This window comes from Salvelinus alpinus, chromosome 6 (genome assembly GCF_045679555.1).
Source record: "Salvelinus alpinus chromosome 6, SLU_Salpinus.1, whole genome shotgun sequence".
Taxonomy (NCBI): domain Eukaryota; kingdom Metazoa; phylum Chordata; class Actinopteri; order Salmoniformes; family Salmonidae; genus Salvelinus; species Salvelinus alpinus.
Window position 1 is genome coordinate 39,027,701 of NC_092091.1, and position 129,371 is coordinate 39,157,071.

Consider the following 129,371-nt stretch of genomic DNA (forward strand, 5'->3'; position numbering starts at 1 on the left):
GGTCGTTTCACTAGCACGTGCCATTTCATAAGTGTAACTTGGTAAAACATTTGATTTCACCTCATTTTAACATTCTATCATCAAGAGCATACCCTGAAGCCCAAGGCAAATACTTGGTATTTTGTTTGAACGACTTAGTATCTCATTTGAACTACTAAGTCATTCAAAAGAGATAAATCATTCGAACGAGATACTAAGTCGTTTGAACAACTTACTTGTTATTTTGTCTAATTAGGCCTCATTTGTTATGCAGTTATGCTTCTCAGACCGTTGCTGGAGCCATAGCCACTGACTCCATCCATTGATATGATTATTCATTGATCGTTTTTTGATAGGGCTGCTATTGAATGCCACAGCATGTAAGTGGACCATGGTTATCTCACGGTTTTACCAATTTGACTTCAGATTCTGACGTTTATCCACATTTCTCCAAACGTCAAATTCCAAAGTGTTTTTGAATCTTTATTTGTTTACTAAGTCGTTTAAATGAGATACTAAGTCATTCAAACTTGATACTGTTGTTCAAAGGGCACCTGTAAAAGCACATGTTCAACTTCATAAAAATCATGTTTTCCCATCTCAAGAGGTTAAATTAAAAAAAGACTATAGTAAGTGCCTATTATATAAAATATATAAATAAAGTAACAGGGTTGACCATAATAGGGTCGACGATTTAAATCCCCTTGTGACAGGAGGAATGGATGCTTGTTGTGTGCAACAGGGAGTGGCAATTGAATTTAATCTTCACAAAACATTTTTTTAACGTTGTTACAACATTTCTAGCCTGTCTATCTATGGGTAACACGGTTGACGTGTTATCCTCGACTGGCTCAGTTTTCTACCACAAAACACCAGAACATTTCCTAAAATAGTAGAACCAGCTCACCTGCTTTTACGCTATGATTTGACTATTAGATGTTCAAAGTTTCTTCTGAAAGAATATTTGAAAAGGAATACTTTTTCCATATGAAAAAGAGTTCAGCTCACGTTAAAAGGTTAACCTTAAAATGAGGGACAGACGTAAATGAATCACTAATCACATTAAATAAATAATCATCTTCAGAAATGACTTTGTCAAAGAAACCAAATAACCATGGCTTTACAATGATTGTGAAAACTTGGAGAAATGTTGGGGTTAAGTGAGTTCAAATATTCAAAGAAGTGACACAGGGTTGATGGAGGGACAGGGCACTTTAGCAATCCAGCTAGTACAAAATGTTCCAAGAACTATATGTTTTTTAGATCTTGGTATTTCTTGGAATTTCATTACTTTAACAAAACGTTTCCTAAAAGTTGAAACATGGTTCAATGTAATAAATGTTTTGGTAATGCTCTAGCATCGTACTCCAACTGATTTGACATTGGGAGGGTTCTCAAATAGTTCAGAGAACGTTAAGAAACAACGTTCTTATGTGGGTACTTCAGCATAATGTTTCCTACAGGTTTTCTCATGGTTCTATTTCAAGTCATGTTCTCAAATTGTTCAGAGAACCTTAAGAAACAATAGTCTTCTGTGGGAATTTCAATACTTCCACAGAACATTCCACACAAGATCCCATGTGGTTCTATTTAATGTCCTATTTTACATATTTTTATTCTGGGAACGTAAAAAAAAAAGGAAAAATGTGTGACTTAAGCAATGTTCTCAGAACGTTTAGAGACTATACAGTTCTCCTTTATGTAATGTATTGGCAATATTCTGGGAATGTAAAAAAAACAAGAATTCTACACATTAACATCAATTAGTTCTCAATTCCGTTCTCAGAACATGGAGAAAAAGTTCCATAAAAACCACAAGAACTTTAGTAACGTTCAGGAAACGTTCTAAGAATGTTATTTAAAAACATATTCATTCCATTCTCAGCGTCAACAGGGGTGTATTCATTATGTTTTGCAACGGAAACCATTTACCGTTTTAAGAACCGAACGGTATCAATTAGAGCAAACAGAACAAAACAGGTAAGAACCTACCTGCATGTATCCAATAGAATCTCTTGTAGAAACTGTTTTTGTGGAACAACCCATAAAGAAGAACAGACTTGGGGGATTAGAGCAGTGAGTGCCAGTGACCCTTGTGGGTTACGAGTTGTTCAGCTGGACCATAAAAGTCCTAAATATACTGAGTCCAGGTGGAGAGGGCCTTCCCACTCATAGCCTTATGGTTAACCGACTGTTAAACCTTATGGGTCTTTATGGCCAGCCATCCTGCACCCATAAACAATGACCTACAGTATATTCTTCTATTCTATTTTGAACACCTTTCTGTTGTTCCTCCCTTTAACCCTGTGTTCATGCCTTTAAACCCCCATCCTCTGTCCCTTCTTTAAACCACCCAAAGTCCCAGTTGTCAGCCCTTTCTTACCCTTATTTCCCTTACACCTGTCTCCGCTCTTCTCTCCTCATTCTCCCGTACACCTCTGTCCCTGTCTCCCCCCCTCTCTCCCTGTCCCTCTCTCCCTCTCCCCTGTCCCTCTCTCCCTCTTTCTCCCTCCCCCGCCTTGTCCCCCTCTCCCCCATTGGGAGACACATGGCGCTACAGCATTCCAGGCGTTCCATTATAACAAGCCACATTCCCTGGAACACTTCCTCACTCCCATCTGTTCTTGTGGTCCTGGAGGGGTGCAGATATATAGACCCTCCTCTAGTTTGTATGCCTTCTGCCCCCCCACTCCTACTATACCACTCCTTCTCCACCTCCTGCTTCTGTACCCCTCCTCCCCCTCTTAACCCCTATTCTCTCTATATACCTCTCCTGCCCCTCCTCTCCTCTGTACCCCTCCTACTCACCCCCCAACCCCATCATCCCTCTATATTCCTCCTCACCCCCTCCATAGTATTGATTCTTATCCCTTCAGGGCCACTACAGATCACACTAACTCCAGCCCTGTACACTGAGTTGTCTTACTAAACACACACACAGGACAGAACAGACTCTTCTATTACCAGACCCGTCACTCCAGTGCTCAACTGAGCTGGGAAGTTTATCTTACTGTGCCCGCTGCTCATCACAGGAGAGAGGGACAGAAACAGTGGACAGAAGAGAAAGAGGAACTGCATCGATGAGAGATATGGGAGGGAAGGAGAAGAAAATTTTGGGCATTACTGATGTTCCGAAATACCAGGGGTGAGTGTCACTCAATCCAGTTTGCTTTTACAAATGAGCTGTGATAAATGGAAAGATAAGACTTTGATAATGCAAAACAATAATTCAATAATTTTTATACATTTGCATTCTGGTATGAAAATAGATTAGAGCCCTTTAGGTTTAACCTCTTGTTAGCGTTTGTTGTATCTGTGTTGGTCTCTGTTATTCTACAGAGGTTCTGTGCAATCCCATGCATGCACAATAACAATGCAATGAACGTTAACACCCCAGCTAGCAAATAACGTTCTGAAATCCGTGTTTCTTAGAGCTTGGTAAGAGCATGGTTGTCCTATGGTTATTTTGCATACAACCTTCCCACAACTTTCTGGGAATGGTGCAGGATAGTTGCTTGTCTTCGGAACATTCTCAACACATTTAACGTTAACAGAATGTTTCTTAAAAGTTGAAACATGGATACATTTAATTTAAATTGGTTTGACATTGGGAAGTTTCTAAAATAGTTAAGAAAAGTATTGTGGGATTTCCAGTACTTAAGGATAACATTTCATACAGGTTTCCTCATGGTTCTACTGCATAACGTTTCCTACATGTTTCCTCATGGTTCTATTTTAAGTAATGTTCTCAAATTATTCCGTGAATGTTAAGAAACAACGTTCTTCTGTGGGAGTTTCAGTACTTCCACAGAACATTCCACAAGTTCCGATGTAGTTCTATTTATGGTAATATTTTTACTACATTCTGGAAATGTGCTCAAAAATTGTGTAACTTAAGCGATGTTCTCAAAACGTCCAGAGAATATACGGTTGTCTATTATGGCAATTCTTGGCAATATTTTGGAAATGTAAAAAAAAAATGGAATTCTACATATTAACATCAAATAGCTTTCAATTCCGTTCTTGAATTTTCCATAAAAATCACAAGAAAACGCTCAGAAAACGTTCCGAGAATGTTATTTAAAAACATATACATTCCGTTCTAAGAAAATGAAGAACATTTACCATAAAAAATACAAGAAAACTTTAGTAACGTTCATGAAACGTTTCTTAGAATGTTATTTAAAAACATATATATTCCGTTCTCAGTATCAACAAAACTATCCCTAGCCTCTATCTTGTTAAGTATGTTCAGGTGTGCTAAAATGAACAGCTTTGTATGCATAAAAAAACATGCATGCTAGTCTCCATCCTGGCGGTGCAGTGGACTAATTCCTGGGCTAGAGAACAGAAGAGCATAGGTTCAAATCTCACTGTGTCAAAATAAGTGGTGTCCATGATTAATGCCTAAATGAATGTCCATGTGTCCTACTGTGCTTAGAGTTCAAAGAAGTTTACCCCAAATAAGATATCAGTGTAATTCTAAATAAACACATTTTGAGTGTGAAGAAAAGCTTCAATAATAACCATAGGAAATTTTTCACAACATTTAGAGAATGTTCTCAGAATGCTATTTAATTACCTTCAAATAGCCTGTCTGACAGATACTTTTCCAACCACTTAGAAGAAGCCTGATGCAGGCCTATATCAGTCAACCTCTGGATAAGAATGTGATGGTCAATGGTATCGAAGGCCTTGGAAAGGTCTATAAATAAGGCAGCACAATGATTGTTATGATCCAAGCAATGTAATACATAATCTAAAACAAGCGTAGCAGCTGAAACTGTACTACGTCCTGGTCTAAAACCGGATTGGTGCACATTCTTAACTGAGAGTTAGTCTGAGATTCTAAAACTTTGGAAAGACAAGATCATTTGGAAATTGGACAGTAGCTATCTATGTCAGAAGGATTTCCTCCTTTATGTAGGGGGAAGGCATGTGCTGCTTTCCAGATCTTAGGGATAACACCAGAAACAATTGTCAAGTTAAAAATATAGGTCAGTGGTTCTGTACTAAGTGGGGAAGAGAGCTGCAGTAAGAAGGGATCATGTGTATCAGCCCCTATGCTTTTTATTTTACATCAATCTTTAACAAAGCTCTTCATAATCATAGACATCAAAGGGTTGAAATGAAAATACATAGGTGGCCAGCCGAAGCAAAATGGCTATTAAAAGCATTACAAATGTCCCATTTTGTCTAGAATGGGACCACAGGCTGTCAAAACCTGCTGGGGCAATGAGGGGTTGGAGTTTTGATTCAAATATTTGACCACTTTCCAGACGTTGGCTGGATTACCACCACTCTCTGATACACAACTCAAGAAATTTGTTGATTTACTTTTTAACCAGGGATAGACATCTATTTCTAAAATGTCTGAAGGACTGCCATTCAGACATAGAATCAGTCCATCTAGCCTTAGCCAAAGCTACATTTCTTTGCTGTACTTTCTCAGACAATTCATGGATTACATCAGTCTTTTACCCTTCATTTTTTGTACGGCACATGTTTATCTGCAAAAGTGTTAAACAGGGAAATAAAACAATTAAGAGCCTGATCCAAGGTCAGTGATAGTTGACACAAACCCCCAGTCACTCAACCTCAGCTCAGACAAAAAAAAAAGCTAATTAAAATTACCAAAATGTATCTTTGTAATAATGCGTGAGCAAAATGTTGGTAGTTTAACATCTCTTACACAGGCAACGGAACAATGGTCTCTAAAGTCATTGGCAAATATCCCATTGGCTGTACATTTATGAGGGGCATTAATTAGGATAATATCTAACAGAGTAGATTTCCAGGGAGTTTAAAGTTGGGCTGAGTTAGTTTAGTTATCAGCTGAGTTAGATTTAGCTAGGTACAAATATCTTTCAGCCCATCAAATGCTGGCATCAACCAATCTAGATTAAGATCACCTACTATCAGTAAATCAGATTGAGCATAGTTAGACAGCAGGTCACACAATTTTATTTTCTAAGAACTCATACAGTATGGAGGCAGAGGGAGGGCGATAAATTCCCACTAGCTTCAGATTGCCATTTTTACCAAGTCCCACATTTAGGACTAGACATTCAAATTGCTTAGGGACAGAGTTTGTGATGGATACCAACACATTTAAATAGCTCTTTATGTATATGGCGACACCCCCTCCTCTGTCAACTCTATCATCTAAAAACATTATAACCAATCAGATACACATCAGAGTCCTTAATAGACTTCTTTAGCCAAGATTCCGTTTAACCAGAATGTCCATGTTGGTTTGAAAGGCCGGAGTTACAATAAAATCCATTATCGAAAAATAACTTCTGGCATTTACATGAATCAGTCCAAGGGTGCATCTGCGGGATTTCAGATCAGCCTGAGTTATAATACACACATGCCATGTTCAACAGGTAACCCCCTACTTTGAAAAATGCCAAATCCTCCAACTTCCAGTAGGGGGCCTAGTCCCCTTCCGGACCACCCCCCAGCCATCCTCACATACTTTGTACTCCCTCATATTTTGGGGGTGCATGTCACCCCTGCTGCCTAGTGTGAGAGGCCTGATAAGGAGGAGGCCATAGTTGGATTTGTCTCCCACTTCAATCTTGGGGGTGACTGAAGCCAAGTGGGTGACTGAAGCCAAGTGGGTGACTGAAGCCTGCTTGATTGAAGCAGGGTACATGGGTCCCCCTCCTTTCCCTCTCCTCTCCCCATCAATCTCTGTAGTTGGTTGCATCTCATAAAACCTAAGCAATTCACTTTTACGTGATATGATACTTGATGTCACATTTTGTTACTTTGTATAGTTATTTCCCCCCAAGCATTCGGATGGGAGATGAGTGTTACAAATTATACAAATCAATGGGTCCTGCATACTGTAGGGCGGCCGGGTACCTATATTAGGCTTAATGCCTCTATTAATATTTTTATGTCAAATTATGTCTCACCATTATTTCTCAACTTTATTTATCATTAGTGTTAAGGTTGATCAATATTTCAGCTATGCTGGCCAATTGTAAATGATCAAATACATATCTGATCAATGGATACAATTCTGAACAAATTGTCATTTATAATGTTAATGAAGGCAGAGGCACCAATATATTGTTCAGTACACTAATTGTATACTGTTTTCATGTACATTCCCTTATGTCTAAGTTTAAGGTGACTCAGGCGTTACTAATTCTTATGAAGCAAGGTATCACTGAACTGTATTCTGTAATGAGTTACAAAACAATAGATACGCAGTTGTGTATTGCTACTTTTTGCCTGATATCCAACAGTCCATGATCAGTTCTGTCGACCATGAGATTATTTTGAGGAGAAAATGTGTTGAGGCATACTATTTAGGCTCGGAGTGACATGCCACCCATTGTTTGCCTTGTCTTCAATTACATGTGGCCATTGTTTACCTTGTTACCTGGCAACGACCACAAGGGCATTTCAAAGAGCTATCAGTCAAGGTGAGCTCACGAATTTAAGCTCCCCCGTCCACTCGGGCTTCCTGATAGTTAGAGATGAGAGAAAAGGTACAATTTCTTAATTTCTGAACATTTTAATAGCATAAAAATATTATAACGTTTTGGTCATTCAAAAGCTATTTTTACTTGGGAAATAGGATGAATGTGCGGGATATTTTCTTTCAGTTTTACCAGTCAGCAAATGCATGGCTTCGTCCCTACAACCAAAGTGAAACCAAAAACATGCATTCCCACAACTTCAAAGGAACCAAATGTGCTAGCTGGGACCTCTTTCCCTACGGTGTTGGTTTCATCCCCTGCAAGGTGATAGCTAACAATAAACCCTGCACAGGAACATTCACAGTTTAGCTATTGTAGATTTAATGGTGCCCCATGGAACATGTAATAGATTTTTAAAACTATTGGCATACAGTATAGCCCTTAGTGAGGAATATTAACCTTGTTATGAACCCAAAAACATGATTTGCATGCATGTGAAGTCTTGTTATATCATTTACATTTACAACTCATAAAGAAAAACCAATCAGGAAGGCTCTGCTGTTTGTAACACTGTCCTCTGAAGGTAGTCAGCAGGCCACGCTGACAGGAAAGACACTTCATAACTTCGTATCTTTTTAAAGGATGGTTATTTTTTCGCTCTCACGACATATTTATTAATTTACTACAACCCCTTGTTGTCCATATCAAAGAGAATATGGGTTATTAGCATATATACATTTTAGGGAATTCCCCTTTAAGATTACATGACAACACAAATCATTGAATATTTGAAGCAAATAATTATTGAACTGCCAGTACTGAACCCATACTGAATTGAACCTTTGAAATGCAATGATAGCAGATGCTATATTGTCTACTTCTCCACTTCTTATAGTTCAATATACCTCACTTTTTTACTTTATCAATATAATTACTTGTACTGCAAATAATAATGGAGCAAATGAGTGCTATAACACTTACAGTATAATCCAGACTGCAACATCAACACCTACAACTGCTACAGTTTCACATGGCTGCACAGAGAGATGAGGTACACATGCAGAAATTCACAGCAGGGAGATCTGAATGTGAGATTCCATCATGATTATTTTTGGTAATGCCGAATGTGAGTCCATCTGCTGCATACTAAAATAAGGACACTCTCTGCTTTGTTCTCTGCTGTGGAATGGAAAAGTACATTGGTTGGGAGGAGAAGGGTACAGTTACACTTTTCTGCAAGGTTGCTTGGCTGTCGCCGGTGTGAAGGCTGAGGAACGAGTGTGTTTGTGTGTGTTTTTGTGTTTGTGTGTGTGTGTGTGTGTGTGTGTGAGCGAGATAGAAGAGATAGATAGAAAGAGAAGAAAGAGACTTAGCTATCAGCAAGGTAAGAAAGAGTCAAGTGCAAGTGTTAGTTCACAAAATGGGGGGGGGGGGGGGGCTTGCTGTGGTATTATTTATGATACTCTTTGAAGATGGTTTCAGATGGTTTCATGTGCCTTCATGTTTGTTTGCCGCATACATGCAGGCCTATAGACGTGGGGTTAGGTTATGGAGCATTTAGGTGTTGTAATCGTATACACCTCCAGTCCAGCCTTTCAGTAAAAGTAATGGTGATGATACTGTGATACTCTGATCTCTGTGTGTGTGTGTGTGTGTGTGTGTGTGTGTGTGTGTGTGTGTGTGTGTGTGTGTGTGTGTGTGTGTGTGTGTGTGTGTGTGTGTGTGTGTGTGTGTGTGCGTGTGTGTGTGTGCGTGTGTGTGTGGAGGAATGTTGTTGGCTTGAATTGAGAAAATAAACTTGCTGATGGCTCACATATTATATTAAATTTATTTGGCATTAACCTACTATTAATTAGTGAAGTGGACTCTGTCACAGTGTCAGTTAGAGAGATAACGTCACGCAATCACACATCCTCTCTTTGAGGGCCTCTACAGAGAGGGGACAAGGGACAAACACAATCTACTTGGCCTCCTTTGGGATCTTTCTGGTAAACTGTGTTCATGTTTGGATAGTGTCGTCAATTAGTCCGGGGGTATTTGGAGATCTACACGTTAGTCTTTGGGCTAAAAGCCTGGGAGCTGCTAATCAGATCTACACGTTAGTCTCTGGGCTAAAAGCCTGGGAGCTGCTAATCAGATCTACACGTTAGTCTCTGGGCTAAAAGCCTGGGAGTTGCCAGTCAGATCTACACGTTAGTCTCTGGGCTAAAAGCCTGGGAGTTGCCAGTCAGATCTACAAATTCGTCTCTGGGCTAAAAGCCTGGGAGCTGGGGGGGGTCAAAATCAAAAGTGTGGCCACCAGCTGCATTAAGTACTGCAGTGCATCTCCTCCTCATGGACTGCACCATATTTGCCAGTTCTTGCTGTGAGATGTTACCCCACTCTTCCACCAAGGCACCTGCAAGTTCCCGGACATTAATGGGGGGAATGGCCCTAGCCCTCACCCTCCGATCCAACAGGTCCCAGACGTGCTCAATGGGATTGAGGTCCGGGCTCTTCACTGGCAATGGCAGAACACTGACATTCCTGTCTTGCAGGAAATCACACACAGAACGAGCAGTATGGCTGGTGGCATTGTCATGCTGGAGGGTCATGTCAGGATGAGTCTGCAGGAAGGGTACCACATGAGGGAGGAGGATGTCTTCCCTGTAACGCACAGCATTGAGATTGCCTGCAATGACAACACGCTCAGTCCGATGATGCTGTGACACACCACTCCAGACCATGACTGACCCTCCACCTCCAAATCGATCCCGCTCCAGAGTATAGGCCTTGGTGTAACGCTCATTCCTTCGACGATAAACACAAATCCGACCATCACCCCTGTTGAGACAAAACCGTGACTCGTCAGTGAAGAGCACTTTTTGCCAGTCCTGTCTGGTCCAGCGACGGTGGGTTTGTGCCCATAGCCCGTTGTTGCCAGTAATGTCTGGTGAGGACCAGGCCTACAGGCCCTCAGTCCAGCCTCTCTCAGCCTATTGCGGACAGTCTGAGCACTGATGGAGGGATTGTGCATTCCTGGTGTAACTCGGGCAGTTGTTGTTACCTTCCTGTACCTGTGTGATGGTGTGATGTTCGGATGTCCTGATCCTGTGCAGGTGTTGTTACAGGTGGTCTGCCACTGCGAGGACGATCAGCTGTCTGTCCTGTCTCCCTGTAGCGCTGTCTTAGGCGTCTCACAGTGCGGACATTGCAATTTATTACCATGGCCACATCTGCAGTCCTCATGCCTTCTTGCAGCATGCCTAAGGTATGTTCACACAGATGAGCAGGGAACCTGGGCATCTTTCCTTTGGTGTTTTTCAGAGTCAGTAGAAAGGCCTCTTTAGTGTCCTAAGTTTTCATAACTGTGACCTTAATTGCCTACCGTCTGTAAGCTCCGTTCCACAGGTGCATGTTCATTAATTGTTTAAGGTTAATTGAGCAAGCATGGGAAACAATTTTTACGAATTGTCTTTGAAAGACAGGGCCCTGAAAAAGGGATGTTTCTTTTTTTGCTGAGTTTACAAATACAGATACCTATTTCTTGTGCTTAAGATCCCGAAGTGCATCGTTAAGCTATGCACAGAGCTTCATATACCCCTTCAAAGTCTTTAGACTCTTTCTCTTGTTCTCTGTCTAGCGCGCTCTCTTTCTCGCTCACACACACACAAACATTTACCACGCATACACACATTATGAAACGCATACAGCATTGTCTCACATTTTTCTTCTCTGTATGTCAATCCTATATTTAGCACTTTGTTGCTATCCCACATTCTCCCAGACTACTTTATAACAAACTGTCTTTTACCAATGGAGTTTTCCATTTCTGGTGATAGCATGCCTTCCTTTAACCCCTTTAACCTCTGTCGACAACCTTTGACCTGCCGCCACTTTGCCCCTCTGATGCCCCAAAATAACCCTCTTTAAAGCAGGTGACCCCCAGTCACCTCCCCCCTGGGGTGACCCAAAGCCCCCTTGAGAAACACTAAGGTCCCTGAGGTTCTCTGCGGTCTGTTCTGGTCTGCGTCCTAAGTGGCTCCCTATCCATAGGCCTCACAAGACTTGTCTGAAGTTCCCCTGGTACTAGTTGAAAGAAATGAATGGAAGTACATTATATGGACACTGTTTAGAGCCAAAAATAAGGGTGTGAAATAAATGTAAAAAAAGATATCAAATGCTTCCTAATCTTTCTTGTATCTCTCAGATATAGGAAATACACTTCAGAACAAACTTCCTTTAGATTTTTTGGGGGGAGCTATCTGTTGTTCCAAGTATTGAATCTGTTATTCAATGCGTTTGTATGGGTTAATAGCACTAAGGTTTCATCAAATATTTTTTTAAATATTATTTTTAGTTATACTTCAAGGGATCTTAAAATTATTGGCTGGAGTGGTATAAAGCTCGCCACGATTTGACTGTGGAGCAGGGGAACCACGTTCTCTGGAGTGATGAATCACGCTTCACCATCTGGCAGTCCGACGGACGAATCTGGATTTGGCAGAAGCTGGGAGATCGCTACCTAAACAAATCTACCCTGATGAAGACAGCTTGTCTGTCGAAACGTTGTACATAAATATTTTTGCATCTGAGCTCCTAGAGTGTGTGGCTCTCCTTTATTTTTTAAGTGTTCTACTCCGCTAGCCAGCACCTCGCCTAAATAGGTGTGCATTTATTTTGCCTCCGGAGAACGCTACCTGCCTCAATGCATAGTGCCAACTGTAAAGTTTAGTGGAGGAGGAAAAATAGTATGGGTATGTTTTTCATGGCTCTGGCTAGGCCCCTTAGTTCCAGTGAAGGGAAATCTTAACGGTACATCATACAATACATACATTCTAGACGATGCTGTGCTTCCAACTCTGTAGCAACAGTTTGGGGAAGGCCCTTTCCTGTTTCAGCATGACAATGCCCCCTTGCACAAAGCAAGATCGGTGTGGAAGAACTTTACTGGCCTGCACAGAGCCCTGACCTCAACCTAATTCACTTTTTGGATGAATTGGAACATTGACTGCAAGCCAAGCCTAATCGCCTAACATTAGTGCCCAACCTCACTAATGCTCTTGTGGCTGAATGGAAGAAAGTCCCTGCAGCAATGTTCCAACTTCTAGTGGAAAAACCTTCCCAGAAGAGTGGAGGCTGTTATAGCAGCAAAAGGGAGACCAACTCCATATTAATGCCCATGATTGTGGAATGAGATGTTCAACGAGCAGGTGTCCACATACTTTTGGTCTTGTAGTATATGTGGCCACATTATTATAGGACCACTTGGAAGAATGATGATGTGCAGCAGACAGCACATCTCAGTATCTTCTGTGCCTTTCTTGACTTTATAAACTGTTGAGAATAAAATTAGCACAACTAATGCAAATGGTTGAAACATTCAAATCACAGGGCTTTTGCACCGTTATTCAAATGACATTTTCACTGAAGCCTAGAGTAGAATTTTATACTCACTTGAAACAATAATGCAATTATTCATTACATTGTGGTGTTATAGGCTAGTCTAAGTAGGATAATTTGAAAATTATATTGTCCGTAAGCAAGATCATTAGGGGAGCTTTTTGAGCTGCGTGTCTCATGTCTTCACTGTTCTTTCATGAGATGCACCCGCACTCTCCGCTCTCTCAGCTTGTCCCAATCTTGTGGATTCATGTTGAAAATTGTAGCATTGAATGCTTTTTTTATGTGTGGTATGATTGCTAGTTAGCCTATTGCTGATCTGGACAAACGATCCACCTACCACTATTTTCACTATGAATGGTAGATGGAGGGCAGGATAGACAGTTAGACTGGTAAACTATATTGACCTGTGGTATAGTAAAAGTGACAGAGCGAAAAAGCGTAGTACATAAGGGACGTACCAAAACACCTTGATATAGGGGAGGCGCATGCAAGCAGATGAGGAAATTTGGCTAGGATGGAAGAAATGATCTAGTAAAACTTGCAAAAGAGCGAATGTAAACTAGTGAAAAAACGTACAACCCTTTCCCGTGCCCAATAACAAACAACACAACCCTCCCCAAAGCAAAAATAAAAGAAGTTTGACAACCCTCCCCTATTTTGGAAAACCCCCCTGTCTCTTACTTTTTTGGTTTAGTTCACTAATTCGACCATTTAAAAAAAATAAACAAGCACACATAAAACTTAAGAAAGCCATACATGACTTTTTATTTTATTTTATTTAACTAGGCAAGTCAGTTAAAAACAAATTCTTACTTACAATGACGGCCTACCAAAAGGCAAAAGGCCTCCTGCGGGGACGGGGGCTGGGATTAAAAATAAAATATAGGACAAAACACACCACGACAAGAGAGACAACACAACACTACATAAAGAAAACAACATAGCATGGCAGCAGCACATGACAACACAGCATGGTAGCAACACAACATGACAGCAACATGGTAGCAACACAAAACAGGACACAAACATTGTTGGGCACAGACCACAGCACAAAGGGCAAGAAGGTAGAGACAACAATACATCAAGCAAAGCAGCCACAACTGTTAGTAAGAGTGTCCATGATTGAGTCTGAATGAAGAGATTGTGATAAAACTGTCCAGTTTGAGTGTTTGTTGCAGCTCGTTCCAGTCGCTAGCTGCAGCGAACTGAAAAGACGAGCGACCCAGGAACACATGAGTAAAATCATTGAGGATAACACACAATAAAGTCTGGGACTTATTTCCATTGTGGTCCTCTTGAAGCAAGATGGCTAGGTAAGATCGAACACGGTTGAACACAGTATGACAGCGAGATAATAAAACAAAAAACAAAGAAGAACATCTATCTCATCATTGCAGTTACATCATAGGGGTCATTCATATGGGCACAGAAGACAGTTTTTTACTTAATTTTTTAAAGCTGCCCAGAGAGGACGTCATTTTTATGGGAAGAGGCAACTCATTCCACTCTGAGGCTCCAGTATCCAATAAATTACCTTTCCCAGCGTTATACCTGAACCTGTATAAGCACACATTAGCAACACCTGATCTGGTGCTGTGAATGTGTGCATTCCTAACACAGGGAAAGTAATCACTTAGATATCTGGGCGCAGAACCATAAATACTCCTGTAAACCAAACCCAGTCTAATCTGGGACACCCTAGCCTCAACAGGCAGCCAGTTGAGTTCCTGAAAGCTGCTCCTGCCTATGTAGGTATGTGAACTCACCTTTAATACTACCCTGGTCAGCTTATTCTGGGCGATCTGGAGCTTCCCTTTCATAAGCTTAGATAGAAGTACTAGCGTAGTCAAAATGTCATTGAATGGGGTCAGTGGCTAGCACGTTCATGGAGTACTTATCAAGCAGCTTGGACTTTCTAGACCAACATTTTGTCCTGGCATTAACCTTCCCTAGCACTTTAGTGGCCATGCTCACACCTCCCAAGTTTCCATCAAGGATGCATGCCAGGTAACTATCAGAGGTTTTAGTAGTCAGCACCTCAACCCTAACTCTACTCTGATTTCAGAGGACCTATTCAATTTAGGTCTGGATGCAAAAACAATTCCCTCAGATTTACCTAAGTGTAGAGATAGCTTATTATCTCCAATCCATTTGCTAATGTTAGTAAGCTCTTTGCTAAGTATTCTCTCCAACATAGTTTTACTTTTGTGAGACACCAGAAGTGTAAGGTCATCCGCATAAAGGAAAAGACGGCAAGAACAACCATCTTTCATATTGTTAATCTACAGTAAAAACAGTAGAGGCCCAAGGTCCCTCCGCAGCGGAATGTCACAACTCATTGGTTTTGCCTGACACAGTGAACCATTAACCTCTACTACTTGCTCCCTACTTTATAAATAGGACTACAGTGGTTAACTGTATCAAAGGCCTTTTGTAGGTCAAGCAGTACCATTCCACAGAGATGAATCTCATCAATCTCTTTCCAGATGAATCAAATCAAATCAAATCAAATGTTATTTGTCATATTCGCCCGAAATGCTTACTTACAAGCCCATAATCAGCAATGCTGTTTTAAGAAAAATAAGTGTTAAGAGAGTATTTACTAAAATAAACTGAAGTAAAAAATAAATAAATAACAAATAACAAATAATTAAAGAGCAACAATAAAATAACATAAGTGTAGGCTATATACAGGGGGTACCGGTAGAGAGTCAATGTGGGGGGGCACAGGTTAGTCGAGGTAATTGAGGTAACATGTACATGTAGGTAGAGGTAAAGTGACTATGCATAGATAATAAACAGAGAGTAGCAGCAGTGTAAAATGGGGGTGGGGGGGTAATGCAAATAGTCTGGGTAGCCATTTGATTAGCTGTTCAGAAGTGTTATGTCTTGGGGATAAAACCTAAACTTGGTGTTCCGTTACCGCTTGTCATGCGGAAGCAGAGAGAACAGTCTATGGCTAGGGTGGCTGGAGTCGTTGGCAATTTTTAAGGCCTTCCCATGACACCGCTTGGTATAGAGGTCCTGGATGGCAGGAAGCTTGGCCCTAGTGATGTACTGGGCCATACGCACTACCCTCTGTCGTGCCTGCAGTCGGAGGTCGAGTAGTTGCCATACCAGGTCGGCGATGCAACCAGTCAGGATGCTCTCGATGGTGCAGCTGTATAACTTTTTGATGATCTGAGGTCCCATGCCAAATCTTTTCAGTCTCCTGAGGGGGAATAGGTGTTGTTGTGCCCTCTTCTTGGTGTGTTTGGACCATGATATTTTGTTGGTGACATGGACACCAAGGATCTTGTAGTCAGTCAAGTAAAGTAGACATGAATCAGTGGAGTATGTTTTACTAAAACCTGACTGAAAATCATACGTTAGACTTTGTTTGTTGACATACAGTAATTCATACATTTTCTAATGTACAAATCTCTCCAGGATCTTTGATGTTATACTGAGGATAGATAGAGGCCTATAATTCCCAGGGTCAGACTCTATCCCCTTCTAATACAGAGGCATAACTTCTGTGTGTTTCAAGTCCCTGGGAAAGAAGCCTTGTTCAAGAGAGAGATTAACGATATGCATAATACAAGAGGCAATTTGCTCAGCAGAATCTATAAGAAACCTTGCAGGAATAGTATCCAGGCCTCTGGCTTCTTATATAATGTAGAAGTTGCTTTTAAATGTTGAAGAATAAACCGTGTGTGGAACAGGACAGAAATAGGCAGGAAGAACAGGTGTGCTCCTGACAGGCTGTGTGGTTTCAACACTGCTGACTGAGATTGTCTTGAAATCCAACACTGAGAAATAGTCCCTTGATTCTGAGGAAGAAGAAATAGGACCTTGAGGGGGAGGTTTGGGATGGGACGGAGGCAGCAGGACTTGTGCTAACCTGAACCCGCAGACCACTGGCCCTCGATGACGTCTGTAAAATCCTTTATGAACACTAATGAGCCGAGTCAAGCTGCACTGTTCTGACTTGGTCACGAATCCCTGTAGTTGCTGGAGCCCCGCTGGAAAGGACAGTGTAATAAGATAACATCCACACCAGTGCAGTATGATTAGGGTCAGCACAATACTAACCTGAGCCTGCTGACCACTTGCTGATCTGGTGATATAAGTGTCTCACAGACTCATACAGTTCAGGAACTATTAAGAATAATTTGAAGTAGTTGTTTGGAACAGTCAAGTTCCCAAATCATCAAAACCAGACAAAATTGGGTTTCCTGAAAGCACTAAGATCATCTTACATCTATTATAGGCAGCGGACAAAAATGATGTTACTTAGTGTTTCGAAGCTTTTTAGAAACTCACCCCAAAGGACTTGTCATGCTATATACACTTGTTGAGATGACCTTTGTAATGGTAAAGCCTGGGAACACCATTGCCGCTACGCAGTTACGTACAACGAGTGTACAAAACATTAGCAACACCTGACTATGATCATAGACTGACCAGGTGATTCCAGCTGAAAGCTATGATCCCTTGTTGATGTAACTTGTTAAATCCATAATTGAGACATGAATTGTATGTGTGCCATTCAGAGGGTGTATCAGTATAGATGCCTCCTCCGTATCATCACTCAACAGAGTTAGATTGTAAAACTGTCCCACTGGCATGGAGGATTAGCAAGATTAGTGAGGGAGAGCTTTACAGCTACCGGTATTTCAAAGCACTGCCATCATCTCCAGATATAGACTGCTTCAACAGAGCTGGAAACTGATGGATGATTGAATGATACTGTATTAGGACCTGTAAATGTGCAATTCAGTATCAGATGAGACAAACGAATTCCCTCTCGGGAGCAATAAAATAGTACAATATTTGATTCTATTTCAAACTGATCTCATTTTGTTTGTTTGTTTGACGTTGCTGTTGTAGGTCAGATAAGAAGCCTTATCCATGCTCTGAGGGTTGTAGTAGTGAGTCGACCTCAGGAAGCAGGAAGCAATATGGAAGAGTCCATCAGACCCAGACGTCGGGGGTGCCATGGTCCCAGCCCTGCTCCAACTCCTCCCCTGCTGGGGACAAGATGGAGCGGCTAAAGGTGATCCGTAACCATAGCAACAGCCTTCGTCTGGGCCGTCTGGCGTTCTTCAGACACCTGGAGAAGGTGGAGACCATGAGGAGCTTCTGGGAGCTGAAGCATGTGGAGCTGGAGGGAGACCCACAACAGGTAGGCCTTACGCCCGACCACTCATTACCTGTACTCCTCATCTTCTGCTCTGTACCCCCAAACCTCATTCATATCCTAACCCTCTTATATACTCATCCTCTAACCTATACCTATCCATCCTTTACTCTCGACAGGTAGGGTCTTCACGCCATTCCTCACCTGTATCAAATCAAAGTTTACTGGTTGCCTACACAGATTTGCAGATGTTATTGCAGGTGCAGCGAAATGCTTGTGTTTCTAGCTCCAACAGTCCTGTAAAAAGTAAGGCTATCACCCACGATCCTCACCTATATCCCTCTCCAACAGGTAAGTCTTGCAACCAAATCCTCACCTGCACCTGTACCCCTCATCTCCTCACCTGTACCCCCTCATCCTCTCATCTCTACCCCAAACCCTGATTCATACCCAGCAGCATACCACACTGCATCCCACTGCTGGCTTGCCTCTGAAGCTAAGCAGCTTTGGTCCTGGTCAGTCCCTGGATGGAAGACCAGCTGCTGCTGGAAGTGGTGTTGGAGGGCCAGTATGAGCAATGGTGGGAAAAGTACAAAATTGTAATACTTGAGTAAAAGTAAAGTTACGTTAATAGAAAATGACTGAAGTGAAAGTCACCCATTAAAAGCCTACTTGAGTAAAAGTCAAAAAGTATTTGGTTAAAAATATACTTTAGTATCAAAAGTACATGTAATTTATAAAATATACTTAAGTATCAAAAGTAAAAGTATATTTTACAGATAGCCAGTGGCACACTCCAACACTCAGACCTAATTGACATAATTGAATGAGTCCGCCAGATCAGATAGGGATGACCAGGGGTTTTCTCTTGATAAGTGTGTGAATTGGACCAGTTCCCTGTCCTGCTAAGCATTTCAGATGTAATGAGTACTTTTGGGTGTCAGGGAAAATGTATGGAGTAAAAAGTACAACATTTTCTTTAGGAATGTAGTGAAGTAAAGGTAAAAGTTGTCAAAAATATAAATAGTAAAGTACAGATACCACAAAAAAAGTAGTACTTTAAAGTATTTTCACTTAAGTACTTTACACCACTGAGGAGGCACTACAGGCAATAGTTAGGCACTATAGGCTAATGATCATTTAACTGATGTCAGACAATACATTGTGCACTTGATTTCCCACACCCAGCAGAGAATTGCACTCAGCTTGCATTTTGACTCACAGCCATAGCCTAGTCAGTTGAAGTTGGAAGTTTACATACACTTAGGTTGGAGACATTAAAACTGATTTTTCAACCACTCCACAAATTTCTTGTTAACAAACTATAGTTTTGGCAAGTCGGTTAGGACATCTACTTTGTGCATGACACAAGTCATTTTTACAACAACTGTTTACAGACAGATTATTTCACTTATAATTCACTGTATCATAATTCCAGTGGGAGAGAAGTTTACATACACTAAGTTGACTGTGCCTTTAAAAAGCTTGGAAAATTCCAGAAAATTATGTCATGACTTCAGAAGCTTCTGATAGGCTAATTGACATAATTTGAGTCAATTGGAGGTGTACCTGTGGATGTATTTCAAGACCTACCTTCAGACTCAGTGACTCTTTGCTTGACATCATGGGAAAATCTAAAGAAATCAGCCAAGACCTCAGAAAAAAAATTGTAGACCTCCACAAGTCTGGTTCATCCTTGGGAGCAATTTCCAAACGCCTGAAGGTACCACGTTCATCTGCACAAACAATAGTACGCAAGTATAAACACCATGGGACCACACAGCCGTCATACCGCTCAGGAAGGAGACGCGTTCTGTCTCCTAGAGATGAATGTACTTTGGTGCAAAAAGTGCAAATGAATCCCAGGACAACAGCAAAGGACCTTGTGAAGATGCTGGAGGAAACGCGTACAAAAGTATCTATCCACAAAGTAAAATGAGTCCTATATTGACATCACCTGAAAGGCCACTCAGCAAGGAAGAAGCCACTGCTACAAAACCGCCATTAAAAAAGGCAGACTACGGTTTGCAACTGCACATGGGGACAAAGATCGTACTTTTTGGAGAAATGTCCTCTGGTCTGATGAAACAAAATTAGAACTGTTTGGCCATAATGACCATTGTTATGATTGGAGGAAAAAGGGTGAGGCTTGCAAGCCAAAGAACACCATCCCAACCGTGAAGCACGGGGGCGGCAGCATCATGTTGTGGGGCTGCTTTGCTGCAGGAGGGACTGGTGCACTTCACAAAATAGATGGCATCATGAGGTAGGAAAATTATGTGGATATATTGAAGCAACATCTCAAGACATCAGTCAGGAAGTTAAAGCTTGGTTGCAAATGGGTCTTCCAAATGGACAATGACCCCAAGCATGCTTCCAAAGTTGTGGCAAAATGGCTTAAGGACAACAAAGTCAAGGTACTGGAGTGGCCATCACAAAGCCCTGACCTCAATCCTATAGAAAATGTGTGGGCAGAACTGAAAAGCGTTTGCAAGCAAGGAGGCCTACACACCTGACTCAGTTACACCAGCTCTGTCAGGAGGAATGGGCCAAAATTCACCCAACTTATTGTGGGAAGCTTATGGAAGGCTACCCGAAACGTTCGACCCAAGTTAAACAGTTTAAAGGCAATGCTACCAAATACTAATTGAGTGTATGTAAACTTCTGACCCACTGGGAATGTGATGAAAAAAATAATAGCTGAAATAAATCATTTTCTCTACTATTATTCTGACATTTCAAATTCTTAAAATAAAGTGGTGATCCTAACTGACCTAAAACAGGGAATTTTTTCTAGGATTAAATGTCAGGAATTGTGAAAAACTGAGTTTAAATGTATTTGGCTAAGGTGTATGTAAACTTCCGACTTCAACCGTATATAGGCTACGGCTGCCTATTATGATTATTGCTGTTATATTAGGAACTGAGTGAAATAGTGTTTGGTCTGATGCTATTTTGAAAGCCAAGAAGAAAAATGAAAAAAAATGAAAAATTAAGTACATTACCATTATATATTTTACTTTATGGGGTCTGAATGCTGAGTTAACCTATACGGGATCGGTGTGCCCCCCCTCACCCACGCAGGATGGTTGAGCTAACGTAGGCTAATGTGTATAGCATGAGGTTGTAAGTAACAAGAAAACTTCCCAGGACATAGACATATCTTATATGGGCAGAAAGCTTAAATTTGTGAAATAATACCATGCTATTGTTTGAGGAGATTGCACATTTATTAACCTTTTCTCAATAGGGGGGCGCTGTTTCCACTTTGTAAAAATTTGTTCCCAAATTAAACTGCCTCGTACTCAATTCTTGCTCGTACAATATGCATATTATTATTACTATTGGATAGAAAACACTCTCTAGTTTCTAAAACCGTTTGAATTATATCTGTGAGTAAAACAGAACTCATTTTGCAGCAAACTTCCTGTCAGGAAGTGAGAAATCTGAAATCGGGCACTCTGTTCCAGGGTCAGTTTATTAATTTGCATGTAATCTATGGGTCGACATGCACTGCATACGCCTTCCCCTAGATGTCAGTAAGTAGTGATAATTGGAATGGAGTGTCTGGGTAGTTCTGAGGCCGTATAAAAGCTCTTGGAACCGGATGTGCAGTCTTTTCAACGTTCGTCATGACGCAAGACAGACCTCAGGATTGCATTCTGAAAAGCTCTCGTTATAGGCTTTAGATATATCCGGCTCTGATTTTATTCGATATAGGTGTTAAAAACATCATAATGTAGTTATTTTAAACCGAGTTATATCAGTTTATATCAGTATATTGCGATTTTCGGTATTTCATTTGTGCTGCGTTATAGTGAGTTGGACACGTCTTCGCCACATGGCTAATGTTTACTGCTAATTCCAAAGTTGAAGACGACAATCTACAACCGAGTAACGATTCTTCTGGACAAAGGACAACTTGCACAAGATTCTGATGGAAGCTCATCAAATAGTAAGAACTATTTATGATGTTAATTCGTTGTTCTGTTGAAAAATGTTAAACTACTATTCCGCCATTAATTTCGGTGCGGTCTCGCTTTAACGCACGCTGTATGTCGTAGTAACGTTAATTTTAAAGATCTAACACAGCGGTTGCATTAAGAACTAATGTATCTTTCATTTGCTGTCCAACCTGTATTTTTTAGTCAAGTTTATGATTAGTTATTGATTAGATTAGGTGCCTCTCCCAAGATTTCTCCTGACATTTTGTTTGCAGCTTGGCTACTATTCTCATTGTATAACCACGATTTGTGCCGCTAAATATGCACATTTTCGAACTAACAATATATGTATTGTGTAATATGATGTTATAGGACTGTCATCTGATGAAGTTTTGAGAAGGTTAGTGAAAAATGTAATATCTTTTGCTGGTTTATTCGCTATCGCTAACGTGCATGAATCAATGCTGCTGTGTGGTTGGCTATTGTAGTAAGCTAATATAATGCTAAATTGTGTTTTCGCTGTAAAACACTTAAAAAATCTGAAATATTGGCTGGATTCACAAGATCTTTGTCTTTCATTTGCTGTACGCTGTGTATTTTTCATAAATGTTTTATGATGAGTATTTAGGTAATTCACGTTGCTCTCTGTAGTTATTCTAGTTGCTTTGGTGAGAGTTGTGATGGTGGCTGCAATGTAAAACTATGATTTATACCTGAAATATGCACATTTGTCGAACAAAACATATGCTATACAATAAATGTTATCAGACTGTCATCTGATGAAGTTGTTTCTTGGTTAGTGACTATTTATATCTTTATTTGGTCGAATTTGTGATAGCTACCTATGCAGTAAAAAAATGGTGGAGAAAAAAAAGTTGTGTCTTTTGCTATCGTGGTTAGCTAATAGAAATACATATTGTGTCTTCCCTGTAAAACATTTTAAAAATCAGAAATGATGGCTGGATTCACAAGATGTGTATCTTTCATCTGGTGTCTTGGACTTGTGATTTCATGATATTTAGATGCTAGTATTTACTTGTGGCGCTATGCTAGGCTATGCTAGTCAGCTTTTTTACTGATGAGGGTGCTCCCGGATCCGGGATTGTGACCACCCCCATATTAACTTCAAAATGTATCAATAAACCAATTAGGCACATTTGGGCAGACTTGAAAATAAATGCAATGATTCATTTGATTAGTCTAAAACTTTGCACATATACTGCTAATTTGTACCTAACCTGAAATAATACATTATGGCCTTTCTCTTGCATTTCAAAGATGATGAAAAAAAACAGTTTTTTTCTTTGTATTATCTTTCACCAGATCTAATTTCTTACATTATCCTACATTAATTTCAAATTTCCACAAATGTCAAAGTGTTTCCTTTCAAATGGTATCAATAATATAGATATCCTTGCTTCAGGTCCTGAGCTACAGGCAGTTAGATTTGGGTATGTCATTTTAGACAAAAATAAAAAAAATAGGGTCAGATCATTTTAAGGCTGCCAGGCTTGCTAGGACAGACCATATACAACTTAAATTAGCACTGAGGTGTGAAGTGAGAGGTGTCGAGGTCTTTGGGCCCAACAAGTGGCAGGAGTCTCTCGGAGCCTGCTCCACCAAAATCCAGAGGCCTTTGAAGCCCCCTTCCACTGTTCAGAGACCATCCACTGGCATTTTCTACAAGAAATCTGCCTCCAGAAATAAAAGCTTCTCCCAAGAGGGTGTGACACCTACTCCCGTTGCCTGCTGCACTGCTGCTTGGATTCCACCTGGTGATCTGTTCACCATCTGCCCTGGCCTGTCTCCCCATGTCTGGTACTGGTACCCCTACCACACTCCCCCCTCTCTCCCGAGCTTTCGCTCGCCTCCAGCACATACACACTGTTGGGGCGAGTGACTCTGAACTTACAATGGCTAGCCCCAAGTTGTTATATATTTAAAAAATTATTGTGCATTTTGATATTTTTCTATTTGCTTCATGACTCCTACATGCTTTGTTGACTATGAACTTTCTTTGTTACCCAACCATGGGACAGACTATGTTTGTTCCCACACTCGGGACTCTGACTCTCTATTAAAAAACACAGACTTTTGTTCTCCCATCCTATTCTAACCACCTCTCGCCGGCTTTGTATTCATGTTACCTGATGAAATTGCAATATGATCTTGTTGCCATTTAATGCACATTCAAATGTCATAAATCAACACTGCTAAGCTCTCCCTGTCCTCTGCCGTGCCTTGATTGTATTACTGCTGATGATATCTGGAAATGTGCATGTACACCCTGGCCCATCTACTGTTGCTAGCCCCAATTCTGACTTGTGCTCTGATATCTGCTTTACTGATTTCTGCTCTCGTAAAAGCAGGGTTTTCTGCATGTTAACACTAGAAGCTTATTACCTAAAATGTATCAATTGAAAGTGTAGGTTCGCAGCTCCAATCCAGATGTGTCGGTCATTACTGAGACATGGTTAAGGAAGAGTGTTTTGAATACTAATGTTTCTGGTTATAACCCTTTTCAGCAAGACAGATCTTCCAAAGGTGTGGGAGTGGCAATATTTACCATGGATCACCTTCAGTGCTCGTTTGTCTCCACCAAGTCTGTCCCCAAACAATTTGATTTGCTGGTTTTAAGCATTAAACTTCAAATAGCTCTTTGTTGACTATTATCGGATGCTATCGTCCTCCATCAGCACCTTCCCTAAGGTCTCTCCTGGCCCTATGTCTGAATTTGTACTGCTAGGTGACCTAAACTGGGACATGCTTGAATCACCTGACCAAGTCCTAAAGCAATGGGACTCCCTACATTTTTCTCAGATTATTACCAATTCCACAAGGTATGACTCCAAACACCCAGAAAAGGCTACTGTCCTTGATGTTATCCTCACAAATAATCCTGATAGATATCAGTCTGGTGTTTTCTGTAATGACCTTAGTGATCCCTGTTTTACCGCCTGTGTTCGTAATGGCTGCTCAGTGAAACGACCTGTCCTGATTTGTCATAGACGCTTGCTAAAAAACTTTAATGAGCAAGCCTTCCTACATGAACTGGCCTCTGTAAAATGGTATAGAATCAGCTTGATCTCCTCTGTTGAAGACGCTTGGACATTTTTACAAATATTTTCAGTGGTATTGTTAACAAACAGACCCCCATAAATAAAATGAGAATTAAAAACAGGTTCAGCTCCTGGTTCGACCGTGATCTGGCAGAGTTACTCCACCTCAAGAATTGCATTCGGCGAAAGGCTCGGCACACACATACTCAGGCTGACTGGCTCTCGTTCAGGCAAATGAGAAATAAATGCAATCAGGCTATCCGGAAGGCCAAAGTTAGTTACTTTAAGGAGCAGTTCTCTCTGTGGATCTAACCCCAAGAAGTTCTGGAAAACGATGAAAAACTTGAGCGTGCGTAACTATTCCGATTTTTTGTCTTATTTATTGTTTGTTTCACAAGAAAAAGTATTTTGCATCTTCAAAGTGGTAGGCATGTGTGTAAATCAAATGATACAAACCCCCCAAAATATATTTTAATTCCAGGTTGTAAGGCAACTTCCCGTCAGGAAGTCCAGGATCCAGTTGCAGAAGGTTCTGTTTAGTCCCTGGGTCCTTAGCTTAGTGATGAGCTTTGAGGGCACTATGGTGTTGAACGCTGAATGTAGTCAATTAAAAATAGCATTCTCACATAGGTGTTCCTTTGTCCAGGTTGGAATCGGCAGTGAGGAGTGCAAGACAGATTGCATCATCTGTGGTTCTATTGTGGTGGTATGCAACTTAGAGTGGGTCTAGGGTTTCTGGGATAATGGTGTGAATGTGAGCCATTACCAGCCTTTCAAAGCACTTTATGGCTACAGACATGAGTGCTACATGTCAGTAGTCATTTAGGCAGGTTACCTTAGTGTTCTTGGGCACAGGGACTATGTTGGTCTGCTTAAAGCATGTTGGTATTACAGACTCAGTCAGAGACAGGTTGAAAATGTCAGTGAAGACAGTTGCCAGTTGGTCAGCGCATGCTCGGAATACACGTCCTGGTAGTCTGTCTGGACCTACGGCCAATCAAAGGATTTCTGCCAAAACCACTGGGACTATTACCCCTATCTTTACCTCACCACCAATACAGCCTAAACGTGGCCCTGTTGAGGACAAGCATTAAACCGTGTGTTCACTCTCCTATTCAGAGCTTTGTTTTAAGCCTGTGGTTATGTATGTGTTTGTTTGTGTGTGTGTGTTTGTCTGTTTATGTGTGCATCACAGGAAGTTGGTGGCACCTTAGTTGGGGAGGACGGGCTTGTGGTAATAGCTGGAGATGAATAGGTGGAATGGTATCAAATATATCAAACACATGATTTCCATGTGTTTGATGCTATTCCATTCTCTCTGTTCCAGCCATTATTTTGAGCTGTCCTCCCCTCAGCAGCCTCCACTGGTGTGCATTTATTTCTTTATGTATTCTGTACTGTAAAGGTACAGGTGCTTTCTTACTGTGGTGTTGTACTGCCCTCTGTTGGTGAAAAATGGCAGCTACATTTACCCTGATGAAGACAGCTCGTCTGTCGAAACGTTGGACCTACCATTTTTTGCATCTGAGCTCCTAGAGTGTGCGTCTCTTCTTTCTTTATTTTTTAAGCTCTATGTTTACACAACCTTCAGTATCACCAGCTTGTTTTACGTAGGATCCCAGCTGCTTTAAATAAGCAGCTCCTCTAGTCCAGGCAGGATTTGCATCCCAAATGGCACCCTATCGGTACTGGTCAAAAGTAGTGAATATGGACCAATTTGGGACGTAGCAGGATCTATTCTAGCCTCGCAAGCTGCCTGATCTCACAAGTTTACATGAACGTTCGCTATGTTGAACAGGCCGAACAGCACACACAGGCTGATGTAATACCTCACTTCTAACACTAGTGGAGGCTATGGCTCTGTGAATCTGCATTGAGAGCCCGTCTCACACGCTACAGTGGAACTATGGTGAGGACGGCACTGAATCCAGCATATAATTATTTAGAGCCACAAGGTGGTGTCTAGGGACTGAGTAAAATGTAGGGATATTTCACAATAGTTAACCAGAAAGCCACAGTAATGTGCTGCTACTGAACATGCCATAATTGTTTTTTTCCGCTATACTGCATCTTTGTTGATTTTTTTTTTACATGTGCCCATAAGTGTGTGGGCTTGTAGAGGTCAGATATCCAAAGAAAGTGGTCTCGTCACAGCAATGTATTTTTGTCAGTGCATACAACTAAAGTAGGCAAGATTATCACGATAATTTCAAGTAAATTCTCCTTACAAAATAGCTGTTTGTGCACCACAGCAGAAGTGGGTTCTCTTCTGCAGGCTGAGCAGCAAATGAACTGTGCTCTGCTTTCATTTTCTATTTATACCACTGTTTGCCCAAGCAACAGCCAATGAGAGCCCAGGGAAAGGTTCCAATTAGACTCTGGGCTGCATGTAAGTGTAACTCAAGATTCCTGGCTATTTAAATCAGATCTCTCTCTCTCTCTCTCTCTCTCTCTCTCTCTCTCTCTCTCTCTCTCTCTCTCTCTCTCTCTCTCTCTCTCTCTCTCTCTCTCTCTCTCTCTCTCTCTCTCTCTCTCTCTCTCTCTCTCTCTCTCTCTCAAATTTAAGGGGCTCTATTGGCATGGGAAACATATGTTTACATTACCAAAGCAAGTGAAATAAACAATAAAAGATTAACAGTAAACATTACATTTACTAAAGCTCCAAAATAATAAAGACATTTCAAATGTCATATTATGTCTATATACAGTGTTGTAATGATGTAGCAAAGGAAAAATAAATAAACATAAATATAGGTTGTATTTACAATAGTGTTAGTTATTCACTGGTTGCCCTTTTCTTGTGGCAGCAGGTCACAAATATCACTGCTGTGATTGCACACTGTGGTATTTCACCGAATAGATATGGGATTTTATCAAAATTTGATTGGTTTTGGAATTCTTTGTGGGTCTGTGTAATCTGAGGGAAATATGTGTCTCTAATATGGTCGTACATTTGGCAGGAGGTTAGGAAGTGCAGCTCAGTTTCCACCTAATTTTGTGGGAAGTGTGCACATAGCCTGTCTTCTCTTGAGAGCCAGGTCTGCATTTGGCGGTCTTTGTCAATAGAAAGGCTATGCTCACTGAGTCTGTACAATATATTTCCTTCATTTTGTGTCAGTCACGGTGATCAGGTATTCTCCCACTGTGTCGCCTCTGTTTAGGGTCAAATAGCGTTCTAGTTTGCTCTGTTTTTTTGTAAATTCTTTCCAATGTGTCAAGTATTTATCTTTTTGTTTTCTCATGATTTGGTTGGGTCTAATTTTGTTGCTGTCTTTGGGCTCTGTGGGGTCTGTTTGTGTTTGTGAACAGAGCCCCAGGACCAGTTTGCTTAGGGGGCTCTTCTTTTGGTGATGGCTTTGTTAAGGAAGGTTTGGGAATCGCTTCCTTTTAGATGGTTGTAGAATTTAACGGCTCTTTTCTGGATTTTAGCGGGTATCGGCTTAATTCTGCTCTGCTTGCATTATTCGTTTTTTTTACTCAGTTGTCATTCTTGAGTAAAAGTAAAGTTAAAGTAAATACTATACATACAATTCCTTATATTTAGCAAACCAGACGGCACAATTTAAATACATTTACGGTCAGCCAGGGGCACACTCCAACACTCAGACATAATTTACAAACACAGTATTTGTGTTTAGTGAGTCCGCCAGATCAGAGGCAGTAGAGATGACAATGCGTTATATTGATAGGTGCGTGAATTGGTGTCACGACTTCCGCCGAAGTCGGCCCTTCTCCTTGTTCGGGTGGTGTTCGGCGGTCGCCGTCACCGGCTTTCTAGTCACCACCGATCCATTTTTCTGTTTCGTTTTGTTTTGTCTGTATTATACACACCTGGTTTCAATTCCCCTATTATGTTCCCTATTTAACCCTCTGGCTTTCATTTCTGTTTTGTCCGTGATTGTTTGTTACGTTAGTGGTTGTTGTTATTTCTTATATGTTTTGTAATTATTCCCTTTGTGGAATTTTGCTGTGATTTTTGAGTAAACGTTTTGTGTTTCGCTCAACACCTGTGTCCTGCATTTGACTCTGCTACTTCGCCGCACACAACCCTGACAGAATCACGGACCTAACTTCAAATGGAGTCAGCAGGCGCAGCCAGCCCCTCTCTCCCAGTCGAGGAGCAAGTTCAACAGCACGCGACCATGTTACACAGTTTAGGGACCGCCATGGATCGCGTGCTGCAGACAATGGACCGATGGGAGAGAGGAGGTCTCCCGGTAAATCATACCCCATCACCCCCACCCGCGCCTCTCCCTACTCCACCGGTCATCCCTCCATCGTCAGGACCCAGTGGGATTCGGCTCTCGCTCCCAGGAGCGAATGACGGTACAGCCACCGGGTGTCAGGGGTTCCTCCTACAGTTGGAGTTATACCTGGCAACTGTTCATCCGACCCCTTCAGGACGAGAGAGAGTGGGTGCCCTCATCTCCTGTCTGACTGGTAAGGCCCTGGAGTGGGCCAACGCCATCTGGGGAAGAGAGGGCCAAACCCTGGATGACTATGATGACTTCTCTCGCCGCTTCCGGGCGGTCTTTGATCATCCACCTGAAGGGAGAGCGGCGGGAGAGCGTTTGTTCCATCTCAGACAGGGGATGAGGAGCGCTCAAGATTTCGCCCTGGACTTCCGTACTCTGGCCGCTGGTGCGGGATGGAATGAGCGGGCCCTGATCGATCACTACAGGTGTAGTCTACGAGAGGACGTTCGTAGGGAGTTAGCCTGCAGGGACACCACTCTTAACCTGGACCAGCTGGTGGATTTATCTATCCGGCTGGATAACCTGTTGGCCTCCCGCGGACGTCTAGATCGGGGTCCGCCCGTTCCATTACCCAGCCCCTTGGATCTTACACCGATGGAGTTAGGAGGGGCTGCTAGAAGGGAGACCGGAGGGAGGACCACTCCATGCACCAACTGTGGACGCAGAGGACACACTGCTGTCCGGTGCTGGGGTGTTTCTCCTGGAAGTCGAGGTAGCAGGCGGAGCACTGATGGGTCATCTCCGATGAGTAGGCACATAACTCACCCAGAGTCTTCTGTTGCGCACATGTGGTTATATATAGAATTTCCTGAGTTTTCCTCGCATCCCCAGCATAAGGCGCTAGTAGATTCAGGCGCAGCTGGGAACTTTATTGATCGCTCTTTAGCACATAGATTAGGGATCCCTATTATTCCTGTTGATGTTCCCTTCCCTGTACATGCCTTAGATAGTCGTCCTTTGGGGTCGGGGCTGATTGGGGAGGTCACAGCGCCCATCGCTATGAGAACGCAGGGGGATCACGAGGAGAGAATTAGTCTCTTTTTGATCGACTCTCCTGCGTTTCCTGTTGTGTTGGGTCTTCCCTGGTTGGCCTCTCATGATCCGATTATTTCGTGGCAACAGAGGACTCTCAAGGGATGGTCCTGTCAGTGTTCAGGTAGATGTGTAGGTGTTTCCTTAGGTGCCACTACGGTGGAAAGTCCAAACCAGGTTTCCAACTACTACCGGAGATTTATCCGGGGTTTTGGTCAGGTAGCGGCTCCCATTACCTCACTGCTGAAGGGAGGACCGGTGCGACTGCAGTGGACAGCTGGGGCGAACAGGGCTTTTGGTCACCTGAAGGCTCTGTTTACCTCGGCTCCAGTTCTGGCTCATCCTGATCCTTCCTTAGCATTCATAGTTGAGGTGGACGCGTCCGAGGCGGGGATAGGGGCTGTGCTGTCTCAGCGTTCGGGTACGCCACCAAAGCTCCGTCCCTGTGCATTCTTTTCGAAGAAGCTCAGCCCGGCGGAGCGAAACTATGATGTGGGGGACCGGGAGTTGCTGGCTGTTGTCATGGCTCTGAAAGCGTGGAGACACTGGCTTGAGGGGGCTAGACACCCTTTTCTCATTTGGACTGACCACCGCAATCTGGAGTACATCCGGGCAGCGAGGAGAATGAACCCTCGCCAGGCAAGGTGGGCCATGTTTTTCACCCGTTTTGATTTCACCCTTACTTACAAACCAGGTTCCCAGAACGTTAAGGCAGATGCACTGTCCCGGCTGTATGATACAGAGGAGAGGTCCACAGATCCCACTCCCATAATTACAGCCTCTCGCCTGGTGGCACCGGTGGTGTGGGAGGTGGACGCGGACATCGAACGGGCGTCACGTACAGAGTCCATTCCACATGACTGTCCAGCTGGGCGTCTGTACGTTCCGTTTGATGTCCGCGATCGTTTGATCTGTTGGGCTCATACGTCACCCTCCTCTGGTCATCCTGGTATCGGTCGGACGGTACTTCCCTTTCTGGGAAGTACTGGTGGCCCACTTTAGCTAAGGACGTGCGGGTTTATGTTTCCTCCTGTTCGGTATGTGCACAGTGCAAGGCACCGATACATCTGCCCAGAGGGAAATTACAACCCCTTCCCGTTCCACAGCGACCATGGTCACACCTATCGGTGGATTTCGTGACGGATCTTCCCCCGTCGCGGGGTAACACCACGATCCTGGTCGTTGTGGATCGGTTTTCTAAGTCCTGCCGTCTCCTTCCTTTGCCCGGTCTCCCTATGGCTCTACAAACTGCGGAGGCTCTGTTCACCCATGTATTCCGGCACTACGGGGTGCCTGAGGATATAGTTTCTGATCGGGGTCCCCAATTTACGTCTAGAGTCTGGAGGGCGTTTATGGAACGCCTGGGGATCTCGGTCAGCCTTACCTCAGGTTTCCACCCCGAGAGCAACGGGCAGGTGGAAAGAGTAAACCAGGATGTGGGTAGGTTTCTGAGGTCCTATTGCCAGGACCGGCCGGGGGAGTGGGCAGCTTACATCCCCTGGGCCGAGATGGCCCAAAACTCCCTCCGCCACTCCTCTACCAACCTATCACCTTTTCAGTGTGTGCTAGGTTACCAGCCGGTCCTGGCACCATGGCATCAGAGCCAGATTGAGGCTCCTGCGGTGGATGAATGGTTTCAGCACTCAGAGGAGACTTGGAACGCTGCCCACGTACGGCTACAACGTGCCATCAGGAGACAAAAGGCGAGTGCCGACCGCCACCGCAGTGAGGGTCTGGCAGGATCGGGTCTGGCTCTCGACCCGAAACCTACCCCTTCACCTGCCCTGCCGGAAACTGTGTCCGCGGTTTGTGGGGCCATTTAAAGTCCTGAGGAGATTGAACGAGGTTTGTTATAGGTTACAACTCCCCCCTGATTACCGTATTAACCCCTCGTTCCATGTGTCTCTCCTCAGGCCGGTGGTGGCTGGTCCGCTCCAGCAGTCTGAGGTGCGGGAGGTTCCTCCGCCCCCTCTTGACATCGAGGGGGTCCCGGCGTATAGCGTAAGAGCCATCATGGATTCTAGGCGTCGGGCGAGGGGCCTTCAGTACCTCGTGGAGTGGGAGGGGTACGGTCCGGAGGAGAGATGCTGGGTACCGGTGGAGGACATTCTAGATCCGTCTATGTTACAAGAGTTTCACCGTCTCCACCCAGATCGCCCTGCACCTCGCCCTCCGGGTCGTCCTCGAGGCCGGTGTCGTCGCGCTGCTGGAGCCGCGCGTCAAGGGGGGGGTACTGTCACGACTTCCGCCGAAGTCGGCCCTTCTCCTTGTTCGGGTGGTGTTCGGCGGTCGACGTCACCGGCTTTCTAGTCACCACCGATCCATTTTTCTGTTTCGTTTTGTTTTGTCTGTATTATACACACCTGGTTTCAATTCCCCTATTATGTTCCCTATTTAACCCTCTGGCTTTCATTTCTGTTTTGTCCGTGATTGTTTGTTACGTTAGTGGTTGTTGTTATTTCTTATATGTTTTGTAATTATTCCCTTTGTGGAATTTTGCTGTGATTTTTGAGTAAACGTTTTGTGTTTTGCTCAACACCTGTGTCCTGCATTTGACTCTGCTACTTCGCCGCACACAACCCTGACAATTGGACCATAATGCTGTCCTGCCTGAGCATTTGAAATGTAACGAGTACTTTTTGGTGTCAGGGAAAATGTATGGAGTTAAAAGTAAATCATTTTCTTTAGGAATGTAGTGGAGTAAAAGCAAAAGTTGTCAAAAATGTAAGTAGTAAAGTAAAGTACAGATACCCCAGAAAAACTACTTAAGTAGTACTTTAAAGTATTTTTACTTAAGTACTTTACACGTCCCATGTTTCATGAGCTGAAATAAAACATCCCAGAAATGTATCATATGCACAAAACGCTTATCTATCTCACATTTTGTGCACACATTTGTTAACATCCCTGTTAGTGAGCATTTCTCCTTTGCCAATATAATCCATCCACCTGGCTGGTGTGGCAAATCAAGAAATTCATGATCATTACACAAGTGCACCTTGTGCTGGGGACAATAAAAGGCCACTTTTAAATGTGCAGTTTTGTCACACAGTTTTGTCTCTCTGTGCAAAAAACACTGGACATGCCAGAAGCTTCAAAGATTGAAACTATTTTAAGGCACTCTGACAGACCTCTAAAGTTGATTTCCAAAATGTATCAAGGTTTGATAGAGGCTTTTCCTGATGACACAAAATATGTGAACCAAAAACATGAGGAAGACCTGTTAGACACAATTGATGATGATGAATGGATACAGATATGTTTGAATGCCCAGTCATGTTCATATCATCTCAGACATAAATTACTGCAGTTTAAGACCATCTATAGAACATACTATATGCCAGTTAAACTGAATATCATGCACTCAAAAATGTAATGCTGCTGGAGGTGTACAACACAAAAGGGGACATATTTGCATATGTTATGCTCACTTGAAGGCTGGCTGAATTCTGGCAAAAAGTATGTTCTTTCATCTCAGCATGTCTACAGATTCTCCCTCCTCCCTGTTTTTGTTTGCTGGAAATGTTGATACTGGAGACTGACAGAAGAGACAGTGTAACCTAGCACTTATAGCAGCTCAGAAATGCATTGCCATTAATTAGATGGTTGGTTATCCTCCCACAATGTCACAATAGATGGCAGAAATGTCAAGTCATGTTTCACTAGATTTGATTTATTACAAGAGGCATACTGTGCAACTTTCAAAAGGTCTGGATGCCTTATATGGAGTTGTACGACAAAAGGAGTTTGTATTGAAAACATGCCCACGTCAGGGGAGATACAGTGCATTCAGAAAATATTCAGACCCCTTGACCATTTCAACATTCTGTTACATTACAGCCTTATTCTAAAATTGATTAAATAATTGTTTTTCTTCATCAATCTACACACAGTACCCCATAACGACAAAGCAAAAACAGGTTTTTAGAAATTTTAGCTAATTTATAAAAAATCATAAAACAGAAATACCTTATGAAATACCAATGAGTCTCGAAATTGAGCTCAGGTGCATCCTGTTTCCGTTGATCATCCTTGAGATGTTTCTACAACTTGATTGGAGTGAACCTGTGGTCAATTCAATTGATTGGACATGATTCGGAAAGGCACACACCTGTCTATATATAAGGTCCCACGGTTGACAGTGCATGTCAGAGCAAAAACCAAGCCATGAGGTTGAATGAATTTTCCGTAGAGCTCTGAGACAGGATTATGTGGAGGTCCCCAAGAACACAGTGGCCTCCATCATTCTTAAATGGAAGAAGATTGGAACAACCAAGACACTTCCAAGAGCTGGCCGCTCCCCCAAACTGAGCAATTGAGGGAGAAAAGCCTTGGTCAGGGGGGCAACCAAGAACCTGATGGTCACTCTGATAGAGCTCCAGAGTTCCTTTGTCGAGATGGGAGAACCTTCCAGAAGCTCAACCATCTCTGCAGCATGGTAGTGGCTAGACAGAAGTCACTCCTCAGTAAAAGGTACATTACAGCCCACTTGGAGTTTGCCAAAAGGCACCGAAAGACTCTCAGACCATGAGAAACAAGATTTGCTGGTCTGATGAAACCACCAATATTTAACTCTTTGGCCTGAATGCCAAGCATCACGTCTGGAGGAAACCTGGCACCACCCCTACAGTGAGGCATGGTGGCGGCAGCATCATGCTGTGGGGATGTTTTTCAGCGGTAGGCACTGGGAGGCTAATCAGGATCGAGGGAAAGATGAATGGAGCAAAGTACAGAGAGATCCTTGATGAAAAACTGCCCCAGAGCGCTCAGGACCTCAGACTGGGGTGAAGGTTCACCTTCCAACATGACAATGACCCTAAGCACACAACTAAGACAACGCAGGAGTGGCTTCGAAACAAGTCTCTGAATGTCCTTGAGCGGCCCAGCCAGAGCCTGGACTTGAATCTGATCGAATGTCTTTGGAGAGACCTGAAAATAGCTGTGCAGCGATGCTCCCCATCCAACCTGTCAGAGCTTGAGAGGATCTGCAGAGAAACTCCCCAAATACAGGTGAGCCAAGCTTGTTGCGTCATACGCTCCACAATCACCCGACCTCAACCCAATTGAGATAGTTTGGGATGAGTTGGGCCGCAGAGTGAAGGAAAAGTAGCCAACAGGTGCTCAGCATATGTGGGAACTCCTTCAAGACTTTTGGAAAAGCTACATGATTCCATAGGTGTTATTTCATAGTTTTGATGTCTTCACTATTATTCTACAATGTAGAAAATTGTAAAAATAAAGAGAAACCCTTGAATGAGTAGGTGTGTCCAAACTTTTGACTGGTACTGTATGTATGTATGTATGTATGTATGTATGTATGTATGTATGTATGTATGTATGTATGTATGTATGTATGTATGTATGTATGTATGTATGCATGCATGCATGCATGCATGCATGTAGAGCTGAAAGTCCGTATTGCCCAGCGACAGCCCCAAAACCTGAAGGATCTGGAGAAGGTCTGTATGGAGGAGTGGGACAAAATCCTTGCTGCAGTGTGTGCAAACCTGGTCAAGAACTATAGGAAACGTATGATCTCTGTAATTGCAAACATATTTATATATATATTTATTTATATATATATTTCTGTACCAAATATTACGTTCTGCTTTTCTGATGTATCAAATACTTATGTCATGCAATAAAATGCAAATTAATTACTTAAAAATCATACAATGTGATTTTCTGGATTTTTGTTTTAGAATCCGTCTCTCACAGTTGAAGTGTACCTATGATAAAAATTACAGACCTCTACATGCTTTGTAAGTAGGAAAACCTGCAAAATCGGCAGTGTTTCAAATACTTGTTCTCCCCACTGTATGTATGTATGTATGTATGTATGTATGTATGTATGTATGTATGTATGTATGTATGTATGTATGTATGTATGTATGTATGTGTGTCTATATTACTACAATAATATCAGACAGAGACAAACTGATTTTTTGGGGGGGCTACTATGTTGTAATATTAATATCCTTGAAGCCTTGTTGTTAGACCATTTTTCAATATTCTCCGAGCCGCTCTTGTTTGTTGTTAATACAATATTTCAATACTCTTAGTCACCTTGTTGATGCAATGCTTCAATATTATCAGAATGTTTCATTTCTCTGGTGAATAATATACTGTAGACAGGCAAATGAAAAACATAAGGAACATCTCTCAATGCAGAGCAACAATTTTGGTGGGAAGCGCACAGCACAATTACACTGTCATATTATGCTTAATGTGCTGTTCCACAAGTATAGCCCATTGCAGGGGTTCTGTAGATCTTTTTCACGAGTGCCAATTTATAATTGATCCTACCATTTCTAAAGATCTGCATGCCAGTTATGATGTTCATATAAGCATTGTAGACTACTCAAATGTGTCCCAAAAAATCCTAACTGCCCACTAAAGGAATAATTCATGCTGGCTACTAGACAGAGACGCTGTTCATTCAGCAACAAGCCACTGAGCTCCACTATGCCTACCTGTACCAATGCGGTGCTGAATCACAGGTAAGGCCTTAAATGTGTAGATTTTCCTTTTGTATTTCGTGATTTTCTTAATTCCTTGGTCGGATTTGTTTGTCTTCATTTGTCCTTGTCGATTGTAGGCCTTAGTATGTCCTTTGATGTTTGCCTTTTATTTGAATGGATGTGTAGGATTTATCTGGCACAGTTTGCAATCGGTCAGCTGTTTTATGCTCTGGTTACTTTCACGTTGAGGTTGGTGTTTGAAGTCGGCCTTGATAGCGTGTTTTATGCATCTATTTCATGTTGCACTGTATGCCTGTTCCACAAGTAAATGAGTCAATGTAGCCTATGTATGATGAGGTCGAGTAGTACATTTTACACGCCATTCTGCAGACCTTTGAACCTAATATTGCAGTGATAATTGATGTCTGGGGTAATTTTAGTTTGTTTTTGCTGTTCTCCAAATAGCATTAAATAGGCTCAAATAGGCTTTTGAGATAAATGACAGTGCCCTCCGTAGCAGTCTATTTACTTTCAAGCATGGTTGGCTATTGAATGAGCACTGGATAAATGGTTGGCTAATATTTGTTCCCATGCATCAAACACCTCCATTTCCCCCCAAAGAACAATATACTTGTAATTTAATTGCTCAACCACTAGAAGTTGTGCATGACCTGAGATTTGAGTGGAGACACTTTTCCGTCAAGTTCAACATTTGTAAATACCAACCTTTTTGGGAAAACCGGCGCATGTTAGGTTTAGAGTATTTTTTTGGTGCACACGCACCTTTGATAAATGAGGCCCTTGTTCCTTACTGAGGTCAGATTATTTTCCAGTATACATCTAAGAGATATTGCTCTCTAACCCCTGGTTACATCCCAAATGGAACCTTATTCCCTATATACTGCACTACTTTTGACCAGGACCCATAGGGAATAGTGCACTATATAGGAAATAGGGTGCCAATTGGGGAGCACACCTGCTCTCTATGCTCTCCCACCTGCTGTTGCCTGTTAAAGGTCCAGGAGACCAGGTTTCGACCACTGCTGGGATTTGGTTCACAGTGTGTAGAGGTGGCGTCGCACGGTCGACCGTAAATCAACCCCTCTGGTCAGACAGATAGGTGCCAGAGACCGCAGTCCAGATAGGGTGGCGATATCAGTGACAGTGGACCTGTCTCAATACACTGTCCCCCAAGTCATCGCTTTACCTACCATTTTACAGTGTCTTCAGAAAGTATTCATACACCTTCACTAATTCCACATTTTGTTGTTTCACAGCCTGAATTCATACCCTATAATGACAAAGTGAAAACATGTTTTTAGACATTTTTGCAAAATGATTGAAAATTAAATACACAAATATCCAATTTTATATAATCGCCAAATACAACAGGTGTAGACCTTTCCGTGAAATGCTTAATTACAAGCCCTTAACCAACAATGCAGTTCAGAATTATTTTTTATTATTTTATTTACACAAGTATTCCCCCCCTTGCTATTGTTCAATAGACAATCAATCTTGCACCCCTTTGCCGTGACACTCTAAATTGAGCTCAGGTGCATCCAATTTCCTTTGATCATCCTTGATGTCACTACAACTTGATTAGAGTCCACCTGTGACCAATTCAATTGCTTGGGCATGATTTAGAAAGAAACACGCTTATCTGTATAAGGTCCCACAGTTGACAGTGCAGGTCAGAGCAGAAACTACAGAACAGAAATAGGACAGCACTCTGGTAAATTAACTTAAATTGAAATGTTGTGACATTGATTGTCATTGCCTTGCACGCTGAAGAGTGCTGTCCTATTTGTTCTTTGGATTACAGTATATTTAATCAATTTTTAATTCAGGGACTAACGCAACAAAATTTGGAATACGTCAAGGTGTATGAATACTTTCTGAAGGCACTGTATGTGTTGTCTGAGGGTGTGTGTGTCAGTGAGAGAGAGGTGCACAACAGATATATACTTAGCACCTTGCCAACACAGGAGCATATGTGTGTGTGTGTGCGAGAGAGAGAGGAAGGGAGAGAAAGATATAGAAAAAAATAGAGCTGAGGAGCAAGCAACTCCACAACAACAGAAATAGTTAGTGCCTTGTGGATGTAGGCAAGAGTATGGAGAATATACTCTGCAGGCATGAAGTGCTGTGGACGAAGTTAAAGGATACCAGGCATGAGCTGTGTCCCAAATGGCACCCAAAGGGCTCTGGTCAAAAGTAACGCACTCTACAGGGAATAGGGTGCCATTTGGCACAGAGCCAACGGAGCACACACATACACACAACCACCTGTCCCCCTCTCGTCTCTGAGACAGCATGTTCTCTCCTTTTAGGTCCCTTGGCAGGCAGGGTGGAGGGTCGGGGGTCAGGGGAACATGGTCAATGGGGGGGGGGGGTTGGCACAGCGTGACTGGACAGAGACGTGCCTGTCGTTCTGTTCTAAGTGACTGAGAGGAGTGGGGGGAGTGTCTGAATGACAGTGCGATCAGATCAGTCAGACAGAGACTGAAAGATAGGCCTCACTATTTCGTAACTGCTGGCGCCCGCTGTGGTGTCCATGTCAACAACCCCAACCCGCTGCCGATCGCCCCACGAGACCCGATCGTCGCCGCCGTCGACAAGAGAGCGACAGATTGAAATCATCCAGCCCTGAGCTGAGACTAAAAAGAGGAGGAAGAGGAAGAGCAGCGGTTACCATGGAGAACTTTCTGAAGGATAAGGATATTTGGATAGTAGGCAGCATGTGTCTGGTGGCATCATTCCTATGGCAACGGATCTGGAATTTATTCACCTACAAGAGGAAGAGGGGCAGGGAAACACCCTCCCCAGACATACAGGTACTAGTAGTTTGCTGTCTTAATGGGTTCATTCATACTACTGAGCTGAGCCAAAGTGTACTGTGCTGGCTGGTTTATGCATCCACTATTGTTGCTGGAGGACCATGTAAAAATAAAATAGTATAGTTTAGGTCAGCATGATAGAGTAAAAATGGTACATGATTGCAGGGCTTTGTGCATGCTCAGGTAGTGCAGGTGTGACTGGTAGAATCTTTTTGCGGATGTGAGTTTCTGTTCGCCTTTTGACCCATCAGATTTGGACATTTTTGTTAGTGAAGCAAGTTCTACACAGGCTGTTTTGATGTTTTTCATCATCCTGTCATAATTCAAAGATGGTAGAGTATAGAGAGAGAGAAAGTGAGAGTAGCAGTTGGCCTGTAGGCGGAAGGGATGTCTTGAAAGATGACACGTTATCACCTTAGACATGTTAATCCATAGCGACTTTGAAATGCATACTCAAATGGCTTGACATGTGTAAAGACAGTGATAGTTTGTAGTCTTTGTCGTTACGTGAAAGAGACTTAGAACCGGTTTCCTGTACACAGAATAAGCCTAGTCCTGGACAAAAAAATACTTTCAATGAAGATTCTCAATTGAGCATGCTTTAAAATCCAGGACTATGCTGGATTGGGAGCTCTCTGGTTTGCAGGATCAGTTTATACGATTCTAGGCCCTAATGGCTAGGGAAGACCAACCTGGTCTCAGAGCATTTTGTATTATTCTGTACGTAAATCCGAGATAATCCATTTAGTATGATATGTTACATTTGGTATGGTTGCATAAGGCAGATGTTTATATAAGGCAAAAATGAAAAGAGGGTGGTTGGGTTGGCATATAAAATGGATGCACAATGACATTCTAGATGATTCTGTGCGTCTAACTTTGTGGTAACAGTTTGGGGAAGGCGCTTTCCTGTTTCAGCACAAAGCGAGCTCCACACAGAAATGGCTTGTCGAGATCTGTGTGGAAGAACTTGACTGGCCTGCACAGAGCCCTGACCTCAACCCCATCAAATACCTTTTGGATGAATTGGAACAGCGAGCCAAGCCTAATCACCCCCTCATCAGTGCCCAACTTCACTAATTCTCTTGTGGCTGAATGGAAGCAAGTCCCCGCAGCAATGTTCCAACATTTAGTGGAAAGCCTTCCCAGAAGAGTGGAGGCTGGTATAGCAGCAAAGGGGGGACCAACTCCATATTAATGCCCATGATTTTGTAATGAGATGTTTGACGAGCAGGTGTTAACATACTTTTGGTCATTTAGTGTATATTATGAATTTGAATTTGTAACATATCATACGAAATAGGTGATGGACATCCACAAAGTAATACATACCATACGAAATATAACATATCATACTAAATGGAGTTTCTCAGATTTATGTACAGAATAATACAAAATGCTCTGAGACCATGTTGGAAAGACAACTAGGCCCAAACTGCCAGGCGAGACAACGTGCTGGGTAGATTGTGATATGTTTGATTGATCATGTCACAGGCCTTGGAAAGAAGACCTGGCCATCTCTCATCTGAACTATGTCCATGTGATCTGAGGGTGGCAGTGGCTGCATTTAGTTACAGACAGCTTTCTCTCAGAGAGATCTGGGAAAAAAGGGTCTGCTTTTAGGGTGCAGCTACAGATCTGGTGAGGATCAAATCCATGACAAAGACATTGTGTCCAATTCAGAGGTAGTAAGTGTGCACAACTTGAGTAAATCATTGATTGACGTCAAATGGAGAGTTGTCGGAATACCGCCACTGGAGTTGCTGCACACTGTTTACATGTTCCCAGTTATAAGCCTGACTCAGACTCACGGGGTCTGACAACTTGGATGGAAAATTACTGTTGATAATAGCGGACGAAGTTGCCACTCCTATTTGCCATATCTTCAATTTAAACCTACTAGAAAGTGTCTGTGCTCAGGCCTGGAGGGAAGGAAAAAGTAATTCCGCTACCTAAGAATAGTATAGCCAACCAATCAGCCTGTAACCAACTCTGTTTGACCAGATACAATGCTATTTTACAGTAAACAAATTGACAACAGTCTTTCAGCACGCTTATAGTGAAGGTCATTCAACAAGCACGGCACTTACACAAAATAACTGATGATTGGATGAGAGAAATGCATGATTATAAGATTGTGGGGGTTGTTTTGTTAGACTTCAGTGCGGCTTTCGACATTATCGATCATAGTCTGCTGCTGGAAAAACATGTGTTACGGCTTTACACCCCTTGCTGTATTGTAGATAAAGAGTTACCTGTCTAACTGAACACAGAGGGTGTTCTTTAATGGAAGCCTCTCCAACATAATCCAGGTAGAATCAGGAAATACCCAGTGCAGCTGTCTAGGCCCCTTAGTTTTTTCAATCTTTACTATCTTTACTTTACTTAAGTGTTGCAGCCATTCAAAGCCAGTGTGTCTATGTATGTGGATGACTCAACACTATACACGTCAGCTATTTCAGCGACTGAAATGGCTGCAACACTTAGCAAAGAGCTGCAGTTAGTTTCAGAATGGGTGGCAAGGAATAAGTTAGTACTAAATATTTCAAAAACTTAAAGCATTGTATTTGGGAAAAACCATTCACTAAACCCTGAAACTCAACTATATATTGTAATGAATAATGTGGAAATTGAGCAAGTAACTAAACTGCATGGAGTAACCCTGGATTGTAAACTGTCATCGTCAAAACATGTTTATACAACAGTAGCTAAGATGGGGAGAAGTCTGTCCATCATAAAGCGCTGCTCTGCCTTAACACTATCAACAAGGCAAGTCCTAGAGGCCCTAGTTTTGTCGCACTTAGACTACTGTTCAGTCATGTGGTCAGTTGCCACAAAGAGGGACTTCGGAAAATTACAATTGGCTCAGAACAGGGCAGCACGGCTGGCCCTTAAATGTACATGGTGCACTAACATGAATGATATGCATGTCAATCTCTAATGGCTCAAAGTGGAGGAGAGATTGACTTCATCCCTACTTGTTTTTGTAATAAGTGTTGACAAGCTGAATGCACCGAGCGGTCTGTTTAAACTACTAGCACACAGCTCGGACACCCATGCATCCCCCACAAGACATGCCACTAGAGGTCTCTTCACAATCCCTGAGTCCAGAACAGACTATGGGAGAAGCACAGTACTACATAGAGCCATGATTACATGGAACTATATTCCACATCAGGTAACTGATGCAAGCAGTAGAATCAGATTTTAAAAAACAGATAAAACTACACGTTATGTAACAGTGGTTACTGTGAAGAGACACACACAAAGGCACGCATACACAAGGAAACGCTAGCACACACACTACACACACGTACAGTGCCTTCGGAAAGTATTCAGACTCCTTGACTTTTTCCACATTTTGTTACGTTACAGCCTTATTCTAAAATGGATTATACAAAAAAAGTCCTCAGCAGTCTACACACAATACCCCCCACAGGTTTATAGAAATGTTTGCCTTTTAAGTATTCAGACCCTTTGCTATGAGATTCACGTGCGTCCTGTTTCCATTGATCATCCTTGAGATGTTTCTACAACTTGATTGGAGTCCACCTGTGGTATTTGGAACGGCACACCTGTCTATTTAAGGTCCTACAGTTGACAGTGCACGTCTAAGCAAAAACCAAGCCAGCTCCAAGACACCATTTGTCGAGGCACAGATCTGGGGAAGCGTTTCATTTCTGAAGCATTGAAGGTCTCTAAGTACACAGTGGCCTCCATCATTCTTAAATGGAAGAAGTTTGGAACCACCAAGACTCTTCCTAGAGCTGGGCACTCTTGCCAAACTGAGCAGTCGGGGGAGAAGGGTCTTGGTCAAGGAGGTGGCCAAGAACCCGATGGTCACTCTGACAGAGCTCTACAGTTCTTCTGCGGAGATGGGAGAACCTTCCGGAAGGACAACCATCTCTGCAACACACCACCAATCAGGCCTTTATGGTAGAGTGGCCAGATGGAAGCCACTCTTTGGTAAAAGGCACATGACAGCCCGCTTGGAGTTTGCCAAAAGGCACCTAAAGACTCTCAGACCATGAAAAACAAGATTCTCTGGTCTGATGAAACCAAGATTGAACTCTTTGTCAGGATCGAGTCAGGATCGAGGCAAAGATGAACGGAGCAAAGTACAGAGCGATCCTTGATAAAAAACTGCTCCAGAGCGCTCAGGACCACAGACTGGGGGGCGAAGGTTCACCTTCCAACAGAACAACGACCCTAAGCACACAGCCAAGACAATGCAGGAGTGGCTTCGGGACAAGTCTCTGAATGTCCTAGAGTGGACCAGCCAGACTTGAACCCGTTTGAACAACTCTGGAGAGACCTATAATAGCTGTGCAGCAAAGCTACCCATCCAACCTGACAGACCTTGAGAGGATCTGCAGAGAAGAATGGGAGAAACTCCCCAAATACAGGTTGTGCCAAGAAGACTCAAGGCTGTAATTGCTGTCAAAGATGCTTCAACGAGGTACTGAGTAAAGGGTCTGAATACTTATGTAAATGTAATATTTCAATAAGGTATTTCTGTTTTTTATTTTCTATTTTAAAAAATTGCTTTGTCATTATGGGGTATTGTGTGTAGATTGAGGGGCAAAAAAATGTAATCAATTTTAGAATAAGGCTGTAACATAACAAAATGTGAAAAAAGTGAAGGGGTCTGAATACTTTACAAATGCACTGTATCTGCAGTATGAGGATCATATTAGACTCTATATAATCTGCAAATCATAAGTTAGATGTACATTCATTGAATTGTTTTGCTCAATCTGATTGGGTGGGTCTGGCTCCCCAGTGGGTGGACTGATTTAGCTTACTCAGAAATGAATGAGAGCGAGGAAGGAAGAAGGACACAGTCATAGGTAGAGTGACCAACAAAAAGATGGCTGAAGTCTAAGAAAGAGATATCCAATTTGGGTTGTAAAGGGTGGCAAACAGCTACAGTATAGAGACAGGAGCTGAGAGGTAAAAGAAAGAAGAGAGTGTATGAGTCTGTGTATGTCAGAGAGACTGAGTGAGTGGGTATGTGGTTGGTGTGTGTCAGTGGCGAAAGAACACAGCTACATATGTCATCATGTGGTTCTGTGAGGTCTACGCGTGTCATTAGTGTGTCCGGTAATACAGTGTGACCACAGACACGTTAAAGGACAAGCTTGACTTCTCTCACTTTACCCAGAAGATGTGAAGATCTCTGTCTGCCTCTGTCTTTTCTACTCTCTCTATGAAGAGTCAGTTTTCATCTACTGCCAGAGTGCGAATTACGGGGGGCCCAGGGTAGTCTCAGACCCCCTAAATTCAAAAAAGTAAAACATTGGGGATCTCTAAATAATGCTAATTTAACCATTCTCCTATTTGTTTAAAATGCAACTTGTACTGCTACAGTGGTAAAGATTAATACAATGTTTACACCCCCACCTCTGTGTCCTGTTAAAAATATATATATCAACGTCGCTGCACTTGTCATCCCGGGACAGTCCCGAATCTCAGCACCTTTTCAGGTGTTATGCTCAGGTAGCCTACTTTTCGAATTGATTTGTTTGACAATATGATGAAACATCATGACTGGTTAAATTAAAAGGTAATAAAAAAATATACAGTTAAATGACATGTCTTTACTATTAGGCCCATAGAACATGTGTATTTGCAAGGTCCTGTGAAAAAAATAGAGACTCCAAAATGGCATGATTCTCTCTCTCGCACTCGCTCTCTCGCTTCTTCTCTCTCTCGCTTCTTCTCTCTCTCTCTCTCTCTCTCTCTCTCTCTCTCTCTCTCTCTCGCTTCTTCTCTCTCTCTCCCTTCGCTTCTTCTCTCTCTCGCTTCTTCTCTCTCTCTCCCTTCGCTTCTTCTCTCTCTCGCTTCTTCTCTCTCTCTCCCTTCGCTTCTTCTCTCTCTCTCCCTTCGCTTCTTCTCTCTCGCTTCTTCTCTCTCTCTCTCGCTTCTTCTCTCTCTTGCTTCTTCTCTCTCTCTCGCTTCTTCTCTCTCTCTCTCTCGCTTCTTCTCTCTCGCTTCTTCTCTCTCTCTTGCTCGCTCGCTCGCTTCTTCTCTCTCTCTCTCTCTCTCTCTCTCTCTCTCTCTCTCTGTCTCTATCTCTCTGTCTCTCTGTCTCTGTCTCTGTCTCTGTCTCTGTCTCTGTCTCTGTCTCTGTCTCTGTCTCTGTCTCTGTCTCTGTGTCGTATCAGGACCCTTTGAGAATGTGCTGTTTATACCCGGAGGAGTTCTCTTTCCTCTGGCCTCTATCTGGTGTCTTTGTACTGGTGTACTGGACACCCGCACAAAGTCATTCAAAAACTTTTTTCATTTCCATATGCGCTAGGAAGTGTTTGATTCTTTAGGCTTTAAACAGTTCCTTATCTCTGGTATATCTTGGCATGCATTATTCAAGACTAAGTTTAAATTGTGTGTAGCACAATGTCTCGGGAAAGACTGTCTGGCTTGGCAATATTCAGTATAGAAAACAGTGGGTGCTGCAACCTGGATCTGGTCTCATGAGGACTTCAGGGGAGTCTCTCAAGTTAGATTTAATTTGATTTAATTTACCTTGAATAATTCATCCCATTTTTGTAGGCTATTAGCCAGACAACATTTGCTGAGTTCAACAATAAATAGTGGCTGAATTTATCCTCAATCTGACTACTATTTTCCTCATTGTTAGGCTATTTGATGTGTATTTCATTTATTTTGTTCATAAATAGCAGCTAAAAAGTAAAAGTTGCCAATGGTGCATCACCTAGATTTGAAGTCAACAGAGGAGAAAGGCAAAGTTGCCCAAATAGTCCATTCTCCAGCCCTTGATGTAATTACAACTTTTTCAAAGATCTCAGGTTTAAATCTGAATTTGAAAAAGTGTGACATTTTTAGCATTGAAAGGTACTGATATCACTGAAGCTTTCAGTATTCCAGTCAAAGGCACAGTGACTTATTTAGGGATACAAATTACAAAAGAAAAGGAGAGAATGAAGAACCTTTCCCCAGTTGTCTCAGCTATAGAAAAATAAATTCAACTCATGGTTAGGCAGAGATTTGTCCATTCAAGGAAGAGTTTTGGTGACTAAGGCTGAAGTCTTGGCTAGAACCTCTTATGTGTTCTCTTGTCTTGTCAGTCCGAAATCTATTTGCGCCCTATTAGACAAGATACGGTTTAACTATATAAGGAAAAATAAACCTCAATGTGAAAAAATGATGTTCCTACACTGTGTGAGGGCGGTCTTACTGTGTTGGACCTCACTGTTTTTAACCAAGTCTTAATTCCAGGTTGTAAGGCAACAAAGGAAACATGCCAAGGGGGGTGAATACTTTCGCAGCCACTAGTTTTGTGAAATATTAGGCTTAACATAAGAATATGACCACCAAATAGGCCTGTTAATCAACATTTATCCATTAGCTAAAGAAAAGCTATACATGCCCTGGCACTAAAGAAAGCATATCAATTCAATAGATATGCCCCCGCATAGACGTTTCACAATGTCAGGACCATAGACCGCACCATAGACAGTGATTGGTAGTCTACACTTTGTGGAGGGCTCGAACTCCAACCTTGTGGGGGTCCAGAGTAACTGCGTTACGCCAGTGTGTCTCTGGTGTCTGGTAATGGAACGTTTGCATAACTCATTACTAGCGCAGATCAGCCTGGCACCTACTTAGCTTGCTGCTTGACACATAGTCAGAACTCAGAGCACAAACAGATGCACCCTGTGCAGATGCACATACAGGAAATCGTATACACACACACACACACACACACACACACACACACACACACACACACACACACACACACACACACAGAAACAGGTGCCTCTATCGCTTACTATGTATGTCGTCTTGCAGTATCTCATGCAATAAATTAGAATGATTGCAAACTGTGCCAGTTGTGTTTCGTGTGTGTGAAAGTGAGTGTGTTTAGTAGCTCTTGCCTGTGGTCTATCCGTGTGTGTGTGTGTGTGTCTCCCCAACAACCCGGAGTCATGTGACCAGCCCAGCCGCATCCCATGTCTCCCTAAGGCCAATGATAGCTAGATGAGATGGGAAGGGAGGGATGGAGGAGGGGCAAACATACAGAGTGAGTGTGAAGGAGAGAGAGATTGTGGGAGAAGTAGAAGCTAGGGAGACATTTTGAGGGTTTCGAGGGAGGGAAGTGAAGGAGGGAAGGTGAGTGTCAACGGGGCAGAAGAGTGTCTATTTCTTACATCACCCATGTAGCACTGGATAAAGAGGAGGGATGATGGGAGGAGGAAGAGCAGGGAGAGAGGGAGGAGAGAAAAGGGTTGAATTGAGCTTTTGACTGACACACGCTCACAGCAGGTAGTTAAAGAGCTATTCTACTGCAGTCCCACTTTATGGGCTGTCGACGCGTCGGGCTTTTAAAGACTGAGATAGACGGATAGATTAGAAAGAGACAGAACGATAGAGACAGAGAGAATTCAGAGAGGACAGGGATATACAAGGAGACATCAGTGAACATGGACAAGCGATCCCACTGGGGGAAAAACTGGTTGAATCAATGTTGTTTCAACGTCATTTCAACCCCAAAATTCAATGTGATGACATTGAATCAACGTGGAAAACTGATTGGAATTTCAAAAAAGTCATTAATGCAAGGGCATTTATTCGATTCTTTTTTTACCCAGTGTTTTACCTAAATCCAGTGACATGGTGACATTTTTAGTTGATTTCACATTTAAATTCAACCAAATGTAAATCAAAACTAGATGTTGAACTGACGTCTGTACCCAGCGGGATGTTTGTATTCTATTCTTATTCAACCACTTGACTACAGAGCCATCTCAACTATACCCCTCTGATGTATGATTAGTTAACAACATTTCCAGGGACACCAATGGATTACCATGTACTTAAACGATTCAGTCGGTGTGACTGACGAGGCCAGTTCTGTAGCATCCTGGAGAGTTTGTGTGTCTCTCCTGATCTCTAGTGGTCGGGGAAGGAAGGACAGGAGTAACTCCATTAAAATATAATCTAAATTCAAATTCTGTGTAACCCTCTCTGACTCCAGTTGGAGCGAAAGATGAGTGATGGTTCTTGACTAATCCAGCTAATTAGCTACTGTTTGATTGACACTTAAGATTTCATTACAGGTGAGAACCAGGATAGAGTATGCTGACTTGCATTAGACTGTCCTTTGAGGACTGCTTGGCGGCAGTTTGTAAAGTTAGGTATGTGCAGTACGTTTCTAAATAATATGCTGTTATGAGTTTGGTATGTGTTTTGGTTTTTAAGTATCTAGTTACCAGGGGTAACTGAGGATGGCTGGAGTTATTATTCTTTTAACACACTGGCCTTCTCAGTGTGGCCTCGGTCTGTGTGTGTGTATGCTCGTACGTGCGTGTGTATGTGTGTGCGTGCATGATGTCGGGGCTGGGAGGAGAAGTCAGTCCCACTGCTCATACCACAGGGTCAGAAGGCACCGTTTACCCAGAATACCCGGCTTATGTGGTACTTCTTTTCCGAACAGTTGTCTTGAAGGCATAAGCAAAGTTACATAATATAATCCTGGGAACCAGTAACTAGCAGGTCATTGTGTGTTTATGTTTGTGTGTTAATGTGTGTGTGTCCGCATGAGTGGCCAATTTAGTGTGTAGCCCGTCGGTCAGTAGCTACCTCTACATGGAAACAATCTCTCAACTAAATCAGGTTCTGAGGTCATTTAGACATTCAGAATGAAGAACGTGTCATATCTGGACGTCACTGACACAGTCCAGTCAGCATGATCATGAAAGGACATACCGATACATACTAGTGACAAACATAAACAAGCCAGTGACACATAACGTCAGGCTTGAGAGACGGGCTGTGGGTTGAGGGGGCTAGTGTACAGGACATGTTAGGCATGTGTGTGTGGGGTGTGTTGTTTTTTCTGATAATTTGTCCACTCTTACTGATGTCTCTCCTTCTCTACCTTCACATTCTAGACAAGTCATCTACCTGATAAGTAATCTACAATGGCTATTAATGTATTGTAGCTAGTGGCTAAGCTATGCTACACTATCTCCTATATGTAAAATTCGAATTATGTAGTAAGTGGCTATGCTAAGCTATCTCATACTGTGTAGTCTGAACCTTCTATGCAATGTAACAGATACCTTTATTTTAGCACGACTAGCTAGTGGGGCTTAATTCTATTCCTCTTCATCTGATGCTATTATTGTAGCCTTGTGTTCAGGCTGAGGTATGCTCCCAGTCCCTCCTCCCATGTTGTGAAGTCAGTCTATTACTGTGGGCTGACTGAGGGGATAGCTGATGGTGTATAGTGTTACAGGATGGTGTGCAGAATACAGATGATCTAGATTAAAATAACCATTGTGTTTTGACTTTGTCTCTTGGTCTTGATGAGTAACCCTGGTTTAGTTTCTGGTTTAGTTGATGAGTAACCCTGGTTTAGTTTCTGGTTTCGTTGATGAGTAACCCTGGTTTAGTTTCTGGTTTCGTTGATGAGTAACCCTGGTTTAGTTTCTGGTTTAGTTGATGAGTAACCCTGGTTTAGTTTCTGGTTTAGTTGATGAGTAACCCTGGTTTAGTTTCCCTGCCACTGTTTCCACATGCTAACATTTTAGCATTTGTGGCACAAATCTGATTGTAGTCATAAGACCGATATTACATTTTTCGCACATTATGTCCAAATCATCCAAAAGTATCTCAAATTGGTTGTGAAGCTTAACAAAGTTACTTTTAGATCATGTGAATATGATACGCGAAAAATGCTAATATCCATCCCATGACTTAAAGTGGGATTTGTGCCACGAATGCTCAAACGTTAGCATGTGGAAACAATGCCAGGGAAACTAAACCAAAGCATTGATTAATGTTATACTTGTCCATAGACTGCTTACAAACTAAGGAAACCAATATGTAATTGTGTAATTTGGGTGAACTATCCCTTTAAGTAAAGAAGTTGGAAACCTACTTAGCCTCTCTTGTATGTTATTAATTTTTGTATTCACTCAGCAATTATACTATTCGTCTCATCATAGTTGCTCATTGAGAACTTTTAATGTCAAGGTGAATTAGGCCTCGAGACTTGCGCTGAGATCAGTGGAAGGCAGGCTCTCCAGGAAAGATTTGACCCTGGAAATGACCGGTTGGCATTTGGAGAGGTTCAGAAATACTCCCAATGTGTAGTGTTTGTAACACAGGTTCAGAAGAGTTAATAGAGTCTTAGTGGCCTTGCATGCACTCCCACCTGTTACCAAATGTTAACAATGTGAGAGCAACAACTTTACACACCAACCAAGACATTAAAGAATCAACTTCCTGTGTTCAAACCAACGGGGGTTCAAATGGTCTGAACTGTCGCTCGCTTTTTTCACTCTTCACTGCAACGGCTGTTGGTATGAAATTTTTTTTTGTCTTTGGATGTTGGCTGATTTGTTTTTTAGACGAGGCTTGTGTTTCAAAAGAACATTCTCAGGATTGTGACATCTGACTGGAAGCTTTTGAAGCATCTCAGATGTCACACAGATATCCCTTGCATCCCCCTCCGCACCGACCAGTGCTCAACCCCCAGCCTCTAGTGCCCATCACTAGCCACTCACCACTGTGAGGTTCTGACGTCAGATGCGGGCTGCACTGTATTTCGGAGGACACCCTCTATGCCCCATTCTATTCTTAAAACTCCACCTCTGTTGAGCTGTGTAGAAAAGATGACATACTGGCACCTCTCTCTGTTCTCTGTCTCTCTTCACAGTCTCCTCTGACTGTATTGTTGTCTTTGGGAAATTATTTTAATTTCATTGTTCTTCATAAACAACCTGGAACTGGACTTATTGGACTTGAATCCATTGTGAAGAGGGTTCAGTAGTCGAACAGTCAAGTGGTTGGACGATCTGACGGTTTTCTGGTTGGACTACAACCACAGAGGGAGTTTTCTGTGTTTGAGGAGAGCAGGGAAGAGACGAGCTAGCTGCTGAGTGAAGGAGTGAAAGAGTATCATCTTGTAATTAGTGGACTGGACTCTGAAAGAGGTGCTGGTTTAAGATAAGGAACAATCACCCTGGGTTCCCATTTAGAGGAAGTACAGGACAAGGAGGGTTACATTTCATTTCAACCAACCATTGACTGTTTAACCAAGGATGGAACTTGCATGTGTTTGAGAAGAGCAGGGAAGACCTACCGTAGCTGCTGTGCGTGAAGAACAGAGGTGGTTACATTACGGTTTAACCAGCCATTGACCATGGTTGACCGCTCTGCTGCGGAACCCACCATGAGCTCCAGCCTGGTCAACTCTCTTGCCAAGGTGTACGACCGCAACCCTCTTCATGGTCAGAAACTGGCCGGGACAAAGCTGATACGTTCACCCACTGGACCTGACAAACAACCCCAGACACCGTCCTCACCCTCTTCCTCCTCCTCCTCTTCTCCGGTCATTGTTACATGGTGCGTTGAGACTGAAAGCCGCATGGACTCTCTAAGCAGCCAGATGGAGCATCTGCTTAACCTCCAGGAGACCGTCATCACCCGGCTGGACGGCCTGTCCCGGGACCTGGGGGGCGTGGGGAGGGAGGTGGCCTCTCTCCGGGCCGTGGCCTGGGGGTCGGCTGGAGGTCTGGGCCAGACACAGGGTAAGGCCCAGACCCAGGGGGTGGAGGTGGTGGGTCAGGCCCAGGATGTGGCTGCGGCCTGTAGGGTGCTCCAGGGGGTGGTGCAGGAGGCCAGCCAGCGAGTGGAGCAGCAGGGGCAGAGGCTGGAGGGAGTGGAGAGGCTGGTGGAGGGAATGCATCAGGTCATCGGTTTCATCGGAGAGGTGGTGAAGAGCTCTCTGCTGGCTGAGCTGCTGTTTAATAAGCCTGGAGGATGTAAGGTGGCTAAGGCCAAACAAGCCAGGAAGGTGAGTTTGTATGGGACACGACACACACCACACACGCCCTGAGGAAGGCGTTAGCTGAAACGCATGCCAGTGTGTGGTGTATAAAGACATGTTGCTATTAAAGAAAATTAATTAAACGCTTTAATTGTAAATCATAATCACATGAGTGTTGACCATTTTTTTCCATTTTTATATTGAAGCCAGGGCTCTGTATCTTAATATCAGGGCTGACACACGCCATTGCTGGTCCTCTTTGTATCTTCATTAGAGGCTTTGCTAGGTTGTAGATGTATATGCTAGCTTGAATCACCACTCAAAACTTTGAATGTCCATATTCAACCCTGGTCATATCATATCTACACAGCAATGGAGAGGACTATAGTGTCTGTGAAATGAGACAAATCATTTGTCTCTGAGAGTTAAGATGATGGTTCCTTAGCATTATGTGAGCTAAATTCACGGTGTCCAGTGAAGGAGTCTAGAAGTCATAGAGACTGAGCCAGACATTTATAGAGGAGAATTGTGTTAGTGGATAACTCTCTGAATGTGTGACATGACTTCTCATGATTCATCAGTCTACCAGTTGGACAGTTGGCTTTGTGGAGGCATCTCCACATATCCAGCATTACACTGTGCATGTCAACCATGCTTAGTCATTTAACTATCCTTCAACCATTGTATGGAAGTCCTATTCTCAAGGCTGAGATAATATTGCCCCAACCTAGAACTAAAGGCAACTGGAGTGCTTGTGGGGGTTTTAGATGACTGGTGTCGATTTTATTAACACTTTAGAAGCAGCCAACATATTTTGGGTTTAACAAATGTCGAACCGTATACCATGTGTGTCTGTTTTCTTTGTGCTTATGTATTCAGGCTAATTTCATATTTACATTGTGTGTTTATCGTTGTGTGTCTGTAAGTTTGTGTGAACTGAACAATACTGTACTCTGTCTGTGTGCGTGATGTGCACACATGAGTCTGTGTGTGTGTGTGCTCGTGTGCGTGTGTTGAGGTACCGGTATCATTTATACCTGCTTTCTGCTGATTCAGTAGCTCTTGTTGGGACATGGCATGTACCCCTGTAATGGATAGCAACCGTTTTACGGGCTCCTGACCAATTCTGCTTTTTTTTTTGCATAATGTTTCCGACACTGTTTACTATGACCGAAAGAGCTTCTGGACATCAGAGTAGCTATCATTAACCTCGATTTGGATGAAGATTTCTACTTCAACGAATCAGAGGCAGAGGACATACTACTCACCCGGGACCAGGCCTTAATCCCCAAGACTCGGAAGAGAAAAATGCGGCATTAGAGAGGCCGATGTGAAGGCACCCTGACAAAACTACATCGCCGAGTACATAAACCGCATCCACCCTCCGTTCTATTGGCAAACATACACTCACTGGGGAACAAACTGGACACGCTTCATTCAAGAAAACCTCATGTTAAGCTGTAGACCATAATATTTACCAAGAGTTTTCATCTATATTTTTTGGAGCTGTCTATTCACTGCCCAAACTGATTCTGGCACTAAGACCGCATACAAGGAGTGGTATAGGGCCATAAGCAAACAAGAAAATGCTCATCCAGAGGTGCTCCTCGTGGCCGGTGATCTTAATTATGGAAAACTGAAATCCGTCTTAATTTCCACCAACATGTTACCTGTGCAACTAGAAGCAAAACACTCTAGCTCACCTTTACTCCATACAGAAACATATACAAAGCTCTCCCTCGCACTCCATTTGGCAAGCAAAAACTCAAACCGGAAGTAGTATGTTCCAAGATTGATCCAATGGCATTGAGGAGTTTACCACATCAGTCACCAGCTTCATTAAGAAGTGCATCGATGACGTTGTCCTCACAGTAACTGTACATACATATCCCAACCAGAAGTCATGGATTACAGGTAACATCAGCACCGAGTTAAAGGCTAGAGCTGACGCTTTCAAGGAGCGGGACACTAATCCAGAAGCTTATAAGAAATCCTGCTACACGCTCCGACAAACCATCATGTAGACAGAGCGTCAATACAGGACAAAGATTGAATCCTCCTAGACCGGCTCTGACTCTCGACAGATGTGGCAGGGCTTGCAAACTATCACGAATTACAAAGGCAAATCCAGACACAAGCTGCCCAGTGACGTGAGCATACCAGACGAGCTAAATGCATTCATGCTCGCTTTGAAGCAAGCAACACTGAACCATGCATGAGAGCACCAGCTGTTCCGGGCGACTGTGTGTTCACGCTCTCCATTGCCGATGTGAGTTAGACCTTTAAACAGGTTAACATACACAACGCTGCAGGGCCAGATGGATTACCAGGACATGTACTCAGAGTATGCGCTGACCAGCTGGCAAGTGTCTTTGCCGACATTTTCAAACTCTCTGACCAAGTCTGTAATACCTACATGTTTCAAGCAGACCACCATAGTCCCTGTTCCCAAGAACGCCATGGTACACTGTCTAAATGACTATTGCCCCGTAGCAATCACATCTGTAGCCATGAAATGCTTTGAAAGTCAGGGCTCACATCAACACCATCATCCCAGCCTCTCCCTCAGCGTCAGCAAGACAAAAGAGCAGAATGAAGGTCTACAGTAGCCTCAACAGCACTCTGTAGGGTAGCACCATGGTGTAGCCGGAGGACAGCTAGCTTCCGTCCTCCTCTGGGTACATGGACTTCAATACAAAACCTAGGATGCTCATGGTTCTCCCCCCATTCCATAAACTTACCCAGTAATTATGACAACTTCCGGATGACGTCCTCCAACCTATCAGAGATCTTGCAGCATGAACTGACATGTTGTCCACTCAATCATAGGATCAGAAAATGTATCTAGTACTGAAAGTATAAGCTATAGATAGCTAGCAGTGCATAAAATGTGGTGAGTAGTTGACTCAAAGAGAAAGACAATAGTTGAGTCATTTTGAACAAATCAATTTCTTCAGAAATTAAGGAGATGAGAGAGAGCGCTAGCAATATTTTTTTCCACTTTCACTTTCTTAGCTAGCTAATGCAGCTTGCTAGTTTAGACTACTCAAACACCCGGCTCGAACAGACGGGATGCTATGTTAGCTAGCTGGCTATGACTATCCAACACTGTAACTCTTCCAAGTCAAGGTAAGCTTTTGTTTTACTAATTTACTGCCACCGGGGCCCGCTGTTGTAACTGCTAAACTGCTTACTGACTGTACACAGTACTGCATGATTGTAGCGGGTTTACTAACGCATTAGTTCTATTAGCTATGTTGACTATGACGTTACTTTAACTAATATGGTGACAACGATGTAGCCTGTGTGTAGCGGTTAGCGGTTACGTTATCAAGGATTTTTTGGGGCCTAGTCCCAGACAGTTGATGTGTTTTGCATTGAAGTCCACAAATGAATGGAAAAGGTGAGAGGAGGAGAGTGCGTAGATGGCTGCTATGAAAGTGAACTGTGTTTGTGTGATCAGGGGTGTATTCATCCTGCCGATTTAGTTGAAAAACGTTTCTTAAACGGAAGCAAATGGAATGAAATTTGTCCAATAGAAACTCTTGTTTGCAACTGCAACTAGTGATTACACCCTATATCAGCTAGATGCAGGCAAGAGTGTGCAAAGTGGCATTGAATGTGTCACTGTCTGTCCATGTGTCACCGTCTGTCACCTCACATTTTTCTCCCAACCTGTGTGTCACCAACATATGCTAGGTTGTAGCAACCCATGATGGGTATGGGAAATATTTGAGTATCACGTAGTAGCCTAAACCTATCGATGTTACATTGAACTGTGTGAATGGAATATGAATGACAGTCATCCAACATGCTGTAATAGAAATAAGGCCATGCTCATTAAAAAAAATATTGTTCTCCCTCATCTTTAACGGCACCGACCGCCACTGACTGGTACTCTGTGTATATAGCCATGTTCTCATTACTCATATTGTATTTTTTGTTTTTTATTATTACGGATTTACTTTCCTATTATTTCTCTATTTTCTTTCTCTCTGCATTGTTGGGGAGGACCCGAGTGAAGCATTTCACTGCTAGTCTACACCTGTTGTTTTTCGACGCATGTGACGAATAAAATAACATTTGACACACACAAACATACACACAGTCTTGCTTAACTAACCTTGTGGGGACACACAATTGATTCCCATTCAAAATACTATTTCCCCTAACCTCTAACCCTAACTCAAAACCTAACCTCAACCCTTTCCAGTTTTTGTTTGTTAATTATGTCCCCACAAGTCGAGTTAGACACGCCACACACACACACACACACACACACACACACACACACACACACACACACACACACACACACACACACACACACACACACACACACACACACACACACACACACACACACACACACACACACACACATTGAGATGACATGAAAGCCCTCTACTGTTCCTGTCGAGGAGAGGATCTGTCCGCCATGACATGACAACCATGCTTCAGTTATGATGGCAACCATAGCAACGGCTACAAACACCTGCATCTGTTTATGAGTAGTGAAAGATACAACTTAACTGTTGCTATCGGAAATGTGCTGCTGTATACACACTCTGTTATATAATACATGCGTGGAATCTGAACTAATAGCTTTCACAGATTATTAAAGCATCCTGGCCATACGTGCCAATTGTTGGTAACGGGAGGTGCAAACGAATGTGCCAACACTTTTGGAGTCTCAAATCTTTCCCTTCTAAATTTCTTTCCATCACTCCCTTCTCTTTACATTCACCATCATAGCATTAACAAGTCACATAATAAGTTGTATGGACTCAACCTGTGTGCAATAACAGTGTTTAACATTATTTGTTGATGACTACCTCATCTCTGTACCACACACACATACAATTATCTGTAAGGTCCCTCAGTCGAGCAGTGAATTTCACCCACAAAAACCAGGGAGTCCAATGCCTCGCAAAGAAGGGCATCTATTGGTAGATGGGTAAAAAAATATATATTTAAATAAGCAGTCATTGAATATACCTTTGAGCATGAAGTTATGAGTTATTAATTACACTTTGGATGGTGTATCAATACACCCCGTCACTACAAAGATACAGGTGTCCTTCCTAACTCAGTTGCCGGAGAGGAAGGAAACCACTCTGGGTTTTCACCATGAGGCCAATGGTGACTTTAAAACAGTTACATAGTTAACTCTGCTTGAAAATCTATGTCAGGACCTGAAAATGGTTGTGGTCTAGCAATGACCAATTTGACAGAGCTTGAAACATTTTGAAAATTATAATGGGCAAATGTTCCACAATCCAGGTGTGGAAAGCTCTTGGAGACTTACCCAGAAAGACCCACATCTGTAATCGCTGCCAAATGTGATTCTAACATGTATTGACTCAGCAGGTTGAATACTTCATAGCATTAACCAAGATATATTAGTGTTTTATGTTTCATGATTTTTTTCACAAATGTTCCTATTTTTCTTCCACTTTGACATTAGAGTGTTTTGTATAGATCGTTGACAAAAAAAACGGCAATTAAATCCATTTGAATCCTACTTTTTACTACAACAAAATGTGGAAAAAGTCAAGGGGTGTGAATACTTTCTGAAGGCGCTATATACTTCGCAATTTTTTTGGGGGTGGTACCAGGCTGCCTTCAGGCGAGTCTTGTGAGGATGGTGGCTGTTCTAGAGCAAAACAAGACTCACCTTTCCATAGAGGGGTCATATTAGTGTGTAGCCCAAACTGTTCGGACGCTACTAACAGAAGTTGTCAGATTGGCGGTACCGACTTCAGAGGAGTCCCGTGATGCTTGTTGGTGTCCTTGAGCAAAACAGGCGACATGTAAGTGTTCATAAGAGTCTCATCTTTCCATATTAGTTTGTAGGCCAAACCGTTCGGACATGTCTTTTGGTCTGACAAACACAGCTATAGCTCGGCCACCTTCTAGCTAAGATGCAGAAGGCCGACATTGGAGGATGTGGGGGATTGAGACGCAGCCCATGCAAAAACAATTGATATCTCTAGCTTAAACAGACAGCATTTGATGGGGATTTCTTCAGTTTGCTATGAGAGTTTAATGTTTTTATGTCTCCTCCTCTCTCCCTGTCAGCTGAAGGACAATGGGATGAGGGATGGGAAGGACAAGGCCAAACTCAGCCTGAAGTGCCGGAAAGCCCAGAAGAAGAAGCCTCCAGATGCATCAGGTAGCAGAGATAGACACACAAACTTCACCTCAACTTTTAACACAATGAAGCAGTCAAATAGATGTAAATGAACTAGAGCAGGAGTGCTCTTTGGTAATACACATCCAATGAAGGCTGCTCTTTGAAAGTAAGGATGATTGTTTCAGGAAAATAAAGATGTTGATGGGGTGAATCTACCCCAAAGCATGATGTTGTCTGCTCTGTTTGTCCCTCCTCAGACTCTGTAGAGGCCCTCCTTCTAGACCAGGTAGAGAAGCTCAACAGGCAGAATGCTGAGCGTTCCCATGGTAACGGGGTGGTTCTGGACATGCCCCGCCTCCCCGTTGTCCAACCAGAGGACATGGAAGAGCTAGAGGGGAAGGAGGAGGAGAAGAGGAAAACCCCCGAGCAGGAGGAAGGGCAGAGGGCCAGGGAAGAAGAGGAAAAGGAGGGGGATATATTTGGTGAATCTGACCCTGAGGAAGAGGAGGGAAGAGAGGGAGAGGCACTGAAGATTAAGGTGGAGCACGTTAAAGAGGAAGACGGGGAGAAGAGAGGGGAAGGAGGGGAGAAAGAGTCATCAGAACCTCCAGAAAGGTACCGTTCGACACTCAACCCATCTTATGACGTTACTACTACTGTAAATCTCAACTTCTGTATACGCCTACCAAAAGAACTACTGGCAGTTACTTACTTAACACAATTGATAGTTGTTTTGATGTTTGTTCATTGTTTAGTTCTGAGGAGTTCGGTGCCAGCAGTAAACGTGGCGTCAATGAGGAGTATTGGGTGAAAGATAACTTGAAAAAGAGTCGAGTGGAGGAAAGGAAAGAGGGGGAAGAGGAGGAAGGAGGAGTTCCTGAGGGTTCAGAGCTTCAGGCTGCCCAATCAGAGGCAGAGAAGACGGAGAAGGAAGAGGAGGTGGATGATGGACAGTCAAAAGAGTACATCATTGGTGAGGTTCATAATTTTTCAGAATGGGAAACTGACAAATGTTTGAAAACAAAGCTAATTTGGACTTTTGTTGCCATTGTGGCAACATTCCTAAAATACAATGGGGTATTGAGATATCTTCTGTAAATTAAGTTAAGTATCTTGATATTACCCTGGATGGGCAAGCAGGCTGATAAACATTCAGAAACCCTAACTAGTACTGTCTTTCTAGTTAGGGATATTAGACTTTGTCACTCACACCACAGATCACATTACATTAAAGGGATACTTCGGGATTCTTCTGACTTTCCCAGAGCCAGATGAACTCGAGTATAACATGTTTATGTCTCTGTGTCCAGAATACAGGAAATTAAAGGACATTTCAATAGCCAATGCTAACTAGTATGCTAGTAGATACAGTTGAAGTCGGAAGTTTACATGCACCTTAGCCAAATACATTTAAACTCAGTCTTTCACAATTCCTGACATTTAATCCTAGTAAAAGTTTCCTGTCTTAGGTCAGTTAGGATCACCACTTTATTTTAAGAATGTGACATGTCATAAATAACAGAATAATAGTAGTGAGAATGATTTATTTCAGCTTCTATTTCTTAAATCATATTCCCAGTTTACATACACTCAATTTAATATTTGGTAGCATTGCCTTTAAATTGTTTAACTTGGGTCAAACGTTTTGGGTAACCCTCCACAAGCTTCCCACAATAAGTTGGGTGAATTTTGGCCCATCCCTCCTGACAGAGCTGGTGTAACTGGGTCAGGTTTGTAGGCCTCCTTGCTTGCACATGCTTTTTCAGATCTACCCACAAATGTTCTATAGGATTGAGGTCAGGGTTTGTGATGGCCACTCCAATACCTTGAGTTTGTTGTCCTTAAGCCATTTTGCCACAACTTTGGAAGTATGCTTGGGGTCATTGTCCATTTGGAAGACCCATTTGCGACCAAGCTTTAACTTCCTGACGGATGTCTTGAGGTGTTGCTTCAATATATCCACATAAATTTCCTACCTCATGATACCATCTATTTTGTAAAGTGCCCCTGTCCCTCCTGCAGCAAAGACATGATGCCCACCCCCGTGCCCACCCCCTCCCCACAACATGATGCTGCCCACCCCCGTGCTTCATGGTTGGGATGGTGTTCTTCGGCTTGCAAGCTTCAACCTTTTTCCTCCAAACATAATGATGGTCATTATGGCCCAACAGTTCTATTTTTGTTTCATCAGACCAGAGGACATTTCTCCAAAAAGTACGATACGGTAGTCTGGCTTTTTTATGGCGGTTTTGGAGCAGTGGCTTCTCCCTTGCTGAGCGTCCTTTCAGGTTATGTTGATATAGGACTCATTTAACTGTGGATATAGATACTTTTGTACCTGTTTCCCCCAGCATCTTCACAAGGTCCTTTGCTGTTGTTCTGGGATTGATTTGGACTTTTCGCACCAAAGTACATTTATCTCTAGGAGACAGAACATGTCTCCTTCCTGAGCGGTATGACGGCTGCATGGTCCCATGGTGTTTATACTTGCGTACTATTGTTTGTACAGACGAACGTGATACCTTCAGGCATTTGGAAATTGCTCCCAAGGATGAACCAGACTGGAGGTCTACAATTTTTTTTCTGAGGTCTTGGCTGATTTCATTTGATTTTCATATGATGTCAAGCAAAGAGGCACTGAGTTTGAAGGTAGGCCTTGAAATACATCCATAGGTACACTTCCAATTGACTCAAATGATGTCAATTAGCCTATCAGAATCTTCTAAAGTCATTACATAATTTTCTGTTTAAAGGCACAGTCAACTTAGTGTATGTAAACTTCTGACCCACTGGAATTGTGATACAGTGAATTATAAGTGAAATAATCTGTCTGTAAACAATTGTTGGAAAAATTACTTGTGTCATGCACAAAGTAGATGTCCTATCCGACTTGCCAAAACTATAGTTTGTTAACAAGAAATTTGTGGAGTGATTGAAAAACGAGTTTTAATGACTCCAATCTAAGTGTATGTAAACTTCAGACTTCAACTGTACCTATAGACTTCCAGACTATGCACTAATGCTAGTTAACAACTTCCTTCAAGCTGCACGCATTAAAATGGTATTAAAATGGTATCCACATTAAAATGGTATCCACGAGTTCATCTGACTCTGGGGAAATAGATTGCCAAAATCCCAAAATATCTCTTTAACACCATGCATGTATGAACTTCACACACATGACACAGCTGGCATATTGGATTATGAAATGCTGGCATTACGCCATATGATCTGTTTGGTTACTAAGAACAGAAAATAATCTATCTTCCGTATGCTCCTCCCTATCCTCACTTCTGTCCCCTCACACCCTTTCTCCCCATGTACATGACATCCCTTATCCCTCTCCTTTCCTCCATCTCTCCAGACTCTAGCCCTCCGCCAGCAGCCCCCTTTGACCACCGCATCGTGACTCCTAAACCTCACCAGGTTACTACCTTCTACACCATTAACAGAGAGGAGGTCCTAGGAGGGTGAGTTGGGAGGAGAGAGTGAGAGACGGGAAGAGAGAAAGAGAGAGAGAGGATGGCAGGCCCAGGCAGGGGATCCATAATACACTCACAGTTCAATTAGACCCTCAAACACATACTACACTGAAACCCCTCTCATAACATCACAGTCAGGCCATTTATTTGTACTCCACAGTATGTGAAACACCCCCCCCCCCCCAGCTGGAATGAAATCAGGGGAAATCTCACACTTGTGGTGGGGCCAGTTACAGTATTTTCCAGAGCTATTTTAAATGCCCTCTCAATGGCAGATGATTGGACGGCCCAGGGGGCATTTATTACGCAATGACAGAGTGTGTGTGAGTACGCGCACGCAGTGGTAGACAAAGTACCCAATTGTCATTCTTGAGAAAAAGTTAAGATACCTTAATAGATACCTCAAGTAAAAGTGAAAGTCACCAAGTAAACTACTTTAGTAAAAGTATACAATTATTTGGTTTTAAATATACTTAAGTATCAAAAGTAAAAGTGTAAATCATTTAAATTCCTTATATGTCAGACATCACAATTTTCTTGTTTTTTAAAATTACGGTTAGCCAGGGGCACTCTAAGACTCAGACATAATTTACAAATGAAGCATTTTTTAAAATAAGCGTTCAAAATGTAACGAGTACTTTTGGGTGTCAGGGGAAATGTATGGAGTAAAAAATACATAATTTTCATTAGGAATGTAGTAAAGTACAAGTAATCAAAAATATAATAGTAAAGTACAGATACCCCACAAAAACGACTTAAGTAGTACTTTAAAGTATTTGTACTTAAGTACTTTACACCACTGTGTGTGTGACAGGGGTCTCTGATGCAACCAGCCAGTCAGCCAGTGTTAAACCCAGGCTCTGTATCTGCTGATTACTGTATTACTGCTCTGCACGCTAACACATCTCCCAGATAGCTGCAATAGTGACACATCATTCATATTACTGATTGACGTCATTACAGAGAGAGAGAGTGTGTTTGCCATGCCTACGCCCTACAATGACAACCCCAAAAGCCTGATATAGAAAATAAACATTACTATAAGGTTATTACTGTACTATCCTTAGCCTAGCCTAGACAAAAAGAACAGGGTGTCATCACTGTTTATGAACGTGTTTCTCTGTTTGTGACTTTGGGTTCATAGGGGACGTTTTGGACAAGTCCATAAATGCGTAGAGAAATCTTCTGGACTGAAGCTGGCTGCCAAGATTATCAAAGCCAGGAGCCAGAAAGAGAAGGTAAAGACCTTGATCTAAATATTAGACCTGAAACAGATACTTTAATAGAGGCCTCCCAGGTATACATTTCAGACATTGATAGCATATGTCATAAAGAAATGTATGTCCAAAATGACACCCCATTCCCTATCTAGTGCACTACTTTTGATCAGGGCCCTGGTCAAAAGCAATGCTCTACATAGGGAATACAGTGCCATTTGGAAAGAAGCCTTTATATCAGTTGTACAGTGTGTGTCCAATGTCCCCTCCATGAAGATGGAAGGATATTTTATAATAGCACAACGCCATAGAGAATAGAGAAACATTTTTAAATAGATATAGCTTAATCCCCCCCCTAATACTCACGGCATATGAGTCAGTCTCTTCTCAGCTTAGTGTGACATGTGAGATGAGATAGCCATCAGATGTCTGTGGCAGTGCATCGCTGAATGGCTACGTTATCATTTCAGATATTCATAAAGTGCAGTTAGCCTACCGAAACCAGGCTCAAAGCCGTAGCTGGCTCAAGTTTCTGTGTGGTACTGTAGGTCTCAAAAACGGACCTCGCTGGGTCTGTCTGTCTGTCTGTCTGTCTGTCTGTCTGTCTGTCTGTCTGTCTGTCTGTCTGTCTGTCTGTCTGTCTGTCTGTCTGTCTGTCTGTCTGTCTGTCTGTCTGTCTGTCTGTCTGCCTGTCTGCCTGTCTGCCTGTCTGCCTGTCTGCCTGTCTGCCTGTCTATGGATCTAATGTCTAAAGTATTGGCCTGTTTCCCAGGACGTGGTGAAGAATGAGATCCAGGTGATGAACCAACTCAATCACGCCAACCTGATCCAGCTCTACGCTGCCTTCGAGTCACGCCACGACATCATCCTCGTCATGGAATAGTGGGTCTCCCTCTCTCTCTCTCTTATTCTCTGTATATATACAGGTATATATATGTATATATATGTGTGTGTGTGTATTCATGAGTTTAAATCTGTGGCCTTTGAAATGTTTGAATCCTTTTGTTTGTAGTGTGATTCTGAAGATTCAATTAAAGTATCTAAAGTGTGTGTATTTCTCCTCTTTGCGCTACACCATATATCACCTGTCTATATTCCTGTGTGTGACGGTATCTCTCTCCCCTCTGCCATCCAGAATGTGTGTGACTGTATTTCTCACCCTTATACAGTGTGGATGGAGGGGAGCTGTTTGACCGGATCATAGACGAGAACTACAACCTGACAGAGCTAGACACGGTGCTGTTCATCAGACAGATCTGTGAGGGATTACAGTACATGCACAAGATGTACATCTTGCATCTAGACCTCAAGGTATATGACCCACTCTCTAAGTCTTCATTTGCCATTCAAATCAAATCACATTTTATTTGTCACATGCGCCCGAATACAACAGAAGTTACTGTGAAATGCCTACTTACGAGCCCTTAACCAACAACGCAGTTCAAGAAATATAGTTAAGAAAATATTTACTAAATAAACTGAAGTACAAAATAAAATAAAAAGTAACACAATAAAATAACAATAGCGAGGCTATATAGTCTGGGTGGCCATTTGATTAATTGTTCAGCAGTCTTATGGCTTTGTGGGTAGAAGCTGTTAAAACTTCTTAAGGCTAGGGGTTTCGCTAGCCTTAGCAGAACCCCTAGCACAAGTGCAATACACCAAATTAAAGCTTAACTTCTTGTTAATTTAGCCATCGTGTCCGATTTCAAAAAGGCTTTACAGTGAAAGCACACCATTCCATTATGTTAGGTCAGCGCCTAGTCACAGAAAAACATACAGCCATTTTCCAGCCAAAGAGAGGAGTCACAAAAAGCAGAAATAGAGATAAAATGAATCACTAACCTTTGATGATCTTCATCAGATGGCACTCATAGGACTTCATGTTACACAATACATGTATGTTTTTGTCTGATAAAGTTTATATTTATATCCAAAAATCTCAGTTTACATTGGCGCGTTATGTTCAGTAATGTTGTGCCTCGAAAACATCCGGCGAATTTGCAGAGAGCCACATCAATTTACAGAAATACTCATCATAAACTTTGATAAAAGATACAAGTGTTATGCATAGAATTAAAGATATACTTCTCCTTAATGTAACCGCTGTGTCAGATTTCAAAAAAGCTTTACGGAAAAAGCACACCATGCAACAATCTGAGTACAGCGCTAAGCCACAAAAACAAGCCAAACAGATACCCGCCATGTTGTGGAGTCAGTAAAAGTCAGAAATAGCGTTATAAATATTCACTTACCTTTGATGATCTTCATCAGAATGCACTCCCAGGAATCCCAGTTCCACAATGTTAGTTTTGTTCGATAAAGTTCATCTTTATGTCCAAATACCTCCTTTTTGTTAGCGCGTTTAGTTCACCAATCGAAATTCACAAGGCGCGGGCAAGTCCAGACGAAAGTCCAGACGAAAAGTCAAAAACGTTCTATTACAGTTCGTAGAAACATGTCAAACGATGTATAGAATCAATCTTTAGGATGTTTTTATCATAAATCTTCAATAATGTTTCAACCGGACAATTCCTTTGTCTGTAGAAATGAAAAGGAACGCAGCTTGCTCTCACGGCAGCGCGCCTAATTTAGCTCATGGCATTCTGCCAGACCTCTTAGTCAAACAGCTCTTATTCTCTCCCCCTTCACAGTGGAAGCCTGAAACAAGATTCTAAATACTGTTGCCATCTAGTGGAAGCCTTAGGAAGTGCAATATGACCCCATAGATACTGTATATTCGAAAGGCAATAACTTGAAAAACTACAAACCTCAGATTTCCCACTTCCTGGTTGGATTTTTCTCAGGTTTTCGCCTGCCATATGAATTCTGTTATACTCACAGACATCATTCAAACAGTTTTAGAAACGTCAGAGTGTTTAGCAGGCTGAGTAGCAGGCAGTTTACTCTGGGCATGCTTTTAATCCGAACGTGAAAATGCTGCCCCCTATCCCAAACAGGTTATTAAGGAGCTTTTTGGACCTAAACTTGGCTCTCCGGTACCGCTTGCCATGCGGTAGCAGAGAGAACAGTCTATGACTTGGGTGACTGGAATCTTTGACAATTTTTTGGGCCTTCCTCTGACCACGCCTAGTATATAGGTTCTGGATGGCAGGAAGCTTGGCCCCAGTGATGTACTGTGATGTACGCACTACCCTCTGTAGCGCCTTGCAGTCGGATGCCGAGCAGTTGCCATACCAGGCGGTGATGTAACCGGTCAGGATTTTCTCGATGGTGCAGCTGTAGACCTTTTTGAGGATCCATCTCTTTCCAATTTTCTCCTCCACCTGTGCACTTCTCCCTATTTATCTCTATTGAAGACCTTGCCTGTATCACCACCTTTTGGTCATTGTCTTAGAACAGGTAGCTAGTTTCTTTGTCTCACTCTTTTGTGTCCTTTCCTAGCCGGAGAACATTCTGTGTGTGAGCAGAGCTACAAACAAGATCAAAATAATAGACTTTGGGCTTGCAAGAAGGTAAGATACAAATGTCTACCGTATATATGGTGTATTTCTCTGTCTCTCTTCAGGGGCATTCTCTATATGTTCTTAACACTCTTCTCTCCTCATTCCCTCCTCTATCCCTGTCTCAGGTATAAGCCCAGGGAAAAGTTGAGGGTTAATTTTGGAACACCGGAATTTCTAGCTCCGGAAGTCATCAACTATGAATTTGTCTCATTCCCTACAGACATGTGGAGTCTGGGAGTCATCACATACATGCTGTGAGTCCTCATAAACAATGACATTTACGTTCTCACACTCACATACAGTACACAAGCTACCTACCCTAAGATGTGGATGGGTGACATCAAAAATACACTACAGCGACATGGTTTTAATTCAATGTGCTGACACCTAAATAACACTATTCAAAGGAAACAAGCTCCCGTGCAACGGAGCTTGCATGGTATGAATAGTTAACGTTTCAGCCTCCTAGCCTTTGTCAGAGCTTTTGTGATCACTTATCCTCAATGTCATCACTGTGGCTCACCTCTCTCGCTGTGCCTCCAGGCTGACTGGTCTGTCTCCGTTCCTGGGTGACGATGACAACGAGACTCTGAACAACATCCTTGCCTGTCAGTGGAACTTTGAGGAGGAGGAGTTTACAGACATCTCTGAGGAGGCCAAAGACTTCATCGCGCGCCTGCTGATCAAGAGCAATAGGTGAAGGTTACTGTGTGTTACTTTTTGTGTGCTATCTAAGGTTGTATTATTATTCAGTTGTAGACCTGTGTATCCCTGTAAAAGTGTGTGTTTTAATCATGCATGTGTGTGTTTGTCGGTGTGTTCCCTAGTTGGAGGATGAGTGCCTCACAGTCACTGAAACATTCCTGGCTGTCGGACAGTAATCTTCACTACCGCCTGCATCAGAAGGTAAAACACACACACACTGACACTACTTTCCATCCTTGAGATTTGTTTGGTATGATGCATTTAACCCATTTGTATTACAATACACTAACATGGTAAATGCACTGTACATTTTCTCACAGAAAAATAAGTGCCACTCAACGCACCCTCACCCTCCCCGAAAATCTAGACAGGTAAGCCCTCAAAACCACCCAGCCAACCAGCTCACAAACCTTATTGACTTTCCTTTCATCTATATTCACAAATATACTGTAGGTGCCAAACAACAGTCTTTCTTTTCTATTGGTTTAGTCCCCCATCCAGAATGAGTCTCCCCTCCAAAATGACTCCCAAGACCCTGTGGGCCCCTTATGATGACATGGGCAGGTGCCTATTGATGACACTGGGGCCAGGGGCGGGGCCCAACACTGGACCAACACTGCTGTACCTGTATGGCTACTCAATCACTACTCTCTGCGCTGCCTCGCATCCTCGCATCCGGTAGCTTTGCACCGCGGCTCGCTATAGCTCTCGCCACAGATGGGAGGGTGTTTAGGGTAACATTTCTACCTCCAACCCCAGCCCCCTCCCACTCTGTTACTCTGGCCACAACATCACCAAAGACACTCAGCTAACAACCCAGCTAACAATGTCCACAGTGGCACGGTGCACCATGCGGTCATTCAGTCCTGCAAGCACAAAAAGAAGGGACCTTCGCCATGACAAGGGAAGAGGGGATTGCAGGTGGGTTGGCCAACAACTGTTTGTTAAACAGCTGAATGTCCCTTATGGGCCAGTGTATTGCTCTCCTAGCTTCAGTTGGGTAACTGAAAGAACCCAGTTGGGACAGAGCTGACATGTGCAGCCCCTGGGCTGAGGTTTAGGAGGAGGGCTTCTAGTCTGAGAGGACATCATGCACAGCCCCTCGGACCCAGTAGGCATCATTCTGCCGAATGAAAGATGAGGCGTGGAGTGAAATAGTGGAGTGCCCATTTTCCCCCAGTAGAAATTGTATCCGGTATTAATGTAGTATTTATCATATTGCAATTAATGTGGTGTAACAGTTACCTAAAACTTGACATTACTTGATAAAGAAACGTATGTGTTAATGTGATGGCTACCTTCATAATAGTTTTGTGTAATTAATAAAGGTATTTTGCACAGTCACATGTTATAAGCATCATGCCCTGAACTTTAATGGATCACTATCAAATACAAACGGAACACCCATCGTATTATTTATGTACATTTTCAGCATACTGTGGATGTGAAATACCTTATCATAGGTCTAGTTTACCAAGTCTTGTCATAACATTGCTTTTTATTTATTTGAGAGGTTTTGAATTAGAAGTCTGGTGTGGGAGCATTTATTTTCCTGGTATTTTCCTAGCATAGTTAGGAGTGTTTTTTTTCTTCTTTACATTTGACAATACTGTCCATTTCTTCTTTATTTGCCTCATTGAAGTATGTTGTGTTAATTGATTGAAATTGGAAAATTAACAGATTATTCCTTAGTATTTGCTCTTCCCATTGCTGCTAACTTTACTTACTCCTGGCAACACGGGTGTGAATTTACTATAAAACCACCTCTGTGCTTGCATGCTGTTGGCTTGACCTTTGACCCTGCTTTGCTTTGGCCATTTGGAGTAGCCCTCTCACCTTCCATGAAGGCATACACTACCTATATGATTGAATAATTCATGTTTATCACTGAAGTTAGTAGCCACCCACTGGGCACAGATGTCAGTTCAACGTCTAGTTTTGATTTACAATTGGTTCAGTTGTCAACTAACGTGAATTCAATAATTATTTAGGTTAAAAGATTTAGGTTAGAAGTTGGGTGAAAAAAAGACGAAATGCCCTTACGTTGATAACGTAAATCCAATTATACTGAACAAAAATATGAACGCAACATGTAAAGTGTTGGTCCCATGTTTCATGAGCTGAAACAAGGGACATGTCCCCCCCACATTCTGAAATTGCATTTTTGTACCCCCCAGTTTTATCATTGGAATGTGATACAAAACAAGGCAACGATGTGCTTTAGGACCATTTCGGACGCCTCCGAGCGGTCGGGTAGGCTGTTAGGAATGTTTATCCAACTGAAAACAAGTTATAAAATAATAATCATAATTATTGTCCCCCCCACTTCTAAAACCAAAGTTGCACCCCAGATTATTGCACAGGTGCACCTTGTGCAAGGGACAGTAAAAGGCCACTCTAAAATGTGCAGTTTTGTCACACAACACAATGCCACAGATGTCTCACGTTTTGAGGAAGCGTGCAATTGGCATGCTGAGTGCAGGAATGTCCACCAGAGCTGTTGCCAGAGAACTGAATGTTAATTTCTCTACCATAACCACCTCCAACATCGTTTTAGAGAATTTGGCAGTATGTCCAACCGGCCTCAAAACCGCAGACAAAATGTAACCACAACAGTCCAGGACCTCCACATCTGGCTTCTTCACCTGCAGGATTGTTTGAGAACAGCCACCCAGACAGATGATGAAACTAAGGAGTATTTCTGTCTTTAATAATGGCCTTTTGTGGGAATTTTTTTATTATGATTGGCTGGCCTATGCCCTCCCAGGCCCACCCATGGCTGCGCCCCTGCCTAGTCATGTGAAATGCATAGATTAGGGTCTAATTTATTATTTTCAATTAACTTACTTCCCTATATGAACTGTAAATCAGTAAAATTGTTGACATTTTTGCACGTTGCGTTTTATATTTTTGTTCCGCATAGTTTTACATGTTGATTCAACATCATCACATAAATTTTCGGGGTTGAAATTACGCAGAAACAACGCTGATTCAACCAGTGCCAGTCTATTTGTGCTCTCACACCAACTTCTTGTCACTCATTGTCATGTCAATTATAATTAGCTTGACACTGGCAGCAATGAAGTTGGCAAGAGCACAAACTGATCTGGGACCAGGCTATGAAGTTAGAATTTATGTTCGTGAGTTGTCTTGGTTCCTCAACAGATTTGACTTGAAACGCAAGGCTTAGCGTCCATGAGAAGGGTATATAATAGTATATAAGACCCAGGAGAGAATAAAACACATAAAAGAAGAGTTTATTTATTTATTTGTGTTCTACTGATTACATTTGAAGTGTTTGTGTACTTCTACAGTAGATCTAAATAAAATAAAAATGTGTGTATTATTGCCCTGCTATTCTCAGACTGTGGATAGTGGGTTGATTATTATTTGTTCAGATATTGATTGATTGTCAGATTATTTCTTGGTCAGATGTGCCCTCCATGATATCAAGTTGTTCTCCTTATATCCTTTCAAAGTGGAAAAGCGTTGTGAGTTGTTAAACAATATGTGATTTGTTTTTCTGTGATGATTCCTAGATAGAAATGTAGAAAGATAAATAAATACAAATTCTGACATGATTTATTCCTGGTTTTACTCTCCAATGTGAACAATACTTTATTTGACAGTATAAGAAAGTTAATTGAAATAAGGAAAATCGTGAGGCAGTAGAATCATCCTATTTTCTACAGCAGGGATGGGCAATTTGTGTTTCCCCCACCTTGCGAGCAAAACATTTTAGCATCCACCTTTTAACAGCGGAGATAAAAAATATAGTTTTAGAGTTAATTTCTTGCAATTTTGAAAATTTTGCCATAGGGTTGAGGGTTGTTTACAGTTTTTAGTAAGATATCTGAGTGAGTAAAAAAATCTATGGGGGCCCATGGTTGGTAATTTGACCAAGTTTAGATAGCTGGCCGCTAGACTAATTTACGAATCAATTTTTTTTTTTCTGACATCGGCTATTTGAGTGACTGAAATAACAAGGGAAAAACTGCTGATTCACAACCACATTTCCCCTCTTTTGTAGCCCCGTGGGATCCCTGTTGAACAGGGCTTATTAATCAGAGATAATTAGTAGACTTTTGTTTATGTCTGATACAGGCCACCAGAGAGCAGTATTAGACGGCAACAATCAACCCTCATACTGACTGAGGTGCCCCATATTTCAAGCAGTGCGGCTCATGCTTGATTTGTTTAAGGTCCACATCATATTGCTTTGATAGTCCCTGGTGAATCAACACCATATTTCTTGTATTTTATATCTCTTTTTGAAGACAAGACATAGGCTACAGAAAGACAAGTTGCCTAAATATGGGGAAAACACATGGACCCTATACGTATTCTCTGGATAGTGGGCTATAACAAAAACATTAACACTACTTCTTCAGTGCCTATTTAGATGTACCTTTTTTTATTCACCCCACAGACGTAATCATTGTGAAACATAAAGTTTCCCAAACTCGGTCCTGGGGCCACTCCTGGGTGCACGTTTCGTTTTTTGCCCTAGCACTACACAGCTGGTTCAAATAATCAAGGCTTGATGATAAGCAGGTTATTTGTCACAGCTGTGTAGTGCTAGGGCAAAAAACAAAATGTGCACCCAGGAGTGGCCCCAGGACCGAGTTTGGGAAAACCTGGCCTAAGGGGTAAATGTCTTGGCTGGTCAGACCTGATGCTGGTCCAACAGGACAAAAGTGAGACGGTGGCTAGACTATAACTTTCTATTAGGCCTACAGTACATGGTCCTATACAACAAACCTACTGGTCTACTCTCTGCTTGATGCCTGTGGTGGGCTCATGATTAGACCACAGGACCTGACTTCTTGCCATGTGTGTGCTGCTAGTGCTCCTTGTGCCTTGCCTTCAGGTATTTACCTTAAAACCAGGCCCTGAGCAATGTGGCGGCGGGATATACGTGTCATGCAGAGCAAGATGAAAGCAGCAGGTTCTAGACGTAATTAGGCCCTCCAACTGAGAAGCCAATATATTCACTTCACTACGCTCACCTGAACAAATACACCCTGAAGGGATGGCGGTATTGATTGGGGCGTTTTGATCGTGTAGAGAGAGAGGGGAGAGAGAGAGAGAGAGAGTGTGTGTGTGTGTATTTGGTAGGTCAAAGAATAGAACAGAGCTGGTCGGTAATCCTGTGGTCAACCAGCAGTGTGAGAGGTTCCATTATGCCTATAGCTAAACTTTGGAATCTGATCTATTTCTACCGACATCAAAAACGAAATCAGTCACCCTTGAAACATAAACAAATGAACTCTAATTGATTTTAATGAAATCTACCTGATGTGCTTATTAATGTATAAGGATTTAGCAGGGATTTAAACACAGCAGCTGCTTCAGGGTGAGAAGAGGACTCGGGAGAAGCCAAAGAAATCACATTTTTACCTCCACTCACATTTAGTTCCAGGGTCTGTAGGACAAAAGAACCACCACTCCTTTCTTTTGTCCTCTGTCCTTTTTTCTCACTGCCTCCTTCTTTCTCACTGCATTTCACTCCTGACAGGTAAGGAGAAAACTCACCAAACCGATTGTCGGTTTGTACAGTAGGGGGGCGTTCATTCGCTGTTCATAGGGGGCCTGGCCCACCCTACCATACCTCCTTGCTTGTCCAAATAAAATAATGAAATATTGATAATTTGACCGAGATGCGCACCGACAGAAAGACGCATCAATCTCAGATAAATCACCCGAGTGAGCGAAACAGCGTCTCCCGTATGTGTAGACCATGTATCTGATGCTGTCTGGACAAAAGGAGTATGGCATGTCATACTTTTTCTGGACAGAAAGCATCAGATACATGGGTTACATATGGTAAGACAGAGGGGCGCTGTTTTTCTCCATAGTTTCAGCAAAGAGGAAGAGGCGAATCTCGAGCTCTCACTCTCGCCAAATTCTGTCCTGAATAAGCCCAATGTGTTTCTATGGGCATAATATGCAGACCTAAGCTTGTCACCTGGCTTTGGGACAACGACTCGCATTGTTAGGGTGGAAACAGAAACTTCTCGTCATAACATAAGGATCTCTGGTTTCAGACCTTTGCGAATTGGAAAGGAAAGTTGGCGGGTGCACAGCGCACTGTTCGGATTCTGGCTTCCCCTAAAGTAAATTGATGCGCATGTGGTTTCTCAGCCCTGATAAAGTTGAGGGAGCGTGTGAGCACCCCAATCTGCTAAATTGATATAATGTTGCAGATAGAAAGGGGCTTAGAGAGATTCATGTGATTGAAAGAACCTGCATTTTCATCAGAATATTGTATACTGTTTTTATTTGTCTGCTTTAGGCCTATGTATTTTACTTAGATGAGGATACTACCTACACGAGACAATAATACTTTAGAGAAAAGAAAACGTTATTATTGAAATGGGTGTTCCATGGAAATGTGCATATAAAAATAATCGTAACTGGCACGCAGATAGGTTGAAATAGTGGGATAAATTGTAAGCTTCCCCAAACGTGAAACTCACTAACTGTCTATGGTGCTATCTGTTTTTACATGTCCTGCAGTGAATATGCGATTCAATGTGTTGTATGGGTAAATAGCAGTAAGCTGTATGTTGAATTTGTACCTTTGAAACAAAGTCAGATTTTCAACATTATATACAATATCAGAAAAAAAAACAATAGGCTGGGCAGCAATGCCTACTGCAGAGTTGATCTTTCTAGAGCTATTCATTTCTCCAGCCAAGGTTTTAACCAAGCCTTGCTTAGCTTTGATATTTGTTACTGACTACTATATAATAATAGTATAATAATAACATTCACTGTTGCTATTGAAGTCATTCCAAAAGGTAGGTTTCACGGACCAAATTAAATGTTACCATACTTTACAAGACAGACAGTGCATTCGGAAAGTATTCAGACCCTTTGGCTTTTTCCACATTTGTTACGTTACAGCCTTATTCTGAAATGTATTCGACTTTTTTTCTTCATCCATCTACACACAATACCCCATAATGACCAGGCAAAAACAGTCATAAAATATGGTGTGCCAAGCTTGTAGCGTTGTTGCCAAGCTTGTTGCAACAAAAAAAATCAACTGTTTTTGCTTTGTCGTTATGGTGTATTGTGTGTAGATCGATGGAAAAAATATATATAAAAAAAATATATGACGTGAATCCATCATATTAGTTATTATTTTTTGTAGACAAACTGGATATTGAATTGTGTTTGGTTGTCAATACAACCAGATGTCAACATTTGAAGGAGATGTATCTTCTGCTTGGATAGTTCCATCTGTGCCACTGACGCAGTCTGGTATGTTGGATTCACATCTCCATCTCAACCAAAAATCTAAGTTAAAGAAAAGGACTAAATCAAATCAAACTTTAAATTCACTTTAAATTAAGTTTTATTTGGTCTTATTTTTTATATTTAGATTGTTGGTTGTGTTGTCAACCAAACACAATTCATTATTACTTGTGTAATACAGTAAATAGCCTAAAATGAAGGCCATCTTGCAAACTAATGTAACAGTATTTATTCAACCTTAAAATTAGTAACACACTCACATTTTGAGGTTACTGTAACTATAACGTCTTCTTATGTAATCATATAAAGTGTGCACGTTCAAGATAGAATGCAACAGTTGCAGGTCTGTGGAGATCTCCACCATTTCTATTATACTATGCACAGAATCTCGAACAGCAGTGATCACTTGCACTAAGTACTTTTAATGTAATCTCAACTGCAATCCAGTTTTTGTTGTGCTATTAGATGAAGTACAGTGATAACATTACGTTGTTGTATAAATACAACATCTCTGACATTGTTTTCCCATTTGAACTTTGAACTCTGATTGTATCAGATCCGTGCTAACCGACACCCGAATAACGGTTGATTTGATGGTGTCTGAGGTGGAACTGCTTTAGAGAGGCTGCCAGCATTATACCTAATGTAGACATTGGCATTGGCTGCACGGAGTCGTATTAAGAGAAATCCCGTGCAGCCTTGTTAACACCATTATCATTATCCCAGAAACCCTAGACCAACTGCAATTTGCATACCGCCCTAACAAATCCACAGATGATGCAATCTCTATTGCACTCCACACTGCCCTTTCCCACCTGGACAAAAATAACATCTACGTGAGAATGTATTCATTGACTACAGCTCAGCGTTCAACGCCATAGTACCCTCAAAGCTCATCAATAAACTAAGGACCCTGGGATTAAACACTGCTCTTTGCAACTGGATCCTGGACTTCCTGACGGGCCGCCGCCAGGTGGTGAGGGTATGTAACAACACATCCGCCACGCTGATCCTCAACACGGGGGCCCCTCGGGGGTGTGTGCACAGTCCCCAGCTGTACTCCCTGTTCACCCATGACTGTGTGGCCAAGCACGAATCCAACACCATCATTAAGTTTGCAGATGACACAGCAGTGGGAGGCCTGATCACCGACAACGATGAGACAGCCTAATGGGAGGATGTCAGAGACCTCAACGTGATCAAGACAAAGGAGAGGATTGTGGACTACAGGAAAAGGTGGGCCTAGCACGCCCCCATTCTCATCGATGGGGCTGTAGTGGAGCAGGTTGAGAGTTTCAAGTTCCTTGGTGTCCACATCGCCAACAAACTGTCATGGTCCAAACACTATGCATAGTTACTCTACCTCTACTTACATGTACATATTACATCAATTACCTCGACTAACCTGTGCCTCCGCACATTGACTCTGTAACGGTACCCCCTGTATATAGCCTCGTTACTATTATTTTATTGTTGCTCTTTAGTTTTTAGATATCCCCCCCAAAATCATTTTTTTCATTTTTATTTTCATTTATTGTTTACAGTTTCATTCAGTAAATACTGTCCTAACGCTTATTTTTTTCTTAAAACTGCATTGTTGGTTAAGGGCTTGTAAGTAAGCATTTCACTGTAGGTTCTACACCTGTTGTATTCGGCACGTGACAAATACAATTTTATTTTATTTTATTTTATTTACAAGTTCGAACAGATGCAATCTACACCACGATTAGGCTGACAGAAATACTCATTATTTAGTTGAATGACTTTCAATTTGAGCGTCATTATTTCTGTGTAGCCTACACTTTCTCATTCTGAACTTTTAACATGAGTGGCTGGGATTGGGGCGGGTGTGGCTTTATGGCAATGACCACAGGAGCAGCCGCTCTGATTTGACAGCTGTTACACCTCCGACACCACCAAAGTACCAGCTATGCGGGTGTCGGCTATCGTCTGTTAACTCTTGATCTGATCTAGGCCTTTGTTAAGCTTTTAAATCAAATCAAAGTCAAAGTTTACTGGTTGAAAGCGCAGTGATAACACATGTTGATGACAACAAAACCAAAAATTCAACAAACTTCTCGCTGTCTTTTTGAGTGGGTGAATAAAAAGGTGAAAGATCTATCAATGTGCCCTTGAGCAAGCCACTTAACCCTCATTTGCTCGAGGGGCGCCTTACTACTATGGCTGACCCTGTAAAAGAACACATTTTTACTGCACCTATCCGGTGTATGTTACAATAAATATAACATGAAATCTCATTGAGCAACGTCTCTACAAATATGACCCACATTTCCACGATGAAGTGATGTGGCGTGCACAGTGGGATATTACACATTCATGTCAGTACAGCACGTATCTAGTGCTACTCCCCTCTCCTCTCTTCTCTCATCGGCCCTCAGGAGTCTGAGGCTGTAGGGGGCAGGGCTTACTGGATATCTGTGTGACAGCCGCCCAGAACACCCACACCCACCCCCCGGAGCCTCCAGCACTAGTCAGGGGCCCAACGGCAAATTGCTGAGAAACTAAATTTGAGACCAGAGCGAAAAAGAGAGATCCTACCCCCCACACACACGCACGTGCACACACACACACACACGCACGTGCACACACACACACACACGCACGTGCACACACACACACACACACACACACACACACACACACACACACACACACACACACACACACACACACACACACACACACACACACACACACACACACACACACACACACACACACACTTTTACTCTGCGATCTTAGAGAGTGGAATCAAAACCAGCTGGACTTGCTGGAGCTTAACACAACAAACAGAGAGCATGGGGATTCTCTCTGAAGGAGACAGAACGAGACCACCACAGAACATGGGCGTGCTTGTCACATGTCATTACCAATACCAGCACCCACTCTAGTGTAGCATTTTTAGCACTAGAACTATTTATATTTTGTTCATTAAAGTTAGCATGAATTGATTTGAGCTGAACATTTGAGTATAAGTGATAGTTTATCATATGTCTGATATGAGGTGAGGGTTGTAGGTATTTTAGCAGCTGAGGGCAGTTAGGAGGATCTGCCTGAAGACTTGGGTGGCCAACACAGTTACAAACACAAACACACACACACACACACACACACACACACACACACACACACACACACACACACACACACACACACACACACACACACACACACACACACACACACACACACACACACACACACACACACACACACACACACACACACACACACACACACACACACACACACAAGGGTGTAGGGGTGTTAAGGGCTTCTCTCCTCTTCTTCTACACAGCAAGACACATACACAGTGAGACTCACATACCAACAGACATACAATGAAACACACAGTGAGGCTCACATACCTAGCCACACACAGTGAGACACACACAGGCAGGAAGTGAGATGAAAAGATCAAACCACAGGAAAAATGAATGGCTCTAAGCTTTTCCCTTTTGATCGGAAAGGGTGGATGGACAGCCTCTGTGGTTCTCAGGACCCCAGGCAGGTGGTTTTTATTTGGAAGGCCAATGAGACGGTATTTACATTTAGGTGTAATGGAATTGTATCGGTCATCATGCTGTGCAATGCACTCGGGGAAGTCAGAGTAAGCGCTTTCATAATATTACCGACAGACTGAGGTTGCATCCTGCATACTGTTGCACCCTATTCCCTATGTGGTGCACTACTTTTGACCAGAACAGTGCACTAAATAGGTTCATCATTTTGGACACAGACTGAGACACCGACTAACTGTGGGAATAGATGCTTTCAGACAAGGTCACATTTTACTCAGATTAATAAAGGAATATGATATTTGCTCAGTGTATTTGATTGCCTCATAAGGTATTTTCTGTCACCCCAAATGTTCCAATTAAATAGGAAACGTATCAGGTAGAACACAAAACTAGCAGGCTCCAGACCTTATAGGATAATAGATGAATACGCCTGCCCCAGAGGCACCAATTTCTCACATTTTGGAGTGCTTTGGAGATCATTCCACATGTGAGGTGCAAAAAGAATTAAAGCAGATCTACCTAACTCAGTGTCGATGGAAGGGGTCTCCAGAGTTAGCCTTCCCTGTGATAAGGTCTGGTGACTCGTATGTCTGCAATTTAACAATTAAGTAAGGTATGAGGGAAGTTTGCACAAGAGGGAATTATAAACAAAAAGAGAGCACTGCGTTGATCTACAAGACTTAAGTGAGGGCCAGCCTACTTTCTGATACAGAATGTGGTGATGTAACCTATCACCTGCATTTAGTGGGGTGGTAAGGAATTCAGGTAGATATTTCAAGTATACACTGCAAGCAAAGTGTGTGAGTAGTAGATACGTCTCTTTGACATACTGTAAGACATGTGCTGATACTTTTTTTGCAACCCCCAATTTGCATCACTTCTGTAGAATCCCGTATTCAGGTAATAAGGTTCCATTTGGAATGCAGAAATGGTCTCATGGGATTAGTCTGTGCTGCAAAATAAATGTCCCTACGAGGAGGATAACGATGTTGGTTGTTGATCGTTGCTAGACAGCCATGTTCAAGTCTTGCCATAGATTTTCAAGCCGATGTAAGTCAACTAGGCCACTCAGGAACATTGAATGTTGTCTTGTTAAGCAACTCCAGTGCATATCTGGCATTGTGTTTTAGCAGTGGTGTAAAAATACTTCCAAGTACTACTTAAGTAGTTTTTGGGGGTATCTGTACCTTACATTTATATATTTGACTACTTTTACTTTTACTTCACTACATTCCTAAAGATAATAAATTTACTTTTTACTCCATGTATTTTCCCTGACACCCAAAAGTACTCGTTACATTTTGAATGCTTAGCAGGACAGGAAAATGGTCCAATTCACACACTTATCAAGAGAACATCCCTGATCATCCCTACTGCCTCTGATCTGGTGGACTCATTAACACAAATGCTTTGTAAATTGGTGTTGGAGTGTGGCCCTAGCTATCTGCAAATAAAAAAATAACAAAACAATTGTAACGTCTGGCTTGCTTAATAGAAGGAATTTTAAATGATTTATACTTTTACATTTGATATTTTAGCAATTACATTCACTTTTGATACTTAAGTATATTTAAAACCAAATACTTTTAGACTTTTACTCAAGTAGTATTTTGCTGGGTGACTTTCACATTTACTTGAGTCATTTTCTATTATAGTATCTTTACTTTTACTCAAGCATGACAATTGTGTACTTTTTCCACCACTGTGTTGTAGGTTATTGACCTGCGGAATGTGAATGTGTCTCCCAGTGTCTGTTGGAAAGCAGATTGAACCAGGTTTTCATCTATGATTTTGCCTGTGCTTAGCTCTATTCCGTCTCTTTTTATATAAAAAAAACCTCCCTAGTCCTTGCCGATGACAAGCATACCCATGATGCAGCCACCATCATGCTTGAAAATAGGACGAGTGGTACTCAGTGATGTGTTCTGTTTTCCCCGAACATAACACTTTGTACTCAGGACATAAAGTTAATTTCTTTGCCACATTTTTTGCAGTTTACTTTAGTGCCTTATTACAACAGGATGCATGTTTTGGAATATGTTATTCTGTGCAGGCCTCCTTCTTTTCACTCTGTCAATTAGTATTGTGGAGTAACTACAATTTTGTTGATCCATCCTCAGTTATCTGAGCCATTAAACTCTGATACTGAAAGTCACCATTGGCCTCATGGTGAAATCCCTGAGCGGCTTCCTTCCTCTCTGATAACTGAGTTAGGAAGGATGCCTGTAACTTTGTTGCGACTTGGTATATTTATACCTCATCCAAAGTGGAATTAATAACTTCACCATGCTCAAAGGAATATTTAATGTCATCTTTCTTTACTTTTAAGCATCTGCTAATAGGTGCCCTTCTTTGCGAGGCATTGGAAAACCTGGGCTTTGTGGTTGAATCTGTACTTGAAATTCACTGCTTGACTGAGGGATCTTACAGATAATTGTATGTGTGGGGGTACAGAGATGATGTAGTCGTTCAAAAATTATGTTAAACACTATTATTGCACACAGAGTGAGTCCATGAAACTTAGTGTGTGACTTGTTAAGCAAATGTATACTCCTGTAACACTCGTCGTTGGAATAAGAAGAGATGTCGGACCAATACGCAGCGTAGTAAGTGTCCATATTCGGTTTATTAACTGAACACTAAGAAATACAAAATAACACCGTGAAATACAAAACGAACACGAAACAGTCCCGTATGGTGATAACACAGACACAGGATACAACCACCCACAAAACACAAATGAAAAACAGGCTACCTTAATATGGCTCCCAATCAGAGACAACGACTGACACCTGCCTCTGATTGAGAACTATACTAGGCCAAACACATAGAAACAGACAACCTAGACATACAACATAGAATGCCCACCCACATCACACCCTGACCAAACAAAACATAGAAACATACAAAGCAATCTATGGTCAGGGCGTGACAACTCCTGAACTTATTTAGGCTTGCCATAACAAAGGGGTAGAAAAGGCCCAACTTATTTACTGCAGACATTTCAGATTTTCCTTTTTAATTAATTTGTAAACATTTTAAAAGCATAATTACATTTTGACATTATGAGGTATTGTGTGTAGGCCAGTGACACAAAAGCTCAATTTAATCAATTTTAAATGTAGGCTGTAACACAACAAAATGTGGAAAAAGTCAAGGGTTGTAAATACTTTCTGAAGGCACTGTATATTTCACATTCAGTGCTTGATAAGATGCCTGTATATTTCACATTCAGTGCTTGATAAGAAGCCTGTATATTTCACATTCAGTGCATGATAAGAAGCCTGTATATTTCACATTCAGTGCATGATAAGAAGCCTGTATATTTCACATTCAGTGCTTGATAAGAAGCCTGTATATTTCACATTCAGTGCTTGATAAGAAGCCTGTATATTTCACATTCAGTGTTTGATAAGAAGCCTGTATATTTCACATTCAGTGTTTGATAAGAAGCCTGTATATTTCACATTCAGTGCATGATAAGAAGCCTGTATATTTCACATTCAGTGCATGATAAGAAGCCTGTATATTTCACATTCAGTGCTTGATAAGAAGCCTGTATATTTCACATTCAGTGCTTGATAAGAAGCCTGTATATTTCACATTCAGTGCTTGATAAGAAGCCTGTATATTTCACATTCAGTGCTTGATAAGAAGCCTGTATATTTCACATTCAGTGCTTGATAAGAAGCCTGTATATTTCACATTCAGTGCTTGATAAGAAGCCTGTATATTTCACATTCAGTGCTTGATAAGAAGCCTGTATATTTCACATTCAGTGCTTGATAAGAAGCCTGTATATTTCACATTCAGTGCTTGATAAGAAGCCTGTATATTTCACATTCAGTGCATGATAAGAAGCCTGTATATTTCACATTCAGTGCTTGATAAGAAGCCTGTATATTTCACATTCAGTGCTTGATAAGAAGCCTGTATATTTCACATTCAGTGCATGATAAGAAGCCTGTATATTTCACATTCAGTGCATGATAGGAAGCCTGTATATTTCACATTCAGTGCATGATAAGAAGCCTGTATATTTCACATTCAGTGCTTGATAAGAAGCCTGTATATTTCACATTCAGTGTTTGATAAGAAGCCTGTATATTTCACATTCAGTGCTTGATAAGAAGCCTGTATATTTCACATTCAGTGCTTGATAAGAAGCCTGTATATTTCACATTCAGTGCATGATAAGAAGCCTGTATATTTCACATTCAGTGCTTGATAAGAAGCCTGTATATTTCACATTCAGTGCATGATAAGAAGCCTGTATATTTCACATTCAGTGCATGATAAGAAGCCTGTATATTTCACATTCAGTGCATGATAAGAAGCCTGTATATTTCACATTCAGTGCTTGATAAGAAGCCTGTATATTTCACATTCAGTGCTTGATAAGAAGCCTGTATATTTCACATTCAGTGCTTGATAAGAAGCCTGTATATTTCACATTCAGTGCTTGATAAGAAGCCTGTATATTTCACATTCAGTGCTTGATAAGAAGCCTGTATATTTCACATTCAGTGCTTGATAAGAAGCCTGTATATTTCACATTCAGTGCTTGATAAGAAGCCTGTATGTTTCACATTCAGTGCTTGATAAGAAACCTGTATATTTCACATTCAGTGCTTGATAAGAAGCCTGTATATTTCACATTCAGTGCTTGGTAAGAAGCCTGTATATTTCACATTCAGTGCTTGATAAGAAGCCTTTATATTTCACATTCAGTGCTTGATAAGAAGCCTGTATATTTCACATTCAGTGCTTGATAAGAAGCCTGTATATTTCACATTCAGTGCTTGATAAGAAGCCTGTATATTTCACATTCAGTGCTTGATAAGAAGCCTGTATATTTCACATTCAGTGCTTGATAAGAAGCCTGTATATTTCACATTCAGTGCTTGATAAGAAGCCTGTATGTTTCACATTCAGTGCTTGATAAGAAGCCTGTATATTTCACATTCAGTGCTTGATAAGAAGCCTGTATATTTCACATTCAGTGCTTGATAAGAAGCCTGTATATTTCACATTCAGTGCTTGATAAGAAGCCTGTATATTTCACATTCAGTGCTTGATAAGAAGCCTGTATATTTCACATTCAGTGCTTGATAAGAAGCCTGTATATTTCACATTCAGTGCATGATAAGAAGAAGCCTGAATGGAAAACCTTGGACCTTGAATTTCCTGAATTGAAAGGGAATTGACTCCAACCCTAAGCAGTACACAACAGGTGAAACACTCTTATCTGAACCATGTTAAGACAATGTTGACTCAGTCGTCTGCTGTCCTTTCGATGTGTTCTGAATGTGTTGATCTAGAGCAGTGGTTCCCAAACTTGTTATAGTCCCGCACCCCTTCAAACATTCAACCTCCAGCTGCGTACCCCCTCTAGCACCAGGTTCAGCGTAATCTCAACTGTTGTTTTTTGCCATCCTTGTAAGCCTGCCACACACTGTACGATACATTTATTAAACATATGAATGAGTGTGAGTTTTTGTCACAACCCGGCTCGTGGGAAGTGACAAAGAGCTCTTATAGGACCAGGGCACAAATAATAATATTCAATAGTTTTGCTCTTAATTTAACCATCTTACATATAAAACCTAATTTGTTCATCGAAAATTGTGAATAACTCACCACAGGTTAATGACAAGGGTGTGATGAAAGGATGCACAGAACTCTGCAAGGTTGGGTTGTATTGGAGAGAGTCTCAGTCTTAAATCGTTTTCCACACACAGTCTGTGCCTGTATTTGGTTTTCATCTCATATAGGTACATGCTTGCAAAGGGCATCAGTGTCTTACCGGCGCTATTTGCCAAGGCAGGATACTCTGAGCGCAGCCCAATCCAGAAATCTGTCAGTGGCTTCTGATTAAATTAAATCTTCACAGAACCGCTTGTTGCAATTTCGACGAGGCTCTTTTGTTCAGATATCAGTAAGTGGACTGGAGGCAGGGCATGAAAGGGATAACGAATCCAGTTGTTTGTGTCATCTGTTTCGGGAAAGTGCCTGCGTAATTGCGCACCCAACTCACTCAGGTGCTTTGCTATATCACATTTGACATTTGACATTGTCCGTAAGCTTGAGTTCATTTCCCACACAAAAAAATCATACAATGATGGAAAGATGAATGCAGACAGAGAAGAGCTCCAACTTCCTAATCATAGCCTCAATTTTGTCCCGCACATTGAATATAGTTGCAGAGAGTCCCTGTAATCCTAGACTCAGATCCTTCAGGCAAGAAAAAACATCACCCAGATAGGCCAGTCGTGTGAGAAACTTGTTATCATGCAAGCGGTCAGACAAGTGAAAATTATGGTCAGTAAAGAAAACTTTAAGCTTGTCTCTCAATTCAAAAAAACTTGTCAATACTTTGCCCCTTGATAACCAGCGCACTTCTGTATGTTGTAAAAACGTTACATGGTTGCTGCCAATATCATTGCATAGTGCAGAAAATACACGAGAGTTAAAGGGCCTTGCTTTAACAAAGCTGACCATTTTTACTGTAGTGTCCAAAACGTCTTTCAAGCTGTCTGGCATTCCCTTGGCAGCAAAGGCCTCTCGGTGGATGCTGCAGTGTACCCAAGTGGCGTCGGGAGCAACTGCTTGCACGCGCATGACCACTCCACTATGACTCCCTGTCATGGCTTTTGCGCCATCAGTACAGATACCGACATGAGCAGCAGCTACATTTGGTTACTTACGGACCGTTAGTGGAATTCCCGCGAGAGAGTAACGGTTAATGTGACTGGATGTTAATTATTTGACTAGGCTACCTGTATTTCACATTGTGTTGTTATTTCCCTGAACACTAGATGGTTTAATATTTTTTTCTCCAGTGAAACGAGGCTACTCAGGCGAGAGAAAAAAATGAACCCAAATGTATAGCTCCGTTTGAAATTATGAAAATTAAAAAAACAAATGGGAATCACATTTTTATTTGGCGTACCCTGACGGAATTGCTCGTACCCCCGACGGCATTGCGCATACACCTGGGGGGTACCCCATTTTGTGAATGCCTGATCTAGATCAATAAAGCACTGTGTCAATATTGCCGTGTCTGGCCCTTACTGGGTAGTTTCCGTAACTGACCAAATGTTTGCTCATGCTCAACGCTGCCGGGAACTATTGTTACACCAGAGGGTTTGCCGAGAAGAGGGTCGTCAGACGGATTTACTATTGCCAAGGTTTCTGAATCTGTGGCCGCATCCGGGAACACACTGTTACAGGATTTTATCACCGGACACATTACACACACACACACACACACACACACACACACACACACACACACACACACACACACACACACACACACACACACACACACACACACACACACACACACACACACACACACACACACACACACACACACACACACACACACACACACACACACACACACACACACACACACACACACACACACACACACACACACACACACTCAATGACGTTTACTAACTTGCATTATTTCCAGTGCATTACTATTCTTCCCAGAGTGGGGTGTTGTAATGTTGGGCTCTATTGGTTTTCATCGGCTCATTTAGAGTAGGCCTACATCTATCCATGCACTTTAGCCGCACACACATGCTGCTATCCCCTGTGAGATGACTGGCCATAGCTACACACTTGGCTCTCCTTTATAGAACAGTCACCATAAGTTTGTGTGTGTGTGTGTGTGTGTGTGTGTGTGTGTGTGTGTGTGTGTGTGTGTGTGTGTGTGTGTGTGTGTGTGTGTGTGCGTGTGCGTGTGCGTGGGTGCATGTGTGTGTATTCACCAGCAGGTTTCTCTCTACAGGCCTTTGGAGATCAGTGGATATCAATCTATAACAGGGATGGGCAACTTTGATGGGGGTGGGGGCCACAAAAAATCTGAACTCATCATGAGGGGCCGCAGTTGATTGCAGGTCTGCGTACCCACATCAAAAAACTCTCCGCTTTTTGTACAATGCACATTAGTGACATTGGCTGGTCAGTAATAAAAAGCAGTGTTTGATGTTCATACAGACATTTTTCATCAAATCTTCGTGGCGCGGTGGTTAGTCGTGTTAACAGCTAGTGGACCAAACTCCACTCCATGGTGAAGGAAGTTTTAGTTGAACTTTACCAACGGCGTGGAGCCGAGACCAGGCTTTGTGGAATATATATATACTGAACAAAAATATAAATGCAACATGTAAAGTGTTGGTCCCATGTTTCATGAGCTGAAAAAAAAGATCACAGCTTATTTCTCTCAAATGTTGTGCACAAATTTGTTTAAATCCCTGTTAGTGAGCATTTCTCCTTTGCTAAAATAATCCATCCACCTGACAGGTGTGGCATATCAAGAAGCTGATTAAACAGCATGATCATAATGTAACAGTTTAACTTTATGGCGTCCCCTCGCCCCGACCCGGGCGCGAACAAGGGACCCTCTGCACACATCAACAACAGTTACCCATGAAGCATCGTTACCCATCGCTCCACAAAGGCCGCGGCCCTTGCAGAGCAAGGGGAACCACTACTTCAAGGTCTCAAAGCGAGTGACGTAACCGATTGAAACGCTATTAGCGCGCACCACCGCTAACTAGCTAGCCATTTCACATCCGTTACACTAACACAGGTGCACCTTGTGCCGGGGACAGTAAAAGTCTGCTCTAAAATGCACAGTTTTGTCACACAACACAATGCCACAGTCTCAAGGGAGCGTGCAATTGGTTTGCTGACTGCAGGAATGTCTACCAGAGCTTTTGCCAGAAAATGGAATGTTCATTTCTCTACCATTAACTGCCCCCAACATAATTTTAAAGAATTTGGCAGTACATCCAACCGGCCTCACAACCGCAGATTACCTGCGGGATCGTCTGAGACCAGCCACCCGGACAGCTGATGAAACTGAGGAGTAATCATGTCTATAATAAAGCCCTTTTGTGGGGATAAACTCATTCTGATTGGCTAGGCCTGGGTCCCCAGGGGGTGGGCCTATGCCCTCCCAGGTCCACCCATGGCTGCACCCCTGCCCAGTCAAGTGAAATCCATAAATTAGAGCCTAATGAATTTATTTCAATTGACTGATGTCCTTATATGTACTGTAACTCAGTACAATCATTGTCTGTAGCAAACTGAGATACAAAATCATGATGCATCTGCAAAATTCATTCTGAGGACTAAGATGAGTCGTTTTTGGCAAAATGTCTTATTTTAAATACATTTGACATTTTCCCTTGTCCAGATTAAATTCTCAGGTCAGTTTATACCATTTTACTTAATTGAATAAAACACAAAGTATGTTGCTGTAGTTTTTCCATAAATCATAAAAAGTGTCTACTATTTTATGTTCGCATTAAACTATATTATACCACAGCATTGTTGAACACTCGTTTCTGATTGTCTAGAAGGTAATTCTAGAATGGACATTAAAACCAGATAATGGGACAGTTGGAAAAGATATCGGCACACCTTGCAATTATGATGCAATATGTGCCTACACATGCAGAACGTACTTACTACAAAGTTACAGAAAGCTAAACCAACAACTACACAAACTGAAATTGGATACATTGTAAACACAGGTCCATTGAGGAAAAAATGTACCTGGCAAACTAGCTATAACTGATTTGTTTTTGCAGAGACATATTTGGGGGGCTTCTGGCTCAGGCACACCAATAGCGTTTGCCCGCCGAGAGTACTTTGCACGTTTTACATGTCGAATCGTATGAAAATGTCTGCAGTCAACAGCATGCGCAAAAACGATTGGTAGACGGAAGGGAGATCCACATTCAGTGCATACGTGTGACCCTTAAGAGACATGGAACACGGCAGCAGCGAACCCTAAGGTCATTCAGTCACACAGAGTAGTGTTATGGGGGAGAGAGAGGTGGATGAGTGAATAACATGAATTTCTCCAGTTGCCTCCACCGCTAAAGCTGTCAAATCCTCCCACAAGTTTCTAGTTTGACCAGCTGTTTTCAGCAACTGATATTTTTTTATTTGGTTGTCATTTTGGCAGGTTTGCTAGCAACAAACTATTTAGCTAGCTTCTAGCATAGTGTTTGATATGCTATGCGATCTCCTTGTTATTAACAGTCATTGTTGACAAGTGTCCTGACAAGAAGGCAAACTTTTCTAGCTATCCAGGCAATATCGGGAATTGTCAGCTCATTGTTATGGATGTATCCAAGTGAATGTCAATAGAAAAGAGTTACTTTGCTGTTATTCTGGTTGCAGATGTCATGACTGTATTAGCTGGCTAGAAAGCAAGGGATAAGAACGTTGCCAGTGAGCATGGCTACGGAACATGAAGAAGACGAATGACTGGGTTGCGTCCATAAATATCGAACTAATCGAATGAACGACTGGGTCGCATGCAACCCGAAGATGAGAAAGTATGAATGCCTTGGTTTTTGCCTTGGTTTTTGCCTTGGTTTTTGTGCTCTGACATGAACTGTCAAACTCTGGGACATTATATAGACAGGTGTGTGCCTTTCCAAATCATGTCCAATCAATTGAATTTAACACAGGTGGACTCCATTCAAGTTGTGGAAACATCTCAAGGATGATCAATGGAAACAGGATGCACCTGAACTCAATTTCAAGGGTCTGAATATTTATGTAAAAATTTCCAAAAAACTGTTTTCACTTTGTCATTATGGGGTATCGTGTGTAGAGTTCTGAGGAAAAAAATTATTGAATCAATTTAAGAATAAGGCTATAACGTAACAAAATGTGGAAAAAGTCAAGGGATCTGAATATTTTCCTAAGGCACTGTACCACGGCTAAGGGTTGTATCCAGGCACTCTGCGTTGCGTCGTGAAAAAGAACAGCCCGTTGCCGTGGTATATTGGCAATGTACCACACCCCCTCTGGCCTTATTGCTTAATTATACTTCTAGAGACATGGAGTCGAGAAGATTTGCAGACATCCTCTACAAAGAATTACAGGGAGTTTACTGTACCTCCAGTGAAACATCCACATGTAAAATGTGGCAGAGATTCAGGAGGGATTATAATCCGGTTTAAAGAAGATCTTTCACGTTATTTCACAGCAGAGAGAAAAGGAAAAACATACATTTGGTTAAAGATAAAAAATACATTGTCAACTCCAATCGAGACATTTACATGTAATGTATATGCCCCCATCCTACTTTCCATACTTTCCAGACTCTCTATTCTGATATAATAAATATAATACATTTTCAGTCAGTAGGCAAAGTTCTGTTAACGGGGGAACTAAATGCTAAACTGGTAAAGAAGCAGACAAATTGAATATCAAAAAAGAAAACCTACCAAATGACAAATTATTTGACAAAGAATGTTCAACTGTAAGAAAACACTTTTGTCAAACCAAAAACACAAGGATCCTGTAAACCAGGAGACACGTCTCAGATAACAACAGGCCATAAGCCAATGTAAGAAGGTATTACGAAGGGAAACATCTCTCTATATGACCATTGAGCTTGACAAAACAGAGGAGGCAATCAATCCAAATTCATTTAGGGATTTATGGAGGAAATTAGATACCATTGTTGAAAAGAAAGACCTCCCAATGAAATGCGAATATCTAGAAACAGCATTTTGAAAACCTCTATAAATTCCAAGAAAAATAAGTTAACTCCACCCAAACAACAGTAATATAACAATTAAACTAATTAGAATGAACATCAAAAGACCAACAAAACCAAATGGACAATCCTTTACACTGTCTAAGCTAAATAATTAAAAAAAGGCCCTCAACAGTGGTAACGCATATGGGCCAGACAACATTTGAACAGAGATGCTGAAACACTGCAGCTCTAAGCTGAGATAGGCTATTCTCAAACTGTTTAACCTAGTGATAAGGGTAGGCAACTTTATTGAGATCTGGAGTTTTTATCACACCTATTTAAAAAATAAATGGTGACAAGTTTGACCCTTATAACTATCGAGGCATCTCAGTTAGTAGTAATTTAGGAAATATTTTCTGTAGAGTAACACAGGGGTTCACAAACCTTTTCACTCAGGCCCTCCTTCCAGCATTGGGGAACCCCCCCCATTTCTATGGGCACGGGCACTGTTCATGGAACAAACTGTTCACACGACTCTTGTTGGCGGAGGTTTAAAGCTTATTTCCTGAAATACAATACATTTTGCCATATCTGATGTGTGTTCATGTGATATTTGAATGACTCAAACGGCTAGTTGATCCTGACGCGTGCCCAACATTTTGGGAACCACTGGCATAATGAATGCCAGAATTCAGGCCTTCCTAAGCGAACACTGCATTTGAAGAAAAAGTCCAGTTGGATTCTTTCCGAAACCCCGAACAACAGATCACGTTTACAATACCAGTCAAAAGTTTGGACACACCTACTCATTCAAGGGTTTTTCTTTATTTTTACTATTTTCCACATTGTAGAAAAATAGTGAAGACATGAATAACACATATGGAATCATGTAGTAATCAAAATATATTTGAGATTTGAGATTCTTCAAAGTAGCCACTCTTTGCCTTGATGACAGCTTTGCACACTCTTGGCGTTCTCTCAACCAGTTTCCTGAGGAATGCTTTTCCAACAGTCTGAAGGAGTTCCGACATATGCTGAGAACCTGTTGGCTGCTTTTCCTTCACTCTGCCATCCAACTCATCCCAAACCATCTCTATTGGGTTGAGATCGGGTGATTGTGGAGGCCAGGTCATCTGTTGCAGCACTCCATCACTCTCCTTCTTGGTAAAATAGCCCTTACACAGCCTGGAGGTGTGTTTTGTTGAAAAACAAATGATAATCCCACTAAGCGCAAACCAGATGGGATGGTGTATTGCTGCAGAATCCTGTGCTAGCCATGCTGGTAAAGAGTTCCTTGAATTCTAAAAAAGTTACCGATAGTGTCACCAGCAAAGTACACCTATACCATTACACCTCCTCCAGGCTTCACGGTGGGAACCACACGAATCAAATCAAATCAAATGTTATTTGTCACATACACATGGTTAGCAGATGTTAATGCGAGTGTAGCAAAATGCTTGTGCTTCTAGTTCCGACAGTTCAGTAATATCTAACAAGTGATCTAACAATTCCCCAACAACTACAGTTGAAGTCGGAACTACTCCACAAATTTCTTGTTAACAAACTATAGTTTTGGCAGTTAGGACATTTACTTTGTGCATGACACAAGTCATTTTTCCAACAATTGTTTACAGACAGATTATTTCACTTATAATTCACTGTATCACAATTCCAGTGGGTCAGAAGTTTGCATACACTAAGTTGACTGTGCATTTAAACAGCTTGGAAAATTCCATAAAATTATGTCATGACTTTAGAAGCTTCTGATAGGCTAATTGACATACTTTGAGTCAATTGGAGGTGTACCTGTGGATGTATTTCAAGGCCTACCTTCAAACTCAGTGCCTCTTTGCTTGACATCATGGGAAAATCAAAAGAAATCAGCCAAGACCTCAGAAAAAAATTGTAGACCTCCACAAGTCTGGTTCATCCTTGGGAGCAATTGACCAATGCCTGAAGGTACCACCTTCATCTGTACAAACAATAGTACGGAAGTATAAACACCATGGGACCACGCAGCCGTCATACCGCTCAGGAAGGAGACGCGTTCTGTCTCCTAGAGATGGACGTACTTTGGTGCGAAAAGTGCAAATCAATCCCAGAACAACATCAAAGGACCTTGTGAAGATGCTAGAGGAAACAGGTACAAAAGTATCTACATCCACAGTAAAACGAGTCCAATATTGACATAACCTGAAAGGCCACTCAGCAAGGAAGAAGCCACTGCTCCAAAACCGCCATAAAAAAAGCCAGACTACGGTTTGCAACTGCACATGGGGACCAAGATCGTACCTTTTGGAGAAATGTCCTCTGGTCTGATGAAACAAAAATAGAACTGTTTGGTTATGTAAAATTAAGTGGATATATTGAGGCAACATCTCAAGACATCAGTCAGGAAGTTAAAGCTTGTTCGCAAATGGGTCTTCCAAATGGACAATGACCCCAAGCATACTTCCAAAGTTGTGGCAAAATGGCTTAAGGACAACAAAGTCAAGGTATTGGAGTGGCCATCACAAAGCCCTGACCTCAATCCTATAGATGATTTGTGTGCAGAACTGAAAAAGCGTGTGCGAGCAAGGAGGCCTACAAACCTGACTCAGTTACACCAGCTCTGTCAGGAGGAATGGGCCAAAATTCACCCAACTTATTGTGGGAAGCTTGTGGATGGCTACCCGAAACGTTTGACCCAAGTTAAACAATTTTAAGGCAACACTTCCAAATACTAATTGAGTGTATGTAAACTTCTGACCCACTGGGAATGTGATGAAATAAATAAAAGTTGAAATAAATCATTCTCTCTACTATTATTCTGACATTTCACATTCTTAAAATAAAGGGGTGATCCTAACTGACCTAAAACAGGGAATTGTTACTAGGATTAAATGTCAGGAATTGTGAAAAACTTAGTTTAAATGTATGTGGCTAAGGTGTATGTAAACTTCTGACTTCAACTGTACCTAATACACACACATCTATAGTGGTGAATGAGAATATGTACATATACATATATATGTACATATATGTACAAGTATATGGATGAGCGATGGCCGAGCGGCATAGGCAATGTGCAATAGATGGTATAAAATACAGTACATACATGTGATATGAGTAATGTAAAATATGTAAACATTATTAAAGTGCATTACATAGAGTGCATTGTATAAAGTGACTAGTGATCCATTTATTGAAGTGGCCAGTGATAGAGTCTCAATGTAGGCAGCAGCCTCTCTGAGTTACTGATTGCTGTTTGAAAGTATGATGGCCTTGAGATAGAAGCTGCTTTTCAGGCTCTCGGTCCCAGCTTTGATGCACCTGTACTGACCTCACCTTCTGGATGGTAGCGGTGTGAACAGAAAGAAATTCCGCAAATTAACTTTTAACAAGGCACACCAGTTAATTGAAGTGCATTCCAAGTGACTACCTCATGAAGCTGGTTGAGAGAATGCCAAGAGCGTCCAAAGCTGTCATCAAGACAAAGGGTGGCTACTTTGAAGAATCAAACATTTTAAATGTATTTTGTTTTGTTTAACACTTTTTTGGTTACTACATGATTCCATTTGTGTTACTTCATAGTTTTGATGTCTTCACTATTATTCTACAATGTAGAAAATAGTCAAATAAAGAAAAACCCCAGAATGAGTAGGTATGTCCAAACTTTTGACTGGTACTGTATATGTACCCTAGACACCTTGTTCAAAAAACACAAAGGAGAAATATTTGACATTTTTATAGACTTTCAATAAGCCTTTGATTCCATATGGCATGAATGTACGTTCTTAAAACTCCTACAAAGTGGTGTAGGAGAAACGGTCTATGATATTATCAATGGGTCTATACTGAACAAAAATATAAATGCAATATTTAAAAAACAAAAAGATTTTACTGAGTTACAGTTCATATAAGGAAATCATTCAATTGAAATCAATTCATTAGGCCCTAATCTATTAATTTCACTAGACTGGGAGTATATATCTTATCCTTTGCATAGAGTTGGAATGGGAATGTTGTCCCACTCCTCTTCAATAGCTGTGGGAACTGGAACACGCTGTCGTCCACGTTGATCCAGAGCATCCCAAACATGCTCAATGAGTGACATGTCTGGTGAGTATGTAGGCCATTGAAGAACTGGGACTTTTTTAGCCATCACTCTGGTTGTAATTCTGATGGTGTCCGCAAGATGGCAGCAGTGTATGTGCAACGTTTCAGACGGATAACTTGAAGTATGAGCAAACTGCATGACATTTAGTGTGAAGTCACCCAGGTACATCTGGGCAAATCGTGAAGGAGACATTTACATTCACATTACATTTTTCTGGAAGAATTTAGTCAAATCTGTATACTTGGACTTTGATTTAGCGTTTCCAGTATAAGTAGCCATATTATAAGTTCAACATTTGCAAAACACCCAGTTTTCATAACTTCATAACTCTCAATTTTTTGTCCAAAAGGAAAGGCTTGCTGTCGCACGTTAGCAGCTACATATTGTGACAGATACAGGGTTTCCCGATACTCCCATAAAGCCCAGCTCATTGGCTATCTAGCTAGCTTTGTTTGACCCCGATTGGTGCTTATTTGACAAAGTTACAATCAATCAGGTGAAGACTGCCCACGTCATCGGCGTGCCATGAAGGCATCGCTCTCTGACCAAATATGGTGTCCTATAGGATATACTACACCCTTCATATAGTGAAGTCTGGTTACGGTCTAGGATCTCTGAGGAATAAATACGAACATGATTTGACTGGTTGAAACAACGTTTAGGGTTCGATTTTCACAGATTCCTTTCTTTGCAAATTGAACGAGTGGAAATACAAGTTCACATTTCACCTTCAGATGTGAATTTATCAAACCTATCGCGTTAAAAAAAGTGTTTTGTTGTTTTGAGCTCTCCTCAAACAATAGCATGGCATTTTTTCGCAGTAATAGCTACTGTAATTTTATATTAACAAGAATTTAAGCTTTCAGCCGATATAAGACACTTATATGTACCGACATTTTTTGTTTCTCTAAAATCTGCGATCATGACACACGGCACTGCATGATTTACAACTGTCCCGTCAATGGGACGCCTATCCCTAAGTTATGCCTGCCTGCCTGCCTGCCCATACCATAACTGCACCATCACAATGGGACATTCTGTTCTCAACGTTGACATCAGCAAACCGTTCGCCCGCACAATACCATACACGTGTGAGGCCGGTTGGAAGTACTGCCAAATTATCTAAACATCAAATTCTCTGGCAACAGCTCTGGTGGATATTCCTGCAGTCAGCATGCCAATTGCACGCTCCCTTACAATCAGTCAAATGGATGTAATTTGGAAATTTTGCACAGAATATCTTTAAAGATCTTTGCTACGCGAAAGAAGCTCTGGTTAGAGCCAGTTTGCGCTGTTCTGTGATGGGAGTAGTACACAGCGTTGTACGAGATCTTCAGTTTCTTGGCGATTTCTCACATGGAATAGCATTCCTTTCTCAGAACAAGAATAGACTGACGAGTTTCAAAAGAAAGTAATTTGTTTCTGGCCATCTTGAGCCTGTAATCGAACCCACAAATGCTGATGCTCCAGATACTCAACTAGTCTAAAGAAGGCCAGTTTTATTGATTCTTTAATCAGTACAACAGTTTTCAGCTGTGCTAACATAATTGCAAAATGGTTTTCTAATGATCAATTAGCCTTTTAAAATGATAAACTTGGATTAGCTAACACAACGTGCCATTGGAACACAGGAGTGATGTTTGCTGATAATGGGCCTCTGTACTCCTATGTAGATATTCCATAAAAATCTGCCGTTTCCAGCTACAATAGTCATTTACAACATTAACAATGTCTACACTGTATTTATGATCAATTTGATGTTATTTTAAAACTTGTAATGGATAGAGGGCAGCATTTTCACGTTTGGATGAAAAGCGTGCCCAGAGTAAACTGCCTGCTACTCAGTCCCAGTTGCATATATATGCATATTATTAGTAGATTTGGATAGAAAACACTCTGAAGTTTCTAAAACTGTATAACAGAACCCATATGGCAGGCAAAAACCTGAGAAAAAATCCAACCAGGAAGTGGGAAATCTGAATTTGGTGGTTTTTCAACTCATTCCCTATTGAAGATACAGTGGGATATGGGTCATGTTGCACTTCCTAAGGCTTCCACTAGATGTCAGCAGAACCTTGTTTGATGCTTCTACTGTGAAGTGGGGCCGAATGAGAGGGGAATGAGTCAGAGGTCTACCAGAATGCCTTGAGCTCGTGATGCTCGTTCACGTGAGAGCGAGCTCTGTTCCATTGCTTTTCTGAAGACAAAGGAATTCTCCGGTTGGAACGTTATTGAAGATTTATGTTAAAAACATCCTAAAGATTGATTCTATACTTCGTTTGACATGTTTCTACGGACTGTAATATGACTTTTAGTCTGAACTTTTGCCTGGACCTGCCCGCGCGTCGTGAGTTTAGATTGTGTACTGAACGCGCAAACCAAAAGGAGTAATTTGGACATAAATTATGGACTTTATGGAACAAATCAAACATTTATTGTGGAACTGGGATTCCTGGGAGTGCATTCTGATGAAGATCATCAAAGGTAAGTGAATATTTATAATGCTATTTCTGACTTATGTTGACTCCAACATGACGGATATCTTCTTGGGTTGTGTTGGTCTCTGAGCGCCGTACTCAGATTATTGCAGGGTTTGCTTTTTCCGTAAAGTTCTTTTGAAATCTGACACAGCGGTTGCATTAAGGAGAAGAATATCTTTAAATCTGTGAATAACACTTGTATCTTTTATCAATGTTTATTATGAGTATTTCTGTGATTTGATGTGGCTCTGTGCAAATTCACAGGATGTTTTGGAGGCAAAGCCAAATGTAAACGGAGGTTTTTGGATATAAATTTAAACTTGATCGAACAAAACATACATGTATTGTGTAACATGTTGTCCCGGGAGTGTCATCTGATGAAGAATATCAAAGGTTAGTGATACATTTTATAAATATTTCAGCTTTTTGTGACTCCTCTCTTTGGTTGGAAAATCGCTGTATGCTTTCTGTGACTAGTTGCTGACCTAACATAATGAAATGTTCTGCTTTCGCCGAAAAGCTTTTTTGAAATCGGACAGGTGGGTGGATTAACGAGAATTTTATCTTTAAAATGGTGTCTAATACTTGTATGTTTGAGAAAATTGAATTATGAGATTTCTGTTGATTGAATTTGGCGCCCTGCAATTTCATTGGCTGTTGTCGAGTAGCGGAACCCCAGTCCTAGACAGGTTAATGGACAAAAAAATTACTTTTTTTCAAAAACAAAGACATTTCTAAGTGACCTCAAACTTTTGAACTGTAGTGTACATCCAGTCAACTTGACACAACTGTGGAAAGCATTGGAGTCAACATGGGCCTGCATCCCTGTGGAACACTTTTGGCACCTTGTAGAGTCCATGCCCCTCCTGTTCTTAGGGGAAGATGTTGGATATTATAAGCAGAATATCTAAATTAGGCACCCCCCAAAAATATTTACGTCTTCTCTGACCGTAGCCTACAGCACATTTTCTATATTTATTGGTTAGGGTCGGGTGAGAGCCTCACATATAGTCGGGTAGTTGCGGATGGGTTATTAGCAGAGAGAGAGAGAGAACAAACTAACATGTCATCTGGCCCAGATATTCCATCCTAGACGCCCTCCCTGGAGACAGAGCCATCCCATTAACCATTCCCTGATCTTGAAAAGTAATTTCCAACCTCTCACATGCCACCCTCTGCCCGGAACACCAGAGTACTCATGTGGCATTTTCCCTTGCCCCCCCCCCCCCCACCCCCCCCACTGTCTCTCTCCCTCTCCCTCTTCCCCCTCCCTCTCTCCAGTGTTATAACATTTTTTATTTTGCCCTTCTGTCTCTTTGATATATCTCCCCCCTAACGAAGCAGTAGAATGCTGAGGCCCCTAATCCCTGCTGTTGAATTTCCATACAGGAATATACCATCTGGATATACCATCTCAGACTCAGGGGGTGGCTCTCTAACACCAGTGTGGTCATACGGTCGAGGTAATACCATAAATCGCCAGGCCAACTACCGTTAAAAAATTGTGACTGGGCAGATACGTTAGGCTGCTTGTCTTGTGGTGGCCTCAGGATCCGCTTACAGTGGTTGGTTGAGCTGCAGGAGTCAAAGAGCTGGGGGACCACTCTGTGCTCTGTTCTCTGCTGGCCGTCTTAGTATCAGGACAGGGAGGGGGAGGAAGGTGAGGACTTAAAAGGCCTGATTCAGCCCCCCCCCCCTCTTCTCTGGTCAGCAGTAAAATGGGCCTTTATTTTGGTTTAGGCTATTACTCCATTACGCTGCTCTCTTTAACTGGCATTGCTAGGAAAACAACACTGTGTTTTGATACACCCCCAACCTATTTGATGTGCAACCTACAACCTCTCTCCTTACCTCTTTGTTGGAGTTCTACACTGCACACTGCTCCTCTCCTCTCCCCCCTCCGTTCCACAGACTGCATTCAGTAGTGGTCACACAGGGGAGACAGAGGTTGTTGGAATGCCAGGAATAATAATCATAAAACTAAGAATCCGTGCACATATCCTCTGTGATCTCTCCTCCGTTGCTCGTAATCGCTCCTGATCGCCCCTCCAAGGCTGATTCTGCCTTGGGATGAGATCTATCTGGAGATCCAACAGGACTCAATAAATGAGAAAAAAGGTTATGTTTGGAGCAGATCCAGAGAGGCTAAACCTTAGCTTCATATTGGTGCTAAGCTATAGCATCACCTTTTTACGCTTGTGGTGCATTTCAGCCCTGAACGAGGCCTGACATAGTCCTTCCTCCCAGGCTGCATGCTGACCTCAAGACCAGAGCAAATCTCATTAACAGCACAACTGCAGGGCTGCTTAACATGCTAACTTGGCTAGCTATTCTTGTTAGCTAGCTAACTAGTTAGTTAGCTAGGTAGTCTTGTTAGTTAGCTAGCAAGCTAGCAAATTATGTGTGCTGGTTGTTAGCTTGCTTAACTGATATGTGTATAATTACAAGAGACACTTCATGTTTAGTGGATAATATTACAATTTACAGAGTGGGTGAGCTCCATTCCTGACAGGCTGAGCAGATTCAATAGCAGCCGCAGAGCTGGATCATATGCATCAGCCTATAAGGCACTTTGAGAACTAATATGCTTGCAAGAAGCTTTGCTCATGAAACCGGCACCAATGCAGCATCCTGATGTATCAGCCCATGAGACTGCTATTGAATCCCCTTATGAAAAAAGATTGCAGCCAGAGTGCAGTTACTTTTATGGCAGTTTCAAAACTGCAATCTTTTTTTTGTAAGGATCAAGCTCTGTGGTTGAAATCTCATCTGATCAGCCTGTCAACAATGGAGCTCGCATTTAAATACCATCCACAAAACATGAAGTGTCCCATAACTGATATGTGTATAATTCTAACTACCAGCATAGATAACTAGCTAGCTAGCTAACAGGACTACCTAGCTGAGTATCTACAGTAGCTAGCTCAAAAGACTAGCTAGCTAGGTTAGCTTGCTAAGCAACCCTGCAGTTGTGTTGTTCCTTGCATGCAATTGTCTCTGGTCTTGGGGCCGGCATGCAGCCTTGGAGACAGAGCTGTCTGTCAGGTGTCATTCAGGACTTAAATGCCCTTTTTGATGTTAAAATGTAACATCAGACCCAGCACAGTACGGTTTGGGTCGGCCCTATAGTGTAAATCTGGCGCTAGTCTCTCCCAGACAGATATTTTCCCTGTGAGACTACTATGGTAGTGAGTCTAGTGCTAAGCTAATCAAGTATGAGCTAATGCCCCTATATGTGTCTGCTCCTATATCCTCCTGCCATGAATCTGAGCTGTAATAAAACAGAAGTAGATCACAGGAGGCTGCTGAGGGGAGAACAGTTCATAATAATGACCGGAACAGAGCAAATGGAATGGCATTAAACACCTGGAAAGCATGTATTTGATACTATTTCACTGATCCAGTAATTACCAGGAGCCCGTTCTCCCCGATTAGTGTGCCACCAACCTCCTGTAAAGTAGAGGTATACTGTAAATAAGAGAGACTGTGTGTGTGAACAGTAGCAGATTCTGTAGGCTCTATAAGGGGGTGGGGTGGCAATATTTGAGGTGTGTCCTTAAAAACATGCTGTGTAGGCTACATATAGCTTGCCTAAATAGCTGCATGTAACTCCCCTTCTGAAAAAAGAACATGAAATTGCTAGACAACCTGTTTGTGTTGCGCTTATGTTTGCAATAGCCTACTGTTACAACAGACAAATAACTACATTGTTCAATGCAGCAGCAAAGTCATGGAGTGACTGAGCATGGAGAAGCAGCTGAAAGGAGGAAGGGTAGTGGATCCCGCATGCGCAGAAGTCATGGTATTTTTAGCAACAGCAAGTCGGGTTCCAAAAAATCTGGAACCACAGATACTCTGATTTAATAAACTCAATCCACAATGGACCAGGATGAGAATATTCCGTGCCCCCAGCCGAATATGAGTTGATGACAATGCAAAAACCGTCAATTACCTACAGAACTTGAGACAAACGCATGTAGTATTAGGCCATGGGACGCATTGATTGGCCAGTGAGTGGCCAAGTCCTCCTCACACCTAAAACTCACACCTAAAACAAAAAATTCTAACACACCCCCAGACCTATAGCGCTACTGCCAGTGCTTAGATTCTTGTTAAAATAGAGCCCTCTGTGTGTGTGGTTTGGTTGTATTATGCTTGTGGGGACCAGAAGTCCTCACAAGGATAGTAAAACAAGGAACATTCAGACAAGTGGGGACATTTACCCGGTCCCCCCCAAGGAACAATGATATTTTAGGCTTAGGGGTCAAGGTTAAGTTTCATGGTTAATGTTAGGGTTTAGGGTTAGGGGTTAGGGAAAATAGGATTTTGAATGGGAATAAATTTTTTGTTCCTTACAAGGATAGTAAAACAAACATGTGTGTGAACAGTAGCTGTGTGTGTGTGGCGATGTCACTCCCCACTGTGAGAAGACGTAAAGTGATGTATTTCCTGTGTGGACAGGAAATCCCCTCAGAGCTCAGATTGGAATATGTGAGGGAGTTCTGCACATGCTCAGTTATTAGCTTATTTTTATAGTGATATGCCTGGTTTGGGCTAAAGGAGAGGGTTGGATTACGAGTGCTCACTCCAAGAGAATACTGTATACTTATAATGTTATTTTAGTCTGTGTGTGTGTGTGTGTGTGTGTGTGTGTGTGTGTGTGTGTGTGTGTGTGTGTGTGTGTGTGTGTGTGTGTGTGTGTGTGTGTGTGTGTGTGTGTGTGTGTGTGTGTGTGTGTGTGTGTGTGTGTGTGTGTGTGTGTGTGTGTGTGTGTGTGTGCATGCTACGCTGCATATGTGTTTGTGTGTATTCTGTGGTCTATGATTGCGGCTTCATTAAACTCTATCAGCTCTAATTACACTTAGTTGTGTGCGCCTGGAATCCTCTGTGGTCTAAAGAAAGCACATTAAATTGATTCATTTATACACACTGACAAATAAGCACGCTCAGTACGTACACACTCTGAAACACACAAGCATCGCGTTTCTAATACACACACACACGCACGCACGCACGCACGCACGCACGCACGCACGCACGCACGCACGCACACACAGACACACACAGACACACACAGACACACACAGACACACACACACACACACACACACACACACACACACACACACACACACACACACACACACACACAGTCATTTCAGCTGTCTCTGTACAGACTATTCTTCTACATCCCCAAAATTAGTGTTACTCAAGCATAAAGACAAATATCATGTTAATAAGTACCCTCGACTTGAAATCAAATCCAGTCACTGAGAGCATGCCATGCAATAATACCCTGTAATTTCAATTTTAGACCAGCAGGGGACGCAAGATTAGCTTTCTATGGCGATTCGCTTATTCTGTCTATCATCCCAAATGTTCTGCTCTGTCACATATTGTTCTTCTCTCTCTCTCTCTCTCTCTCTCTCTCTCTCTCTCTCTCTCTCTCTCTCTCTCTCTCTCTCTCTCTCTCTCTCTCTCTCTCTCTCTCTCTCTCTCTCTCTCTCTCTCTCTCTCTCTCCCTCTCTCTCTCTCTCTCTCTCTCTCTCTCTCTCTCTCTCTCTCTCTCTCTCTCTCTCTCTCTCTCTCTCTCTCTCGCTCTACTGAGGCATGGCCATGCTTATATAGGAATAATAAACACAATCACTGTGACTTGCTAATACGTCACATTTTCCCACAGTACAACAGTAACACTAGACTGAGATGTAAGCAGTGTTGTGGATACTGGATACCTTATTGGAAAGAATGTCGGGAGATGGGAGTAAGGATTGCTTTACCATAATATGAAACCTTTAGAAGACAATGTAGCGTGTTTTGTCTGTTCTTACCAAAAGTTTGCACTGCACTGCTTGCTGTTTGGGGTTTTAGGCTGGGTTTCTGTACAGCACTTTGAGACATCAGCTGATGTAAGAAGGGCTTTATAAAATACATTCGATTGATTGATTGATTGACTCACTACGCCTTCACCATGCCCATCGATGCCAAGTCAATGCTTTCACTAACTGAAACCATACAAAGTGGTGATGATGATGGTTCTGATTATTGGATCTAATGATGGACTTGGGGGTGTTTCTGATGAGCTAACATAGCAAACATACTTCATACATATGGATTGGTTTAGCAAGCCTCGGCGTTGTTCGTTAGGCTAGATGGTCTGTTGAATCTTTGGTGGGACAACACACACAGGCACGCGTCATCACAACTTGTCCCTATAGAACATGTGCCTCTGCTTCTGTGTGTGTCTGGAAAGGGAAACTCGTTCCTCTGTATCCCATTGTTGGACAGTAGAATGTGTATAACACATCATCAGGTTCAGGTCTGTACTATATGCCCCTGGTCCTTGACTAGAAAGGGAGGATTCCTCCCAAATGACACCCTATTTCAGATACAGTATATTGCACGACTATTGACCAGGGTCCATATTGCTCTGGTCAAAAGCAGTGCACTGTGTAGGGAATAGTTTGTCATTTGGGATGCAGACCTCGATTCCACTGCCAGAGGACCATGGGAAGTACATCTGGCAGCTCTACTCTCCCCCTGTGCTAAAATAGCCTCAGCTCAGCATTCACATGTATTATTGTCTCATTGTCACGGTACGTGCGTAGTGGCATACACCTGGGGCTTGTGATTGGCTGGCTGCTTTCTCTGGTGTGTAGTTTGAGGTGAGGTACTGCATATCTCACCCGTACCTGTCTGATACAGGTGTGCTATACATGAGTCTCACTCCTACTGCAGGTGTATCTCACACACTGCACCCTGAGAACAGAATGTACAGTATTGTAATGAACAAATCAGACTCACCACAGATACATATCTGTTGTTCCCTTAGTGTCAAATCCAGAAGGAAAGATATCAGCGACAGATTAGTCAGATCCTCCAATCCCTTTAGCCCTGACCTGTCACCTCTCTGACCAATGGAATTGTTGTTTAGTCTAGTTGCTGAAGCATGTGTGTGTGTGTCCCTGTGTCTGTGTGCGTGTGCCTGGATTTGTGCACGCATGCATGTTTGTGTCTCCCCACCCTCCCCTGGCTCCCCGTAACAGGAAACAGAGAGGTGAGGCCAGGGTTTATGGGCTGAAACAGCCTCAAAAGAGCCTCTTGTTTTCAAAAAGAAAACCCAAGTCTTTATGTTTTTTCCAATAACTAATTTGGCACGTCGAGGTTTGACCCTGGCACTGGGGCAGGAAAATATGACAGGACCCAGGGGCCAGTGCTTTGAATGCTGTGAGGTTACGGAGTTATGGGGTATGTCCCAAATGGCCCCCTATTCCATATATAGTGCACTACTTTTGACGGGGGCTCATTGACCAGGGAGGGAGAGGCTACATGGTGTAGTACCAGGCTGGCAGTGTAAACCTCTCTCTTGGTACCAAGACCGACTCAGTCAGGCTGGTGTCAGTCATTCTTCAGTTCCACCATCCACCCTCCAGAGAGCTAGAGAAAGAACCGAAGAGACAGAGCCACCTCCAGAGTCACCTTCCTGAGCCAAAATGAACCCTCCTTACCCAAGAGGGGGGCCTAATATAGCTAGTCCCTCATACTCCAGCTCTGTGGTGACCAGAGCCACTTGGTTAAATCAATTTGAATTCAATCACTTTTTGACACCATCCCTTTGTTTTAAACAAAACTTTCCGTACATGTTTGCCTATGGAAGAAGTTGTCAGAAAATTACTTTTTGGACCTGAATGCCAAAACATTCATTAGATAAAGGTCCTCAAAGCTGACACATTTTGAATACACCACCCCATCACTGGAAAAGATTAACAGTTGAATTTGATTTCATTTAAAAGCTCACAAACAGAGTCCTCAAACTATTTCAACCTTTAACTTCAATTATCTAAAAATGCGCACAACATATGCGAAAATAGGAAAATAATCTGAGTTAACATGTTTTTAGATAATTTACGTTAATGGTAAAACTGACCTTTTTTGGTTTATTGTTGATATTATGAAATAGTTTTGACAAACCTGTTTGTAAGCTTTTAAATGATGTAAATTGCAACCATTTATCTTTTCCAGTGATGAAGACCTGGATGTCTCATGATGTGGTGGGGTATGCAAAAGGCATCCACTTTGAGCACTTTTGTCTACTGAATATTTTGGCATTAGGTCCAAAAAGTCACTTTCTGAGCACTTCTACAAAGGGTAAAAATGTATGGAAGGTTTTGTTCAAATCAAAAGGGATGCTGTCAATAAGGTGATTGAATTCAAATGGATTTACGCACTTGCAACCTCACTGAACCCACCTGAACTACACTGAACTGAACTCTATTCTACCATACTGGTTCATTCTGGACTATGGTGGCCCACAATAAGCATGAGGGTTCATATGGATCTCTTCGGACAGTATGGTAGAATGAGCTAGACATCCCTCTGACTAGAGTGGTGGACCATAGAAATAAAATGAATAGCACAGCCTTGGAACCTCTGACCTTGGCAGTTTGACCGGTACATTCATTCTAATTCTACGCTTAGGTCAGAGCTCCTCATACTGTCCATTCTCCCATGGAGTCTACATCAGGCTGTTGCATCATATACCCCTCACCCCCGTGCCAGTAGGGTACAGACAGGCAACACATCCAATAGGTATAGCCTACAGCAGACACTCAGCATAATGGTCAGAACTCTTCTACAGGCCAAGGCTTTAACAGGGTCAGAGTTCCGAACATGGCTTAGTTGTTGTCATTAGGAGTTGGCAAGACAGCACAAACTGATCTGGGACCAGGTTACTCGAACATGGCTTGGCTTTGGTTGGTAGACTGAAATATGTGTCTCTTCCCACTTTCTGTCTCCCTTGTTTCCCTTCTGGTCTGGAGGACTGGAGGTCTGTGGCCAAATCACCCCCAGACCTGGAGAGGAAGTGTTGGGGTGGTGGAGGGGAATGGGGTGGAGGTTGGGGAAAGGTAATGCCATGACTGGTTCGGAATGTTCCACAATGTGCGGTTGGAAAAGACTGAGGGGGGAAAAAGAGAAGAGAAGTTAGGCTACATGGTTGAGAGGGAACAAGACCGTATTGAGGGGGTGCAAATACACTCCCAAACACACACAGTCATGCACCTGTGTGCACATGCACATGCACACACACACACACACACACACACACACACACACACACACACACACACACACACACACACACACACACACACACACACACACACACACACACACACACACACACACACACACACACACACACACACACACACACACACACACACACACACACACACACACACACACACGCCCACAGGAACGTGTTTCAGTTAAAGAGTGGTCCTTTCTGTCGTCCTTTTCACCTTGTTAGTCATGGAGGGTCGGTGAATCAATCAATCAAATGTATTTATAAAGCCCTTCTTACATCAGCTGATGTCACAAAGTGCTGTACAGAAACCCAGCCTAAAACCTCAAACAGCAAGCAATGCAGGTGTAGAAGCACGGTGGCTAGGAAAAACTCCCTAGAAAGGCCAGAACCTAGGAAGAAACCTAGAGAGGAACCAGGCTATGAGGGGTGGCCAGTCCTCTTCTGGCTGTGCTGGGTGGAGAATATAACAGAACATGACCAAGATGTTCAAATGTTCATAGATGACCAGCAGGGTCAAATAATAATAATCACAGTGGTTGTAGAGGGTGCAACAGGTCAGCAACTCAGGAGTAAATGTCAGTTGGTTTTTCATAGCCGATCAAATCAAATCAAAGTCTATTTGTCACGTTCGCCGAATACAACAAGTGTAGACCTTACAGTGAAATGCTTACTTACAGGCTCTAACCAATAGTGCAAAAAAGGTATTAGGTGAACAATAGATAAGTAAAGAAATAAAACAACAGTAAAAAGACAGGCTATATACAGTAGCGAGGCTATAAAAGTAGCGAGGCTACATACGGACACCGGTTAGTCGGGCTGATTGAGGTAGTATGTACATGTAGACATGGTTAAAGTGACTTTGAATATATTATGAACAGAGAGTAGCAGTAGTGTAAAAGAGGGGTTGGCGGGTGGTGGGTGCGGGACACAATGCAGATTGCACGGTTAGCCAATGTACAGGAGCACTGGTTGGTCGGCCCATCATTCAGAGTATCTCTACCGCTCCTGCTATCTCTAGAGAGTTGAAAACAGTAGGTCTGGGACAGGTAGCACGTACGGTGAACAGGTCAGGGTTCCAGTTGAAACTGGAGCAGCAGCACAACCAGGTGGACTGGGGACAGCAAGGAGTCATCAGGCCAGGTAGTCCTGAGGCATGGTCCTAGGGCTCAGGTCCTCCGAAAGAGAGAAAGAAAGAGATAAAGAAAGAAAGAAAGAAAGAAAGAGCGAAAGAGAGAGAAAAAGAGAGAGAGAATTAGAGAGAGCATACTTAAATTCACACAGGACACCGGATAAGACAGGAGAAACACTCCAGATACAACAGACTGACACTAGCCCCCCAACACATAAAATATTGCAGCATAAATACTGGAGGCTGAGACAGGAATGGTTGGAAGAAACTGTGGCCCCGTCTGACTATACCCCCGGACAGGGCCAAACAGGCAGGATATAACCACACCCACTTTGCCAAAGCACAGCCCCCACCCCACTAGAGGGATGTCTTCAACCACCAACTTACCATCCTGAGACAAGGCCGAGTATAGCCCACAAAGATCTCCCCCACGGCACAAACCCAAGGGGGGCGCCAACACGGACAGGAAGATCATGTCAGTGACTCAACCCAATCAAGTGACGCACCCCTCCTAGGGACGGCATGGAAGAGCACCAGAAAGCCAGTGACTCAGCCCCTGTAGTAGGGTTTGAGGCAGAGAATCCCAGTGGAGAGAGGGGAACCGGCCAGGCAGAGACAGCAAGGGCGTTTCATTGCTCCAGTGCCTTTCCGTTCTCCTTCACACTCCTGGGCCAGACTACACTCAATCATAGGACCTACGGAAGAGATGAGTCTTCAATAACGACTTAAAGGTCGAGACAGAGTCTGTGTCTCTCACATGGATAGGCAGACCATTCCATAAAAATTTAGCTATGTCTCTCACATGGATAGGCAGACCATTCCATAAAAATTTAGCTCTATAGGAGAAAGCCCTGCCTCCAGCTGTTTGTTTAGAAATTCTAGGGACAGTAAGGACACCTGCATCTTGTGACAGTAGCGTACATGTAGGTATGTACAGCAGTACAAAATCAGAAAGATAGCCAGGAGCAAGCCCATGTAATGCTTTGTAGGTTAGCAGTAAAACCTTGAAATCAGCCCTTGCCTTAACAGGAAGCCAGTGTAGAGAGGCTGGCACTGGAATAATATGATCAAATTTTTTGGTTCTAGTCAAGATTCTAGAAGCCGTGTTTAGCACTAACTGAAATGTATTTAGTACTTTATCCGGGTAGCCAGAAAGTAGAGCATTGCAGTAGTCTAACCTAGAAGTGACAAAGCATGGATACATTTTTTGGCATACTTTTTGGACAGAACGTTTCAGATTTTTGCAATGTTACAGATGGAAAAAATATGTCCTTGAAACAGTCTTGATATGTTCGTCAAAAGAGAGATCAGGGTCCAGAGTAACACCGAGGTCCTTCACAGTTTTATTTGAGACAACCATCAAGATTAATTGTCAGATTCAACAGAATATATCTTTGTTTCTTGGGACCTAGAACTAGCATCTCTGTTTTTTCTGAGTTTAAAGGTAGACCATTTGCCGCCATCCACTTCCTTATGTCTGAAACACAGGCTTCAGGCAATTTTGGGGCTTCACCATGTTTCATCAAAATATACAGCTGTGTGTCGTCCGCATAGCAGTGAAAGTTAACATTATGTTTCCGAATGACATCACCAAGAGGTAAAATATATAGTGAAAACAATAGTGGTCCTAAAACGGAGCCTTGACGAACACCGACATTTACAGTTGATTTGTCAGAGGACAAACCATCCACAGAGAAAAACTGATATCTTTCCGACAGATAAGATCTAAACCAGGCCAGAACTTGTCCGCGTAGACCAATTTCGGTTTCCAATCTCTCCAAAAGAATGTGGTGATCGATGGTATCAAAAGCAGCACTAAGGTCTAGGAGCACGAGGATAGATGCAGAGCCTCGGTCTGACGCCATTAAAAGGTAAATTACCACCTACACTAGTGCAGTCTCAGTGCTATGATGGGGTCTAAAACCAGACTGAAGCATTTCAATTACATTGTTTGTCTTCAGGAAGGCAGTGAGTTGCTGCGCAACAGCTTTTTCAATTTTTTTGGGGAGGAATGGGAGATTCGATATAGACCGATAGTTTTTAAAATATTTTCTGGGTCAAGGTTTGGCTTTTTCAAGAGAGGCTTTATTACTGCCACTTTTAGTGAGTTTGGTACACGTCCGCTGGACAGAGAGCCGTTTATTATGTTCAACGTAGGAGGGCCAAGCACAGGAAGCAGCTCTTTCAGTAGTTTAGTTGGAATAGGGTCCAGTATGCAGCTTGAAGTTTTAGAGGCCATGGTTAACATAATAAAAAAGTCCCCATCAAAATCCGTCTGAAGATATATCGCGCTTCCACATCTGCTGTGAAAGTTGGCAGAGCTAGAGCAGGGTTTGTCAGACCGTGAGACGTCCCAAAAATCTTAATCTTAATATCACAAACAGAACTGACACGCCCTCTAGTTTTTGGAGGGCGTGTCATTTTTTTGAATGGTTTTCCCCTATTGCCCCTCCTTCTCCCAACAGTAGGGCCTGCTCCGCTCCTTCTTTAGACAGTTGAAAGTGCAGTGCCCAGCTGATAATCACCCCGATAATTGCTTCTAAACTGAACCTAAACCGAAACTAATTTCACACATAACAACAGATTCAATTAATTAAAATATGATGGGGAGAAAGGGGGGGAATGGGCGAGATGATGAGAGAGGGATAGTGAACGATGCATAATTATGTTATCACCAAATTGTGAATGAAGAACAGGGCAGGCCATTCTATTGTATTGATCTATTCTAATAATAATCTTAAATGGTGTGTATCCTATATCAGTCCACTGAATATAAGCAGTCTTATATTCTACTCTGGCCTACTTGGACTAGGCTACACAGTGAGAGCATAGATAATTGTACCTGCTGAATGGATTTCATTATCTGGGAAAATATCTACATTGAGCGGGTGTTGGACATTGTAGTGATGGGGCTTGTGGAACCTTACTTTAGCAAGGAGAGAAATGTCACCATGGACAATTTCTTAACTTCGCTGCCATTGGCGAACATTTGCTTACAAAGAAAACAAGTCTGGCCGGCACCATGAACAACGTGAGACAGGAGCTCCCTCCGTGCAAAATAAGACACCTGCACAGCCATCGTACTCCACAAAGGTGCTGAGGAATGACAAGACAACAGGATCACAATAAAGAGTCAACCGGATACTATTACGCACTACAACCAAACAAATGTATGTCAAAGTGTGTCAAGCAAGTAAAAGTTACGAAAATGATGTCAACTGTTTTGACAAGGAATAATAGCTGAATGAAATCCAACTGACGCCATTGTGTGAAGATGCACACAATATATGAGCTGGCGATATTTTACTATTTTTAACTGCTGTCATATCAACACTTATATTCATTATAGCGCCATTATTGGTTTTGTGCTGAGTTTCACTATTTATCAAGGCCACTTGGTGCTTGTGATGATGTTGAGGCTACTGATGCTTCATCATTTGACCACATGTCTTTTGACCGTTCTTATTGGTGGTTGGGGTATTTTAATTATTATAAAAATAAGCTGTTACCGTGTTCCAACACATATGATTTCTGTTTCATAGTTGTAACAAAGGCACTCCACGAATAAAATTGACTGAACACTTGAATTTTGGCATTTGTTTCGTTCTTTTTTTTTTTTTTACATACAGCCCACAGTAACATAAACTAATGAAAATGCTATTGTGTTATTTGAAATTTAAAAAAAATTATATTATCATGTTACCCAAGGACTTAATAAACACAACCAAATTACTATTTCTGTGATGGTATACTGTATATGAAATATAATAATTACACTGTTAGAATGTTGCAGAAAGAATTAGCTTGAAGTGGGGTCCATCGAGGCCCAGCGGTGTTAACCAGGAAAGGGCTGTTATTCCACTGCTAATGAACTTTGGCACTCTTTTTTAGATTTAGTCTAGTCTTAGTCATTTTGACTAAAATATCATTAAGTCTTAGTTACAAAAAAATCCTTTGAATATGGATTTCGTCTAGTTATTGTCAAAATTATGAAAACAGTGGGCCATTTTTTATTTTTGTTTTAGTCACATCACATTTGTATTGCCTCATTAACCTACAGTATAGTAAACATAAATCACTGACTTTCATTTTCACAAACATACAGTACATAGCCTTGTTCTACCAACATATTTTTATCTTCCCAACAGCAGAAATATGACAAACATATATAAGAATTTATAACAGTTATCTGGCCATGTATATTCCCGAGAAAGAGAGACTAAGAGAAAGACAGACAGACAGACAGACAGACAGACAGACAGACAGACAGACAGACAGACAGACAGACAGACAGACAGACAGACAGACAGACAGACAGAGACAGACAGACTGAGTCTCTGTGGTCCTAGAGACCATGACTTTGCTCTCAACCTCCTACAGTATGTGAATGATCCTTCCTGGGTCAGGGAGAGAGATAAGCACAATCACCAGATGGTGCCGCAAAGTAGTATGGGTTGCACTTTATCAACATTTCACAGTCGCAGCAGCCACATTGATGTCCAATAGCAGAACGGGGGCTAATGACTTAGAACGCGAGCCGATGTCTGTTTTGCCCAGTGATGTAGTCTAGTCACTAAACCTCAAGTCTGAACCAATCCCCTGTGTTTGAGTCAGAGTCACCAATGGTTGAGTTGAGTCACGAGTCCCTATGGTTGAAGTCCGAGTCCCAGTGCTCAAGTCCTGGTCCATGTGGTCAAGTTTGAGTCACTTGGTCCACGTTAACTCAAAATAAAGTTATTTACCCAGTCAGATATAGTGTTGTGACAAGGTTTTTAAACAATACGTTGTTTGCTATACATGTTCCTTTCTTTCTATGCCACCAAATGTTTGCATATACAGTGGCTTGCGAAAGTATTCACCCCCCTTGGCATTTTTCCTATTTTGTTGCCTTACAACCCGGAATTAAAATAGATTTTTGGGGGGTTTGTATAATTTGATTTACACAACATGCCTACCACTTTGAAGATGCAAAATATTTTTTATTGTGAAACAAACAAGAAATAAGACATAAAAACTGGAAACTTGAGCGTGCATAACTATTCACCCCCCAAAGTCAATACTTTTTAGAGCCACCTTTTTCAGCAATTACAGCTGCAAGTCTCTTGGGGTATGTCTCTATAAGTTTGGCACATCTAGTCACTGGGTTTTTTTCACATTCTTCAAAGCAAAACTGCTCCAGCTCCTTCAAGTTGGATGGGTTCCGCTGGTGTAGAGCAATCTTTAAGTCATACCACAGATTCTCAATTGGATTGATGTCTGGGCTTTTACTAGGCCATTCCAAGACATTTAAATGTTTCCCCTTAAACTACTCAAGTGTTGCTTTAGCAGTATGCTTAGTGTCATTGTCCTGCTGGAAGGTGAACCTCCGTCCCAGTCCCAAATCTCCTGAAGACTGAAACAGGTTTCTCTCAGGAATTTCCCTGTATTTAGCGCCATCCATAATTCCATCAAGGTGTTGGGTTTGTGCCAGACATAGTGTTTTCCTTGATGGCTAAAAAGCTCAATTTTAGTCTCATCTAACCAGAGTACTTTCTTCCATCTGTTTGGGGAGTCTCCCACATGCCTTTTGGCGAACACCACTCGTGTTTGCTTATTATTTTCTTTAAGCAATGGCATTTTTCTTGACACCCTTCCATAAAGCCCAGCTCTGTGGAGTGTACGGCTTAAAGTGGTCCTACAGACAGATACTCCAATCTCCGCTGTGGAGCTTTGCAGCTCCTTCAGGGTTATCTTTGGTCTCTTTGTTGCCTCTCTGATTAATGCTCTCCTTGCCTGGTCCGTGAGTTTTGGTGGGCGGGTCTCTCTTGGCAGGTTTGTTGTGGTGCCATATTCTTTCAATTTTTGAATAATGGATTTAATGGTGCTCCGTGGGATGTTTAAAGTTTTGGATATTTTTTTATAACCCAGAACAGGTGTATATAAACTGAGATCATGTGACAGATCATGTGACACTTAGATTGCACACAGCTGGACTTTATTTAACTAATTATGTGACTTCTGAAGGTAATTGGTTGCACCAGATCTTATTTATGAGCTTCATAGCAAAGGGGCTGAAAACATATGCACGCAACACTTTTCCGTTTTTATTGTTTTATTTTTTAAACAAGTAATTTTTTTCATTTCACTTCACCAATTTGGACTATTGCCAAGGGGGGTGAATACTTTTGCAATGCACTGTAGGCTACTGGCAATGTTACCATGGCCACATTCAGTTGCAAAAAAAATATGAAATGTTCTTCCTTATTCAACATGTTTGTTCTACATAGCATATTTCTATCTTAACGTTCCAAAACATTGCGTCCTGCTGAACGTGCACCAGGTTATTAGTTATAGCTAGCTAATGAGGTAACATGACTGCTATTGGACCATAAACAGATTTAGCTAGTTCATCTATGCAGTCCAAATCATAATGATCCACATTCCATACTTCTTAAAAAAAAAAATATACACACACACACACACACACACACACACACACACACACACACACACACACACACACACACACACACACACACACACACACACACACACACACACACACACACACACACACACACACACACACACACACACACACACACACACACACACACACACACACACACACACACACACACACTGTATATATATCAAGCTCACAAGCAACAAATGATTCAATTATTACGGTGGGAGATTATAATAAGGTTTTAAGTACCTCAATGGACTGTTGAGAAAATCACACTACAAAGTATCACCCTCATACACAAATTACGACCATCATGGACACATTAGAACTAGTGGATATATGGAGGTATAAAAATCCTGACCTAGTAAGATATACTGTACATGGAGGAGGCTTAATCAAGGTAGTCATCTTGACAACATTCTTGTGTCCTTCTCTCTGGCACCAGACGTTTTTATAAAAATTGTTAGGGGGCAGAATGCAGTTAGACCATGGGCTATGAAATGCAGCAGGGAAAGGGCGAGGGTTGAGCGAGACTACATATTCAAAAAAAGGATATATTCAAGGGAGAAAAGGCATAGCTAGACTGTTGTCTTACTAATACATTTAATGCTTCAATTGTTTTTAATTTCATAAAGCAGCTTGTGTTTCTTAACCAGTCAAAGGGTATCTAACTAGTTGTACTGGTGGTGACTGGTTAGCCCTTCTGCCCACACTCATTGCTTGCTCCCCTACAGCTCACCAGCTGATGTAGTCTTGTTTGTGTGTGTTGGGTGTGCCACATCCTTCCCTTAGTTATAGATATTTTGGGGTCTATTTAGTCATTTATATAGTAATGTCGGTAATTGGCAGTGACTAATATCGTTTTCCAAATTTTTGTTGACGAAATTAACACTGTATTATACGACCATGCGTGAGGTCATTCATCACTTTCACATACATTTACATTAGTCATTTGGCAGATGTGAGGTTAAAACCACATACAGTATCATCGTCATTGCAAGTAAAATCTTCTTCTAAATAGCCGACGTCTGCACAATCAGTGCTAGAAAGACAAAAAGACTCGCCCCTGTCATACCAGCCCTGCTGCCCCCACAGTGGACAGGAAGCGCCTTCAGGCACCACAGTAGGTGGCTCTGCTCCAGGCTTCAGACTGGGGACTCGTTGGGAGGGGGGATGATAGAGGGGTGGACAGGCAGGCAGGAAGTGGAGAGTGAATAAAGGAAGGGAGGTCAGGGCACAGTGTCCTCTCAGTAAAGTGGTCCCCAGTTATCTCATTCACAACAGAGCTTCTTATGCATCCCCAGAACACCAGACCTTCCCCAAAACCAACACCCCAACCTCCACATATACACTGAGTATACAAAACATTAAGAACACCTGCTCTTTCCATGATATAAACTGACCAGGTAAATCCAGGTGAAAGCTATGAACCCTTATTTATGTCACTCGGTGAGTATAGATGAACAGGTTAAATAAGGATTTTTAAGCCTTGAGCCATTTGAGACATGGATTGTGTATGTGTGCCATTGAGAGAGTGAATGGGCAAGACAAAAAATGTAAGTGCCTTTAAACGGGGTATGGTAGTAGGTGACAGGCGCACAGGTTTGTGTCTAGAACTGCAACGCTGCTAGGTTTTTCACGCTCAGTTTCCCTTATGTATCAAGAATGGTCCACCACCCAAAGGACATCCAGCCAACTTGACATAACTGTGGAAAGCATTGGAGTCAACACGGGCCAGCATCCGTGTGGAACACTTTTGACACTTTGTAAAGTCCATGCCTGATTTCTAAATTGATTTTTTTTTTTTTATCTTACCCATCTACAAACAATACCCCATAATGACAAAGTGAAAACATGTTTTTTCTGGGGTAATCTATTGAAAATGAAGGACAGAAATACCACATTTACCTAAGTGTTCACACCCCTCAATCAATACATGTTGGAATCCCCTTTGGCAGCAGTGAGTCTTTTAAATCTTTTAAAAGCTTTGCACACCTGGATTGTAAAATATTTGCACATTATTATATTAAAAATGTTTCAAGCTCTGTCAAGTTGGTTGTGGATCATTGCTAGACAGACACAAGTCTTGCCATATAATTCCAAGCTGATTTAAGTCAAAACTGTAGCTAGGCCACTCAGGAATATTCAATGCTGTCTTGGTAAGCAGTGTCTGTTGGAAAGCAAACTGAACCAGGTCTTCCTCTACGATTTTGTCTGTGCTTAGCTCTATTCCATTTATTTTTATCATAAAAAACTCCCTAGTCCTTGCCATTGACAAGCATACCCATAACATGATGCAGCCACCACCATGCTTGAAAATATGAAGAGTGGTACTCAGTGTTGGATTTGCCACAAACATAACACTTTGTATTCAGGACATAAAGTGAATTTCTTTGCCACATTTTCTGCAGTTTTACTTTATAGTGCCTTAACTGCAAACAGGATAAGTGTTTTGAAATATTTTTATTCTGTACAGGTTTCGTTCTTTTCACTCTGTAATTTAGGTTATTATTGTGGAGTTGTTAATCCAGACACAGTTTTCTCCTGTCACAGCCATTGAACTCTGTACCTGTTTTTAAGTCACCATTGGCCTCATGGTGAAATCCCTGAGCGGTTTCCTTCCTCTCCGGCAACTGAGTTAGGAAGGGCGGACGCCTGTATCTTTGTAGTGACTGGGTTAATGAAACACCATCCAAAGTCTAATTAATAACTTCACCATGCTCAAATATACAATGTCAGTTTATACACATCTACCATAGGTGCCCTTCTTTGCGCCGCACTGGAACATCTCCCTGGTCTTTGTGGTTGAATCTTTGTTTGAAATTCACTGCCTGACTGAGGGACCTTACCTATAATTGTAGGTGTGGGGTACGGAGATGAGGTAGTCATTCAAAAATCATGTTAAACACTTATTACACATAGAATGAGTCCATGCAACTTAGGTGACTTGTTAAGCACATTTTTACCAGTGACCTTATTTAGGCTTGCAATAACAAGCGGGATGATTACTTATTGACTTAAGACATTTCAGCTTTTCATTCATAAATCATTTGTAAAAATTTGTAAAAAGATAATTCCACTTTGGCATTATGAGGTATTGTGTGTAGGCCAGTGACACAAATCTAATTTTAACCCATTTTAAATTCAGGCTATAACACAACAAAATCTGGAAAAAGTCAAGTCCTTTCTGAAGCCACTGTTTATAGGGATATGGGAGATGGGGAAGTATCATTTTATTGAGATTGTATTTGACCTAATGAATCAAGACTGAAACAGGAAAATGAGAGTCTTCTGAACAGTAGCCTCCACTATGGCTACTTTGATTATACCAATCTTTTCAGGTTGTCTCTGATTTTTGGTGTTGATGCTGTCTCATTCACTGTAATACTGACCATTTTTTTTATTTAATGGTGAAAAATGCAATTTTTGTGTTTATATTTAAGATAAAAGTCACATTAACTTTTACTTGGTACTCATCCCGGATCCGGGAGCACCCCCCACAGTAAAAAAAGCTGACTAGCATAGCCTAGCATAGCGTCACAAGTAAATACTAGCATCTAAATATCATTAAATCACAAGTCCAAGACACCAGATGAAAGATACAGATCTTGTGAATCCAGCAATCATTTCTGATTTTTAAAATGTTTTACAGGGAAGACACAATATGTAAATCTATTAGCTAACCACGATAGCAAAAGACACAACTTTTTTTTCTCCACCATTTTTTTCCTGCATGGGCAGCTATCACAATTTCGACTAAATAAAGATATATATAGCCACTAACCAAGAAACAACTTCATAAGATGACAGTCTGATAACATATTTATGGTATAGCATATGTTTTTTTAGAAGAATGTGCATTTTTCAGGTATAAATCACAGTTCTACATTGCAGCTGCAATCTGAAATAGCGTTGGAAGCAGCCGGAATAATTACAGAGACCAACGTCAATTACCAAAATACTCATCCTAAAACATTTCTGAAAAATACACAGCATACAGCAAATGAAAGCCCAACATCTTGTGAATCCAGCCATCATTTCTGATTTTTAAAATGTTTTACAGGGAAGACAAAATATGTATTTCTATTAGCTAACCACCATAGCAAAAGACACAACTTTTTTTTGTCCACCATTTTTTTACTCCATCAGTAGCTATCACTAATTCGACTAAATAAAGATATATATAGCCACTAACCAAGAAACAACTTCATAAGATGACAGTCTGATAACATATTTATGGTATAGCATATGTTTTTTTAGAAAAATGTGCATTTTTCAGGTATAAATCACAGTTTACCATTGCAGCCACTATCACAAAACTCACCCAAAGCGACTAGAATAACTACAGAGAGCAACGTGTATTACCTAATTACTCATCTTAAAACATTTCTGAAAAATACACAGCGTACAGCAAATGAAAGCCCAACATCTTGTGAATCCAGACAATATTTCAGATTTTCTAAGTGTTTTACAGCGAAAACACAATATATCGTTATATTAGCATACCACATGAGCTAACATCACCCCAGCATTGATTCGAGGCAAAAAGCGCGATAACGTTATCACCACCAAAATATATTAATTTTTTCACTAACCTTCTCAGAATTCTTCATATGACAGTCCTGTAACATCATATTACACAATGCATATAGAGTTTGTTGAAAAAGAGGACAAATTTAGCATCACAAATCGTGGTTATGCTATGTAATCAGTCAAAACATGGCATGCATTCTGGCCGGCGCCATCTTGGAAGGGCACCTAAGTTTACGATTATTTATCGATTAGATTGACAAAAAAAATACAGGTTGGACAGCTAATGAAATATGCATTGGTTATTAATGCAACCGCTGATTTAGATTTTTAAAATTAACCTTACAAGGCATACAGTGTGCGTTACAGCCAGACTAGTGCCGCAATATTGGCCGAAAAATGCGTTTACATTTTTCCACATAAATACGGAATAAAATCATAAATAGTTCTTACTTTTGGACGAGCTTCCATCAGAATCTTGGGCAAGGTGTCCTTTTGTCCAAAATAATCGTTGCTTTGTTGTAAAACGTCCACTTCAACGTCGGAACTAGCAGCTAACAGTAGCTACCTGGCACACACATGTCCAAATCCTGAAACGCAATACTACGAAAATTCCGAAAATAGCAATATACTCGCATAAACTGATATAAATCGGTTTCAAATAACTTCGTTATGATGTTTCTAACACCTATACCGAATTAAATTACAGACGGACATATCTAAGGCCGATAACTGAGCGTTTCAAAATGCTATCCTGGGGTCTTGCGTTGCGTAATGGCGGAAGTCGAAAAGGGAGCGCACCTCGTTCCTTGCCCTTTTATAAGCTCTGACAAATACGTAGAAAAACCATTCCACTTCTCATTGGTTACTGACATCCAGGGGAAGGCGGGTGCAGTTCATTTCGATCCATAGGGCACACACAGAGTTTTAAACTGATCCGAGATCAGAGCCTAGTTTTCAGACCTTCGCATGTCCTGTCATGATTTTCGCTGTAGAAAGAGTTCTGGTTCACCCACAGACATAATTCAAACGGTTTTAGAAACTAGAGATTGTTTTCTATCCAATAGTAATAATAATATGCATATTGTACGAGCAAGAATTGAGTATGAGGCAGTTTAATTTGGAGACGATATTTTCCAAAGTGGAAACAGCACCCCCTGTATTGAGAAAAGGTTTTAACATAAAAAAACAGACATTGAGTATGGCTTTATAGCTCCAGCTGTGTGTAGATGCTTTAAGTTGAAGGGCCGTTTTCCTCTCTGAGATCTCTCTGACAAGCTTTCAGATTTCAGTTATTTCAAATTCTCAGAACACCCAGACAGAGGTGATTGGTGAAACCTGACAGCTGTTGATGATGTTACTATCAGCCATTTTATCTTCAGTTACTGTAACAAACTCAACAAAAAATTGAAAAAAAATTGACTTCTGAAATCGCTCTCTCTGTCATGACTGTGCTCTTTTCATTTGGTTAATTGATTTGACCTACGGACTGTGATTTATCATTATTAACAGTATCTATTAATTATGTGAATCAGATCGGTGAGTATCTCTAGTCTTTGCCCAGATCAGAAAAAACTCCATTGAGAAGTGTTTCAGGTCGGAACTAGAAGCACAAGCATTTCGCTACACTCGCATTAACATCTGCTAACCATGTGTATGTGACAAATACATTTGATTTGATTTGTATCCAGTGCTTGAATCCAGTCTTAAAGGGATACTTTGGGAATTTGGCAATTAAGTCCTTTATCTACTCCCCCTCATGGATACCATTTGTATTTGTCTTACATCCAGTATGAAGGAAGTTAGAGGTAGTTTCCCGAGCCAATGTTAACTAGCGTTAGCGCAATGACTATAAGTCTATGGTATCTACTAGCATTCTAGCAGTTACCATAGACTTCCAGTCATTGCGCTAATGCTAGTTATCAATTGCACTAACGCTAGTTAGTAACTTCCTTCAAGCTGCAGGCATAGACAAATAAATGTTATCCACAAGTTCATTTGACTCTGGGGAAGTAGTTTTAAAGTGCTTCATTGCAAGAATCCTGAAGTATCCCTTCAATGTAAATTACAAGATTCGCTCACCACATTACCGGAACATCAAGCCCGAATGGCCACTCAAATGATCTTCCCACAAGCATAGTATCGTTTATAACCGACTTAAACTGTTGAGCTTTTACTCAGGTGTGAGCCCAGAGCCACGTCAAGGTAGGATATCTATTATCTACAGACACAATGCTTTACAGTAGACTTTATTTACACCATGGCCATGAATGTTTGAATTCCAGGCTAGCGCGGGGTAGGAAGAGGATGTTCTCTGTTGTAGTCTTTGGAAAAACATGCTGAAACATTCCTCACGTTTGTTCGAGCACAGTACAAATAGTCCTGAATTTTGGCGTGATGCATTCAAATTCCCTTTGTGAATTAGATTTACTACAACTCAGATTTCTTCAGTTTGTATTGACTGCTACATGTGTAGATGGGGCGGCAGCATAGCCTCGTGGTTAGAGAGTCGGACTAGTAAATTCAATCCCCGAGCTGACAAGGTACAAATCTGTTGTTCTGCCCCTGAACAAGGCAGTAAACCCACTGTTCCGAGGCCGTCATTGAAAATAAGAATGTGTTCTTAACTGACTTGCCTAGTTAAATAAAGGTATAATAAAAAAGATAAGAACATAAACATTGGGAATCGGTGCTGTAGAGGATATTGGGGTTGATGAGGCAGGATGTTGTGGTTCTTGGATGTGTGTGTGTGTCTGTGTTTGTGTCTGTGACACAATGTCCCTTTTGTTGGCAATCTCCTCCAGTGGATCCCAGGAGATCCCTGTGTAATGCCTCCACCTCCTGTCTGCCTCTGCAGCCTCACTGGGATCCGAACAACACAAAGAACCACTCTCTCTGTGCCTGTATGTGTGGGAAATAAAGTGAAGTGTGTATACACTGTGCCTGTGGTGTGTGTGGGGGTCTATGTTTGTGTATGGGAGAGAAAGAGAGAAAGTGAATGAGGCTGAGAGAAAAGCATACTGTACCCCTTTACCCGTTATATTGCTTTCACTCCTATGCTTGTCATCTGGACACAGCTAGAGACACATAGAGAGAGAAGACTAGTCTCTGTGTCTCTCCCACTCTTGACCCTCCCCTCCACATCCTCTCTGTGGTCCTGAAGACCATGACTTTGCTCTCAACCTCCTACGTGGGACGATCCTTCCTGGACCAAATATGGACACACACATACAGAGTATTTTCTGTATTTATTAGTTTCTTCACCAGTGAGCCTATGCCATCCTAGACTCCTGAGTCACAGGCTGTCTGGCTTATGGGTGGGCCATTGAGATTACTGGCAGGAAACAGTAGTGACGTTTCCACTCTTCCAGTCACACAAGGAAGGAAAACATCTTTCTTACACCATAACCAAACCGGACACGTGCTTGCGTCCGCGTGCACCATCGTGCGCAAATGCATTTTGTCCTCCCACACCAAACGCGATCAGGACACGCAGGTTTAAATATCAAAACAAACTCTGAACCAATTATATAATTTGGGGACAGATTGAAAAGCATTAAACATTTATGGCAATTTAGCTAGCTAGCTTGCAGCCGCTAGCTAATTTGTCCTATTTAGCTAGCTTGATGTTGCTACAATTAATCCACACATAAAACGGTCAAACGAATCGTTTTTAGTCATCTCTCCTTCTTCCAGGCTTTTTCTTCTTTAGACTTTATATGACGATTGGCATCTAACTTTCATAATAAGGTGTATTACCACAACAACCGACCGACCTCATATTTAAATTAATGAGGAGATGGCACGTGGATTTATGCTTCTATAAACCAATGAGGAGATGTGAGAGGCAGGACTTGCACCGTGTTCAGCGTCACAAATAGAACTGAGAACTATTTTAGCGCTTGGCAGTGCAGACGCTCGTTGGCACGCGCGAACAGTGTGGGTTCAATGATTGAATAACATGTATGTGCACATTTATTTTGCAACGCTCGCGCACGCTACGCGAGTGAGGTGGTCAGCATGTTAGGAGCTACTTGTCTCTCTACCTCCCCTTCCTCTATGTATGTCAGAGCATTATATTTTTTATTTAAAGGGAAACCCAAAAGAGTTAGCTCTCAACATTGTACATTGTTGTAGTGTGTATGTGTTTCCATGAGTCAGTATATTGCAGTGGCGTGCCGTGGGCCTGGGGCCTGGGCCTTCAGTGAGGTACTACACAGTCCCACCCGAATTAATCCACCTCTTATTACCATCATTATGATGCCATGGCTCTAGACACTATACATTTAGACAGAAACGCAGTATAACCAGGCGTTGCGTCACCTTGAAATTGACAAATTGACATTTTTGGGTAAACAGTGTTTACCCAAAAACATGACACAATCAATGAGTCTTTTCAATATTTCCCTTCACCTTTTCATTGTGCAGCTCCGTTGCCCTGCGCGCTTGTTTTTTGAGCTGTAGATCCACTCCGGTGTCCCCAAAAGTTTTCAAAAGCACAATTGCTTGTAAGTGCCCAGCCGTACTTTGGAGTCTCGTTGCTGCCTTGCTTAGACAACTCAAGTTTGCAAAGCCAGTGTGGCTCCAAACACCAAATCGATCACTTGCAAATAATAGGCATTCCCAGCAGTACAGTTTGCAGTGCTTCTCGGAGCCTGTGAGCCATTGACAGCGCTCGTAGTTGAAACTTTGAAAGTGGCTTTCCCGCCTGTGACAGGCTTTGTGGCGTCGGGCGACCTCTCCTTACAATGTCTAACTTTTCTTGAAAAGTTCGTCTTGAGAATGGCGTTATAATTATATCCTCGACCAAATCGATATCTTCTCCTCCTTCCGCCATTGTGGGTTGAAAAAACAACTTAGTAGTACGCAAATTAATTCGTTTATCAAATTCAGTTTCCTAGATCTGCATAGACCAGCCCATAGGACCTGCCTCTCAATATTGGTAATCCAATCAAAAGACGTGCACGCACTACGCCTGCTAGCTGGCTCCTGTGTAACACTGGAGCCAGCTAGCAGGCGTACAATAGCCAACTCTAAAGCTGATTGGTTGACACTAAATTTTAATTTCCATTCACTATAAGCTACAAGCGCCCGCACTGTTGATTCTGAAGGCCTGAGGGCAGATTTTAGTCCCCTGGCAACACATGATGGCTGAATATGATTGGATAAAAGATCTAACATAAAGACCAGCCCTCCAAATCTCAACCTGGGGCTGGAAGCAGTGCAACCAAGAGGAAAGCTATGAAATGAAGAGTATAACTCTTACTCTGGGGAATAATTTAATACATATTTGTGGGAAAATATATAAAAAAAAAAAAATTATATTCTGATGATGTTTAGGCCAGCAGAGAAGGCCTTGCAGGCCCTGACGGCCCACCACTGGTATATTGAAACTCTGTATGTTTGAATGCTCTGTGTTTTCATGTTTGTGTGAGTTTGTCTGTGTGGGTGCTTGTTTCCTCAATCATTAGTAACAGTCAAAAAAAATTATACTGCTTGAAGTGTTAGGGAATAGTATACAGACACTGGAGTGCTAGGGACCCAGCCAGCTGCAGCATTAAAATACAGTCACTAAACAAACACAGAAAACAAAAGGTCTTTATTAGGATAAATATATATTTATATATCTCCAACAGGGCTTTTCTCTGAATTCTGTGTTCAATCAGTATACGTAGATGGAAATACAGTATGTTTATTACAGTGAATATTACAATAAACCTGTTCAAGACAGATGCTGTAAACACCCGGAGGTGTACGCTGTCCACAACAATAGTAATACATAGTAATTCATTATATATCGAGCTAAATCTTAAATGCTTTGGAAACTTCCCATTTGAAATATGCACGACGCTGTGTGAATAGTAATGCAAATACAGGTGTGGATACGGTGAGGATCATCAGTCTCACACCATTTTGTTCTCTCTCACGGAGCCCCTCTGTCAGTAGACAGGAGGAACAAAACCCCAAAGGTGTCTGTCTAAAACAGCCAACCACAGACAGCTGTCAGGGGAGAGTGACAGTAGTGTGGGGCTGAATAGACCGACTGAAATATTAACACACTGACTGAGGAGAGATAGAGAAAGAGGCAAGGAGGGGAAGAGAGGGGGAAGGGAGAAAGGGAGGGGTGGGGGTTGACAGCGTCAGTGTGTGACGGGTTTCAAATCAAATCAAATCAAATGCTATTGAACACATACACGTGTTTGGCAGATGTTGTTGTGTGTGTAGCGAAATGCTTGTGTTTCTAGCTCAGACAGTGCAGTAATATCTAACAGGTAATATCTAACAATTTAGAATATATAAATATTTGGACGAGCTATGTCAGAGCAGCATATACTAAGATACAGTAGAATAGTAGAGAATACAGTATTTACATATGAGATGAGTAATGCAAGATATGTAAACATTATTAAAGTGACTAGTGTTCCATTTATTAAAGTGGCCAGTGATTTCAGCAGCCTCTAATGTGCTAGTGATGGCTATTTAACAGTCTGATGGCCTTGAGATATAAGCTGTTTTTCAGTCTCTCTGTCCCAGCTTTGATGCACCTGTACTGACCTCGCCTTCTGGATGATAACGGGATGAACAGGCAGTGGCTCGGGTGGTTGTTGTCCTTGATGATCTTTTTGGCCTTCCTGTGACATCGGGTGCTGTAGGTGTTCTGGAGGGCAGGTAGTTTGCCCCTGGTGATGTGTTGGGCAGACCGTACCACCCTCTGGAGAGCCCTGCGGTTGTGTGCGGTGCAGTTGCCGTACCAGGCGGTGATACAGCCCGACAGGATGCTCTCAATTGTGCATCTGTAAATGTTTGTGAGGGCTTTAGGTGCCAAGCCAAATTTCTTCAGCCTCCTGAGGTTGAAGAGGCACTGTTGCACCTTCTTCACCACACTGTCTGTATGGGTGGACCATTTCAGTTTGTCAGTGATGTGTACACCGAGGAACTTGAAGCTTTCCACCTTCGGCGAAGTGGAGGTGTTGTTTCCTACCTTCACCATCTGGGGGCGGCCCGTCAGGAAGTCCAGGACCCAGTTGCACAGGGCGGTGTTCAGACCCAGGGCCTCGACCTTAATGATGAGCTTGGAGGGTACTATGGTGTTGAATGCTAAGCTATAGTCAATGAACAGCATTCTTACAAAGGTATTCCTCTTGTCCAGATGGGATAGGGCAGTGTGCAGTGTGATGGCGATTACATCGTCTGTGGATCAATTGGGGCGGAAAGCAAATTGAAGTGGGTCTAGGGTGACAGGTAAGGTAGGGGTGATATGATCCTTGACTAGTCTCTCAAAGCACTTCATGATGACAGAAGTGAGTGCTACGGGGCAGTAGTCATTTAGTTCAGTTACCTTTGCTTTCTTGGGAACAGGAACAATGGTGACCAACTTGAAGCATGTGGGGACAGTTGACTGGGATAGGGAGAGATTGAATATGTCTGTAAACACACCAGCTAGCTGGTCTGCACATGCTCTGAGGACGCGGCTAGGGATGCCGTCTGGGCGGGCAGACACGGAGAAGGAGAGCCCACAGTCCTTGGTGGTGGGCCGCGTCGGTTGCACTGTGTTATCCTCAAAGCAGGCGAAGAAGGTGTTTAGCTTGTCCGGAAGCAAGACATTGGTGTCTGCGATGTGGCTGGTTTTCCTTTTGTAGTCTGTGATTGTCTGTAGACCCTGCCACATATGTCTTGTGTCTGAGCCGTTGAATTGTGACTCCACTTTGTTTCTAAACTAATAGTTTGCCTGTTTGATTGCCTTGCCGGGGGAATAACTACACTGTTTGAATTCTGCCATATTCCCAGTCACCTTGCCATGGTTAAATGCCGTGGTTCGCGCTTTCAGTTTTGCGTGAATACTGCCGTCTAGTCATGGTTTCTGGTTAGGATAGGTTTTAATAGTCTCCTATACACTTCCTGATAAACTCAGTCACCGTATCAGTATATAGGTCAATTTTACTCTCGGAAGCTACACGGAACATATCCCAGTCCACATGATCAATCTTGAAGCGTAGATTCTGATTGGTCAGACCACCGTTGAATAGTCCTTAGCATAGGTACTTCCTATTTGAGTTTCTGCCTATAAGAAGTGTGGAGCAAAATGGAGTCGTGGTCAGATTTGCCGAAAGGGGGGGCGGGGGAGGGCCTTGTAGGCATCCCAGAAGTTGGAGTAGCAGTGGTCAAGTGTTTTAGCAGCACGAGTACTACAGTCAATGTGTTGATAGAACTTCGGCAGCCTTTTCTTCAAATTTGCTTTCTTAAAATCCCCAGCTACAATAAATGCGGCCTCAGGATATGTGGTTTCCAGTTTGCATAAAGTTCAGTGAAGTTCTTTGTGGGCTGTCGTGAAATACACTGCCGTGACTATAACCGAAGAAAATTCTCTTGGGAAATAATATGGTTGATTGTGAGGTCTTCTAGGTGGGGTGAAAAAAAGGACTTGAGTTCCTGTATGTTATCACAATTACATTATGCGTTGTTAATCATGAAACATACATCCCCGACTGTCACGCCCTGACCTTAGAGATCCTTTATTCTCTATTTTGGTTAGGTCGGGGTGTGACTAGGGTGGGCATTCTAGTTTCTTTATTTCTAGGTTGGCTTGGTATGGTTCCCAATCAGAGGCAGCTGTCTATCGTTGTCTCTGATTGGGGATCATATTTAGGCAGCTTTTTCCCACCTGTTTGTTGTGGGATCTTGTCTATTGATAGTTGCCTGAAAGCACTACATTGGCTTCACGTTTCGTTTTGCGCTTTATTGTTTTCTGTGTGTTTCACTTCTATTAAAAGATGATGGAACCAATCCACGCTGCACTTTGGTCCGATTCTTACAACAACGATCGTGACACCGCCCTTCTTCTTCCCGGAGAGATATTTATTCCACTCCAATGAGGGTATAGTATGTGGTGTGTCTGACTCAGGCTCAGTCTCAAATTCAGTCAGCTAAGAAAATCCACAGCTCATACTGATACCATTCATGAATTCCGTAAATAGAGAGGGTTTCATACTTAGCCTCATTATTTTTAGAAGGGCTATTTCAACTCCTACAGGAAAAAAAGTGTTTTCAACATCCTCCTTTCTCCTGAGTTTCTCTCCTCCTCCTCTCCTCTTTTATCCCTTGTTCTTTCCCTTTTTCCCACATCCGGCCTGACTAGTAGCTCCCACGCCAGTGGTTTACTAAGCTTGTTTCCCTTAAACCTGGGAGGGTTCTCAAAAAGCCCGGTCTATTGTTGGTTTTGCGTGTGTGTCTGTCTTTCTGTGTATTCGTGGTTTTGGTGTATTGACTGTTGATAATGAGTAGTCATGTTGTGTAATGTGATGTCTGTGTTGGTAATACCATGTGGTAGAAAAGTACTGTACTCTATTGTGTGTTGGCAGAATGTGGTTCTGTGTGAACAGTATACTGAATCCCATGCTTTGGTATTCCCAGTGCGTTGAAGAGAGTATTTGTCGGCTCTATTATCTGTGATTTGGGGAATAACTTCCTTTGCTTTGTTCTTGACTGCTGCATCCTAAAATGCACCCTAAGGAGTAGGCCTGGAAGAGACAGTAGGGTTTAGGAGCCAAACAACCTCCTTGTTTAACCACAGAGAAACAGCTCCGAATCCACCTACACATTTCCCTGTTTCTCTAATTGTACTATTCAATTATGCAGTACAGTTACCTCTTATAGTATTACTGTGTCATTGGCCATTACTAACTCCCCTAGTCTGTCTTTTGGAACACCTTTGGGCTCTCTGAGAATGTTGGGGTTAGATCTCAGATGTGGACTAAGAGCAAACGTTTATTCTCCCATACATTTATTTATTTATTTAACCTTTATTTAAACTAGGTAAGTCAGTTTAGAAAAAAGTATTATTTACAATGACGGTCTACCCCGGCCAAATCCGGACGATGCTGGGGCATTTGTACGCCACCCTATGAGACTCCAAATCACGGCCGGTTGTGATTCAGCTTGGAATTGAACCAGGGTCTGTAGTGACTTCTCTAGCACTGAGATGCAGTGCCTCAGACCGCTGCGCCACTCCTTTGCCGCTCTAGCCGTCTCCAGCAGATGTGGAATTCTTGTGGAAAAAGATAGAATATTCACAAAGCCCCCCTCACTACACCAAACCAAATCATCGAGATTATAGAGAACATGCCCTGGGGCATAGTGTGGCGTGGTGGTGTGTGATTGTGCGAGCTGCTTTATATGAGAGCTCAGCATGCTTAATGTGATGAGTGTGTTCTCCTTAACATCCCATTGGCTGAGTTTACCCTCACTCTGATTAGTGTTTACATTACCATCATTCAACCAGCCCCTCCAGTGGCACTCTCCGTGTATGTGTGTGTGTGTGTGTGTGTCCTGTGCAAGTGGGTGTGTGTGTGTGCATGTTTCATCTGGACTCAAATTAGCACATTCCCAATGAAGTGATGAAGTTTATTTTCTATCTCTGATGAGTCATTGCGTGTCTGTGTGTGTATACTATGTGTGTAAAACGGCACTATTTTGTGTCTAAATAATTGGATTATAACAGGATTTTGGTCATCTCTGTTAACCCAGAAGTCAAATCTTGGGTAATTTGGTTAGCTGCATGATTAACTTCTGTTGTCATATGTGTTAGAAATTGAGAGTTCCGGCAAAAACAAAGTCCACTCTCGCGAAAGAAAACTATCAGCACTCCCGATACGCCCAAATAACCAGTGACGAAAACTCCCAAAAACAGAATTGATGCTGTTTGGATCTCACGCATCCAATTCAGTCCTGGCAGATTCTCTCTGTCTACACACAGAATCTGCCCACGGGAGATTTGGATCATGGTGATTATGCCCAATAGAGAAAGAGGCAAAGAGAGTGAAGTTTTACCCAGTTCCATAGCTCACATTGAACAACAAGAGAGATAGGCCCGAGTTGCCCTGGTGGTCTATTCACTGTGTCATTCAGTTTAGCTCAGCCTCTGAGCAGACAAACAGACAGGCAGGCAGGCAGACAAACAGACCTAGAGGCATGTTTTGAAAGGTTGGGGATTGTAGCGGACTTGGCTGCCTAATTTGAAGTGAAAGTGAACTTTAAATTAAGAATAGACAGCTTCATGCCAAGATTAGCAAATCTGTCTCTTTCCGTGCTCAGTATTTGGGAATGAGGGGAGATGTTTTGTAGTACTACTCTATGGGATGGATTTACACAGTGTCTAAACCAAAAATATGAAACAAAACACAAACAAGAAGAAAGCATGAAAGGACATTAAATAGTCTTATCCGATCTCTTAACCTTCACTTTTAATTTGTTTTGTTTTATTCTCTATGGAAAGTAGTAAGTTCAAAGGCACTTAAATTGTTTGTCTTGCCCATTCACCCTCTGAATGGCACACACACAATCCATGTCTCAACTGTCTTAAGGTTTAAAAATCCTTCTTTAACCTGTCTTCTCCCCTTCATCTCTACTGATTGAAGTGGATTTAACAAGTGACATCAATAAGTGATCATAGCTTTCACCTGGATTCACCGGGTCCGTCTATGTCATGGAAAAAGCAGGCGTTCTTTATGTTTTGTATACTCAGTGTATATCTCTCTAGTATGCGTGCGAATAATTCGGAACAAATTCCAAAATTGAATTAATTTGATTTGCTGGTGTTTTTACAGTCTTTTATGTCCCAAATAAAATAATTATAAAAATATATATATAATCACCTGCGGGTCAAATTCGGCCCACAACTCAGCAGTTGGTGAACACTGTAGAGAATCAGGGGCTGCCCCAATGGCTGTAGTTCCTCATGTGACAGATAGATGGCAGCAGTGAGCCACCAAGGTCTGCCTTGACAATACTGCGTGTACAGTACAGGGACCGTAGGATATAGATTGATGCTGACCCCCCTGCACCTATCACAGAGACAGACACTTGGTTTCTCTTATGAAAATACTGTTGGACCATAACAGGTTCAATAGACAAATATTTAAAAGTCTCAGAGAGAAGTTTCA

General features: G+C 42.1%; 1 protein-coding gene across 2 annotated transcripts; it reads left to right on the forward strand.

The window, feature by feature from the left end:
- The first annotated feature begins 2,790 nt into the window (after nt 1-2,790).
- LOC139578665 (myosin light chain kinase family member 4-like) lies at nt 2,791-70,907 on the forward strand. Of its 2 annotated transcripts, XM_071406586.1 has the most exons (15): nt 2,791-3,124; nt 17,676-17,970; nt 58,401-58,494; nt 58,713-59,070; nt 59,211-59,428; nt 61,820-61,925; nt 63,082-63,175; nt 63,927-64,036; nt 64,324-64,465; nt 66,560-66,630; nt 66,747-66,875; nt 67,165-67,317; nt 67,449-67,527; nt 67,647-67,697; nt 67,816-70,907. In XM_071406586.1, exons 1-15 carry the CDS (start codon nt 3,060-3,062, stop codon nt 67,876-67,878), a joined length of 2,028 nt encoding a protein of 675 aa, XP_071262687.1. In that variant the 5' UTR covers nt 2,791-3,059; the 3' UTR covers nt 67,879-70,907. The 2 variants fall into 2 exon arrangements, with proteins under 2 accessions (XP_071262687.1, XP_071262688.1); XM_071406587.1 differs by lacking the exons at nt 2,791-3,124; nt 17,676-17,970 and adding an exon at nt 51,094-52,328.
- The last annotated feature ends 58,464 nt before the right edge of the window (nt 70,908-129,371 follow it).

What these genes read in the sequence shown, in the direction of transcription:
- LOC139578665 (XM_071406587.1), top strand. Translation starts at nt 51,693, where the DNA reads ATGGTTGACCGCTCTGCTGCGGAACCCACCATGAGCTCCAGCCTGGTC. An exon ending in TCTTGCATCTAGACCTCAAG is followed by an intron (nt 64,466 to 66,559) that starts GTATATGACCCA and finishes GTCCTTTCCTAG; the next exon opens with CCGGAGAACATTCTGTGTGT. An exon ending in GACTTTGGGCTTGCAAGAAG is followed by an intron (nt 66,631 to 66,746) that starts GTAAGATACAAA and finishes TCCCTGTCTCAG; the next exon opens with GTATAAGCCCAGGGAAAAGT.